The sequence below is a fragment of the Xenopus laevis genome, chromosome 1S (genome assembly GCF_017654675.1).
Source record: "Xenopus laevis strain J_2021 chromosome 1S, Xenopus_laevis_v10.1, whole genome shotgun sequence".
In the NCBI taxonomy this organism is placed as follows: Eukaryota; Metazoa; Chordata; class Amphibia; order Anura; family Pipidae; genus Xenopus; species Xenopus laevis.
The window spans coordinates 18035534-18179712 of record NC_054372.1 but is presented as its reverse complement, the minus strand read 5'-3'; the positions used below and the strand labels follow the sequence as shown (position 1 = coordinate 18179712).

Genomic DNA, 144179 nt, shown 5'->3' with positions numbered 1-144179 from the left:
AGTTGCCAGAAAAAATATGCCATATAAATGCTGAAAATAGTCATTTTTTGCCATATACGTTGAGTCAACGTATGGCAAAAAATGACTATTTTCAGCATTTATATGGCATATTTTTTCTGGCCTCTGTGCTTCAGTGGCTGCGGCCAAAAAAACTGGGCAAACAATGCCTACAAGGTCAACGTCGTTGACCTTGTAGGCATTGTTTGCCCAGTTTTTTTGGCCGCAGCCACTGAAGCACAGAGGCCAGAAAAAATATGCCATATAAATGCTGAAAATAGTCATTTTTTTGGTCGCAGCCACTGAAGCACAGTTGCCAGAAAAATTATGCCATATAAATGCTGAAAATATAAATTTTTTTGGTTGCAGCCACTGAAGCACAGAGGCCAGAAAAATTATGCCATATAAATGCAGAAAATATGCATTTTTTTGGTTGCAGCCACTGAAGCACAGAGGCCAGAAAAATTATGCCATATAAATGCAGAAAATATGCATTTTTTTGGATGCAGCCACTGAAGCACAGTTGCCAGAAAAAATATGCCATATAAATGCTGAAAATAGTCATTTTTTGCCATACGTTGACCTTGTAGACATTGTTTGCCCAGTTTTTTTGGTTGCAGCCACTGAAGCACAGAGGCCAGAAAAAATTAAACCAGTAGGGTTTGCACCCTAGTTTGTAACGGTGGCGGAGGGAGGAGGAGGACGCTAAAGGACAGCTGTGTGTGGAGTCATGAGGCTTGAAGAGAAGGACAGCTGCATAGAAGTCAGAACAAGTCTTCCGGCGTGCAGTAACCCTCCGAGATCCACCCCTCATTCATTTTAATAAAGGTCAGGTAATCGACACTTTTGTGACCTAGGCGAGTTCTCTTCTCAGTTACAATCCCTCCTGCTGCACTGAAGGTCCTTTCTGAGAGCACACTTGAGGCTGGGCAAGACAAGAGGTTCATGGCAAATTGTGACAGCTCTGGCCACAGATCAAGCCTGCGCACCCAGTAGTCCAGGGGTTCATCGCTCCTCAGAGTGTCGATATCTGCAGTTAATGCCAGGTAGTCCGCTACCTGCCGGTCGAGGCGTTCTTTGAGGGTGGATCCAGAAGGGTTGTGGCGCTGCCTTGGACAGAAAAACATTTGCATGTCTGACGTTACAGACTGGCCAAAGGGCTTTGTCCTTGCAGGTGTGCTCGTGGCAGGATTACTGGCACCTCTGCCCCTGGAATGTTGATGAGTTCCTGAAGTGACATCACCCTTAAAAGCATTGTACAACATGTTTTGCAGGCTGGTTTGTAAATGCCGCATCTTTTCGGACTTGTGGTATGTTGGTAACATTTCTGACACTTTATGCTTGTACCGAGGGTCTAGTAGCGTTGCGACCCAGTACAGGTCCTTCTCCTTAAGCCTCTTGATACGGGGGTCCTTCAACAGGCATGACAGCATGAAAGACCCCATTCTCACAAGGTTGGATGCAGAGCTATCCATCTCCGCTTCCTCATTATCAAGGACTGCATCATCCACGGTCTCCTCCCCCCAGCCACGTACAAGACCAGGGGTCCCCAAAAGGTCACCACTAGCCCCCTGGGAAGCCTGCTCCTGTTGGTCCTCCTCCTCCTCCTCCACAAAGCCACCTTCCTCCTCTGACTCCACTTCTGGCACCTCTCCCTGCGTTGCAGCAGGTGCCTGGGTTCGTTCTGGTGATTCCGACCAGAAATCGTGCGCTTCCAGCTCCTCGTCACGCTGGTCTACAGCCTCATCTGTCACTCGTCGCACGGCACGCTCCAGGAAGAAAGCGAAGGGTATTAGGTCGCTGATGGTGCCTTCGGTGCGACTGACCATATTTGTCACCTCTTCAAAAGGTCGCATGAGCCTGCAGGCATCGCGCATAAGCACCCAGTAACGGGGGAAAAAAATCCCCAGCTGTGCAGATCCAGTCCTACCACCCAGTTCAAAAAGGTACTCGTTGACGGCCCTTTGTTGTTGCAGCAGACGTTCCAACATAAGGAGCGTTGAATTCCAGCGAGTCTGGCTGTCAGAAATCAAACGCCTGACTGGCATGTTGTAGCGCTGCTGAATGTCAGCAAGGCGTGCCATGGCTGTGTAGGAACGTCTGAAATGGGCCGACACCTTTCTGGACTGGGTGAGAACGTCCTGGAATCCTGGGTACTTGGAGACAAAACGTTGGACTATTAAATTTAACACATGTGCCATGCAGGGCACATGTGTTAAATTGCCTAGTCTCAACGCTGCCAACAGATTGCTTCCATTGTCACACACCACTTTTCCGATCTGCAGTTGGTGTGGGGTCAGCCACCGATCGGCCTGTGACTGCAGAGATGACAGGAGTACAGATCCGGTATGGTTTTTGCTTTCCAGGCACGTCATCCCCAAGACAGCGTGACAACGGCGTACCTGGCACGTCGAATAGCCTAGGGGGAGCTGGGGGTGCACAGGTGTGGAGGAGGAGAAGGAGGACCCAGCAGCAGAGTAAGAAGAAGAAGAAGACGAGGTAGAGAGCGATGGAGGAGTAGAGGTGGTGGCAGAACCGCGTGCAATCCGTGGCGGTGACACCAACTCCACTGTTGTTGTTGAGCTACCCATTCCCTGCTTCCCAGCCATTACCAAGTTCACCCAGTGGGCAGTGTAGGTGACATACCTGCCCTGACCATGCTTGGAGGACCATGCGTCAGTAGTCATATGGACCTTTGGCCCAACACTAAGTGACAGAGATGCGGTAACTTGGCTCTGCACATGTTGGTACAGGTGTGGTATTCCCTTTTTAGAAAAAAAATTGCGGCTGGGTACCTTCCACTGCGGTGTCCCAATTGCTACAAATTTGCGGAAGGCCTCAGAGTCCACCAGCTGGTATGGTAAAAGCTGGCTAAGAGTGCAGACAAGCCAGCTGTCAGACGCCGGGCAAGGGGGTGACAGTCAGACATTGGCTTCTTACGCTCAAACATGGCCTTCACAGAAACTTGGCTGGTGGCAGATGACTGGGAATGGGAACAGGTGGTCAAGGTGGAAGGCGGAGTGGAGGGTGGTTCAGACGGGTCAAGGAGAGCAGAGGTAGAGCAGTAAGATGCTGGACCAGAAGGAGTGTGGCTTTTAGTTTGCCTGTTGCCTTTGAGGTGTTGCTCCCAAAGTGCTTTGTGCTTGCCGCTCATGTGCCTTCGCATAGAAGTTGTACCTATGTGGCTGTTGGGCTTACCAAGGCTCAGTTTCTGACTGCACTCATTGCAAATTACAATGCTTTTGTCAGAGGCACACACATTAAAAAAATCCCACACTGCTGACTTTTTGGAAGTGTGCGATCTGGCGGTAACAGTAGAAGTTGGCGGAGTTGGCGGTATTGGCGGCAATGGCGGGTGCGTTGGCCGGCTGAACACAGGTGCCGATACATGTTGTTGCCCTGCTGATCCCTGCGGGCTGTCCTCCCTGCTTCTTCTAAGTCTTATTCTCCTACTGCCTCTCTGACTCTCCGTCTCTCCATCTGAACTACCCTCCTCTTGCTCTCTTCTACTAGGCACCCACAAAACATCAATCTCCTCATCATCATTCTCCTCAGATGCATCAATTTCTTCTGACACATCACAGAAGGAAGCAGCAGCGGGGACCTCCTCCTCATCACTCATTATGTCCATCTCTATCGTGTTCTCTGCCAGAATTAAATCTGGTGTAAGGTCCTCATCTCCTTCATCTTCTTCTGGCAATAATGGTTGCGCATTACTCAGTTCAAGAAACTCATTGGAAAATAACTCCTCTGACCCCAGTGAAGAAGGGGCACCGGTGGTGGAGGAAGTGTTACGTGGGGTGGCCATAGCAGTGGAGGATGAGGAGGATGTTGTGGTAAAGTTAGAAACGGTAGAGGATGGGGTGTGCTGTGTAAGCCAGTCAACTACCTCTTCAGCATTTTGGGAGTTCAGGGTCATTGGCTTTTTAAAACTGGGCAATTTGCTAGGGCCACAGGATTGCATAGCAGCACGGCCCCTAGCACGGCCTCTGCGTGGCGGCCTGCCTTTGCCTGGCATTATTTTTAAAAAAACAACAACAACAACAAAAACTCAGTTGGTTTTTCTGGAAACGATAATACACACAGCTAGATGGCGGGTTGAAGAAAACACTGTGCAAATAATGCCTACAAAGTCAACGTATACACTACTACAGCGGTGGATACGGATTACGTAAAATATATGAATGCTGCTTGAAAAAAAGTAACTCAAGTGGTTTTTCTAGAGACGATAATATTATCAATATTTAGACAAAATGTGAACAAGGTCACACAGCTCGATGGCGGGTTGAAGAAAACAGTGTGCAAATAATGCCTACAAGGCCAACGTATACACTACTACAGCGGTGGATACGGATTACGTAAAATATATGAATGCTGCTTGAAAAAAGTGACTCCGGTGTTTTTTCTGGAGACGGTAATATTATGGATATTTAGACAGAATGGGAACAAGGTCACACAGCTCGATGGCGGGTTGAAGAAAACAGTGTGCAAATAATGCCTACAAGGTCAACCTATACACTACTACAGCGGTGGATACGGATTACGTAAAATATATGAATGCTGCTTGAAAAAAAGTAACTCAAGTGGTTTTTCTAGAGACGATAATATTATCAATATTTAGACAAAATGTGAACAAGGTCACATAGCTCGATGGCGGGTTGAAGAAAACAGTGTGCAAATAATGCCTACAAGGCCAACGTATACACTACTACAGCGGTGGATATGGATTACGTAAAATATATGAATGCTGCTTGAAAAAAGTGACTCCGGTGTTTTTTCTGGAGACGGTAATATTATGGATATTTAGACAGAATGGGAACAAGGTCACACAGCTCGATGGCGGGTTGAAGAAAACAGTGTGCAAATAATGCCTACAAGGTCAACGTATACACTACTACAGCGGTGGATACGGATTACGTAAAATATATGAATGCTGCTTGAAAAAAAGTAACTCAAGTGGTTTTTCTAGAGACGATAATATTATCAATATTTAGACAAAATGTGAACAAGCTCACACAGCTCGATGGCGGGTTGAAGAAAACACTGTGCAAATAATGCCTACAAGGCCAACGTATACACTACTACAGCGGTGGATACGGATTACGTAAAATATATGAATGCTGCTTGAAAAAAGTGACTCCGGTGTTTTTTCTGGAGACGGTAATATTATGGATATTTAGACAGAATGTGAACAAGGTCACACAGCTCGATGGCGGGTTGAAGAAAACAGTGTGCAAATAATGCCTACAAGGCCAACGTATTCACTACTACAGCGGTGGATACGGATTACGTAAAATATATGAATGCTGCTTGAAAAAAGTGACTCCGGTGTTTTTTCTGGAGACGGTAATATTATGGATATTTAGACAGAATGTGAACAAGGTCACACAGCTCGATGGCGGGTTGAAGAAAACAGTGTGCAAATAATGCCTACAAGGCCAACGTATACACTACTACAGCGGTGGATACGGATTACGTAAAATATATGAATGCTGCTTGAAAAAAGTGACTCCGGTGTTTTTTCTGGAGACGGTAATATTATGGATATTTAGACAGAATGTGAACAAGGTCACACAGCTCGATGGCGGGTTGAAGAAAACAGTGTGCAAATAATGCCTACAAGGCCAACGTATACACTACTACAGCGGTGGATACGGATTACGTAAAATATATGAATGCTGCTTGAAAAAAGTGACTCCGGTGTTTTTTCTGGAGACGGTAATATTATGGATATTTAGACAGAATGTGAACAAGGTCACACAGCTCGATGGCGGGTTGAAGAAAACAGTGTGCAAATAATGCCTACAAGGCCAACGTATACACTACTACAGCGGTGGATACGGATTACGTAAAATATATGAATGCTGCTTGAAAAAAGTGACTCCGGTGTTTTTTCTGGAGACGGTAATATTATGGATATTTAGACAGAATGTGAACAAGGTCACACAGCTCGATGGCGGGTTGAAGAAAACAGTGTGCAAATAATGCCTACAAGGCCAACGTATACACTACTACAGCGGTGGATACGGATTACGTAAAATATATGAATGCTGCTTGAAAAAAGTGACTCCGGTGTTTTTTCTGGAGACGGTAATATTATGGATATTTAGACAGAATGTGAACAAGGTCACACAGCTCGATGGCGGGTTGAAGAAAACAGTGTGCAAATAATGCCTACAAGGCCAACGTATACACTACTACAGCGGTGGATACGGATTACGTAAAATATATGAATGCTGCTTGAAAAAAGTGACTCCGGTGTTTTTTCTGGAGACGGTAATATTATGGATATTTAGACAGAATGTGAACAAGGTCACACAGCTCGATGGCGGGTTGAAGAAAACAGTGTGCAAATAATGCCTACAAGGCCAACGTATTCACTAATACAGCGGTGGATACGGATTACGTAAAATATATGAATGCTGCTTGAAAAAAGTGACTCCGGTGTTTTTTCTGGAGACGGTAATATTATGGATATTTAGACAGAATGGGAACAAGGTCACACAGCTCGATGGCGGGTTGAAGAAAACAGTGTGCAAATAATGCCTACAAGGCCAACGTATACACTACTACAGCGGTGGATACGGATTACGTAAAATATATGAATGCTGCTTGAAAAAAGTGACTCCGGTGTTTTTTCTGGAGACGGTAATATTATGGATATTTAGACAGAATGTGAACAAGGTCACACAGCTCGATGGCGGGTTGAAGAAAACAGTGTGCAAATAATGCCTACAAGGCCAACGTATACACTACTACAGCGGTGGATACGGATTACGTAAAATATATGAATGCTGCTTGAAAAAAGTGACTCCGGTGTTTTTTCTGGAGACGGTAATATTATGGATATTTAGACAGAATGGGAACAAGGTCACACAGCTCGATGGCGGGTTGAAGAAAACAGTGTGCAAATAATGCCTACAAGGCCAACGTATTCACTACTACAGCGGTGGATACGGATTACGTAAAATATATGAATGCTGCTTGAAAAAAGTGACTCCGGTGTTTTTTCTGGAGACGGTAATATTATGGATATTTAGACAGAATGGGAACAAGGTCACACAGCTCGATGGCGGGTTGAAGAAAACAGTGTGCAAATAATGCCTACAAGGCCAACGTATACACTACTACAGCGGTGGATACGGATTACGTAAAATATATGAATGCTGCTTGAAAAAAGTGACTCCGGTGTTTTTTCTGGAGACGGTAATATTATGGATATTTAGACAGAATGGGAACAAGGTCACACAGCTCGATGGCGGGTTGAAGAAAACAGTGTGCAAATAATGCCTACAAGGCCAACGTATACACTACTACAGCGGTGGATACGGATTACGTAAAATATATTATGGCTGCTTGAAAAAAGTGACTCCGGTGTTTTTTCTGGAGACGGTAATATTATGGATATTTAGACAGAATGTGAACAAGGTCACACAGCTCGATGGCGGGTTGAAGAAAACAGTGTGCAAATAATGCCTACAGGGCAAAATAATGCCTAAAAGGTCAACTTATACACTACTACAGCGGTAGTAAAATAAAAAAAAGTAAAATAAAAAAAAATGAATATTAAAAAAAAAAAATTAAAGTTGGTGCTGCTGAACTACTAGGAGCAGCAGATTAGCACACCAGTCCCACTCCCCAACACTGCTAGACTAATAGCACTGGGCTCTTATAGTAGTAGTAGTAGTAGTAGTAGTAGTAGTAGTAGTAAAACAACAAAAAAATAAATAAAAGCAGTCCTTACAAGGACTACTGTTATTGCAGCAGTCAGCAGATGAGATCAGAAGCAGGACAGCTGCCCACTGCAGCTACATACAGAGCACTGCAGTAGAAGGTAGATTACTAGCCAGCAAAGCTACCTAAGCTTAAATGTCCCTCAAACCCCTGCAGACTTCTGTCCCTCCAATAACAGAGCAGTATCAAAACGATTACTAGCCAGCAAACTTTCAACTGTCCCTGAAATCACTAACAGGCAGCAGCTCTCTCCCTACACTATCTCTTCAGCACACACAGGCAGAGTGAAAAAACGCTGCAGGGCTTCGGTTTTTATAGGGAAGGGGAGTGGTCCAGGGGAGAGCTTCCTGATTGGCTGCCATGTACCTGCTGGTCTGGGGTGAGAGGGCAAAAAAAAGCGCCAACAATGGCGAACCCAAAATGGCGAACGTCGCGCGACGTTCGCGAACTTCCGGCGAGCGCGAACACCCGATGTTCGCGCGAACAAGTTCGCCGGCGAACAGTTCGCGACATCTCTAGTCCTCCTGCTGTGACTACTGATTTTCCTAATTCGCCCTCTGGTTAAACCCCCCTTGTGTGCCTTGCTCTAAATATTTGCCTGATAGATAATCCTCCTTGTAACCTTGCCGTGTTTTACCTGTCAGTGCTGCAATAAAGCTGCTTCTGTTTCCAAGTGCCTTCCTTGTCTGTGTCTTACTCTGTGTCCAAAGTTCCAACTAGTGGCCTCTAGGCAGTGTGCGATTGCCCCTAATTCCTGAAAAAAAAGTGTTTGTCCCAAAACTCACTCTTCACACTGAACCTCCAACATAACATAAAACCGTTACAAATAATGAATATTGTCATAGAGTATAACATTCCAATATACTCAACGGGCAAATATTGCAAATATGGCACACGAGGAAGCACATTTATCAAGGGTCGAATTTCTAATTCATGTGAGTTTTTTTAAACTCCCATGAATTCGAAATTCGACTAGTTGAAATGTATTAATAAAATCTAATCTGTTAAACTCGAACTAATTTAAATGACCCAAATCGAATTCGAGTCGAATTATAAAAACTCGATTTGAATTAAAAAAACTTGATTCAAGTTTTTTTTTCGAAAAAACTTGAATGTTATGAAGGCTGCAAACATCACCAAATTGATCCCCGGAACCTCTCCCACTGCCTTATACAGTCATTTGGAAGGTTTTAGGTGGCGAATAGTCACATTTGTGTTCTTAAAGGGCCGGAGTATGATAAATCTTGAAATTCTAATTAAAACTCGAAGTTTGGATAATTCACAATTTCGAATTTGAGAGTTTTGAGCAAATTTTTTTTCGAAAATTCTAATTCTCCCTTCCACCCTTAATAAATCTGCCCCAGAGACAAATGTCTAAAAAACATGGATAGAGTATTTTCAGTTGGAGGCTAAAAACACAAAGATTTTCAGGTATTTCACCAAATTATTTTTTTATTATTGGCTCACACTACAAGAATCACCTGAAAAGCCCAGGGCTTGCACTTTCTAATGATTTTTGAAGGGGACCAGTGGACACTGAACAGTGAACTTATCCAGGAGGAGAAGCAGAAAACAATGGTGCAGGATATTTATAGCCAGGATATATTGTTGCGTCAACTGCACCAATGAGGGAAACAAATGTAAAGTGCAGCAAAGTGACGTATGCATGTATTTTATACACTGAATCCTGCCCTTATAATGGTTGGCAGCCAAATGTTTTCTCTCTGCTCCTTCTGCTGTGAGAGTTTATCCATTTGCAAGAGGGACTGTCTGGTGTGATATAAACAAGTCTAATGCAGTTACCGGTCAGGAGTCATTTGTGAAGCACTTTTGTGTTGGTTTATAACAGAATAGTGTCATAGAGAGAGAGAGACAGAGTTAACAAATACATAGAGAGAGTTAGAGGAAAAAAGACATATGGGGAAGAAAACACTAAGGGGCAGATTTAACAAGGGTCGAATTGAAAATTCAAATTCGAATTTCGAGTTTATTTTAGTGTAATTCCACTAGGGAATAGTCCAAATTTGAAATCAAAATGAAATACGAATTTGGAAATTTATCATGTACTGTCCCTTTAAAAATTCAAATTCGACTATTCCCCATCTAAAACCTGCCGAATTGGTGTTTTAGCCTATGGGGGACCGCCTACAATAAATTTGTCGTTTGGTCTTCTTTTTTTAAAACTCAAATTGAATCGATTGAATTCAATTTGAATTGAGTTTGTGGGTCGATCCTATTCCCCCGAATTTAAAAAAGTAGAATTTTTCAATGTATATTGATTGGTCGTTTTTTTTCGAATTTCGAGTTTATGGGAGTTTGTGCGAGTTTTTGAAACTCACATAAACTCTAAATTCGACCCTTGATAAATCTGCCCCTTAGGGGGAAATTTAATGAAATTTGCAAAGAGAATGTAATATTTTTCTTGATTGCATTGCGAATCTGAATTACCCATTGCAAATCTTAATTAATTACTTGCAAATCTTAATTACGCATTGTGAAACTTTAACACCTGCTTGAAGGTGGCGTAAACTTTTGGAGCAAACTTAACAACTTTTACTTTAAGAAGTTTTATTACATACACTGCGCATTATCGCAAACTATAAAATTTGCAATCGTTATATCCTACTGGAGTGTGAGGGGCAAAATGTTCTCAACAGCAAAATTGTTTACTTTAAATATCCTGTAAATGATATTCTTATAAACAGTGCTTAGTGATGTCATCAGATAAATGCTTAGGTTCAAAGTACCCTTGTAAATTATGAGGATATTAGGGGGGCTATTATTAAAAATTAAATTTTTCTGGTCGAGTTTTTAAAGGGGAAAAACTCACATTTTTAGAGGAAAAAAACCTTACATTTTTTTTAATTATTATGTTTTATAGATGGTCCTTTTAACAAATGTAACATGTATTTTACCTTCATAATTCTCAATAGTTTCAGGCTTTTTGCACTGGTTTTCGTTCAATAATCCGATAAATTCGAGTTTTTAAACTAGTTTTTAAAAAAAAAAAAAAAAAAAAAGCTCTCCAAGGGGTAAATTTACTAAAGGGTGAAGTGGCTAACAATAGCGACTTTTTTGCCAGCATTGGCACCTGCAGGGACATCTCCAATTTACTAACAGGAGCAGGTGCCAATTTGCTAGCTAAACAGATTTTCGCTAGCGGTCATTCGCACTCTATCGCCAGGCGCCTTTTCGCTCTGGCGAAAGGACGCTACTCTGTAAATTCACTAAAATATGTACAGTATTTTACTGAACATTAGCTCTTGCGCCAGAGTTGCCTTCGCCACCTTAGACCAGACGAAGGGGAAAATTTACTAACCTTTCGAAAATTCGCCAGCGACGGCTTCGCTCACATCACAACACTTAGCCAGGTGTAGATTCGCCAGGACAACGCTAATTCATTAAAATCCGAAGTTGTGTCCAGGGCGCCGAATGCTGGCATCGTTGCGCTAGCGTTACTGCGGCAAGCAAAGCAATGTTACGCCAGTGTTGCCTAATTTGCATACGGCGGGAAGTTAACATTCAATGGACATATATGTTGCAGCAAATACATTACGCTACACCAGCCCGGGAAACCTTTATAAAATAAAATAAAGTTGTTATATTGCCCTACACATGAGGCCAGTGTATAGTTTATGTGCCATATGTTAGGAAATGTAGGGGGGAAGGCGGGTACCACGAAAAAAATTTACGATCTTTTGCAGCCTATCACCCTGAAAAAAGGAAAAGACTCCAGCATTTTTTGGGATTTAGAAAAATAAACTATTTTTTGAGGAAGTCCTATCTACTCTATTGCACTTCGCCTAGTCTGAGGTGGCGAAGGCAAGTCTGGCGCAAGAGGTAACGTTCAGTAAAATGCACATCTTAGTGAATTTGTGTAGTTACGTCCATTAGCCAGAGCGCAAATTTGCCTGGCGTTAGGGAGCGAAGTACCGCTAGAGTCTATCTCCTTCGCTAGCGAAGTTATGTCAGCGAGCGTTAGTAAATCGGCGAAGTACCGAAATGACGTCACGCTGGCGAATTTTCGCCAGCGTTAATCACTTTGCCCTTAAGTAAATCTGCCCCGAGGTGCTATAAAGCAGCTAAATCTTCCTCAATCTTCTGTCACTTACATTATCTTTTCCTTTTTTCAGCGTGATTGCCTGCAACTCTTTTTGGGTAATCGGTTTTCTCCAGACGTTTTATAACATATGGAACTTTCATTTTACAGTGGGCTCATGTGTAGGGCATTATATTAACTTTATTGTCATTATTAAAGGGATTCTGTCATCAGAAAACATGTTTTTTTCTAAATGAATCAGTTAATAGTGCTGCTCCAGCAGAATTCTGCACTGAAATCCATTTCTCAAAAGAGCAAACAGATTTTTTTATATTCAATTTTGAAATCTGACATGGGGCTAGACATATTGTCAATTTCCCAGCTGCCCCTGGTCATGTGACTTGTGCCTGCACTTTAGGAGAGAAATGCTTTCTGGCAGGCTGCTGTTTTTTCTTCTCAATGTAATTGAAGGCATCTCAGTGGGACATGGGTTTTTACTATTGAGTGCTGTTCTTAGATCTACCAGGCAGCTGTTATCTTGTGTTAGGGAGCTGCTATCTGGTTACCTTCCCATTGTTCTTTTGTTTGGCTGCTGGGGGGGGGAAAAGGGAGGGGGGTGATATCACTCCAACTTGCAGTACAGCAGTAAAGAGTGATTGAAGTTTATCAAAGCACAAGTCACATGACTTGGGGCAGCTGGGAAATTGACAATATGTCTAGCCCCATGTCAGATTTCAAAATTGAATATAAAAAAATCTGTTTGCTCTTTTGAGAAATGGATTTCAGTACAGAATTCTGCTGGAGCAGCACTATTAACTGATTCATTTTGAATTTTTTTTTTCCCATGACAGTATCCCTTTAAGGTTTCCTGGACATCTGTAATATAAACCGGTAACTTAAACCATTTGCAGCAACATTTATATTAAAGACATCCATACAACTTTAAATAACCCACCCTATGCAAATTGACCTAAGCGCAAGATCACTAGCGAATTTTCGCTAGGCAGAAATGAATACTAGCGCATCTTCACTTTGAAATGCTCACACTGCAGAAATAACAAAAGCGAAAAGTCGCCAGCGTTCGGTGCCCAGGACGAAACTCTGAATATTAGTTGATTAGCGTAGTCTGAGCTCATTTGCGCCTGGAAAAGTGTTGTGATTGGTGCGAAACGGACGCTGGCGAAAATTCACCGGTTAGTGAATCTGCCCCTGTTTCAAATGAATACATGATTAAACCCCCACCATATATATAAGGAAATGCATTTTATTTTTTATTTGCAGAGCAATTATTTTTAGCTTGGTGTGTGAGGCCAGAGGGTCGTTGATCTAATCACTGAAGTGAATATCTCATTCATAAGGGGTGCCACTTAGTATATTATTTTGGGAAAAAGCAGGGGAGGAGGGAGTTTGTTCACCTATTAAATCACAAGTGGGGAATCGCCGGGGCGACTGGCAAAGTACAAGCAGTGTAAAGTCTTATTAAACAATTTCAGGATTAAAATTTATGACGTCTGAGAATTAGCATACTAAAAGCAAGGTCCCATTTATTGTTCAATGGATATTTACCATACGCCTCACTGACAAATCATACTGGTCTCTTTATGAGATAAAGACAAACTGGCCCAGCGAGGCAAATTGTATTTCAGAAGACTGACCAGTTCTTTAATGAATAAGGCAGGAACTCTACCAGTTGGAAGGTGGTATCATATTTAACAAAATATTTCAATGTGAATTGCGGATTTTTAAAAGCATTTGTGTCATATGAATATATATATATATATATATATATATATTATCTGTTATTTTGTAATTTAAGAAATGTGTCCCCATATGTAATAAAAAACACATTTCCCAGGAGCAATAACCTATAGTAACCAATAAGACGTATGGTTTTTAACAGGTGACTTGCTGACTGCTTGCTATAGGTTACTGCTCCTGGGCAAACGTATTGCCTTTTATTTTATAACTCCCTTGAAGGCTTATTTATTAAAAGTCGGATTTTAGAGGTTTTAGAAGTTTTTGAAACAATGACTAAACTCACTAACTCTAAAACCACCACTGTCATTGAATTTATTAAAAGATCCAAATATAAAAAGTATGAATGAAAAAAAGCACTGAACGATGCCATAAAAAATACGAAAACCTCTAAAAATTTAAGATTTACGGACCATTCCTAGCAAAAAAAAAAATCAGAAAACCTCCAAAAACAGTCCAATAAGATCAGCACAGCTCCCAAATACTTCTATAGCACCTTGACAACTTTTACTTGGCGAAGTTTGGCATTAAAGGTTTTCGTGGTTTTTTCACTTTATTTCAAAATGTAAACATTTTTTTTCGAAAAATAGGAAAAACTGAATTTTTCTAGATTCGTGGAGTATTCATTAACATTAACATTAACATTTATTATAAAAACTTCTGCCGAGTTGTTTCCCTTGCCATACTAAGGGGCAGATTTATTAAGGGTCGAACTGAAAATTCGAATTTGTATTCTCAAATTTTTTTATGGTCAAAACTCTCTACTTCAAATTGTGAATTATCCAAACTTGTTAACGACGAGTTTTATTTCGAATTTTGAGATTTATTATATTCTTTCCCTTTAAAAGTTTGAATTAGACTATTCACCACCTAAAACCTGCTGAGTTCATGTATAAGTCAATGGGAGAGGTCCAGGGACTAATTTGGACATGTTAGTATCCTGCCTGACATTCAAGTTTAGCCAAATTCGATTCGAATTAGAGTTTTTGGGTCGGGAAAATTCAAACTTGTCACAGGGGGTCACCATCTTGGAAAGTGTCTGTGACACTCACATGCTCAGTGGGCTCTGATTGGCTGTTGAGAAGCTAAGCTTAGGGCTCGTCACTAATTATCCAGCAGAAAATGAGCTTCCCCTGTAATATAAGCTGATGCTACAGGTTTGCTGATTATTAAATTCTGATGCTAATTACACTGGTTTCTGTGCTGCCATGTAGTAATTATGTGTATTAATTACTAATCCGCCTGACATTTATATTCTACAGTGCCTTGCAAAAGTATTTAACCCCCTTAGCATTTTTTATGTTTTGTTGCCTCACAACCTGGAATTAAAATGGATTGTTTGAGAGTTTGCACCATTTCATTTACAGAACATGCCTACAACTTTGAAGATGCATATTTTTTTTTTATTCTGAAGCAAACAGCAAATAGGACAAAATAACAGAAGTCTTCAGCGTGCATAACTGTTCACCCCCTAAAGTCAGTACTTTGCAGAACCACCTTTTGCGGCAATTACAGCTGCAAGTGGCTTTGGATAAGTCTCTATGAGTTTGCCACATCTTGCTAATGGGATTTCTGCCCATTCCTCAAGGCAAAACTGCTCCAGCTCCTTCATGTTGGATGGTTTCCACTTGTGAACAGCAATCTTCAAGTCTGACCACAGATTCTCAATTGGATTGATTTCTGGACTTTGACTAGGCCATTCCAACACATTTAAATGTTTCCCCTTAAACCACTCGAGTGTTGCAGTTTAGCCGTATGCTTTGGCTCATTGTCCTGCTGGAAGGTGAACCTCCGTCCCAGTCTCAAATCGCAGGCAGACTGACACAGGTTCTGCTCAAGAATATCCCTGTATTTAGCACCATCTTTCCCTAGATTGGGACCAGTTTCCTAGTCCCTGCTGCTGAAAAACATCCCCACCATGATGCTGCCACCACCATGTTTCACTGTAGCGATGGTGTTCTTAGGGTGAGGGAATATGTTGGGTTTGTGTCAGACATAGCATTTTCTGTGGTGGCCAAAAAGTTCTCATATGACCAGAGAACTTTCCTCCATACATTTGGGGAGGCGCCCACATGCCTTTGGCAAACTCAAAATATGCCTTCTTATTTTTAACTTTAAGTAATGGCTTTTTTCTGTTCACTCTTCCATAAAGCCCAACTCTATGGAGTGTACGACTAATTGTGGTCCTATGGCTATTGACTGATACTCCAGTCTCTGCTGTGGAACTCTGCAACTCCTTCAGGGTTACGTTTGGTCTTTGTGCTGCCTTTCTGATTAATGTCCTCCTTGCCCGGTCTGTGAGTTTTGGTGGGCGGCCCTCTCTTGGCAGGTTTGTTGTGGTACCATTGTTGTGATACCTTGTCAGAAAAGGTGTGTTTATACTGACAGATCATGTGAAACTTAAGAACCTAAGAACAGAAGTGGACTTCAATTCACTAATTATTTGACTTTTGAAGATAATTGGTTGAACCAGGATTTTTTAGGGGCTTCATGGCAAAGGGGGTGAATACATATGCACATGCAAATTTTCAGTTTTTTTTATTTATTTATTTTTTTAATTTTTTATATATAAATTTTTCTCATTTCATTTCACCAACTTAGACTTTTTGTGCAGATCCATCACATAAAATAAGATTAAGAAACATTTAAATTACAGATCGGAATGTAACCAAATAGGTAAAAATGCCAAGGGGGGCGAATACTTGTGCAAGGCACTGTATGTTTACTGTATATTGGGAGTGGGTCCCTAAGCTCAGTAAGTGGCAGGAATACAGAGCATGTGCAGTGAATCAGCAGAAAAGAAGATGGGGAGCTACTGGGGCATCTTTGGAGACACAGATTTCTAGCCTACTTCTTTAGTTAAAGGAGAAGTAAAGCCCTTATTAAAAAAACCCTACCCCCGCTACCCCACATAGACCCCCCTCCCTCCTCCCCCCAGCCCAGCTGTTAATGCCCCTAAATTTTTACTTACCCCTTGTGCAGATTCATGGCATCGGAGTTCATAGCAGCCATCTTCTTCTCTTTGGTCTTCAATGGGAAGTAAGTTCCGTATCGGCGCATGCGCAGTTGGAGCAGTCTTTGAGTTTCTGTCAACTGCGCCGAAAGTCACTAAAATTGCAGAAGCACCAGAAGAAGACCTGATGAAGACCGAAGAAGATGCCGCTTGTGAACTCTGATGCTGTGAATCTGCATCAAGAGGTAAGTAAAAAGTTGGGGGCATTTGCCCGAGGTAGCAGCTAGGCTGGGGGGGGGGGGGGGAGAGGGTCTATGTAGGGTGGGGGGGTAGGGTTTTTTTTAATAAGGGGTTTACTTGTCCTTTAAACTTAAGTTCTCCTTTGACATTTTTGTTTAACATAGAAACAGAAATGTTAGAAAACCAAACTTATTTTGTTGTATTATCTTTATCTTGCCTATCCCACTGAAGGCCAACATTATAGAACTGTGGTCTGTATAATGTAATATAGTCATTTTAATCAGATTTTTTTGCAGCAATTTAAAACAATATCAGGATGACAGGAACAGTTTTTAGCTCTTTAAGAATTGAAATAAATAACCTGCAGGGGTATTTCTCAGCTTTAAATCATGTTTAACCCCCATTCTTCTTTATTCAACAGATAAGGAACTATCTGGGATTACTGTGTTTTCACAAAGGATTACTCGGATCACTGAGAAAATGATGGATATTCTGATCTGTTTTGTCCACATTACTTGTAACATTGTTCCTGTGTTCTGTAATTTGTATCCCCGTGAGAGATACAATGGACTGGCCAGTGGTAGGAATTAGCTAACAATTTGGGATCAATGAATTAAATAAAGGAAGAGGCAGTAGGAAAATATTAAAAAGATCTACACATTAAATGCAACTAAAACTGATATTGTAAATTGTATTTACAGTGTCATATAATATGCTCTAGGGTACACTCATGGGCCCATTCACCAAGCTCGGGTGAATGAATAGAGGGAAAAAAGCTAGAATTTCGAGTAGTTTTTTGTGCTCTTCGACTATCGAATTGGCGTAAATTCGCCTGAGTAGAATGATTCGAGCACAAAAACGCTGCGACTATTCGCCCATTCGATAGTCGAAGTACTGGATCGAGCACAAAAACACTGCGACTATTCGCCCATTCGATAGTCGAAGTACTGTCTCTTTTAAAAATACTTCGACTGCCTACTTCGCCACCTAAAACCTACCGATTGCTTTAAAAGCCTATGGGAAAGTCCCATAGGCTTGTTTTCCACGTTTTTGATCGAATTAAAAGGCATTCGATCGAATGAAAATCTTTTGAGCGAATATTCGATCGTGCGCCTATTCGCCTGGCGAATATTCGCCAATTCGACTATTCGCCAGCGCGTAAATGCGCCCAAATTGCCTATTCGATTCTATTCCCCAGTCGAATTTCGGGGGATTTAACCCCTCGAAATTCGACCCTTGATACATCTGCCCCTCGATGTGCAGCACAGATACTAGAGGGTGAAGAGTGAAGTTAGAGATCGCCACAGTCTGCTAGAGTGAAATACCGCCTCTCTCCATTCATTTCTATGGAATGTTTTCACTTTCACCCTTTGATAAATACGCCTTTTAAAAATCCCATAGAAATGAATGGAGAGTGGTGGTATTTCACTCTATTGGACTGTGGTGATCTCTAACTTCACTCTTTGATAAATATATCCCTAGGAGTCCAGTGTAGCATGAACTGAACTAAAGGCTGGGGTGAATGATCTGGGATCAACAATTCTGAGTGGCACAGAAATAAACATCTAACTGACATTTACCATCAGGCTAAATACATCTAATAGTCCCAGCACTTAATGTTCTCCTCCCCTCACTATGGCCCCTTGGGTTATTTCTCAGATCTCCTAGCCCTGTTTATTAACCCTGTTTATCATTAGGAAAATACAGCAATTTGCCAGCCAGCAGCCAGTTTAGCCCTTATTGAATCCATTGTCTGTGTATGTGCAGCATGGCTTTGGGCATCAGGGATAATTCCCCTCTACAAGTTAATGGAGACAGCTTGACATCCATAATGATCCTCAGTCATTAGGTTGATCTGAGCTAGCACACACAGACATGTTGCAGTTGTTGGGACAGATCACATTTCGCCTTTAATGATAGAAAATTACCATTCCTAATTCTCCGGGTTTTGACACCTAAATCCACACACCATGTGTTGATGAAAAATAAATTTGTTATTCTGAGACTTAATGACACATCACCTATCCACTTGGATTAATCGGATCGGAACTGCATTCTTTCTTCTGATCAGCTCAACCTTTTGCTGGGTGAACTTCCCCTTTCTGTTCTAGCTTACCCATCAGTGCCAAATGTGGAACCAATCTAGCCTTTCAAGTGCCATCTCCCCCAATCAAACCTATAACCAAGATAGCATGGGTGCCATGTAATATGTACAATGCACAAGATCACCTTTGGTCCATATGGGAGCCTCTGTGCTAGAATCAGGCAGCCAGTATAGCTGAACAGTAATCTGCTTGGGCCAAAGGTGCTTGAAAAATTCTTTTGCTTCCTGTTATAAGGTAAAAAAACAGTAAAAACCTTTAAAGGAACAGTTCAATGTAACAATAGCAACTGAGTAAATAGAAATGGCTGTGCAAAATAAAAAATCTTTCTAATACAGGTATAGGATCCCTTATCCAGAAACCCGATATCCAGAAAGTTCCGAATTACGGAATGGCTTTCTCCCATAGACTCCATTTTATCCAAATAATCCAAATTTTTAAAAATGATTTCATTTTTCTCTGTAATAATAAAACAGTATCTTGTACTTGATCCCAACTAAGATATAATTAATCCTTATTGCAAGCAAAACCAGCCTATTGGGTTTATTTAATGTTTAAATTAATTTCTAAATTACGGAAAGATCTGTTATCCAGAAAACCCCAGGTCCCGAGCATTCTGGATAACAGGTCCCATACCTGTATAGTTAGTTAGCCAAAAATGTAATCTATAAAGGCTGAAGTGACTGGATGTTTTATTGAACAGAACCAAACTTCCTGCTTTCTAGCTCTCTAACTCTGAGTTAAGGTGGCCATACACGGGCCGATTAAAGCTGCCGACAGACCATGTCGGCAGTTTATTGGCCCATGTATGGGGCCCACCCAACGGGCTTCACCGATCGAGATCTAGCCAAAAGTCGGCCAGATATCGATCGGATGGGATGAAAAATACTGTCAGATCGCAGCCGCATCTATTCGTTGATGCAGTCCTGCGATCCGACCGCCCATTACTATTGGTTAGGATCCGATCGTTGGGCCCTAGGGCCCACGATCAGATCAGCCCGATATTGCCCACCTCAAGGTGGGCATATCAGGGAGAGATCCGCTTGTTTGGCGAGCGGATCTCTCCGTGTATGGCCACCTTTAGTCAGCAACTTTAACGGGGGCCACATGGGACATAACTGTTCAGTGAGTTTGCAATTGATCCTCACCATTCAGCTCAGATTCAAAAGCAACAGTTATGACCCATGTGACCCCCCTCAAGTCACTGATTGGTTACTGCCTGGTAACCAATCAGTGGAAACCAAGGGGCCAGCGAGGGCTTCGCTCACAGCGCAACACTTCGCCAGGAGTAGATTTGTCAGGACAAAGCTAATTCACTAAAATCCTAAGTTGTTTCCAGGGTGCCAAACGCTGGCGAAGTTGCGCTACCATTAATGTGCCAAGCAAAGTGAAGTTGCGCTAGCACTGCATAATTTGCATATGGCAGGAAGTTAAAGTGGAGTGGACGTATATGTTGCAGCAAATACATTACATTACACAAGCCCGGGAAACCTTAATAAAAGAAAATAGAGTTGTTATATTGCCCTACACATGAGCCCAGTGTATAGTTTATGTGCCGTATGTTAAGAAATTCAGGGGCAAAGTGGGTTACCCCAAACAAATTTTACGGTCTTTTGCAGCTTATCACCCTGAAAAAAGGAAAAGACACCAGCATTTTTTGGGAAAATTTATTTTGAGGAAGTCCTATCTACTCTATTGCACTTAGTTTGATCTGAGGTGGTAAAGGAAAGTCCGGCGCAAGAGGTAACGTTCAGTAAAATTTGCATCTTAGTGAATTTACGTAGTTATGTCCATTCACCACAGAGCAAATTCAACAGGCGTTAGGGAGTGAAGTACCACTAGAGTCTGTCTCCTTCGCTAGCGAAGTTACGACAGTGACCGTTAGTCACTTCGCCCTTTAGTAAATTTGCCTCCAACAGAGCTGCAAAGCGGGAAGTAGTATTTGGGCTATTATGTTAGACATCCAGTCACTCCAGCCTTTATACATTACATTTTCATATTGGAAACATTTTTTATTTTGTCTATCCGTTTATCCAGTTTTTATTTTTATTCTGAACAATTCCTTTAACAACATGAACTTCAATGAAACATATCAATATCAATGTATCCAGATGTACTGTATATGTGTCTCAAGTATATCAAAAACAATGTGCTCCCTGCGCTTTAGGCGGCGCCCAGGGGAGTCACGTAGGTCATCGGACGCCAGCACGCCATTTCGGCGCAGCATAATTTCGCCAGCATAATAACGCCAGCGACAATATGTGCAGCGTCAGTGTGCAACATCAGCGCATGACGTCACAACGCATGTTTTGGTGCGAAAAGTCGCATAAAAGGACATCAGAGGCCTGAATCTTTGCCCGATTATAGGTTCTTCTACTTAGAGTTCCTGGGTGTGTTTTTTGTGTGTATTTCTGATCCTTGACCCAAGCCTGAATCCTGACCATGAAATCTTGCCGCCTGAACCGACTTTTGCCTGAACTGACGATTATTCTGCCTAATCCTTCTGTATCGCTTCCTCCTTGGTTCACACTGCAAACTGCGCCTTCGGGCCTTGACACAAGATAGCTTTTCTATACTGAGTCAGGCACCCTCACTCGTGAACTGAATTCATCCGTATATTGTGAGACAGATTAATGCCCATCAGGAGAACCCAGGGTTTTGTGTTCAGGTGTTATTCCTACTGGGTCAGAAATTTCCTGGGTTTGTGGTCATGTCTTATTCTTGCTAGGTCAGAACAACCCTGGGCTGGGATTTCTTTCTGCTGCATGCTCATGCATCATTGCCCTAGAACAGTAACATCACAAAATGAAAGAGCTTTAGGGTAAGTCCACACAGGGCGTTTTGGGGAGATTTGTTTGCCTGGCGACTAATCGCCTCGTTTTTGTGGCGACCAATCTCCCCAAATGCCTTCCCTGACTCTGCCCCGGTTAAAATGAAAAAACGCCAGTGCTAATCACATGCAGCAGTTCGTTTTCCGAAGTTGCCTTCAGGCATGACCGCAAAAACGAGGCAATTAGTCGCCAGGCGACCAAATCTCCCCAAACGCCCTATGTGGCCTGACCCTTAAAGGGATACTGTCATGGGAAAAATTTTTTTTTCAAAATGAATCAGTTAATAGTGCTGCTCCAGCAGAATTCTGTACTGAAATCCATTTCTCAAAAGAGCAAACAGATTTTTTTATATTCAATTTTGAAATCTGACATGGGGCTAGACATTTTGTCAATTACCCAGCTGCCCCATGTCATGTGACTTGTGCCTGCACTTCAGGAGAGAAATGCTTTCTGGCAGGCTGCTGTTTTTCCTTCTCAATGTAACTGAATGTGTCTCAGTGGGACATGGGTTTTAACTATTGAGTGTTGTTCTTAGATCTACCAGGCAGCTGTTATCTTGTTTTAGGCTAAGGCCACACTAGGCAATAGCGCCGCGATTTGACTCGCGGCGACTTTTCGCCGCGACTTTTAAGCCACAATCGCTGGTGAAACTTTTGCGCTGGCGTCTATGGGGAATCGCCAGCGTAAAAACACACGCAGCGATCTTTTTTCTATTGTCGCTCGAAATCGCCTAGCGAGGCAATTTCGAGCGACAGTAGAGAAAAGATCGCCGCGTGTGTTTTTACGCTGGCGATTTTTCGCGATTCCCCATAGACGCCAGCGCAAAAGTTTCCCCAGCGATTGCGGCTTAAAAGTCGCTGCGAAAAGTCGCCGCGAGTCAAATCGCGGCGCTATCGCCTAGTGTGGCCTTAGCCTTAGGGAGCAGTTATCTGGTTACCTTCCCATTGTTCTTTTGTTTGGCTGCTGGGGGGGAAAAGGGAGGGGGGGTGATATCATTCCAACTTGCAGTACAGCAGTAAAGAGTGATTGAAGTTTATCAGAGCACAAGTCGCATGACTTGGGGCAGCTGGGAAATTGACAAAATGTCTAGCCCCATGTCAGATTTCAAAATTGAATATAAAAAAATATAAAATCTGTTTGCTCTTTTGAGAAATGGATTTCAGTACAGAATTCTGCTGGAGCAGCACTATTAACTGATTCATTTTGAAAAAAAATTTTTTCCCATGACAGTATCCCTTTAAAGTAATAAAAATATACTTGCCTTGCACTGGTAAAACTGGTGTGTTTGCTTCAGAAACTCTACTATTGTTTATATAATAAGTTGCTGTGTAGCAATGGCGGCAGCCATTCAAAGGAGAAAAGGCTCAGGTTACAAAGCAGATAAGCTCTGTAGGACATAATGGTGTTATCTGTTATCCACTAGCTAGTTTATTTATTCCACTCTTTCAGATTCATTAGTCCTGTTTAGTCAATAACTCACTTCATATATAAAAATATATTCTCCTTTTTTATTTATGATGCATTTATGAGGCATATCATTAAGAAGCAAATTATACTCTCCATTATATTTCATAAATTCACTGCATGCTTATTAGAGGACTTACAGGCAAGTTTAGAAACCATGACTAAACTCACAAACTCTAACACCTCAATCAAAATTGAACTTATTACTAGATCTGAATATAAAAAGTGAGAATGAAAAAGGGGCTGAACAATGGATTTAAAAATCCAAATATTCCTAAAACCTCAAGTTTTTGAACAATTACTAGTGAAAAAAAAATACGGAAATCCCTAAAAGTCAGATTAGATTGTTAAATGTTTTCAAGGTTTTTTCACGCAATAAATTTAAAATTAATTAAAATAGGAAAACATTTTGGAGATTCTTGGAAAAAAAGGCAATTTGATTGTTACTAAAGGGACCCCTTAGAGTGACAAAAATGCATTGAGTGCATTTATCTACTACTTTGTAATTACACTGTGGAAGCATTTAAGCAAGTAGTTCACCCAAGACTTCAAGGGAGAAGTGTTAAATAATAACAAAGCCAAAGTCAAACACATTCATATTGAATAGTGTGTGTGAACTCAGTGCTGTTCAGCACCTGTTCTGAGCACCAACACTCATGCAGATCATTTTTCCCATATATATAATGCATACAAACAATTCAGTCAATTATTTTCCCAAACATGAGCAAACTGTTGCAGCACAGAAAATAATTACAATAATTAATAAACAAGCCCTTTTAAGATTTTTTTTCTGAATATTGTCTTAAAATAGATCCTTTTGAACTGAATTGTTGAATTTGGGGGTTCAAAATCTTTTATGCATTATTTAGGTACACATTTTACTCAGGTGCACAAACTTCCCATATTTATATTGAAAATAAAGAGACATTAAGGGGGTTATTTATTAAAGTCCTAATGCCAAAAACTCAAATAATTTTAGTATTTTTTTAACTATAAAATCTGAATTTTTAGTGGAAAAAAAACCTGGACTTTTTTAAACCCTGAAGGTGTTAAAAGTCCAAATAAAAAAGTACTCCAACTCAGACCTGATGAGTTCATGTAGAAGTTAATGGGAGAAATTCCGAAGATATCCTGATCTGCGCTGGGTTTTGTGCTATAATCTGAAGATTCTGTGTTTTTCAGGCAAGGGTCCGAAAAAATTGGAAGAAAATCCAAAAAATTCATGTTTCTATATTTTCAATTTTTTTTCCTGCACGAGAAATTTTCGGAAAAATGTATTGATAAATAAGGGGAAAAACCCGTGTGGAGTCGTTTTCAGAAATTTTTTGATAAACAACACCCTGAAAATCTGTGATATTAATAGTAGATAATGTTCCAATCAGAACAGTTATTAGAACACTTTACATTCATGGTACAGTATCATTCTCAGCCATCCTTTCATTATCTAATCACAGGGGACATAGGTGTATATTTTTCAGGACTAAATCTAAAACAAATTACATTACTAATAATACATTGGTAGCTGTGATTAAATGTGTTTCCTACTTGTGTAGTTAGCCTCCACAGTATCAAGAGATATAGGAGTGTGTGTGCTGTGTAGACATTTAGAGAAAACAAATTAAAAAATCTGCTCAATTCTTATTTATACTTCATTTTCGGTATAACATAACATTTTCTCTTCATTGATAAATTATGTGTTTTTAACAAGTATGAAATAAGCTTTGTTGCAGCTTAGGTAAAGACTTGTAGGGGTTTAAGTTTGCCTTTTGTGGCAATTAAATGATAAGGTATTTAGAATGGATTTTATTTGGCACTTAGTTCATAGTTTAATGTACGTCTGTTATTCCTAGATCTGAATGCACACGTAACTGTTTTGTTTTAGTACTTAAGTCATAGTAAAAAAAAAGGATTTATTCCTAGATCTGAATTCACATGTAACTGTTTTATTTTAGTACTTAAGTCATAGAAAAAAAAAAGGATTCAAATGCCATTCCCAGATTTATACACTAATCTGACAGCTACATCACGTAATACATCACTGACACACGTAGAAAAACAAAGTAGGGATAATGCAAACAGCGCACATTCTGCTACAAGAATGTAAAACAGCCAAAGACGGTTCCAACAAGATACACCTAATAACCATTTCAAAATAAAGAAACCCCTCTGAAGGTGGGGCATTAAGCAAGAATATTTACAAAAATTACAGAAGCAATCGCCAAAGGTTTTTGTAAAAAAAAAAAAAAATACAGTTTACAAATAACAGTCAGGGGGTTATTTATTAATATTCGGAAGCCAAAAAATTGAAAACAATTTAGTTTTTTTTTTACTATTTCATATATATATATATTTTATTGAAAAAAAGGCTGATTTTTCAGGATTTATTATACCCCAAGGATGGAAAAAGTACAAATCCAAAAATCCAGTATCTCAGACCTGCCGAGGTTGTATATAAGTGAATGGGAGAAGTCCCTAAGAAATCCTTATCTGCACTAGGTTTCGAGCAATAATCCGGAGATTTAGTGTTTTTCAGGCAAAAATCTGAGTTTTTGGATGGAAAATTGAAAAAATTCGTACAATTTGAGTTCTTTTCCTGCACAGGAAATTTTCTAAAAAATGTATTCATAAATAAGGGGAAAAAGCCCGTGCTGATTTGGTCAGAGTAGTTTTCAGACAATATCCGATATTTTCAGATTTTGATAAACAAACCCCTCAGACTATAGTTCTACAAAAATGCTTTAAACAATTAAAGAATCATAACACTTTGTATTTAACAAACAATTACAACCTCTATAAATAAGAACCAAAATATGTAAAATATCGTTTTACAATTGCCTTAAAAACAAAAACGAATGTAAGCAATTTATATGGTGTTCCTAAATTATTCTTAAAGAAAATATCAACTTGTAAAACGTATAAAAATGCAAGAAACAAATTAAATAATAAATATGTAATTTGACAAAAAGATATCAGAGAGAAAAAGAGAAAGCAAATAAATATTCAATCCTTTATTGAATTCTTTGAATTGCCTGATTAGAAAGAAATGTTCATATTTTTAAAAGCAAGCACTAATTTCTGTGAGATATCTAATTTTGATTGCTGGTGTTTTTTAACGAAAAAAAAAAAAAGTATCTAGAGTTCCTAGAATTCTAAATGACATCCTTCGTCATTGGTGAAATCAAATATATTCTCTACATTTTGTAGATATTTTTAACATTTTAGTTTTTTTTATATATTTAAATAAAACATAAAAGCAAAACTGGCGTTCATTTTACCACATCAAAACAAGCTTTTTCATTGCAACGTTAACATTAAAACAACACTTAAAAATTAAGTGTGTGTGGATAGTACTATGTGTTTTATATATTATATTGATATAGATTTCAAATTAAATCAGGCTTTAGTTTGTGAACCTTCCTAGAAATGATACAAAACTAAAAAAATGTAGTGTTCTCTAGAAATGGCATGTTAAATGATTTTTAACATGTCAGGACATACCTTTTAACAAGTGTTTATCTCCATGTATTCAGCAGGCAATAAATACTGAACCTTGAAAGGCGATGCTCATGAAAGCAGCACTACCGTGTTGTTCTATCAATTTATAATTTGATGTGGTGCATTGTGTGATTAAAACATAGTTTTAGTAAATTTTATATAAATATATTTTGAGTACATATATTTCTATAATTGGGTAAAATTCTAGCTTACTCCTGTAATCTAGAGCAGCTCTTATGTTTTTCTATGTCCTTTATTATTAATGCAGTTTATGCTTTAAATTTCTAGTGCTGGGGCGTTTGTTTTTGTTTCTGACTCAAATGACAATAAATCTATTATGGTATGTTGTTTCTTTTCTCTTTTTTTTTTCTTGTTAATATTAAATGGGCAGTTTTTTGCAACCCTACTTTTTTTACATTTCATATTCATGATTTTGTTCTCTTTTACGGCAAATGCATGTGCCTATAACAGCATGTTCTTACACTCAGCAGTCGGCATCAGGGGGCGGAGGGAGGGGGATAAGAAGTGTCATGTAGCTTTTCCCTATCCAGCAATCTCTACACAGACGACTTCAGGGAAGGATAGGGTGAGAGAAGAGGGCTATGAGCTGTGACAAGACAGATCATTCCACTGTCTAAATCTAAAGGAACCATCTACTACTATCCCTTAAACTAAGTTCTGAATTTTTATTATTTTGCATAACACCCAGCAATACAAAGATTATAAATAAGGTTTATATTTTTTGCACAATACCCATTTATTTCATAGTAACTCCAAGCAATGTAAAATGCTTGGAAGAAAAAAAAGGAAAGGTGGTGGCCATGTCACTAAGCAGTTGGGCAAAAGACATAGAGACACTTCACTGCTGATTTATTTAAGATGCCATTAATTCCCCTATATACTCGTTTATTTGATGTAAAAGTCAGTAAAAGCTCTGGCATTTAAGCACAGAAAAAATAAATATATATATATATATACACAGGTACAGGACCTGTTATTCAGAATGCTCAGGACCTGAGGCTTTCTGGATGATGGATCTTTCCGCAATTTGGATCTTCATACCTTAAGGCTACTAGAAAATCATGTAAACATTAAATAATAGGCTGGTTTTGCTTCCAATAAGGATTCATTATATCTTAGTTGGGATCAAGTACAAGATACAGTTTTATTATCATAGAGAAAAAGGAAATCGTTTTTAAAAATCTGGATTATTTGGGTTAAATGTGAGATGGTCATTCAGTAATTCAGAGCTTTCTGGATAATAGGTTTCCGGGTTAACAGATCCCACACCAGTGTGTGTGTGTGTGTGTGTATATATCATCAGATGAGTATCCACACTCTAAGGCCAGGATATGTAGTCAGGGTGCACGGTTAAAATGTATGTATATCCACGAATATCAGAAAACCTGCACACTCATGTAAAAAACATCACCTCTTTATTTTTATCATATCAAAGTCCAAGGTTTTGGTCCTCATTAGAAAAAGGTCCTAATGAGGACCGACTGTGATACGATAAAAATAAATAGGTGAGCCGGTTTTCTGATATTCATGGATATTTATATATATATATATATATTGTATATATATATATATATATTGTATATATATATATATATATATATATATATATATATATATATATATATATATATACTCATTATGCATTGACAATGCTGGATCCTTTTGAGGACTAGATTGTTGGGGTAGAATACATATATAATAATTATTATTAATAATAATAATAATAATAGATACACACATATTATCTTATAATATAAGAAAATATAGCTATATACTCATTATGCATTGACAATGATGGATCCTTTAGAGGCTTAGATTGTTGGGATAGAATACACAGCAATCCAATAATAATAATAATAATAATAATAATAATAATAATAATAATAATAATAATAATAATAATAATAATAATAATAATAATAATAATAATAATAAAAATGTTATGTTTTGGGTAGCCAAGGATGAGTAGAGTATAACAGTGCTTTATTAGCAGAGTCATGCAGCCATTACACAACAGTAACTTTCACTTTCACTTTTAAGCTACCAGGAAGTATGCACAGTATAAGTATGAGCACATTAGACATCTACAGGCCATTTGTATAAAAACCACAAAAACAGCTATGGGACCTGTTATCCGGAATGCTCTGGACTTTTTCTGGGGTTTTCTGGATAAGGGATCTTTCCATAATTTTGATCTTCATACCCTTAAGTCTACTAGAAAATCATGCAAACATTAAATAAACCTAACAGGCTGGATTTGCTTCCAATAAGGATTAATTATTAATTAGTTGGGATCAAGTACAATGTGCTGTTTTATTATTACAGAGAAAAAGGAAATCATTTTTAAAAAATTGGATTATTTGGATAAAATTGAGTCTATGGGAGACGGCCTTTCCATAATTAGGAGCTTTTTTGATAACTTGTTTCAGGATAACGGATCCCATACCTGTAATACATACTATCTATAAAGTGCCAACATATTACACAGCACAGTGTACAATAAATAAGTGCAGACAATAAGCATAAAGGAGCTGATAAAAAGAAGTAAAGAGGGCACTGGCCAAAAGAGCATAAAACTATAGTTCAACTACAGTCAGAATGAAATATATACGCATAGTATACATTGGGGTTATTTAATAACAGTTTAATCCATTGGCCCACAGAATTAGCTATTTGCTATTTGATTTTGCTGTTATTGGTTACTAGACCTGGTACAAACTATATGACTTTAATTACATGACCCTAATAACTGAGTTTTTGGCAAGGAGAGATACATTTACATATAACCCAGTGGTGTGATGTCTAGGTAATATAGGTCTAATCATTAAAGAGACACTGACACCAGAAAATAAACTTTCTTAATATCTATCATAACATTGTCTTTAAATGCTATTTATAATTTTGCCATAAAAGTATCTGCCTGATGCTTTTACATTACCTTTCTTATCCCCATGTTCCTCTATGAGGGGGCTGCCATATTTGTCAGTTAGTATTACAAACTCTAACTGACAGGATGAGAAGGGACAGTCAGGTTGGCAAAACAGTCAGGTTTAGGAACTTCAAGTAACAATTACTTACAAAAGCAGAACTATTAGCAAAAAACGATCAACATGACCTATAGGTAACTTTTAGGGGCAGATTTATCAAAGGTCAAAGTGAAAATTCGAATGAAAAAAATTCTGATTTTGTACTTCGACTAGGGAATAGTCCAAAAAAATTTATAATGTAGGGGCATATTTATCAAGGGTCAAATTTCGAATTGGAAAAAACGTCGAAATTCGAATTCAAAAAGACCAACCAAAATTAAGTCCAAGGTTTTTTTTTGGTCGAATAGGTCAGTTTCCGTTCAAATAGGTCCGTATTCGGCCGAATTCGAATCATAAGAATCAAAGGAATAGCGCATTTGATCGAATTCGATTCAACGTTTCTCAAAAAAAAAAGTTTGATTTTTCAAAGTCCACCAATTGACTCCAGATGGGTTCTAGGAGGTCCCCCATAGGCTAAAACAGCAATTCGGCAGGTTTAAGATGGCGAATGTTCGAAGTTGAATTTTTAAAGAGACAGTACATTCGAATCTAATTTGGACTATTCCCTAGTTGAATACCTTGACCTTTGATAAATCTGCCCCATACTGTTTTTGGGAAAACCTTTGAATCGTATGATTCGAATGAGCTATTACTTCGATTCATTCGATTCTAATTCGATTGAAAATGGACCTATTTGGCCAAAAAAAAAAAAAACCTTGATAAATCTGTCCCTAAATGTAGATTTATATTTTGAAATAAAAATTTTAGTGTCAGTATCACTTTAACAGTGAAACATGTTGTTCAGTATGGAGTTAGAAAAGTGGGGACCTTGGTCAATACAGGCAAAGTAAAGCAGTTTGGGTCTGCGACCTACCTGTTGTTGTTAAACTACCAGTGGCAGAAATCAGTCAGCTGTTTGCTTTTAAGCAGATGGCTAATAAACAGGGTCAGACTTATACTGAGAAAAATCCCAGTGGGCTCTGCTCTACCAGGCCTGATTGAGATCGGGGGCTGGGGGAGCAATATGTTGCCAGCCAGATGTTTGCTGGGTGTTGGCAATATGTGGAAGTATCAAATAGGGCAGCTGGGGGTTTGTGACAGAGTGGGGGTCCCTTGAGGTGGCAGGTGACAATGGGTTCTGAATATCTCAGTTCAATACTGCCAGCAAATGCTGCCTACTGATGAGTTGTTATGGATTACTAGGCCTGGTGCAAACTGTATGACTTTATCCCAGTAACTTGGCAAGAAGTAAAACATTCCTGTATTACCCAGTGATATCTAGGTAATATAACCCTAGTCATTATGGGACAGAGAGCAAACCAATCTGGCAGTGACTGTGTTAAAATACTGACTAATTGTTCACTGCATAGTCAATGTCAAAAACATCAGTGAAAAGTATTAGAAAAGAGGGGGTCTTGATAAATAAAGGAAGAAGAGCGACTTAATTTGAGGAAAAAAAGTAAATCAGGTCCAGTCTGTTGCACTGCAAATGCCAAACAGGAAACCAATCTGGCAGTGACTGGGTTAAAATTCCATTGCAAATTCAACATCCAAACCGTATGCTACTCAACTTTATCATACCAGATGTGGAGGCTGTCTTTGGCTATATTACATCAATATGATTGCTACTATTTATATAACAATAAAACACATAAAGGAGACACCTACAAAAACACAGAATGTAAAGAAAACATGTGATCATGGAAACGTAGCATTTTAAAGATTAGGGCCCTATTTACCGAGAAGTTTCATGACTATATTTTTATACAGGTCATGGAACTCCGAGGTAACTTCTAATATCCTCCTATTTTGCAACTGGGCGTACTTTATTTATTATAATACACACGTTTTAGTAAGTCAAGTGACAGAAATTACATCAGAACTCACCGTTTATAACAGATGACATCAGAACTCACCGTTTATAAGGATATAATTTACAAGATATTCATTGCTCTTGTGTATTATATAATGCACAAAAGCCATGAATATCTTGTAAATGATATCCTTATAAACGGTGAGTTCTGATGTCATTTGTTATAAACGCTGAGTTCTGATGTCATTTCTGTCACATGACTTACTAAAACTTGTGTATTATAATAAACCAGTAAACCCCCGATTCTCTAAAGAATCGTTAATGAAAGAATGGTAACAACAGTGAGGCAGCAAAATGCGATGGGTGCTGATTCACTCTGCATCCCCAGGCAGCAACTGGTGACGCTAATTTGTGGGGATGTAGAGTGAATCTGTGCCTATTGCTTGTTATTACCTATCTGCTATTAGAATTCTTAAATTTTGAGTTTATTGGTAGTAAAGTGTTACTGAAAAATTTCTTTATAAACAACATTTTTTGTGAAAATGTTCTCCTGTCCTTGAATGAGTTCTCCCTGGTGAGCTGTACTTAAAATATTTACTTTAACATCAGATGAACGCTGCACTCTTGAAAATGCAACATAAAGTTGACCATGACCAAACACAGGCTCAGATAGGTAAATGCCGACTTTATCCAATGTTTGTCCTTGTGATTTGTTGATTGTCATGGCAAATGCAGCCTTAATGGGGAATTGTCGTCGTTTAAGTTTAAAAGGTAATTGGAAGATGTTTGGGTTACGGCCGATGTGCGGCGAGTTTAGCCCGAGTGTGGGCGGGTCCGGCGGGGCCTGAGCATCTCATGTAAGTCCGGCAGTGACATTGGGAAGATGTTCGGGTTACGGCGGGTGTGCGGCCGGGCGGCTTGGGCGGAAGTGCTGGCCGGTAACGTCTAGGAGCAGGGCAGTGACGTATATTGCCGACACAGGGGCAGTCAGTAAATCAGTCAGTAAGTCCGGCAGTGACATTGGGAAGATGTTCGGGTAACGGCGGGTGTGCGGCCGGGCGGCGAGTTTAGCCCGAGTGTGGGCGGGTCTGGCGGGGCCTGAGCATCTCATAGATCCTAACCGAAGTTGCGTGCGCATCTGCCTCCCCGCCACTCGGGACATAGATAGGCCTTCGATTAGTATATAGGATACTCCAGAGATGATGCTGCTGCTGCTGAGAAATGTATCAACTAATGCAGCAAATTGTAACAGTTCAGAGTCTACACCTGAATTAATGAGCTGCCAGACTCAAAGGGCTTCAATTTTGAAAAGAGGGTAAAAAATACAAAATGGAAAGCAACTGGAAAAGTCTTTATTTCTGAAACAATCTGAAACCAACTGAACTGAAAGGAAGAACAGCTTGGAAGGTGAACAGCCCCTTTAAAAGTTTTACAATATCATTTTATTTTGCTGCAATTTGACGACATGTGCAGTTTCTCCTCAGAAGGGGTCAGTGGGATCCTGTCAGTGCTGGAATGCCGGGGGAATGCTGGGAGAATGCAGGAGAAGGGGAATCTGATAGGTCAGGGTTATTCCCAGTTAATATAAGCTCTTATGACTTGATTACCATTTACACGGGTTTCTTATTTCAGCCTCTGGCATAACCGAGTGTTTAGGAGGTATCTTTCTGTCAGGCATAGATAGAACCAAGTACCAACACGTTTGCTGCTATTTCTCTGCGACTCGATCCAAATGACCTTATTCATACAGCCCAGGCTGCAAAGAAACCTTCCTGAGGTACAAATTAACACCGGGTACAACTTTCGACGTTGCTGCAAATCATACCAATAATAAGGTATCTGCGCAGGCCTTATCAAGTTGCGTGCGCATCTGCCTCCCCGCCACTCGGGACATAGATAGGCCTTAGATTAGTATATCGATTAGTATATAGGATTACTTTAAAACATTTTCATTTTTTGATGTTACTGGTCCTTTAACTTGAGCAAGCCTCTGTGTGTTACTTAATATCAGTCCTTACAAAATGCCCCCCTCCCCTACACACACACACACACACTCGCTACCTTTTGCTTCTCTCCCGTGTCTCACGCGCCCTTCACCTACACCGACTGTCTCTCACCTGTGACGCAAGCCTGCCCCTGCTTCTTCAGTTCAGACACATCGCCCTGGTTCGGCTTAAGGAGTAAGCAAGAGCGGACCACAGGCCTCCGCTGCTCACCGACCCCGGCTCTCCATCGCTGCGCACTTGACAACGGAAATTACGTATCAAGCGCTGTAAAAAATGCGACCCAATCGAAACAGGACTAACAAAGCTTCGGTTCCGCCCTGTTGCAACTTAAATCACCTCCTATTGGCTTGACTTAGCAAACCCTCGGGGTCTGTGTAACCACGCCCCTACAGCGAGGAGAATGATGAGATCATGGCGCTGCTGAATGGCTTATGCTTGTGAATGAAAGCGGCTCTGATTGTGCGCATCTGCCTCCCCGCCACTCGGAAGTTGCGTGCGCATCTGCCTCCCCGCCACTCGGGACATAGATAGGCCTTTGATTAGTATATAGGATAAAGTACCCCCAGTTGCAAAATATGAGGATATTAGAAGTTACCTTGGAGTTCCATGACCTGTATTAAAATATAGTCATGAAACTTCTCAGTAACTAAAATATCCTTATATTTCACTATATATATATATATATATACCTCCAGAGAAAGATCCGCACACACACATTTATCAATTGTATGTCCAGAGCATGATAGAGCCCTGCGACCCAGGAATCTCTCATGCTCCGGACATACAATGGATAATAAGGGAATATCCTGAATTAATAGTGAAGTGCGTTAAAAGCCCGGGTTTCCTAAATAGCTTCCCAGTGATAACTAATAAAGGATAAATAATCATATAATTAAATGCAGTGATGAATTAAGTGAGTTATTAATATATATTAAGGAATTAATATGATGTTGTACCAAATAAGGGTAGAAGGATCTATAATGTTAGAAATGAAATTAACAGATAAAGAAGTGGTAGAATCTTGACAGTCCATTGTGAAAAAAAACTGAATCCTGCAAAATTTTTTTGGATTTGTAGACGAAACCTGCAACTTTTTCAGATTTGACGCCCGAAACCTGTGACTTTTTTCAGATTTGACCACAAAAACCACAAAATCTTCGTATTATTGAACAAAACCCAGCACAGATCAGGATATCAATGGGACATCTGCCATTGACTTTTACATGAACTCGCCAGGTCTGAGTTGAAGTACTTTTTTATTCGGACTTTTAACAACATCGGGGTTTAATCAGGCCCGGATTTGTGGAAAGGCCACCAAGGACCGGGTCTAGGACAGCAGGATTTTAGGGGGTGGCATGCTGCCCAACAACACCCACATTGGTTCAGAAACACTGAGGATCCGCAGGAGATACAATATCTTTTTAAATTTCACGTGTGTCAAACCCCATTGCTCCGGTCCAGATTAAAATTTGCACGAATAAAGGGGAGGGGACAGGGGCGACAGTCAATATAAAAAAGAGACAAAAGTGCGTGTTTCATAAAAGAAGCAAAGAAGACAAATACTGATGCAATTTATTAAGGTACCTGTGTCCAAATAATCTTCTGTACTCCAATATGGCTGAGTCCATCCTGACTCTTCTATATCAACATTGCACAACTGTGTGTATTGTTACTAGGCCTGGAGCTAATGCCATTGCTGGGTAACCCTACAGCTAAGGTCACCCTCTCTCTGATACAGGATCTGTTATTTGGAAAGCTCCGAATTATAGAGCGGGTTATTAATTTTACAACAACAAATTACAACACAACAAATTACAATAATTTTTTATATTATTATATTATTACTTTTTCCTCTGTAATTATAAAACTGTAGCTTTCTGTATCACGATTAGGTTTCTCAAATATGCCTAACAATGTTTAGAAAATATTCTACAAAAATATGTTTACATAAATTTATCGCCGCCAAGCTCTGCTGTTACAAATGAACTAGTTGCTTTTACTAGCATCTTAGCTTTATTTACCTTATGTCTATTTTCATCAGTTAATATTGTTGTTCTGCAGCTTTCTAAGTAAAATGTCGTATTACATATGAGTGGTTAGAAGCCGGGGGCAAATCGAGAAGGGCTCTTTTATTAAGCAGGTGTTTGCAATACCAGTAAGCCGGTTAATACTTCCCTTCTACGTCAAATTTACAGAGGATTACAGAAAATCGATTTGGTGTTTTCAAAGGCTATGGGGGCAAACATCTGTAAGGCATTATGCACAGAAATCTGCCTAGATCGTTAGCCAAACAGGGGACATTAGAGATCTAGGTGCAAACACAGTGGGACCATTACTGGGATATATTGGCTAAAGTCAAATATTGGAAAAACATACTGGAAAAGGATAGAATTAAAAAAATCTGTGGCATTGGAAGCTTGCGACCTTAGTTTTATGGAAATGTAAATTAAGTCCAATCTGTAACCCTCCAGCTTTTGTTGAACTACAATTGCCAGTATCTCATCCTTGGTCTATGGTTGGTACTTGCAATCTATTAACAGCTGATGGGTCACACATTAGACATTACTACTACTACTAATAATAATGTATTAATAAATATACCATTACTGTTACAAAGTTTTGTTTTGCTACCAACACATATATGAGATTGCAAATAATCTCCCCGAACTGCCTCCTCTGCCTTCCCGCTGGCTAAAATGTAAATTGCCCAGGGGATGGCACTCGGAACAATTCATTTTCCGAAGTCAACCGAAGTTGCATCACGAGGAAACTTCGGGCGACTTTGGAAAATGAATTGCTCCGAGTGCCATCCCGCAGGCGATTTACATTTTAGCCGTCGGGAAGGCAGGGGAGGCAGTTTGGGGAGATTATTCGCCCCGAAGAAGAGGAGATTTGTCGCCGGGCGACTAATCTCCCTGAATCTGCCTGTGTGCCCTGACCCTAAAAAGAATCAAGGGGAAATCTCCATTGTTTGTATAGGCAGGGCAATTAGAATTTCGTCTAACTAGAAATGAACGCTAGCTCATACTGTAGCACTATGGGCAGTAAAAGAAATGCAAGTGTATATAATTATACACGTTTTTTTTTTCTTTGGAACCCCATAAAGAACGCTCTCCTGTAATTGTCAGCTGATTATTGGCAGGCCCTAATGATGTGCTGGGTAAATAACAGGGAGAAATTCAGCGTATTGAATGAAGGATTTATTTACATTTGTAAATAGGTGAAAACATACATTAGTACAAGATGTGAACACGTATTCAGTCCCCACGCTGGGATATAAAAGCCTGGGGAGTGCAGTAAAAAGCATAAGAACAAACTGCATTAAAAAACTTAACTAGGGCAAAACAGTAGTGCCTTTCTTATTTACATTTCATTAAAACCCCATTAAACCATATGCTCCTATTAAAAACACATTAGTTTAAATAATGTCAGGATTATTTACTGTGCCCCAGATGAGCAATAATGGAAAGTCTACAAGTAGAGCTCATTATCCACCTGCGCCAGGTGTTTATGACACCTCCACCAATACTGGGAATGTTGTTTCTAGAATGAGTTCACGGACAAACACAACTGGAAAGGAACATAAACCTATTGTCTTAAAATGGGATCAGTGAAAGCAGTGCCTGTGTGTGCTTGACCTGACCAGGCAAATCCCACGGTGAGCTGTCAGCAGGAATCATCTCCGAATTCTTGGCGATGATAAACGACCCCTGGATCAGCCACAAAATGCATTATTGCTTGGAGAGTTTACAGAGAGGGAGAGAAAGGCCATAAGGAAGAGAGGGAGGAAGTAACAGCGAACAAGCAAAGATTATCTATCTACATTGTAAAATTAAAGATAAAGGAGAATTAAAGCCTACAATAAGTTCAGAATATAAAATATGGTATTTTTAGCCATATTCCTTTTTAGGGTTTAGTTCTCCTTTAAGAGTCTGGTAACACCAGAAAAGGAAAATGCTCTATACTTATTTACTTGAAGGGGGTAACTTATCAAAGGTCAAGGTCGGAGATTTGTGCCTATGTCAGCTAATAAAGTCGATATATAAATTATTTCTCAATGTTGTGAGAAATGGATATTTTCATATTGACAACTGAATACTCAGGGGCAGATTTATCAAGGGTCGAATAGTAAATCAGAATTTTTTTATTCATATATATACAGGTATGGGACTTGTTATCCAGAATGCTCGGGACCTGGGGCTTTATGGATAACAGATCTTTCCATAATTTGGATCTTCGTGTCTTAAATCTATTAGAAAATTCTGTAAACATTAAATAAACCCACTAGGCTGGTTCTGCTTCCAATAAGGATTAATTATATCCTAGTTGGGATAAAGAACAAGCTACTGTTTTATTATTACAGAGAAAAAGGAAACCGTTTTTAAAAATTTGGATTATTTGGATAAAATGGAGTCTATGGGAGACAGCCTTTCTGTAATTCGGAGCTTTCTGGATAATGGGCTTCCGGATAAAGGATCCCATACCAGTACAGCCAGTTTAAGTTGATAATTAGCAGGTCTTGTGTACTACAATAAAACACTCATAGAAAACATGGGATAGGAGGTTTTCTCATATTATCAGGAATATAATCTTATTTGCAATACACTGACCTTCACTTCCCTCAATCTAAAATGTACTTTTGGATCACTGCTTAAACATCCCATTTGCAGAGCTGGAATGTCAAAATAATGCCAATTCTGCAAGGCTGGTGTGGGCAGCAAACTGCTAACCTGACAGTTACACTGATAGAAGCTGTAGAACGGTCAGTATTTCTGTAAAGGCATACATTTTAATGGACTATAGGAATTAGGACATACTAAAATGAAAATAAATAAATTTCTTAGTAAGCTCATGCCCTATTATTACAAATGGTCACAGGAGGATGACAAAACGCTAGTTTAACTGTACAATTTTGTGATAAGGTGGGATGTAGTTGTATAATCACATTTACTTTACAGTGCTACGCAATATGTTGGCGCTATATAAATACATGTTAATAATAATAATATTAATGTGAACAGTTTCGTTTGCTGACCCACCTCTAAGTTATTTTGGTTTGACTAACACCCTGCTTTTTACAATATTAATGGATAGTAATGGAGGTAATGAAATAATTGGTGCAAAATTAATCCAGTAATCTCATTAACAGAAATCAGGACAGTGCTGTGGATTCAGTGCCAGATTTTTCTTTGTGGACACCCACATGTTCTACTGGTAATTTTTTTTCAAGATTCTAAAATTCCCTTTCAATTTCCGAGTATGCCCTCTACTATGCCTGTGCTTAAATATGCTGACTTCTTCAGCTTTATGAATACTCTTTCCATGGGTCTCACTTCTAGCATTAAAACAGTAGCTTCAAGATTAAATAGGTCCATTTGAACATGATTTTTGTAGCAAACTAATGGGTGCTCCGCCCAAAAATGCATAAGGTAAGGAGCATGCTTCGATGAAAAGTAACTTTGAAGGAGAACTAAACCCTAAAAATTAATATGGCTAAAAATTCCACATTGTATATACTGCACTTATTGCACCAGCCTAGAGTTTTAACTTGTCAATAGCAGCAATGATCCAGGACTTATACGTGTCACGGGGGTCGCCATCTTGGAAAGTGTCTGTGACACTCACATGCTCAGTGGGCTCTGAGCAGCTGTTGAGAAGCTAAGCTAAGGGGTCGTCACTAATTATCCAGCAGAAAATGAGGTTGGTCTGTAATATAAGATGATGCTACAGGGCTTATTATTAAATTCTGATATGAGTTGCCCTGGTTTCTGTGTCACCATGTAGTAATTATCTGTATTAATTACTTATCAGCCTAATATTGTAACATTTCTATTCTATGTGTACTGTATATTGTGAGTGGTCCCTAAGCTCAGTAAGTGACAGCAGCACAGAGCATGTGCAGTGAATCAGCAGAAAAGAAGATGGGGAGCTACTGGGGCATCTTTGGAGACACAGATCTTTACTGCTAAAGGGTTGTGGTTGCCTTGGGCTGGTACAGAAGCACAAAACATAATGTACAACATTTCTAGCCTACTTCTTTAGTTACGCTTTAGTTTTCCTTTAATGAAGTGTCAATACTTGCACAGCTTTGTGTCCATCTCAGCTCAGACACATTTGCATTCATCAATGAGCCTCCAAGCCGGGGTTTCTTCCAGCACAGTTGCCTTATGTGACAACATAACCCAGAATCAGAGCACTCGACTCATAAGACTGGGGAGGCCTAGTCAAATTTAGCTATGAAAGTGGAATAGATACGATTGTAAAACATATACATTAAATGTATATATGTATATAAACAGTTTTTGGTGTTACTGACCTTTAAATCCTTTTCATCTGTATTTAGTGAGGTTCCATAATTTTTGTAGCAGGAATGCATGTGAATATTTTCTGTTAAAAATCCATCGCACTTATACACACATACATTGTGTTCAGGTTTTGGAGCCTAAAGAAACACAATGTCAAAGATTGTCGTCTGCTGTACATCATTTTTAGACAAATTATGTGACGGGCTTTAGTTGTCCCAGGGATGATAGATTCCCTTCCACACAGAACAGAATAGGAAATAAAGGTATATAAAGGCAAATAAGGCAAAATGTGATCCAACACAGGTAAATAATATTGAATCTGTACTTCTTGGTGTTCTAAATGTACACGGGTCTACTTAAACATGTATACAATGGCACATACATTTGTTAAACAAATTTTAAATACCATTTTTTTCCCTTAGGGGGGAATTTTATGCTGACTGCCGCAGTTGTAAAAACAGTAACTACATTATACGCGTTGGTATTAAAAGTAAATAGGATTATAAAACAAAATCATGGTAGCTTCCCTTTAAAAGAGAGACAGAACAAGGAAATTATTTTCCTCTTCCAGGCATGACATGCTTTCAGAATTTTATATGCCTATAGGCTATTGAGGTATTGAGGCTGCACTTTTCACTTAAAACTTATGTAGTGCTTCGGGCAGACCTTTTCAGCATCTACATGAGGCCCCAGGGCATTCTCTGTTCAGCCTCTTTTCCCACTTCATAAAACAAAATTGAAAGTAGAATTAGCTACACAAAACTATCGCCACTAGGAATATATTTTGTGCAAAATTGGTAGTTCACAAGGGATGTCAACAACCCTCACAGTAAGACCTCTAAATTACATTCCAGGTAATCCTGCGGTGTGAACATTTCGCATGGAGTCGCAACAAATCTGATTAATTCAGATTTCATATTAATAATCACTGAGCAATTTTTTGTTTGTTTTTTACATCCCAAGACACATTGCATTTACCTCAAAACTTATTCATATAATTGCACTATTTCATGTATAAAAAAATTTGTGCACAAAAAGCTATTTGCTACTTTGCTACTTGCCTTACCCCTAGCACCAATGCATAAGTTTGGTTTACTTTTATTAAACTGCTTGTAGCTGAGTGCAAGGTACAAAGCACAGGTCGAGACACACACCACTGACTGTAGTGAACTGCACGTTACCGTCATTATTTACACTGTGTGCATTGGCATACCGGAAATTATGCTATTTGTCTACAGTATACAAGCACTACAGCGGACATGGCTTTGGTAAAAAAAAAGGCTATTTAAAGTAAAGAGGTTTAACAACCCTGAGCTCCCTTCAGAGGTCTATATCAGCGCCCCCTCCAAAACTGCTCCACAACGGACTCCTAGGGGCAAATTCACCAAGGGTCGAATATCGAGGGTTAATTAACTCTCGATATTCGACTGGGAATTAAAATCCTTCGACTTCGAATATCGAAGTCGAAGGATTTTGCGCAAAATACTCCGATCGAAGGAATAATCGCTCGATCGAACGATTAAATCTTTCGAATCGAACGATTCGAAGGATTTTAATCCAACAATCGAAGGATTATCCTTCGACCAAAAAAACGTAGGCAAGTCTATGGGGACCTTCCCCATACGCTAACATTGAGTTCGGTAGCTTTTCGGTTGCGAACTAGGGGGTCGAAGTTTTTTCTTAAAGAGACAGTACTTTCGACTATCGAATGGTCGAATAGTCGAACGATTTTTAGTTCAAATCCTTCGATTCGAAGTCGTAGTCGAAGGTCAAAGTAGCCCATTCGATGGTCAAAGTAGCCCAAAAAAACACTTCGAAATTCTGAGTTTTTTTACTTCGAATCCTTCACTCGAGCTTGGTGAATTGGCCCCGTAGTGTTCACCTGTTTGGCGTACCTGTGAATGGAAAGCAAAGAAGAGCAGCAGGATTGCTGGCTGCCAACTTGTACCAATGCATATCATATATCAGGAGCAATGGCACTGAAGTGAGAACTGGAACAGCTTCAACTGCTCATGCGTCTGAGGTTTACAGTAATTCTCCTTTCAATGAAAACATAAAAAGGAAAAACAAATTATTTTTATTGCTAAAAATGCACTACTATACTGTATATACTAAATTTACTGTACCAGCCCAGATGTTCAACAGCTCTGTAACGGTAATGCTCCATGCCTTCAAAGATATCCACAGCAGATCACCTTTTTTATTCCATTAGGACATATTTTATCTGCCAATGACCCTGCACATGCTCAGTGTACTCAGTGCTGCTGTTGAGATGGTCAGAAATTATTAAACCATTAGAAGAAAGAGAAGTTATATCTGTCACGGCAGCTAATGCCTCATGGCTGATTATAAATTAATGTTGATGTAGAACGTAGGGATGTAGCGAACGTCGGAAAAAAAGTTCGCGAACATATTCGCGAACTTGCGCAAAAATGCGAGCGGTTCGCGAACGGTTCGCGAACCCCATAGACTTCAATGGGAAGGCGAACTTTAACATCTAGAAAAGACATTTCTGGCCAGAAAAATGATTTTAAAGTTGTTTAAAGGGTGCAACGACCTGGACAGTGGCATGCCAGAGGGGGATCAAGGGCAAAAATGTATCTGAAAAATCTGCCTGTGTGTGCTTGGAAGAGATAGTGTAGGGGGAGAGCTGTTAGTGATTTCAGGGACAGATGATAGTAAGCTTGCTGGCTAGTAATCTGCTTGATACTGCTCTGTATTGGAGGGACAGAAGTCTGCAGGGATTTGAGGGACATTTTAGCTTAGGTAGCTTTGCTGGCTAGTAATCTACTGTTCTCTTTAAACAACTGCCATACGTTGACCTTGTAGGCATTGTTTGCCCAGTTTTTTTGGACGCAGCCACTGAAGCACAGTTGCCAGAAAAAATATGCCATATAAATGCTGAAAATAGTCATTTTTCGCCATACGTTGACCTTGTAGACATTGTTTGCCCAGTTTTTTTGGACGCAGCCACTGAAGCACAGTTGCCAGAAAAAATATGCCATATAAATGCTGAAAATAGTAATTTTTCGCCATACGTTGACCTTGTAGACATTGTTTGCCCAGTTTTTTTGGTTGCAGCCACTGAAGCACAGTTGCCAGAAAAAATATGCCACATAAATGCTGAAAATAGTCATTTTTTGCCATATACGTTGAGTCAACGTATGGCAAAAAATGACTATTTTCAGCATTTATATGGCATATTTTTTCTGGCCTCTGTGCTTCAGTGGCTGTGGCCAAAAAAACTGGGCAAACAATGCCTACAAGGCCAACGTATACACTACTACAGCGGTGGATACGGATTACGTAAAATATATGAATGCTGCTTGAAAAAAGTGACTCCGGTGTTTTTTCTGGAGACGGTAATATTATGGATATTTAGACAGAATGGGAACAAGGTCACACAGCTCGATGGCGGGTTGAAGAAAACAGTGTGCAAATAATGCCTACAAGGCCAACGTATACACTACTACAGCGGTGGATACGGATTACGTAAAATATATTATGGCTGCTTGAAAAAAGTGACTCCGGTGTTTTTTCTGGAGACGGTAATATTATGGATATTTAGACAGAATGTGAACAAGGTCACACAGCTCGATGGCGGGTTGAAGAAAACAGTGTGCAAATAATGCCTACAAGGCCAACGTATACACTACTACAGCGGTGGATACGGATTACGTAAAATATATTATGGCTGCTTGAAAAAAGTGACTCCGGTGTTTTTTCTGGAGACGGTAATATTATGGATATTTAGACAGAATGTGAACAAGGTCACACAGCTCGATGGCGGGTTGAAGAAAACAGTGTGCAAATAATGCCTACAGGGCAAATAATGCCTAAAAGGTCAACTTATACACTACTACAGCGGTAGTAAAATAAAAAAAAGTAAAATAAAAAAAAAATGAATATTAAAAAAAAAAATTAAAGTTGGTGCTGCTGAACTACTAGGAGCAGCAGATTAGCACACCAGTCCCACTCCCCAACACTGCTAGACTAATAGCACTGGGCTCTTATAGTAGTAGTAGTAGTAGTAGTAGTAAAACAACAAAAAAATAAATAAAAGCAGTCCTTACAAGGACTACTGTTATTGCAGCAGTCAGCAGATGAGATCAGAAGCAGGACAGCTGCCCACTGCAGCTACATACAGAGCACTGCAGTAGAAGGTAGATTACTAGCCAGCAAAGCTACCTAAGCTTAAATGTCCCTCAAACCCCTGCAGACTTCTGTCCCTCCAATAACAGAGCAGTATCAAAACGATTACTAGCCAGCAAACTTTCAACTGTCCCTGAAATCACTAACAGGCAGCAGCTCTCTCCCTACACTATCTCTTCAGCACACACAGGCAGAGTGAAAAAACGCTGCAGGGCTTCGGTTTTTATAGGGAAGGGGAGTGGTCCAGGGGAGAGCTTCCTGATTGGCTGCCATGTACCTGCTGGTCTGGGGTGAGAGGGCAAAAAAAAGCGCCAACAATGGCGAACCCAAAATGGCGAACGTCGCGCGACGTTCGCGAACTTCCGGCGAGCGCGAACACCCGATGTTCGCGCGAACAAGTTCGCCGGCGAACAGTTCGCGACATCTCTAGTAGAACGCAATGCTTTCTATGCGGTCATGTTATGTAAATCTGAATTCATTACTAATCTCCTTGTGGTATTAATGTTATATTGTATAAATACTGTACATTGTAAGCTGGTCCTTAAGCTAAGGTAACTAACAGCAGCCCAGAGCATGTTCTAGCGATCATATGAAAAGAAGAAGAGGCACAAGGAGCTGCTGAGGGCATATTTGGAGGCACAGATTTTCACTACTAAAGGACTGTGGTTTCATTGGTCTGGTACAGAAGCCCAAAACATACTGTACTGTATCCAGACCAATTCTTTGTTGAGGTTTAGTTCTTCTGTAAATGAACTGTATGTACTGTTGTTGATACAAAAATGTACTGTTGTCAGTGAACCCCTAATACCCCCAATATGGAAATGTACATAACTATCAGTATCAAAAGGTAGCAACCCTGATTACACAACAGTTAGTAGTAGTGCACAAAATGCACAATGTGCCTTTACCCTAAAGGGCTGTATAAAAGATGGGGCCACACATATGAATGGTTGTACTGTGTGCATTAATAGGTATGTTTACAAATAATGGCAAAGTTAATGGCACATGGCAAATTCATGCAATATTTAATTGCAAGTGTGTTATGCCATATGGAAGCATTTCTTACTAATGTATATTTATAACAAGCACAGCTAAGTTGGCACTCTTACAATATTTAGACTGTTTTATGAACTTACTGTGGGTAATATTGGTTCTGCATGGTTCTTTTACATGATATACAGTTCAACCAGTTTTGAGTGACCAAAAATGAATATGGCTTAAAATGCCATATTTTATATACTGAACTTATTGCACCAGCCTAAAGTTTCAGCTTCTCAATAGCAGCAATGATCCAGGACTTCAAGATGGTGACAGGGGGTCACCATCTTGGAAAGTGTCTGTGACACTCACATGCTCAGTGGGCTCTGAGCAGCTGTTGAGAAGCTAAGCTTAGGGCTCGTCACTAATTATCCAGCAGAAAATGAGGTTGGTCTGTAATATAAGCTGATGCTACAGGTTTGCTGATTATTCAATTCTGATGCTAATTGCACTGGTTTCTGTGCTGCCATGTAGTAATTATCTGTATTAATTACTAATCAGCCTTATATTGTGACATTTCTATTCTATGTGTACTGTATATTGTGATAAATTGGAATCAAATGTAATAGTAGAAGGAGGGGTCCAGAATGGGGTGTGGGTTATGAGTTTACACCAGGGCGCCTGTTTGCAGGCCTCCCCAAAAATCATGGCGTCAAGCAGGAACTTGTATTGGGCTGGCATGGCTGTGCTACTGTGAGGGCCAGGGTTGTAATCTTTGCCACATGGGCGGTAAATATGAAGCTTGATGCCAATGTTATTAATAGGAAAGAATAAAACAACGTATTTTTTCCCCAAAAAGAATGGTATCAACCTTTGCCTCACTTGGGGGCAAATTCACTAAAGGGAGAGAATTTCTGCCTCGGAAGGCTTCACAACACTTTGTCAGACATTAATTCGCAGAGCATACGCTAATTCATCAAAATGCGAAGTTATGTCTTAGCAGCCGAACACTGGCGAAGTTTCTCTAGCGTTAATTTGTCATCGCGAGCATTTGCATAGTGAACTTTCGCTAGCGTTCATTTCTGCCTAGTGAAACTTCATTAGTACACTTGCGCTTAGGTCAATTTGAATAGGGCGGGTACATCTAGGTCTTTTTTACAGATATTGGTGCAAATGCTTGAAGTGGCCACTTAGTATTACAAATGTCCAATAAAGACAAAAGAGATCCTCTAATGCCCTAGACATGATCCCACCCTAAAACAAATGTGGCATGCCCCTAAAAGGGTTAAAAAAATGTTAAAACAAAAATATTTAATAGTTACAACTTTTAAACACAATCCCACTTTAAAATATGAAAAAATGTCTGGCATACAGGATGTCACTGACACAAGATTGAGGAGGATGTAGCTTCATCTTATCAGGAAACTCTGGTGAAAGGGGCAACGTAATGGAAAATTCACACTTTAGTAAATTTTCCAAAGCCAAAGCGAAAATTTGCCTGGCGAAAGGGTGCGAAATTTCATTAGCGATGCTCTCTTTCGGGAGCAAATTGTCCTCCACGCTTGTTAGTGAATTGGCGATGTCCATGCGGATTGAATTTTGTGCTATGACGGCCACTTTGCCCTTTAGTGAATTTGCCCCCTAGTGTGTTTCTGGGGAGAGCGGTGACATTTCAGTAGCAACAATAAACGAGAAAAGCGCAACACTTGGCCCTCCATACTCAAGGCGTAAAAGCTGCACCTTTATAGCGTGGGAGGCCCTTTGTAAATGAGCTCCAAAGCCTACCAGGAAGCAAAAGCCCCTGAGGTACCAACAGACCAAAGTATCTTGAGATTAGGTTTGCCGGGTTGGCGGGTTTCCAGCCAAATTGGGCTACTAATTTAAAGCCCAGGCAGGTTTTGAGAGTACAAACAAACCAAGGTACGGATTTGGGCTACTTTTTTGGCCTTTGGCTGGTTTGTACTTTGGAAACCAGCCAAAGTTTTTCGTTACCCTAATGTGCAATGCCTGTATCTCCTAATGCATGTTGGGTAATGTAGTTTTTAACAATTTGCCTACTGCCAAATATAATGTAAGTTTAGTGTAAGACTACAATACCCAGCATGCAATGGGACTGAGTTGCGTAGAAGTCAGGAGTTACCAGATTTTGGGCTCTGTACCCCAGTCTCCCGTCCCTTTTAAGAATTCTTGTGTTATCTGGTAGCTTTTCACAATTTCTGACAATTTTGGGGGAACAATCTGCAGGCCACCAAAATGTCTAGAGGTTGAGCTGTTTTATCAATATTTATTGAAATTTTATATGAATTAGGGCCTAATGGGACCTCCTGGGCCCCCCTCTGTAGTTAAGCCCCTTGTGATGAGTGAATCTGTCCCATTTTACTTCATGGAAAATGTGCAAATCAGTAAAAATGGCGTATTTTCACATAAATGAATTTATTTTGCTTTAGACTTTTTTTCCACTGCACATATTGTGCTATTTTAGGCTACTTTTGAAGTGACTTTTGGCTAGTTTGGTGCTGGTTCTGTAGCTGGTTTTGTACTCGGACAGGGTCTGTCTGGAAAAGGCGGGACTTACACCCTTGAGGTAATCTGAGGGGCTGAAGGCGAGGTGAGGCCGAAAAAAGTGTTTCCAGCCTAACTTTCTGCTTGGCCTCTAGTGTTCCCCCTAGTTACGGCGAAGCGTCACTAGCATGGGACAAACCATTCCATTCATGGGTAGTGCAGTCATATTTATGTACTAAATACACAGGTCATTCTAGCGTTAGCTATAGTCTTATGGGAGTACGCCTTTACTTATTTATATGAATCTCCTTGGTATCAGAACCAGCTTCGCTGTAGCATTCAAAAACTTTGAACATTCCCAGCGACCCCCTCAGTGCCAAAAGTGGTTAGTTCCGGGGCTGCAGCCAGTGACAGGCTCTGTAGGGGGAAGATGGCGTCTGGTTGCTTAGCGCTGCGCTTGTAAATCCGGTTTGCTAAATCCCGGAGCCTCGTTACCCCCAACACCGTTCCCGAGGCTGCTGTAGAAATGTCTGACTCCAAAGAGGAAAGCCAAGACCGGCAGATTAAAATAGTCATTCTGGGAGATGGAGCCTGTGGGAAGGTTAGTGGTACAATCCACTTTCACTCATGTGGGGCCCCTATGTTACCGAATGATTCAAAATAAAAGACCGGAAGTGAAAACACACTTGTCAGTTCTTAGTGGAGAAGCATGTGACAGTGGCCCCGTGCATCACAGCCAGGGTCTCTTTATTTACATTTATTAAAGAGGATTTATTATATTTATTAGTTGTTAGCTAATAACAGTAAAAATCTATGAAAATCTTCATAGTCATATCTAATAACAGTAAATACATCAGAGTTCATTGGAAGCCAGTGAACCCTGCAACTACCACCAGTCTGGCTTGGCCTTTAATGCCAGGGTGTCCTTTCAAAATTTCTACCATCTGACAAGTGAAACCAGGGTTGCCAGGTCTAATATTCAAAAACAACCAAAGTCAGCTTCAAAACCAGCCTAAAACTAGCCAAGGGGCACTTCAAAACTAGCCCGGAAATAGAACATTATGGGGCCGATTCACTAAGCTCGAGTGAAGGATTCGAATGAAAAACATTAGAATTTCGAAGTATTTTTTGGGTACTTCGACCATCGAATTGGTTAAATTCGTTCGAATTCGAACGAAATCGAACTAATCGAAGTAAAAATCGTCCCCCTTCTTCGGCAGGTAAAACCTACCGAAGTCAATGTTAGCCTATGGGGAAGGTCCCCAGAGGTTTGCTAACCTTTTTTTGATCGAAGGATTTTCCTTCGATCGTTGGATTAAAATCGTTCGAATCGTTCGATTCGAAGGATTTAATCGTTCGATCGAACGAAAAATCCTTCGATCGATCAATCGCAGGATTAGCGCTAAATCCTTCGACTTCGATATTCGAAGTCGAAGGATTTCAATTCGAGGGTCGAATTTCGAAGTATTTTTAACTTCGAAATTCGACCCTTAATGAATCTGCCCCTAAGTGCAGTGAAAAAAACATACAATACAATTTCAATAAATATTGGTAAAACAGATCAACCGCTAGACATTTCGGTGACCACTAGATTTTTGCCCCAAAATTGTCTAAAATTGAGGAAAGTCACCAGAAAATAAAGGAGGGACAGGAGACTGAGGTACAGAGCCCAAAATCTGGTAACTCCCGACTTCTACATAAGTCAGTCCCATTGCATTATGGGTATTGTAGTCTTACATTAAACTTGGCAGTCGGCAAATCGTTAAACAAAAACTACATTTCCCAACATGCATTGGGAGATGCAGACTTGGCACATTAGGGCGAGAAAAAACATTGGCTGGTTTCCAAAGTACAAACCAGCCAAAGGCCCAAAAACTAGCCCAAATCTGTATCTTGGCTAGTTTGTACTTTCAAAACCGCCCCATGGCTTTAAATTAGTAGCCCGATTTGGGAATTAGGCCACCAACCTGGCAACCCTGAGTGAAACAGACCCTAATGCTGTCATTTACAGCACATTTATTGTAGCAATGGAAGTAGGGTTGCCACCTTTTTTAAAAAAATGTACCGGCCAGTGATGGGGGGCAGTAACGCCGTGATGTAAAAAGGGGCGGGCCACGGGTAAATGGGCGGGTTGTGACGTAAAAAGGGACGGATCCGCATGCAGCGTGATATGAAAGGGGGCGAGGCAGAAGACGAAGGAGGGGTAAGTTTCTGGAGGAGGGCCAAGGGCTTTTGTTATAGGTATTACAAATTACCGGCAGCTACATTGCCGGTAAATTTGTAATACCGGCCCTGGCCCTGGGTTGCCACCTTTTCTGGAAAAAATACAGGCCTTCAGGTATCCTTCATCAGGTGTTGTTGCACCTGATGAAAGATACCTTGGAGTTCCATGACCTGTATAAAAACACTCGGCCTTGTGTTTTTATATGGTCATGAAACTCCTCGGTAACTTATAATATCCTTATAATTTACAAAAGGGGGTACATTATTCACTATATATTTATTAGGGGGCCGATTCATCAAGCTCGAGTGAAGGATTCGAAGTGTTCTTTGGGCTACTTCGACCATCGAATGGGCTACTTCGACCTTCGACAACGACTTTGAATCGAAGGATTCGAACTAAAAATCGTTCAAATATTCGACCATTCGATAGTCGAAGTACTGCCTCTTTAAAAAAAACTTCGACCCCCTACTTCGGCAGCTAAAAGCTACCGAAGTCAATGTTAGCCTATGGGGAAGGTCCCCATAGGCTTGCCTACGTTTTTTTGATCGAAGGATATTCCTACGATCGTTGGATTTAAATCCTTCGAATCGTTCGATTCGAAGGATTTAATCGTTCGATCGAAGGAATAATCCTTCGATCGTAGCATTTGCGCTAAATCCTTCGACTTCGATATTCGAAGTCGAAGGATTTTAGTTCCTAGTCGAATATCGAGGGTTAATTAACCCTCGATATTCGACCCTTGATGAATCGGCCCCTATGTGTATACCTTCACGTAAATATAAACGTATTTCTCAAGGAGGTAATGAGTAGAAGTAATAGTGCAACCTGTGACTGCTGACAGTTGGGACATGTGGCAATCCACTCCTTTTCACCAGTGGCAGAAAGATACAGACTGCTTCACTTATCATGGAGAAGTTCCTGTTGTCCTGCAGAAGCAAATTCAGATATGTGGGTGGAAATGGATGCACCTTGATGATACTGGAAAATTGCAACCACCATATACGATAGATATCATTACTCTAAGGCAATTTTTCAGTTAAAGTGGACCTGTCACCCAGACACAAAAATCTGTATAATAAAAGTCCTTTTCAAATTAAACATGGAATCAAATTTTTATTTTTTATTAAAGCATTCATAGCTGTTGTAAACTTCATTTAAAAATCTCAGCTGTCAATCAAATATTGTCTGTCCCTCCTCTATGCCTTAGGCATAGAGGCGGGGCAAGCAATTACTTTCACTTTCCATTCAACACTTTCTAGATATTACTGATCTCCCCACATTCCCCCGTTCTCTTCACCGTTTTATTGTGTAACCAGTTCATGGAGATGGACATTCTGGTGCACAAACACATTCTGAGATAATGCAAAGTGTGCCTTAAAGGAGAACCTGTGGGGAAAAAACACCCTGCCCCTCACCCCAGGTAGACCTCCCTCCCTCCCCCCCCCAGGCTAACTACCCCCCCCCAGGGAAATGCCCCATACTCCATACTTACCCTTCGGCGCAGATTCTTGCAGCGAAGTTCCACGCGTCCATCTTCTGCGTCCTTGGTAAGCTGACTGGGAGATCGGCAATTTCCATGTAATTCTGCGCATGCGCAGTTGCGCAAACCGGCAAACTGCTCCAACTGCGCATGCACAGAAATACCGATCTCGCAGTCAGCTTACAGAGGACGCGGAAGATGGACGCTGGAACTTTGCTGGAAGAATCCAAGCCTAGGGGTAAATATGGAGTATGGGGCATTTCCCAGGGGGGGGGGGCGGGGTTGTTAGCCTGGGAGGAGGAGGGAGGTAGTAAAGAAAAGATGCGAACCGCATCAGCGCTCACCCAGCGATGTTGTCCGTGCAGGCGCTGCCTCATGCAGGACACATGACAAATTATTAGGATTTACCATGGGAATATATATAATAAAGAGTTGTGAGAAAATACTTCATCAGTTCAGGTGATTTTAAATAGGCAGGTTGCAACAGTAATTGTTTTTTAGCAACACTTTTACATATCTTAATATTATTCTTAATTTAGATACATAGTATGTATGCCAAATAACATACACATTTTCACAGATTGTTATTGTTACGATAACGATAAAAGACTCTGAGATTCACACAACACTTTATTGTTTGAATGTATAATTTTATTCAATTTATTATTTGGATGATTCCTTTTTTTACACACACTGAGTTTTAAATGGATTATAATTGACCTATTGAAAGAGTGTCCTAGTTTAAATATAATGGATTATAATTCATCTAATAGACAGCTGCACAGCGGATTATGTTGTATTAATACAGTATATATATGTAATTATACCAATATTGGGGTAAATTTATCAAAGAGTGAAGTTCCGCCACTAGAGTGAAATTCCGCAGCTCACAATTCATTTCTATGGGATTTTGAAAGGCATATTTATCAATGGGTGAAAGTTCACCCTATGATAAATACGCCTTTAAAAATCCCATAGAAATGAATGGAAAGTGGCGGAATTTCACTATTAACTTCACTCTTTGATAAATATACCCCTCAATGAGTTGTAGTTTCACAATAGTATGTGTATATTGTTTAATATAGTGGGATGGACACACAGGGAAATATTCAAATTTGTAATGAATAACTAATGAGTGTAACACACGTTATTTAAATCTTTGCACCACGTGATTTCAACTGACTCTGACGAAGTGCCGAGTGCGGCAAGAAACGCGTAAGTCCCAGACACTCACCACTTTTTACATTGTACCACTAAAATGCGCACATTAAAGTTTTGAAAAGAAATATGTAGTCCATGTCCCTAAGTGGATTTGCAGTACAGCGCCGAGAGAGCGGGATTTCTTATTCCTGAAGGAGGGAGGGAGGTCTACCTGGGGTGGGGGGTAGGGTTTTTTTTCCCCACAGGTTGATTTCTCCTTTAATAACAGTGTCCACAAAATGGCTCCTGCCTGCTTGCTATAATTATGAATTCCCAGAGTGAAGGAAACAAGATCCAAATCATTTATATAGTGTAATTAAAGTTCATTTTGTTTGACTAATGTGATAAAATAGGATTTTGAATAATTGATTTGGGTGACAGGTCGCCTTTAAGTTCAAAATTCAGAGGGGCAAAAAATGCACTGAAGTTTGTTGAATGGGGCAAGTTAAATCAAGAAAGCTGGTTCAGACCTCTAAACAAATGGAGCTGCAAGACATATTCATTTTCACATTATAAACAGCAGGGAAAAGCTTTTAGGAAATTCAGTATTATAATGGATGTTTATATCCTTTGTGGTGTTGTGTACCCACTCAGTATTGGTGGCACATGCAGTCTCAGATTTAAGTTTAGTTGCCCAAACTCGTCTCCCTTATATACCTTTGGGCAGATTTATCAAGGGTCGAATTTCGAAGATAAAAATGCTTCGAAATTCCACCATCGAATTGAAATACTTCGACTTCGAATATCGAAGTCGAAGTTTTTTTCATCGAATTCGGGTATCTTGCGGTCAAAGTAAAATCGATCGTTCCAGCGATTAAAAACCTTTGAATCTAGCGATTCGAAGGATTTCAGCGATCGATCGAATGATTTTACTTCGACTTCCAAAAACTTGTTCTAGAAGGTCCCCATAGGCTAACATAGCACTTTGGCAGGTTTAATTTGGCAAAGTATTGAAATAAAAGTTTTCTTAAAGAGACAGTACTTCGATTATCGAATGGTCGAATATTCGAACGATTTTACTTTGAATCAAAGTCGTAGTATCCTATTCGATGGTCGAAGTATCCAAAAAATGACTTTGAATTTGTATGAGAATTGCCTGAAAGTGCCCATAGCCCCGGCCCCACTACTAAAAAACAAAAAACAGCTGGAAAAACTCCCCAAATCACCCCATGTTTTACTGTTTTTAAATAAGTGTATCTCTATAATGAAAAATGGCCCTTTATTTATCTTGCTTTGCTATCAATCAGGCTTTGTAGAGTTTTTCAGTTTTAGTCTAATTGGTCAATAATATATCCAGAAGTTGTAAGTATGTGAATTCTCAATTTGTCATTGATTGTGTAATGAAGGGAAAGATCTGCCCTGTACTTACTGGTAATGAGGGTCATAGATTCTTGCTGTTTTACAATCCCCTCATGCAGAATAGCTAAAGTTAACAGCATTTTAATCCATTGATTCTGATATATTATATGAGCAAATACATCAATTTGTAATCTGACTTGTGGTGTAATTGAAACAACAGACAAGGCAGCTTTAAGTTTGCAAAAACATAAATCTGCCTATTTAAACTCATGCCTTGGGAATAATTTCAGTGAACCTTTACATAGTTAAAAAAAAGTGTGTGCTAACTGTCAGCTCACAAACTCCGGTGCTGCAGCAAAATGCATGTTATTGCACACCCTGTACACATATTGTTTCAAGAGACAGAACCAGAAGAGCAGACAGAAAAAAATTACTAATGTTTTAATATTAATTAACACCACAACTTTCCTTAGCCCTCCAGTTCTGTTGTAATTCCCTTGCAAGATAGAGAGAAGGGTCTTGAAGTTATTTGGGTACCCGCAGGTTGCAGGTAGGACTTATGGATGCAGGTATAGGTGCAGATTGGCGGGGTTGCGGGTTTAAACTATAACAAGTTTGTACATTTTTAAAAATAAAATAAAAATTCTGCCCCACCCACTTATGAGTGAGGGAGTGGTCTGACATCACTGATCAACTAAAGTGTGCCTAATCAAAGTTTTGGCTTATGGGTTTTAACTGCAACAAGCACAGTTCATTTCTTTCATAGCCTATACAGATAAATACAGGTATGGGATCTGTTATCCAGAAACCCATTATCCAGAAAGCTCCAAATTACAAAAAGCCTGTCTCACGTAGACTCCATTTTATCCAAATAATCTACATTTTTCTTTTTCCCTTTTCTCTGTAATAATAAAACAGTACCTTGTACTTGATCCCAACTAAGATATAATTGATCCTTATTGGAAGCAAAACCAGCCTATTGGGTTTATTTAATGTTTACATGATTTTCAAGTAGACTCACGGTATGAAGATTCAAATTACGGAAAGAGCTGTTATCCAGAAAAACCCATGTCCTGAGCATTCTGGATAAGAGGTCCCATACCTGTACCATAATATGCCCAATATGGCAGAAATATTTCGTACAAGTTTGCTTGCTTGCCCTTTTATTGGCCTCAGCAGTAGGGATGTCGCGGACTGTTCGCCGGCGAACTTGTTCACGCGAACATCGGCTGTTCGCGTCCGCCGCAAGTTCGCGAACGTCGCGCGACGTTCGCCAATAGGCGTTCGCGTCAAAATCGTTCGACCATTCGACCATTCGACCATTCGATCGCTAAAATCGAAGGATTTTCATTCGAATCGAACGATCGAAGCCATTGGATTGAACGAAATCATTCGATCGAATGGCTTCGATCGTTCGATTCGAACGAAAATCGTTCGATCGAACGATTAAAATCCTTCGATCGTTCGAATCGAACGATTTTCGGATGTTCGAAGTTCGCGAACTGTTCGCATTTTTTGCCGGTGTTCGCGAACGGCGTTCGCGAACACATTATCGGCGGTTCGCTACATCCCTACTCAGCAGGTATGTTGTGCCATGCTGGAGATTTTGTTATAGTCTATCTTCCTCTATTAGCATTGTGTTTAGATGACCAGGCCTCAGGAATATAAACAGTCATTTTGATTTGTATGGGCCATCTGATGTCGTTGCATTGTTTCTAAGCAGCATATTGCAATGCAACTATGCTAAACTGGACATGGATTAGGTGCAAATGTAACCGTGAGCTTCCGTTATACAAGATGCTAGTAGGGAGACTTGATGCAGGTTTAGATTAGTTATATGTTTTATTATTGCTTCTGTACCTTTTCTTTATTTTAGCTGATGTTTTATTGTGACTGTCTCTTACTAGTGATGAGCGAATTTATTCGCCAGCCATAAATTTCCTGCAAAATTCAGAATTTCGGCGTGTGCAAATTTTCTGCGAAAACTCCTGTGAAAATTCGTCAAAATGCAGAAAAATTTCCTGAGAAAAAACGCCCTTATAAAAAAACGATCAATGACTTTAATGCATTAGGACAAAAAAGTCTCTGTAAGAAAAAACGCCCATTGACTTTAATGCATTAGGACAAAAAAAGTCTATGTGAGAAAAAACCCCATTGACTTTAATGCATTTGGATAAAAAAGTCTCCATAAGAAAAAACGCCCATTGACTTTAATGCATTATGACAAAAAAGTCTCCATAAGAAAAAACGCCCATTGACTTTAATGCATTAGGACAAAAAAAGTCTATGTGAGAAAAAACACCCATTGACTTTAATGCATTAGGACAAAAAAGTCTCCATAAGAAAAAACCCCATTGACTTTAATGCATTTGGATAAAAAAGTCTCCATAAGAAAAAACGCCCATTGACTTTAATGCATTTGGATAAAAAAGTCTCCATAAGAAAAAACGCCCATTGACTTTAATGCATTTGGATAAAAAAGTCTCCATAAGAAAAAACGCCCATTGACTTTAATACATTAGGACAAAAAAGTCTCCGTATGAAAAAACGCCCATTGACTTTAATGCATTAGGACAAAAAAGTCTCCGTAAGAAAATTTTGCGAAACGGGACAGATTCGCTCATCACTATTTCTTACATTGTGACATTCTTACATTACATCTAGAGATCCCGTTCCCGCTACTGCTGATATACAGTCTCCTGGCAGCACTATGACAAAGCCTTAGTTAATCTTATCAGAGTGTAAGATTATCTTCATCCCTATTTGTTACCAAGATTTTCACCAGTACCAATAGCTATGATATTAGACTGGGAGACTAACCTGCATATAGCTGCTTACTGCTGTCATGAGCAATTCATATCTTATTTGACTGGAATAATCATACACAAAAGCCATGAATATCTTGTAAATTATATGCTTATAAACTGTGAGTTCTGATGTCATTCTGTCACATGACTCACTGAAATGTGTGTATTATAATGAATAAAGTACCCCCAGTTGCAAAATATGAGGATATCAGAAGTTATGACCTGTATAAAAAATAAAGCACTGGAACTCCTCGATGAATTATAATATCCTTATATTTTACAATAAAGGGTACTTTATTCACTATATATACAATGTACGTACACTTTGATGGCCAAATTGCTCTGATGCTGAACAACCAAATTGCATAGGGTATGTTGAGGCAGAAACTACGGTCAAGCAATAGTGTCTACGCTAGTGGAAGGAGTTATCGGGCAGTAAAATGTTCTGTACTGTACAGGCATAGTATTCATAATGCTTGGGACCAGGGGTTTTTTTAGGATAAAGAACAATATTTTGCTTAAAATGGACCCTATGGGATCTTCCTGTAATTTAGGGCTTTCTGGGAAGCAGGTTTCTGGATAAGGAATCTCATACCTATCTGTTATCTAGAATGCTTGGGAACTGGGGGTGTCTGGATAAGGGGTCTTTTTATAATTTGGATCTTCATGTCTTAAGTCTACTAGAAAATCATCTGTGAATTGTGAGGAAATTGTACGAGACTTATTGGCATATTAAAGAAAAAATAATCAATGGAGCCTAAGCAGATTGACCAATGAAAGGATTTATATACGAGAAGTAATTTGCCAAGTAAAGTGTATGCTAATATAGTGTTACCTACACCCTGTACATAAAAAAAACCTCATCAAAGTTTTGAGACAGAAAACTTAAAACATGCTGCTCCATGGAAATGTTTTTAAAGGGGTTGTTCAGCTTTGAGTTAAATGGGTTGTTCACCTTTGAGATAACTTTTAGCATGGTGTAGATAGTGATATACTAAGACTATTTGCAATTTGTTTTAATTTTTTAATACTTATGAACAGCAGGGGGAGCCCCTGGTTAATTCCCAGCCATACAGAACTCAAGCAGCTTTTTTTGTTTCCATGTAGAGCAGTCGGCGACTGTGTAGAGATTTGTATTGGATTTTATTTTTGTCTTTACATCCCCTTTATTGTTTCCAACTCCAGCTGCAGGGATAAAGATCATGGAGCCAGATTTAAACAGATAAACTGGGATTCTATTTGGAGGATTATTTCGCTGCAGCCCCTGCAGAGTTGGTGAAAGTTTGTATTAAACTATAAAATCCACATTAGATTACATGACAACACAGGACCCAGTGCAGTCTGTATATTCTGATTATTAATCAGTCTTGCTGTATCAGCTTCTGGCAGATATTCTTTGACTTGTGCTGTTTTGATAATTTATAATGATCCCTAAGCAGCCCACTCCACACTGAGCATGTGCACAGTCTTGGTCTTGCAAAGATGTTTAACAAAGTTACAAGATGGTGACCCCTTGTAGCCAACTTTGAAAGCATAAATTAATTGTTTGATTAGGCTTGTGGTTCAGTAAGTTCATGTTTATATTTAGTATACAAAATACAGCATTTCTAGTCTTATTCTATTTTAGACTTTACTTCCCCTTTAAAGTCGGATATCTTGCTCATTCTCTTTTAGACATCTCTGGCCATGCGGTTTGCTCAGGAGTCGTTTGGGAAACAGTACAAGCAAACAGTAGGACTAGACTTCTTTCTGAAGAGGATAACGTTGCCAGGTAAGATTCCCAGTTCACAGCAATTTTATATCCAAACTACAGTTTATGAAGAATTAGACACATATACAGTAGCCATAAAAGTATTTGGTTTTTATTCTACATTAAAAGAAAACTTAACCCCCAAAATGAAAACTTAAGCAACAGATCGTTTTTATCATAGTAAGTGGCAAATTAACGAATTTTACCAAACTGGAATATATATTTTAGTGAATATTGTCCTTTTACTTCTCTTGCCTTGAACCACCATTTCGTGATGGTCTCTGTGCTGCCTCAGAGAAATACTACAACTCTAAGGAGCAGATTTATCAAGGGTTGAAGTGAAAATTCTAATTAAAAAAATTAGAATTTCTAGATTTTTTTGTGTACTTCGACTATCGAATTGGCCAAAATTCGATTTGAATTTGAAAAGAATTTGACTATTTGAATATTAAAATTTATATTCGCCATCTAAAACCTGCCGAAATGCTGTTTTATCCTATGGAGGAATTGCTAGAACCTATTTGCAGTCAAGTTTTTTGGGGCAAATAAAATTGTTTTGAATTCGATCGAATGCGCTTAAACTTAGTTTTGAGCGATTAGAATACAGCCTATTCACCTGAAGTTAAAAACTTAAATTTTTTTTAAAATAAATTTCGATTGGTCTTTTTTTAATCGAATTTCAAAGTTATGGGAGTTTAAAAAAACTCCCGTTACTTCGAAATTCGACATTTATAAATCTGCCTCTTTGGCTCATGTGACCTAACAAGTATGGTTTGTGTTAGTGTTTTAGCCCTCCCTCCACCCAAGCCTGACGTGTGACCCGCTACTCAACCCGCAAGTATCTTATCCACAACCCGATCCACGACCTACTGACCATCAAGAAACAGGAAGTGCTTTCATTGTAAACCGGAAGTGACATCATTAGAAGTTGGCGTGATCAAAAAGAGGAGCAAAACAGGAAGTACTGTAGTTGTAAACTGGAAGTGACATCATTGGAAGTAGGCGTGATCAGAAAAAAAGGAGTAAAACTCGCTATTGAGAAGACCCGTGACCTGAACCACAACCCGCAAACCCGGAGAACCGCGTCTATAGTCGAAACTTCTATGTGCAACCCGCAGGGTAACGCAGGTTTTTGTGGATAACCTGCGGGTACCCGACCCGCTGCAGGACTCTATCGGAAGCCGACATTTGTAAGGTCGGAAAGGGGGGTGCGAGGTCGGCTTGAACGCGCCGGTCCGCTCATCACTAGTTTGTTTGTGTGCACCGTGAATAATACAATCCCAGGGGGATTTTGTTCTTTAAAATGGCAATTTTCTATTTAGGATTACCCAATGGCACATACTATTAAAATAGTATATTATTATGAAAATGGTTTATTTACATGAAGCAGCTATTTTATGCAACATCTTTTTATAGAGACCTGCATTGTTCGGGGGAATAGTCTTCCTTTAAGGGTCAGGCCACACAAACAGATTCGGGGAGATTAGTCGCCCCAGCGACAAATCACCTCTTCTTCGGGGCTACAATCTCCCTCCGCCAGCTAAAATGAAAATCGCCTGCGGCAATTCACGCACGGCTCTTCATATTCCGAAGTTTCCTCGTGAAGTTTCCCCAGTGCATCCGGTTTGGTATTCGGCCGAATCTTTCACCAAGGATTCGGGGATTCAATGCATCCCTAATAAAACATAAAATAAACCCAATAGGCTGGCTTTTCTTCCAATAAGGATCAATTACATCTTAGATTGGATCAAATATAAGGTACTGTTTTATTATCACAGAGAAATAAGGAAATCATTTTTAAAAATGTGGATTATTTGAAGAAAATAGAGTCTATGGGAAATGGCCTTTCCGTAATTCGGAACTTTCTGGATAACTGGTTTCTGGATAACAGATCTCATATCTGTACTCTAGAACATCCCTTTCTTGTATCATTCAGGAGGTGAAAGAAAATAGTGTGGGGGAAACCAGGGGCTTTGGAGTCTTGTACTTATCACCAGATCAGATCATGCATAAATACAGGACTCCCTTATGCCAGTAAGCGCCAATTTAAATCCGCATGAATAACGTTTACACTTTCTATGGTTACCAGTGCAAATCCTTAGTGTAAGGGCTCTAAGTTTAGGGCTCCAGCACATGATAAAAATGATAAAATAAATAAGCCTTTATTCATTTTAGATGCATGCTCCACCTAGTGGCATGTTGCAGAAGCTATTGGTAAAGAGCAGATTTCCCCTTATTCATCAATACATTTATCCAAAAATTTTATGTTAAAATTGAATCGTAAGAATTTTTCGGATTTTCCACCCGAAAACTCAGATTTTTGCCCGAAATCCACAAAATCTTCGAATTTTTATTGCACAAAACCCAGCGTCGATCAGGATATCTTCAGGACTTCTTCCATTAACTTATATGCAACCTCGGCAGGTCTGAGATGCCGGATTTTCAGATTCTGACTTTTTTCATCCTTGAGGTATAATAAATCCCAAAAAATTTGTATTTTGTTTTCCACAAAAAAAATCGGATTTTATAGTAAAAAACACATTTTTAGTTTTTTTGGCATTCGGGTTTAATAAATAACCCCCTAAGAGTTGTTACATATATATATAAATTAAAAACTAATTGTAAACAGTATAAAGAAAAGAAATGTACAGTTCAATAGTGATGTGTATCTGCAATAGTGAATGGTAGTAACTACAATACTTCCCTGCAGGACTAGAGTCCTGCAGTGGGTCGGGAACCGCGGGTTACCTGCAAAAACCTATGGTACCCTGCAGGTAGAAGTTTCTGGAGCGGGTATAGACGCTGGTCGGTAGGTCTGCAGGTCGCGGGTCTTCTCAATAGTGAGTTTCACTACTTTTTTTCTGAGCACGCCTACTTTTAATGATGTCACTTCCGGTTTACAATTACAGCACTTCCTGTTTTTCTCATTTTTTTCTGATCACACCTACTTCTAATGATGTCACATTTTGGTTTACAATGACAACACTTCATGTTTCTTGATGGTCAGTGGGTCGCGGATCGGGTTGCGGATAAGGTACTTGCGGGTCGGGTAGCGGGTCCAAGAGGGTAAGTATGCGCGTTGCGGGTCACGGATCGGGTTCGGGTTTAACGAATTGGTTTCCGTGCAGGACCCTAACATAGACCAATAAAGAACAACACCTATTTGTCAATAATCAGACCTCGCTGGTGTAGTTTATGATGATGCTGAGGCATATGCAACCTGCAAACCTCCAGGTATTGTTTAACTGCAACTCGCAGCTGAAACTGTTAGTGGCTGCAGGGTGCTGTAGTTCAACAAATTCTGTCAGGTCATGTGCAGGCCACCTTGATGTATGAATACAAGTACCAAAGAGTAAAAATATACCCTCATATTTTATTGTCAATTTAAAGGAAAACCGTACTTATGAATAGGGTTTGGTCTTCCTTTAATAACATTTACAGGCACTTTGGTTTCTTCAAATTAATTGCGTCCTGGGCAATGATTCTGGCGCTTATGAAATGGTTTCTTTACAAATAATACCCATATGACCTTAAATGAAGAAATATATTTATAAAAAAAAAAAAAAAGCATAATATACTTACTGGAAAAGACTAATCTCATACATTCTTGAAAGCTACAGCATAGCTATGTAGCTGCTGTGTTCTAATATGTGAATGCTGTTTTATGCAAGGCAGCATGAAATTGCTGGCATTTAATAGACCACTAAAATGTAGTGTCCCAAGGTACTCATAAAAATACAGTTTGACCATTCAACATGTTTCAGTTCATGGTGCAAAGGAACCATTTACTGACTTGCTGCAGCACACTGCATGGAAAAAAAAAAAGAAATGTTGATGGGTAACCATTTCACTTCCTGGCAGACTGTATCAGGCACCCTCCAATACAAGCCACTTGTCTGCATGTGCTGTTTGTTTCTACAAAGTATGTAAAGTTTACATTGCTAAATACGTACAGATTTAAACATTCTAATTTTCAAAAAATGTTATGGTCAAAACTGTAAAATTCGACTAGGGAGCTATTCAAATTTGATTCGAGTTTTTTTAAAAAATTCAAAATCGATATTAAAGATGTATCATACTCTGGCATTTTAAGAACTCAGATTTGACTATTCGCCATGAAAACCTGCCGAATTGCTGTGTCATTTGGAGACTTCCAGGGATCAATTTGGAGTTGTTTGCAGCCTTCCTGACATTAGAGGGGTTTTTTTCGGAGAAAAAACTCAAATTGATTTTTTAAAAATCATTTTGAATCGAAGTTTTCAGGGCAATTTAATTCATCCGAGTTAAAAAAAAATTTATTTTATTAATAAATTTCTATTGGTCGCATTTTGATTTTATGGGAGTTTAGGGTAGAGTCTGTGCGGAACCAATTTCTAAGACCCAGACCCGAACCGCAACCCGAACATTTACACACTTTGATCTGCTACCTGACCTGGACCCGCAACTGCCTTATCCGCAACCCGCCGACCATCAAACAGGAAGTGACGGTGCTTCAAAATGGAAGTGATGTCATCACAAGTGGACGGGGACAGAAACAAGTAAAACTTTTAAAAGGAGTAAAATATAGACAATATTACATAAGATAAGAAATTTAGATGAGACCCGCGGGTATACCTGCACCTGAAAATCCTCCCCTCGTTACCCGTGGCTACCCGACCAGCTGCAGTTTAGGGCAGTTTTTAAAAACTCACATGAATTCGAAATTCGACCTTTAATAAATGTGCCTCCCTGTATTTAACACTTAGTAGAAAAGCCATTGTTGGTAATGACAGCTTCAGGACGCCTCCTGTATGGACAAACTAGGCTCATTCATTGCTCAGGTGTGATTTTAGGACCATTCTTCCACACAAGCTGTCTTCTCTTCTATGAACTATGATCTTTCCGTAGATTTTCAATTGGAATATCACACCAGGATGTTCCCTCCCCCAAACGTCACTGTTGCTATGGTGTTTTTGGGGTGATGAGCAGTGCCATTTCTCCACCAAACATGGTGTGTGCAATGACAACCAAAGATTTTTTGTCTCATCTGACCAGACTATATTCTCCCAGAATTCCATTGGCATGTCCAAATGTTGTGCAGCAAACTTTACACAAGCTTCAACTTGCTTTTTCTTCAGCAATGGAGTCTTGCGCAGTGAGCGTGCACAGAGGCCGTGGGGTATAGGGTGAAGTTAGAGATCTTAACAGTCCGCAGAGTGAAATACCATCTCTCTCTCTCTTTATTTATTTCTATGATGTATATATCAAAGGGTGAAAGTGAAAGTTCACCATTTGATGCCTTTAAAAATCCCATAGAAATGAATGGAGAGAGGCGGTATTTCACTCTGCGGACTGTAGAGATCTCTAACTTCACTCTTTGATCAATATACCCCCATGTCGGTTGAGGGCATTACTAAGGGGCAGATTTATTAAGGGTTGAATAGTTAATCCAAATTTGAATTTGAATTTTTTTTTTTGGGTCCAAACACTTACATTTGAATTGTGAATTATCCAAACTCGATTCAAATTTTAATTTTGAGATTTATCAGACCTGTATCCTTTGAATAATTCTAATTCACCACCTTCAACCTTCCGAGTTCATGTATAAGTCAATGTGAGATGTCCAGTGACAAATTTGTCCAGTAACAAAAGATGTTAATATCCTTCCTGACATTCAAGTTTTTGAAAATTCAAAAATTCAATTCGGATTCGATTCGAGTTTTCAAGTCGGTAAAATTCATTCGAATTTTAGATATTCAATTTTTTTCTTACGGAACCTCCCAGTCGAATTTCAAGTATATTTGAATTTATTAGAGTTTAAAAACACTCACATGAATTCAAAAATCGACCTTTAATGTGCCTCTTGTTGTTGTCTTTGAAACAACTGTATTTCTGTAGCTCTCCGTGCATGATCCTTGGCTCTTGGACAACTCTTTTGATTATTATTTTGACTCCTCTGTCAGAAATGTTCCAGATTATGGCCCCAGCAGTGCTGACTGAAACTTAGAAATAGCTTAGAAATACATCTGTAACCAATGCCATCAGTGGGGGTCATTTATCAACACTGGGCAAATTTGCCTATGGCCAGTAACCCAGGGCAACCAATCAAAATGCTGCATTCATCGTCTACTTGCAGCTGGCTTTAAAAAGCTAATCACTGATTGGTTGCTATAGGTAACTGCCCATGGTTAAATTTGCCCAGTGTTGATAAATGAGCCCCAGTACTGTACTTTTTGCAAAGGTCTTGAGAGAGCTCATTGCCCATCCTGAGATGCTTCTTGTGTGATTCTTGGTAATGAGAAATCTTTTTATAGGCCATCGATTAGGACAAAAGCAGCTGAAATTATTTTTCACTGATAGCTGCTGCTGTACATAACGTGACATGTACACAAGGATGGTCAAAAGTTTTTTTTGGGTCGAATAGGTCCGTTTTTTTAAAGTCCACCAATTGACTCCAAATAGGTTCTAAGAGGTCCCTCATAGGCTAAAACAGCAATTCGGCAGGTTTTAGATGGCGAATGGTCGAAGTCACATTTTTAAAGAGACAGTACATGATAAATTTCAAATTTTTTGCAAATTCAAATCGAATTTGAACTACCCAAGAAATAGCTCAAAATTCACATTTTTTTTTTGTATTCAGAAATTCACCTCGACCATTGATAAATCTGCCCTTAAATAAACCCAATAGGCTGGTTTTGCTCCCAATAAGGATTAATTATATCTTAGTTTGGATCAAGTACAAGGTACTGTTTTATTATTACGGAGAAAAAAAAAATCATTTTTAAAAAGTTGGATTATTTGGATTAAATGAATTCTATGGGAGACGGCCTTTCCATAAATTGGAGCTTTCTGTATAATGGGTTTCCGCATAACAAATTGGTTTCCAGATGGATCAGGTACAGGTATGGGACCTGTTATCCAGAATGCTGGAGACCTGGGGTTTTCCAGATAAGGCATCTTTCTGTAATTTGGATCTTCATACTTTAAGTCTACTAGAAAATCATGCAAACATTAAATAAACCCAATAAGCAGGTTCTGCTTCCAGTAAGGATTAATTATATCTTAGTTGGGATCAAGTACAATGTATTGTTTTATAATACACAAAAGCCTTGAATATCTTGTAAATTATATCCTTATAAATGGTAAGTATTTATGTAATCCGTTATAAACGGTGAGTAGTGATGTCATTTCTGTCACATGACTCACTGAAACTTGTGTATTATAATAAATAAAGTACCCCAGTTGCAAAATAATAGGATATTAGAAGTTACCTCGGAGTTCCATGACCTGTATAAACCTTCGGCCTCGTATTTTTATATGGTCATGAAACTCCTCGGTAACATATAATATCCTTATATTTTACAAGAGGGGGTACTTTATTCACTATATTATTACTAGGGATGCACCGAATCCAGGATTTGGCCTTTTTCAGCAATGTTCGGATTTGGCTGAATCCTTCTGCCCGGCCAAACCGAATCCAACTCCTAATTTGCATATGCAAATTAGGGGCAGGAGGAAAATTGTGTGGCTTTTAGTCACAAAACAAGGAATTAAAAATGTTTTCCCCTTCCCACCCCTAATTTGCATATTCGGCTGAATCTTTCGCGAAGGATTCGGGGGTTCGGCCAAATTCAAAATAGTGGATTTGGTGCATCCCTAATTATTACAGAGAAAAAGGTAATTATTTTAAAAAAAATTGTATTATTTAGATAAAGTGGAGTCTATGGGAGACAGCCTTTCTGTAATTCGAAGCTTTCTGGATAATGGGCTTCCGAATAACGGATCCCATACCTGTAGTCTCCATTGGTTTTTAAAGTACAATAAATGTGTGTGTTCCAAGCAGAAGCAGCCAACCATAACAATTCCATGTTTTTTTTTTTGTAACAAATCCTTGGTGTACCATCAGCGCAGGAGGGTCCTGCAGCGCTCAGCATCGATGGAAGATTCAAGGCATTAATTGTATATGGATCTGTTTAACCAAAATCACATAAATATTTTCTAATACCATTTGACTGCAAGTACTCTGGAATGCTTGTAACCCGGCTCTCTGTGTAGTCTGGGTGCATTCACTGTGCACATTTTATAGCTCAGTACGGTGGAGCATTGAATGAGGAACTGCAGAAAGAGAGTTGTTTGCTTCACAGACAAAATACCTCCAGGAAGTTTGTGGGTATAAAGCAGCAAAAAGGTTTCTACTGTGCACCAGATATTTTAAGCCTTTAGTGCTAGAAGTGGGCAGGGGCATGTTTTCACTTACATTTGGCCATACAGCACTTAAATTGCAGGTTAACCAAAGAACCTAGTATCATTTTACAAGTTTACCGACCCAATTTCAGGGTGGCTTTTTACCAGTAATCAAAAGCTCCTCGTGCACTTCAGGAACCTTTAATTATTCATTTGCTGATTTTTCCATTTCAAAATACACTACAGGGTGTAATTAAAATAATTTCTATGTTGCGCTCAGTGAAAATGATTTTGTTCAGTTAGGGTTATTTGTGCAATAATTATTTTCTTTTCTCTTAAAGTACAGGTATGGGATCCGTTATCCGGAAACCCGTTATCCAGAAAGCTCCAAATTACAGAAAGGCCGTCACTATTGTATCCAAATAATCCAAATTTTAAAAACTTTATTTTAAAACAATGAATCCCTATTGGAAGCAAAACCAGCCTATGATTTTTAATAAACTGAATCAAGATCCAAGTTGGAGTCCAAGTCCAAGTTAGAGTCCTGAGCGGAACCAATTTGTTAAACCCAAACTCGCAACCCGCATACTTACTTGCCTGGACCCGCTACCCGACACGCAAGTATCTTATCCGCAACCCGAACCGCGACCCGCTGACCATCAAGAAACAGGAAGTGCTGTCATTGTAAAATGGAAGTGACGGAAGTTAGAAGTTGGCGTGATCAGAAAAAAAGGAGTAAAACAGGAAGTGCTGTTGTTGTAAAACCGGAAGTGACATCATTGGAAGGAGGCGTGATCAGAAAAAAAGTAAAGTAAAGGTCGCTATTAAGAAGGCCTTCGACCCAAACCGCAACCTGGAGAACCGCCGACCCACGTTTATACCTGCTCCCTAAACTTCTGCAGGTTTTTGCAGGTACCCGACCTGCTGCAGGACTCTAAATCCAAGTTATGGAATGATCCCTTATGCAGAAAACCCCAGGTCCCGAGCATTCTGGATAACAGGTCCCATACCTGTACATCAAGAAATACATGTACACATGCAAACTTTCTTTTGTATGGTTTTATTTATAATTGTATTTATGTATACTGGAAATCTAACTTTTTTTGATCCATGTGTATGACCATGGAAGGACTTCTTGTGGTCTTATCATTTTTCCCTAGGGACTTCTTTATTTGGTATATGAGCGTGATCTACGCATTTTATTAGAGAACAATATAGATAGAAAATGAAGTATCCAAAATAATTGTAATTTTGCCCCATGTAAACATTTATGTAAGGTTAATGTGAATTATCCGTGACCAGTACAGGATAATAACAGCAGGTATAGGATCCATTATCTGGAAACCTGTTAATCCAGAAAGCTCTGAATTACGTAAGGACCATCTCCCATAAACTCCATTTTATCCACATAAGCCACTTTTTTAAAAATGATTTCCTTTTTCTCTGTAATAATAATAATAAAACAGTAGCTTGTACTTGATCCCAACTAAGATATAATTAATCCTTATTGGAAGCAAAACCAGCCTATTGGGTTTATTTAATGTTTACATGATTTTCTAGCAGATTAATTCACCTTCAAACTATCTTTTAGTATGTTATAGAATGGCTAATTCTAAGAACATTTTCAATCTTCATTATTTATTTCTTATAGTTTTTTAATTATTTGCCTTCTTCTTCTGACTGTTTCCAGCTTTTAAATCGGGTTCACTGACCCCATCTAAAAATGAATGCTCTGTAAAGCTACAAATGTATTGTTATTGCTACTTTTTATTACTCCTCTTTCTATTCAGGCCTCTCCTATTCATATTCCAGCCTCTTATTCAAATCAGTGCTTGGTTGCTAGGGTAATTTGGATCTCAGCAACCAGATTGCTGAAATGGCCAGCAGGAAGGCTGCTAAATAAAAAGCTAAATAACTCAAAAACCGCAAAAAATAAAAAATGAAAACCGATTGCAAATTGTTTTAGAATTTCACTCTCTACATTATAAGTTAATTTAAAGGTGAACAACCCCTTTAAGGGATGAAGATCCAAATTATAGAATGATCCATTATCCGGAAAACCCCAGGTCCTAAGCATTCTGGATAACAGGTCCCATTCCTGTAGTACTTTTATCTTATGTAAAAATTCCTTTTTTACCTATTATTCAATAATGGGCATTTCTTCAAAGAAATCTGCCTTTTAAGTGTAACTAAACAACCTTGTAAGACCCAGGCTAAGAATATATGATGCAATATGTTTTTCCTGACTGAGGGATTGGCTCTTTGGCATACTTTGTATTACTGTTATTGTTTCCTCCTGCCTTATTGCTTGTGATACTGGGGTTTTTTGTATTCCTGATACATCAGGAACTCAGGTTCATTGTAGAACTGAGCAAAAATGTTACTTATTTCTTGCTGAATAAGATATATCTTCTTTTCCTCAACCAATATACATCGGTGAAGTGGGATTGTGTTCTTAACAAGCTTTTGAGTGAAACATTACCCCTGTTTTCCTTTATAATACTGATTTGTTTTTATACTATGTAGAGCATTAGCAATTAGTTCTCTGGTTGTTGCTGTGCATGTAATGGTCATGGAGGTTAACATGGCTATTTCTTTTTGTACAGGTATAGGACCCGTTATCTGGAAACCTGTTATACAGAAAGCTCTGAATTACGGAAAGGCTGTCTCCCGTAGACTCCGTTTTATCTAAATAATCCAAATTTTTCGAAATGATTTCATTTTTCTCTGTAATAATACAACAGTACCTTGTTCTTGATCCCAACTAAGATATAATTAATCCTTATAGGAAGCAGAACCAGTTGGGTTTATTTAATATTTATATGATTTTCTAGTAGACTTAAAGAGGTGGTTCGCCTTTGAGGTAACGTTTAATGTCATAGAATGTCCAATTCTTAGCAATTTTGCAATTGATCTTCATTATTAAATGTTTTACTTTTTAAGTTATTTGCCTTTTTCTTCTGACCCCTTCCAGCTTTCAAATGGGGGTCACTGACCATCTAAAAACAAATGCTCTGTAAGGCTACAAATTTATTGTTATTTCTACTTTTCGTTACCTGTCTTTCTATTCATACCCTCTCCTAATTATATTCCTGTCTCTTATTCAAATCAGTGTATGGTTGCTAGGGTCATTTGTACCCAAGCAACCAGATTGCTGAAATTGCCAACTGGAGAGCTGCTGAATTAAAAGCAAAATGTCCCTAATTTTTTACTTACCCCTCCGTGCAGATCTGGCCTCGGAAGTTCACGGGCGCCATCTTCTTTTTTCGGTCTTCTTCGAAATCTGAGCAGAATTTTGGCGCATGCGCAGTTGGAGTGAATTTCCGGTTCCGAACAACTGTGCATGTGCTGAAAGTCACGAAAATTTCCAAAACAAATTTCGTGACTTTCAGCACATTGTTCGTGACCAGAAATTCACTCCAACTGCGCATGCGCCGAAATTCTGCTCAGATTTCAAAAGTCACGAAAATTTACAAAAATTCTGCTCAGATTCCGAAAGTCGAAAATTTTCGTGACTTTCGGCGCATGCACAGTCGTTTGTGCATACAGCAATTGTACAGTATTCCAGTTACAAAAAACACATTGTGCAAAAAGGGTAATAAGATCGCTCTGTTTGAATAAAGGCTCATTATATAATTAGTGCTGTCCAAATTGCACTATGGTTGTTGATCCAGTAGCTGGTTGTGAAGACAGATAATAGTGTTTTTATAAAATGATGTGGGATGTTAGCAGTTTTAAGCTCTGCTTCAGTAATGAGAAAATTAATGGGGTAGAATGAATTGTTTTACAATTGTAGGATGGACAAAACGAATCCGACAAGTCGAATAGTGTCGCATGAGTCAAAATATAATGGGATTGATTTTCCTGGATAGAAAGTCCACTTTCTACATTTGCCTCTTTATAATTTTCTTTATATATAAACTTTTTTTTAAACTCGGATGAATGTAATCTACCCGAAAACTTTAATCAGATTCAAATGTTATTCGATTCGAATTTTAAAAACTTAATTGAGCTGCAAACAGTTTAAAATTGATCCATGGACGTCTCCCATTGACTTAAACAGCAATTCTGTAGGTTTTAGGTGGCGATGAGTTGAACTTGAGTTATTCAAGGGCCAGAGTATGATAAATCTTGAAAATCAAATGAAAGTCGGATTTGACAGTTTTAACCATAAAAAAAACTTGAGAATTCAGATTTTCAATTTGACCCTTTATAAATCTGCCCCTACGTTTGTGTATGCTCTCAGTCTTTTGCTTTGATTCAAGTATGCTCTGCAGGCAAATCTTCTTACATCTGGTATGGTTCTCTTTTTGAGTTTTTGTTTAAGATGTTGATCATTATCCTACAAATGAGTTTTATGCCATGACAAGCTTTTTCATGTTTGATGCTAAATGAAAGATTCTGTCACCCAAGGCACTTAGTTTTACCTTCGTTTCCTTCAGTGCAACTTTTAGGGGGTTATTTATCAAAGTCCGAATTTATCTCAATATTTTCTGCTACAAACGCCGATCAAATCCGCTTGAGTTTTCTATGCTTATTTATTATTAAACTTTCTTGAAAATTTGCTTTGCAGGGAAAAATCAGATTTTCACGTTTTTTTCCGAATTTTCATCTGAAAACTCTGAAAAATTCGGGGTATTGCACGAAACCCAACGCACATCAAAAAATCATTGGTACTTCTCCCATTGACTTGATATGCAACCTCAACAGGTCTGAGATGCCGGATTTTCAAATTTGGACTTTTCCATCCTCAGGGTTTAATAAATTCCTAAAAATTCGTGATCACACATTTTTCGTGATTTTTGCATTCAGAGTTTAATAAATAACTCCCTTAATTTTGGCTTGTATGTTCCTCTGCACTCTTTCAGGCTCTTTTCTTATTTAGGACTAAGGTTTCACTGTTTGCTATTGCCCTTATGTAACCTTCGGGGGTTATTTATTAAAGGTTCAATTTTGAATTTATGTAAAAAAATTTACCCTCTAATAAATCTGATTGTACTCACAACTCGAATGGGAGGTTATTTATGAAAAACTGGAACGTGTAATATTCAATCAAATAGTCCCAACCAAAAATTATAATGGAATTCTAATCAAATTCGAATGTCATGAAGGCAATTAACACATTCAAATGGTTCAACAGACCTCTGCCATTGACTTGTGTATGAACTCGGCAGGTTTTATGTGGCAAATATTTGAATTAGAACTGTTTGTTTCCAGGGTTGAGGTGTTTTACATCTCACATTCAAATTTACATTTGAGTTGGTGCTTTTAAATTAGAATTTCTTAAAGGAAAACTTTACCCCCAAAATGAATATTTAACTAAAAGATAGTTTATATCAAATTAAGTGGCATATTAAAGAATCTTACCAAACTGCAGTATATATATCAGTAAATATTGCCCTTTTTCATCTCTTGCCTTGACCAACCATTTTGTGATGGTCTGTGTGCTGCCTCAGAGATCACCTGACCAGAAATACTGCAGCTCTAACTGTAACAGGAAGAAGCGTGGAAGCAAAAGACGGAACTCTGTCTGTTAATTGGCTCATGTCACCTAACATGTATGGTTTGTTTGGTTTTGTGTGCACAGTGAATCGTACAATCCCAGGGGGCGGCCCATATTTTTTAAAATGGCAGTTTTCTATTTATGATTACCCAATGGCGCATACTACTAGAAAAGTATATTATTATGAAAATGGTTTATTTACATGAAGCAGAGTTTTACATATGAGCTGTTTTATGCATCATATTTTTATAGAGACCTACTTTGTTCGAGGGTATAGTTTTCCTTTAATTAGAAATTAAATTAGAAATACTTGATACAAAAATAATTAGAAAATTCGAATTTACCATTTGAACCTTAATAAATCTGTGTCCTGGTGTTTTCGTGGCTAGGTTTGGAGTGAGGCGCTCGTCTTCTCAGCCACTTTGTTTGGTAGGCAGTGCTCTGCTCCACCTGTTGACTTTACCAGAGATTTTGTGCTGTGATTAAGAACTGTATGTAAATTAATAAACATTTTTACATTTCTGCATGAAAAGTGAAACGGTAGATTTTCAGTTTCCATAGAGTTGCTAACCCCAGCATCTCCCCGCAGCCTTAGCCTTAGGTTTCAAAAGGAAGAATAGATTAGAACAGTTTGTCACTGATTAGGACCCTTACCTCAATTCATAAATAATTGATAATTCATTTGCTATAAATATTTTATTATACATGATCTTGCTATAATAGCAGGGGGCCTTTTTTCCAAAAGAGTATCACCACACCAGAGGCCACACCTTCAGACTAGAGGAAAAGGTTGTGGAATGCACTGCCGGGTGATGTTGTGATGCTGATTCAGTTAAAGGACAAGGAAAGTTAAACTAAAGAAGTAGCTAGAAATGTTGTACATTATGTTTTGGGCTTCTGTACCAGCCCAAGGCAACCACAGCCCTTTAGCAGTAAAGATCTGTGTCTCCAAAGATGCCCCAGTAGCTTTTCTTTTCTGCTGATTCACTGCACATGCTCTGTGCTGCTGTCACTTACTGAGCTTAGGGACCCACTCACAATATAAAGTACACATAGAATAGAAATGTCACAATATAAGGCTGATTAGTAATTAATACAGATAATTACTACATGGCAGCACAGAAACCAGTGCAATTAGCATCAGAATTTAATAATCAACCCTGTAGCATCAGCTTATATTACAGGGGAAGCTCATTTTCTGCTTGATAATTTGTGACGACCCCTAAGCTTAGCTTCTCAACAGCTGCTCAGAGCCCACTGAGCATGTGAGTGTCACAGACATTTTCCAAGATGGTGACCCCCTGTGACAAGTTTGAAGTCCTGGATCATTGCTGCTATTGACAAGCTGAAACTTTAGGCTGGTGCAATAAGTTCAGTTTATAAAACATGGCATTTTTAGTCCTATTCATTTTTAGGGTTTAGTTCTCCTTTAATGCCTTTAAGAGTGGCTTGGATGATTTCTTAGACAAGCAATCCAAGTATGTGTGTATGTATGGATGCTGGATCTTATTTGGAGGGGTTAAACTTAATGGACTTTGTTCTTTCTTCAACCTGATTTAACTGTTTAACTCTGTATAAAAAGTGCTGAGTCAATGACGCAATCTTATTTAACATTCCAAGAGCAAGCTCTTTGGGCCAGCTGTATTTTCCTGTTGTTCTGACTGTGACTACATACTTATACATACTATGCCATTTTGAAACTATTACTCTTAATGCCTTCTGGTCTTGTTAAGTGCTGTGTGTATTTATTGGGCTACACAAATAAACTTGACGTACATTCATGCAAAGGGCATCTGCTTAACTGGTTTTGAGAAGATGTGTTGTGTTTATCTTATTTGTGTTCATTGTGAAGTGTTAGTGCATATTCTATGTGGAATGTATATTGCATGGCAGAATTTGAAGACCCTTTCCTAAATGCATATAAACAAACCAAAACCTAAACCAGATATGTTTTCCCAATGCTAAAAACCTTGCTGTAATTATGTTCATGGCAGACCACCTTCAATGGAAATGTTCAATATCTTCCAAAACACTTAGGGGGCTATTTATTAAAACTCAAATTTTCTCATTATATTAATAAAATTCAACCTAACTCCCATCCACCATCTGGCTTCATTTACTAACAATTTGGACCGAAAATTGTCAGGGCAGCAAAAGTCTAAAAAAAATAGAGAGACAGGTTTATATTTAAATAGATAATACAGTGGAAATCTAAACAGGATGGAGTTTGCTAATTTAAAGGAGAAGGATAGGCTAAAACTAAGTAAGCCTTATCAGAAAGGTCTATAAAAATAAACCAGTAAACCCTCAATATAATGCTGCTCTGAGTCCTCTGTCAAAAGAAACACAGCATTTCTTTCCTTCTATTGTGTACTCATGGGCTTCTGTATCAGACTTCCTGTTTTCAGCTTAAACCTCCAGGGCTAGGGCTTGAGCATGCTCAGTTTGCTCCTCTCCCCTCCTATCCGCAGGAAACTTCACCGGCACAGAATTTTTCCAGTGAGCACTTCTTCTGGGTTGTTATTTTTTCTCGCGGCTGTGCATGTCCAGTAGTGCGAAAAGCCAAATTTTAAGGAAAAAAAGTTGCCTATTTACTGCGCATACTTCTGCCCCTGGAAATTTTTCGCTCCGTGGTGCTCGCTGGAAGAATCCCGGCCCAGTGCAGTTTTCTCCTGATAGGTTCACCGGCCCAGGGTACTTTTGGCACCCCCAAGTATAAATACCTTTCCTTCTCCTTTTAAAAGAAAAAAATTGCTTGCAATGTATTTGACTTCTATTTTATGTTTTATCACCTCTCTCTCTTTAATAGGGAATTTAAATGTTACTCTTCAAGTCTGGGACATTGGAGGACAGACCATAGGTGGCAAAATGCTGGATAAATATATTTATGGAACCCAGGTACTGTAGCGAAATAAAATATATTTCTACTTTGTTTTTCTGAAGAATATTCAGAATATATTCTGATTATGTGTTAGTAAATGGTTTTATTTAGTTACATTGGACAATGTTCATCAGACAAGTAACTCATACCAAGAAGTCTACCATTTTTAGAAGTTTGATCATAAAAACAAAATAAGTATAATATTAAATACAAATGACTGCTTGCTAGTGGTAACCAAAATCCTTTTAATTTATTTTTAGGCTGTGTGTGCACAAATTACCTTTTGTGGACACTTTTAAAAACTGTATATCCAATAAATGAAATTAAATTCTGTGTATGCCATAAATCTTATGCATACACTTATAATCAAGAGGATTAATGGAAATATTTTTGATAACTGGATGGTAGCAACTATTTCCAGTATTACAGGTGTGGGGTCTGTAATCAAGAACCCTGAAACCATGAAGGATTTATCAGAAAATGGATCATAACATTATGTGGAGCTTTCTGATCCTCTACCTGTACTGTTACTTATGTCTTGCTGAGATCAAGGGTTAACTTGAATTTAAAATGATGTAATCCCAGTTTGTAATATGTACTGAATTTTTATTTTTACAAGGTAGCGTCTCCTAAAGGGATTTTTCACCTTCCAAACATTTATTTCAGTTGAGTTGTTTTCAGATTGTTCACCATAAACAAATACTTTTTTCAATTACTTTGCATTTTTTGTTTTTTACCGTTTTCCCAAAATTTAAGTTTAAAGTTTTATCTTCCTTTCTCTAGTGTCTCAGTCTGGCAGCTCAGTGATCCAGGAGCATTTGCACTGTTACAATTTGCTACATTTAAAGTAGTTGATAAATTTCATCAGTATCTGTGGAATAATAGCAACTATTGTATCGATTCTAACAGCTTTCTTTAGAGGGGAACTCCAGCTTCCAAACCAAAATTTGATGAAGAGGCCCACATAACACAGAAACCCCAACATACCCATCACAGTTATCTTTTTCTTCAAAAAGTAAATCCAGCTATTTAGCAGTTCCACTTCCTCTCTTTCTGCATCATTTGAAATCCTGGCAGGGAAGGAGAGACGAAAACACTGATGTTACAAATTGTAACAACTTCTCCACAGCTTACAGACAGCATGCAGGAACTACATAACCCACAATGCATTGCACTGTAATGTTCTATTCCTTATTGAAATCACGTGTGCAGGGAATTGTGGGGTTTGGAGGATGCAGGCTGAGGACAGATGGCTCTTGATACAAAGTAATAGTAGTCAGACAGCTCAGCAAAGTAGTCAGACAGATCAGCAGGAGTTGCGAAGTTGCTTTAAATTATGTTTACTTTTCAAAAAGCTTAAGTTATGTTTTTGTGGAGTTCCTCTTAATGAAACTCAGGGATTCTGCTCAGCAGAGGCAAATATAACAAATGTATCAACTAAATTTATCACTTTAGAACAGTTAAAGAGTCTGCAAACCCGCTCCCCCCCTCCCAGAACTGCTTTAGAACAGGGGTCCCCAACCTTTTTTGGCCCGGGGGAGGGGGTCTGGTGGGGTTGGGAGGGGTCGGTGTCCAATTCGGGAGCGCCGGTGTCCAATTTGGCCAGCATTCAATTTGGCCGCACTGTGTTAATTGTCCCCTAGGCTCGGCGGCCCGGTTGAAGACTGTCAGCTGCCTGGTACTGGGCCGGGGCCCATCGGTTGGGGACCCCTGCTTTAGAAGGTGAAATTAATTAATTAAACTTTACACTTCGTTATTAGAAAAACAGTCACAAATAGAAAATAGAATAAATCTTTATTTCTGGTGAACAATCTGAAACCATCTGAACTGGAAAAAGTGTTTAAAGGTGAACAACCCCTTTAATTGGACCATTGGTCTAAGTTAGAGGAGTTACCTATCACAGTCATCCTTGCCTAGTTTTCCTGTATTACAGTACTACAAGCCATGAGAAAACATAGGTAGGTCTCTATTATATTTTTGGGCCTGTTTGTTTAGAGACACATCCAATGAGGTCATAACCTGCTTCCTAAGTCACAGCCTTTTAGTTTTATAAGGGTAATTATAAAATAATAAAAAGGCTATGGGAGAATAGGGTTGTGACCAGCCAGATTTGATAATAATATAGCCCCCAACCTGCAAGTTGTGCTGGTAACACATTCATGCAAGCTAGGAAAATGGAAATAATTATGTGTGCATTTTTCATTATACAAATAATTAACAGATGAAGGTAGGGACCTTTAGTGGTCTGATTTTGTAGACCCATGCTTAGCCCAATCCCAATTGCCCCTGACCCACACCCACTTATTGCATTGTTTTCCCTATCCTTGTACACTTGACCCGCCCCTTGCATACGCATCCGATAAGACAGTCTTCGGGTGGAAATGTATATTTTAATGTTCCTACCTCCCAAATGGCTGCTTACTATTGCAAAACTGCAACGAAAAGGTTTCTGACTGCCCGTGGACCCACCCGCTCGGTGGGGACATGAGGGATATTTTAAACAATCACTTTGTAGGTATTCTGTGGGGGAGGAGCTGGCCAAGAGTTTAAAGGGGAACTATCGTGAAAATGAAATTTAATATAAGCTTCCTCATAGTAAAGTAAAAAAACTTTATACATACAATCAATTAAAAATTCTTCATGTTTCTGAAATAATCAAGTTTATATTCACTATTCCTCTCTCAGCATCTGTTTCTCTTCATTCTCTCTTCTTATGCAGCAGTTGGGTGTCAGATGAACGATCCACTATATCTTATAGGAGGCTCCTTTCCTAGCAGATGTATTAGAGCTCACTAAAATAACTGATTCCAGTACAAACAAAACCTAACAAAATAACTGCCTTTTGCACAAATTCTGCATGTAGAGAGACATGATGTCTGGGGATTTTAATAGAGTCACCTCTAATACATCTTCTAGGCAATAGGAGCCCCTCTATAAGATATATTGGATCATTCATCTGACACCCAACTCCTGAATGAAGAGAGAACGAAGAGAAACAGATACTGAGAAATGACTAGTGAAGATAATCTTGATTATTTCAGAAACGGTACAGAATTTTTAATTGATTGTATTTAGAAAGTTTCTTATTTCAGTATGATGAAGCTAATATTAAGGGGCCCATTCACTAAGCTCGAGTGAAGGAATAGAGGAAAATAGAGGAAAAATAGTTCGATTTTCGAATGTTTTTTTTGGCTACTTCGACCTTCGACTACGACCTTCGACTTCGAATCGAACGATTCGAACTAAAAATCGTTAGACTATTCAATAATCGAAGTACTGTCTCTTTAAAAATTTCTTCGACCCCCTAGTTCGCCACCTAAAACCTACCGAGGCCAGTGTTAGCCTATGGGGAAGGTCCCCATAGGCTTGCTGACACTTTTCTGACCGAAGGATAATCCTTCGATCGATGGATTAAAATCCTTCGAATCGTTCGATTCGAAGGATTTAATCGCTCGATCGAACGAATTGCGCAAAATCCTTCGACTTCGATATTCAAAGTCGAAGGATTTTAATTCGGCAATCGAATATCGAGGGTTAATTAACCCTCTATATTCGACCCTAGGTAAATACGCCCCTAGATTTTCATTTTCACGATAGTTCCCTTTTAAGTGATCAGCCACTGATGTGGGTTCTTATGCTAGAGACCCACTTCCTTATGACGCTGGACAAGTCACTTAATCTCCTGGTGTCCCGGCTACTTAGTGCACCTATAATATCGGCTTTGCTTGCTGTAAAAGCGGTTTGAGTCCCATGGGACTAAAATAATTCCCTTTCCCTTTTACCTGACTCGCTGCAGAACTTTATGTGAAGGTATGGTGGCCCTTTAACCTCACAAACAGTAAACAGCAATTGTGATGATCTAGATCGGGGATGTTCAAATAAAGGGCCTTCAGTCAGATTTGGTATTTCAAAGGATTAATAGTTTGTAGGATATTCTTGATGTAACACCATTTAGTCAGCGAACATTGAATGTATCAATAATCATCCCACAACGCGCAAAAAAATAGAAGCATTTATGCCCTTTAAAGCAGTCCAGGAAAGAGATTTCTCTCAATGTAGATCACTGTAACCTGTAGCATTTTTTTTATGTATAAGTCTAATTAATTTAGTATGCCTGAGCTGCTTAATCGTGTGAAACTATTTGCATTAGTGGTGCTGTACATATAAAGAAACACATACATACTGCATCATTTAACCTTGCTATTAAGAGGAAGGAAGGGAACACACGCTGCTGGGATTATATTATTTTTTATTAGAGTTTATTATATTTTGATTACACTACTCCCTTTGTGTATTTTTTCATACACCCAGCCTTATTTTGAAAGCTTAAAACAACCCCCCCCCTAATAATTTTTTCATTGCAGTTGCGTACACAGCCAAATCTTAAAGGAATTTTAAAATCTAGGGAGACTATAATAGGCACCATTATACTTTTCTATGAAATGCCTAATAAATCAGCTGCAATAGGTATAACCACCCACCCTTGCCATTTTGAAACAGGAATTTTGGAACTACACTTTCAGTGGAAAGATAATCAGCAAACTTACATTTTTGCCCCAACGACATGCTTCAGTTATTAAAAGAAAAATATTTTCTTAATTTGAAATGAAAACGAACAAATGTCAGGCACAATGATACATTGCCGAATGCTTACTCTTGATTGCAAATCCAATATATGTGAGACTGGAGAATTAAGAAGCAATGAAGTTTAATATTAATATAATTTGGATTTATGTAGAGCTGAAGTAAATCTGCCTTGAACTGGCTTGCTAGTTCAGCTCTGCAAAATGCCTTGTTTGTAGATCCCCAGCTGCTTTAGAGAGACGACTTCTCATTTCCAGGCATTGTGGCTTGGGTCAGATGTGAAAATCACAGTAATTAGTAGAGGATTTTTGGGAAATCAACACCACAGGTACAGTTTTCAGAGCAAGTCCCCTGGAGAGAGAGAAGGAGGGAAAAAAAGTGATATAAGTAAAAGAGGAAATTAACAGTGATCCTACACCCTCCAATTTAATCATAAACTACAAGGATACTGAAGTAAGAGGGGGAAAAAAACCTGAGAACATGTTGGTGCAAACAATATAAAGAGGAAAAAAATGTAAACGTGGATTTTGTACATGAAAAGGACTTAGGAATGTATAAAATAGAGGTTTTAGGGTTTGCTGGAAAATCATTTTCCTGGCTGTAAATTATCAACAACTTGCCAGTTACTGGGCTAATGTCATAAACATGTTACACAAAAAGGTTCTACTGGTAAAACTTTTAATCTTTATTTAATGGTATTTCGAACCACCAAAAGTAATATGCTTAGTTATTGGTTATATTCTTAGACGTTTAGAGGCTCAATTTTGATTGAGGGGTTATTTAATAAAGAAATCGAATATCTAAAACTGCCATGAATTTTACTGACTCGAAAACTTGAACTGAATTCAATTCGAATTTGATTAAACTCGATTAGAGTTTTTTCTCCAAAAAAAATCAGAAGTAAGAAAAGCTAGAATCATGTCCAAATTGATGCCTGGACCTCTCCCATTGACTTATACATGAACTCGGCAGGTTTTAGGGGGCAAATAGCCAAATTTGAATTTTTAAAGGGCCAGCTTTTGGTAAACCTCGAAATTTGAATTAAAATTTGAATTGAGTTTAGATAAGTCACAACTCAAATTTGAGAGTTTTGACCAAAAAAAAAATTAGAAAATTAGATTTTGAATTTTGAATTCAATCCTTAAAGGAGAACCAAACCCTTAATTATAAAAACCCCTACCTTACATAGACCCCCCCCCCCCCTGCTCCCCCCTTCGGTAAATGCCCCTAACTCTTTACTTACCTTTATTTGCAGATTCAGCGCAGCGAGCTCACGGGCACCATCTTCTGGCTCTTCAGGTCTTCTTCCAGTGCTTCGGCAATTTCCGTCAATTTTGGCACATGCACAGTAGTCAAAACCCCAAAGTGCAGATATGGCACTTACTTCCCGAAGAAGACCAAAGAGAAGAAGATGGCTCTCCGCTTCGCTGAATCTGAAGAGAGGTAAGAAAATAGTTAGGGGCATTTACCGAAGGTAACAGCTAGGCTGGGGGGGGGGGGGAGCAGGGAGGAACAGTAACACCAAAAAAATGAAACTGTTTTAAAAGAATGCCAATATAATGTAGTATTGTCCTGCACTGGTAAAACTGGTGTGTTTGCTTCAGAAACACTACTATAGTTTATATAAATAAGCTGCTGTGTAGCCATGGGGGCAGCCATTCAAGCACAGGATACACAGTAGATAACAGATAAGTACTACTATAGTTTATATAAACAAGCTGTTGTGTAGCCATGGGGGCAGCCATTCAAAGCTGAAAAGGAGAGAAGGTACAGGATACACAGCAGATAACGGATAAGCTCTGTAATATACAATGGGATTCTGCAGAACTTACCTGTTTTATACTGTGTATCCTGTGCTTGAATGGCTGCCCCCATGGCTACACAGCAGCTTGTTTATATAAACTATAGTAGTACTTATCTGTTATCTACTGTGTATCCTGTGCTTGAATGGCTGCCCCCATGGCTACACAGCAGCTTGTTTATATAAACTAAGCGAGTTTTTTCAAATTTTATTTTATGGTTAAAGCTGCCAAATTCGACTAAGGAGTTATCTAGATTCAATTTGAGTTTTTTTAAAAAATTCTAATTTGATTTTCAAGATTTATCATACACTGGCCCTAAGAATTTAAGTTTGACTATTCGCCCCCTAAAACCTACCGAATTGCTGTTTAAGTCAATGGTATAGGTCCAGGGATCAATTTGGAGATATTTGCAGCCTTTCTGACATTTGAGTTTTTTCCAGTGAAAAAACTCAAATCAAGTTTGATCGAATTAGATTCGAATTAGATTCGAATTTTCGGGTCATTTAAATTCGTCCGAGTTGGAAAAATTTGATTTTATTAATAAATTTCGGTTAGTCGAATTTGTGGGAGTTTAGGGGAGTTTTAAAAACTCACATGAATTTGAAATCTGACCCTTGATAATTGTGCCTCTTATTGATAACCTCTGGGTAATCCTTTGTTTCAATGAAATAATCACTCATGGTACCTAAACTACTGACATCCATCAAACTAGTCTTTTTTAACATGCCTGGTTCTCTGTTTTTACACAGGACTGACAATGAATTCATGTTTTCTCAGGGAGTTCTTTTGGTGTATGATATCACAAATTATCAGAGCTTTGAAAATTTAGAAGACTGGCTTTCAATGGTGAAGAAAGTAAACGAAGAATCCGAAAGACAACCTTTTGTTGCCCTTGTTGGTAATAAAAGTAAGTGCTGGCTATAACATTGGTGATCTATTTGTTATATGTATAATGTGCAAAATTAAATTCAATACTGGAGCTTTTAGAATTCTGAGTTTAGAGCAGTGTAATCAGGGTTTTTTTTAGGTTCAGTTTTTATTTTAGGAGTTATTTGTCCATCATCTTTCACACTTTGATACCCTAAAGAGCACAATGGGGGAAATATATACATCTCCATTTCTCTCCCCAGAACCTCATTTCTTAAGTGAGATTTTTTAAGGGAATGTTCACCTTAAAATCATGTTGTAGACAAACATATTTTAAAGTCAGTTGTTATTTTTGTCTTTAGATTTATTTTTGTTGTTTTTAAAGGATTTAACTACTACAATTCAAGCTTGTTGCTAGGGCCTCTTACCATTGCCACAAGACAGAGCATAGCATGTAAGTTTGGAAGATTAATACAGGTATAGGATCCCTTATCCGGAAACCCGATATCCAGAAAGCTCTGAATTACGGAAAGGCCATCTCCCATAGACTCCATTTTATCCAAATAATCCAAAATTTTAAAAATGATTTCCTTTTTCTCTGTAATAATAATAAAACAGTAGCTTGTACTTGATCCCAGCTAAGATATAATTAATCCTTATTGGAAGTAAAACCAGTCTATTGGGTTTATATAATGTTTAAATGAATTTTTAGTAGACTTAAGACACGAAGACCCAAATTACTGAAAGATCCCTTATCCGGAAAACCCCAGGTACCGAGCATTCTGGATAACAGGTCCCATACCTGTAGCAGAAATCTTGCACAGAGTGTAATAAAGAGAAAGGGAATGTTTAGTATTTTTATAAACAAGGTGGGTTTATAAAAAAAAATGTTTTAAACAGATGAGAAATTGTTTTCTACAGATGGACATGATCCCTCATATTTAGAGGAAACCATGATATTCCTCCTCTGATTTTAAGTTCTGCTTCACCTTGTTAAAGAGATGGATTTTGGATCTTGAAATCCCTTTGATTTGTTATAGAATAGCTAATTCTAATTCTAAATTCTAAATTGCCATTTTGCCTTAATTTTTTTTAGTATAGATTTTGAATTATTTGCCCTCTTCTGACTCTTCCCAGCTTTGAAATTAGGGTCACTGACCCCATCTAAAAACCAAATGCTCTGTAAAGGCTATAAATGTATTGTAGTTGTTACTTTTTATTACTCATCTTTCTACTCAGGCCTCTCCTATTCATATTCTCGTCTCTTATTCAAATCAATGCATGGTTGCTAGGGGAATTTAAACCATAGTAACCAGATTGCTGAAATTGCCAACTGGAGAGCTGCTGAATAAAAAGCTAAAACATTTAAAAACCACAAATAAAAACTTTAAACCAAATTGTCTCAGAATATCACTCTCTACATCAGGGGCCCCCAACCTTTTTTACCCGTGAGCAAAAACTTCCTGGGGTGCTAAATAAGGGCTGTAATTGGCTATTTGGTGGCCCCTATGTGGACTTTCAGCCTACAGGAGACTCTGTTCGGCAGTACATCTGGTTTTTATGCAACTAAAACTTGCATCCAAGCCTGGAATTGATAAATAAGCACCTGCTTTGAGGCCACTGGGAGCAACATCCAAGGGGTTGGAGAGCAACATATTGTACATGAGTCAGTGGTTGGGGATCACTGCTCTACATAATACTAAAAGTTCATTCAAACGTGAACAGCCCCTTTAAATGCATGAAAATGATGCTGCATGAGCCATTTGGCTACAGATCCAAACTTCTTTAGGACAGCTATTAACTATGTATCCCAATTTACCTGCAGGCTGGGCTTTCAGAAGTATCTTGTAGAGCCAACCACCCTTTAGACTGGGGCCCATATCTAAACCGCTTACTCCCATCCAATAGGGAGCCAGGGAACTGCTACTCTAGGATTCTTGCATAAAAATATGGTAATTTTCTTAAGTACAGTGTTGGGAGCAAAGTGCAAAAATAGGAGCAATTCCTAGTGTTCTTTTTCTACTTTGTGTCCTGCTCTTCCTTGTATTATAGGAAATTGCAAAAAAAAAAAAAAAAAATGAAAAACCTTGCTACTTTTGACACTTTTGGGTTTTCTGTAAAATTGGCCCCACTGATTTCAACATGGGCTAGTTCAGAGGGCAAAACTGTTCTCTGTTAAAGGAGAACTAAAGCTTAACTAAAGAAGTAGCTAGAAATGTACATTAGGGGGCCGATTCACAAAGGGTCGAATATCGAGGGTTAATTAACCCTCGATATTTGACTGGGAATTAAAATCCTTCGAATATCGAAGTTGAAGGATTTTAGCGCAAATAGTGCGTTTGAAGGATTATTCCTTCGATCGATCGATAAAATCCTTCGAATCGAACGATTCGAAAGATTTTAATCCAACGATCGAAGGAATATCCTTCGATCAAAAAAAAGTTAGCCAAGCCTATGGGGACCTTCCCCATAGGCTAACATTGAGTTCGGTAGCTTTTAGGTTGGCGAACTAGGGGTCGAAATTTTTTCTTAAAGAGACAGTACTTCGACTATCGAATGGTCGAATGGTCGAACGATTTTTATTTCGAATAGTTCTAATCGAAGTCGTAGTCGAAGGTCGTAGTAACTCATTCGATGGTCGAAGTAGCCCAAAAAACACTTTGAAATTCGAATTTTTTTTACTTCGAATCCTTCACTCGAAGTTAGTGAATCGGCCCCTATGTTTTTTGCTTCTGTACCAGCCCCAAAACAACCACAGCCCTTTAGCAGTAAAGATCTGTGTCTCCAAAGATGCCCCAGTAGCTCCCCATCTTCTTTTCTGCTGATTCACTGCACATGCTCTGTGCTGCTGTCACTTACTGAGCTAAGTTACCCACTCATAATATACAGTACACATAGGTGATTATTTATCAAAGTCCTAATTTATCTCAATATTTTTTGCTACAAACTCTGATCAAATCTGCTCGGGTTTTTTTGCGATTATTTATTATTACATTTTCCCAAAAATTTGCTTTGCTGGAAAAACTCAGATTTTCAAGAATTTTCCGGATTTTTCATCCAATTTTTTCAGATTTTTCACCCGAAAACTCTGATTTTTGCCTGAAAACTTCGGGGTATTGCATGAAACCCAGCGCACATCAAAAAATCATTGGAACTTCTCCCATTGGGGCAAATTCACTACGGCTTCTCTCACAGTGCCAGGCGTAGATTCACCAGGACAACGCTAATTCACTAAAATTGGAAGTTGCGTCCAGGGCGCTGAACGCTCGTGAGTTGCGCTAGCGTTACTGCGCCAAGCGAAGCGGAGTTGCGCTAGCGTTGCCTAATTTGCATATGGTTGGAAGTTAAAGTTCAATTGACGTATATGTTGCAGCAAATACATTACACTACACAAGCCCGGGAAACCTTAATAAAATAAAATAGAGTTGTTATAGTGCCCTACACATGAGCCCAGTGTATAGTTTATGTGCCATATGTTAGGAAATGTAGGGGGGAAGCCGGTTACCCCAACAAATTTACACTCTTTTGAAGCCTATCACCCTGAAAAAAGGAAAAGACGCCAGCGTTTTGTGGGACTTTCAATTTTGAAAATTTCAATAGTTGAAAATTTTCAACTATTTTTTTAGAAACTCCTATCTACTCTATTGCACTTCGACTGGTCTGAGGTGGCTAAGGCAAGTCTGGCGCAAGAGGTAACGTTCAGTAAAATGCACATCGTAGTGAATTCGCGTAGTTACGTCCATTCGCCAGAGTGCAAATTCGCCAGGCGTTAGGGAGTGAAGTACCGCTAGAGTTTATCTCCTTTCATTAGTAAAGTTACACCAGCGACCTTTAGTAAATTGGTGAAGTACTGAAATGACGTCATACTGGCGAATTTTAACAAGCGTTAGTCACTTCGCCCTTTAGTAAATTTGCCCCATTGACTTTTATGCAACCTCGACAGGTCTGAGATGGCGGATTTTCTGATTTTGACTTATCCATCCATGGGGTTTAATAAATTCCGAAAAATGTAAAAGTCCGATTTTATAAAAAAAAAATTACGAATTTTTTGTTATTTTTGCATTCGAAGTTTAGTAAATAACCCCCATAGAATATAAATGACACAATATAATGCTGATTAGACATTAATAACAGATACAGCATGGCAGCACAGAAACCAGTGCAATTAGCATCATAATTTAATAATCAGCCCTGTAGCATCAGCTTATATTACAGGGGAAGCTCATTTTCTGCTGGATAATTAGTGACGAGCCCTAAGCTTAGCTTCTCAACAGCCAATCAGAGCCCACTGAGCATGTGAGTGTCACAGACACTTTCCAAGATGGTGACCCCCTGTGACAAGTTTGAAGTCCTGGATCATTGCTGCTATTGACAAGCTGAAACTTTAGGCTGCTGCAATAAGTTCACTAGATAAAATATGGCATGTTTAGCCATATTCATTTTTAGGGTTTAGTTCTCCTTTAAACATCTTATAAGAGTTTACTGTAAAATAAACCCAGTGGTTTAACCAAGAATTGCTTTTAACGTGTCACATGTTTGAAAAATGTATTTTGCTTAATCTTATTTTTTTTGGAAATCTGGAATAACCTTGCTTGCTCTGCCTGCTCGCTGTCTCTGATGAATCTTCAAGTGTCAAACCTGCATTCTTACTAGAGATATTATAAACAGGTATTAACCCAGGATGTATGAGAGCTGCACTCCTCTTGATTTATAGTCCCTTTGATTGTCCCAGGGGCACTGGTTATCTAGTGTTTCTAGTAAGGGTAGGAATTATCAGACAACATGGATGGATGAACGATTTCAACGTATTGATATTAACCAGATCTTTCCCCTGCTCCCTTATAGAGACTAATAACTCAGATCTTTAAACAGTCTACTTGACAGACAGGGGCAAGTAGGAGAGTGCATCAACCCTAATTAAGAATGTTGACTGTCTGTACACTCCAGCTATGATAAATTGCCCCAACATCTCTCTGTAAAAAAACAAAAAACTGATGGTTTGTTACACAATGAAGTTTAAAGGTTACATGTTAATGCAGTTTTTAAAGTCTCCTTCTTTGCTTTCAGTTTTGATGTATTATTCTGACAACACTCCTGCAAGAACCATCTTTTTAAATCACAGTTCAATATTTTTCCTTTGTGCGTTACTTATATTTAACATATTCTTATAAATGCCATTAGTAAATCTTGCCTTAAAAATATATTGAAAAAAATACAAATAATAATTTATCTTAAGAGATATATAATACAGGTATGGGATCCGTTATCCGGAAACCCCTTATCCAGAAAGCTTCGAATTACGGAAAGCCCGTCTCCCATAGACTCCATTATAATCAAATAATCCAAAAATGTTTAAATCATTTCTGTTTCTCTGTAATAATAAAACATTACCTTGTACTTGATCCCAACTAAGATATAATTAATCCTTATTGGAAGCAAAACCAGTCTATTGGGTTAATTGAATGTTTACATGATTTTCTAGTAGTCTTAAGGTATGAAGATCCAATTTACAGAAAGATCTGTTATCCAGAAATCCCCATGTGCCTAGCATTCTGGATAACAGATCCCACCTCTTATATATATATATATAAAATCATTGAATAGACCCGCACTCCATTTTGTACAAAATCCAAATTCCTTTTATTGTGTACAAAAATCCGATGTTTCGCCCCCATTGGGGCCTTTTTGAAGGATACATGAAAAAGGCCCCAATGGGGGCCGAAACTGCAGATTTTTGTACACAATAAAAGGAATTTGAATTTTGCATATATATACTGTGCCCCTTTGGCTATAACTCTACCCCTAACATGGACACAGTAGCAGTTAGCCCTCCTGCACACTGCCCTGAAATCACTGCCCTCCTGTGGTGTTTCTTTCAGTCTAGTGAGTAGTCCAAACCCACCTCAGCTTTACCTCCATGATCTAACACTGTGACATACTTGACAGCGGGGGTCAACGAGGAGCACAATCTGTCACAGTAAGGGGCAGCATAGTTCTCTTAAAGGAGAAGGAGTTCATTCCATAAACCGTGTTCTATGAAAAATATACGTTTTAAAAAGCAGTGAAAATGTGCAAATTGGTTTGAAGCTTTTTGGGAAAAAGTCATTCCAAATATGTTTGCTCACATGAAATTATACCTGTAATTTCATATATTTTTTTTTTTTTTTTAATAATCTCAGAGGGGTTGGTATCATTGTAATCCATCGTATGAATGTAGCCATTACTATATTCTAATTATCACTGCACACTGTCAACATGGGGGAGGCACATTTATCAATATTCGAATTTCAAATTCATATGAGTTTTTTTTTTGACTCACATCACTCGGAATTCGAATTAGATAGTCGGATTCTTAAAGGACTAGAGTTTGATAAAGCTCGAAAATCGAATTAGATTTTTTTTTAAAAAAAAACTCTAATCGAGTTTGGATAATTTCCTAGTCAAATTTGACAGTTTTGACCATAAATTTTTTTTTTTAAAAAAAAAATCGAATTAGAATTTTCATTTTGACCCTTGATAAAACTGTACCTTAGGGGCTGATTCACTAAGGGTCGAATATCAAGGGTTAATTAACCCTCGATATTCGACTGGGAATTGAAATCCTTCGACTTCGAATATCGAAGTCGAAGGATTTAGCGCAGATAGTACGATCAAACGATCGAAGGAATAATCCTTCGATCGAACGATAAAATTCGAAGGATTTAAATCCAACGATCGAAGGAATATCCTTCCCCATAGGCTAACATTGACTTCGGTAGCTTTTAGATGGCAAACTAGGGGGTCGAAGTTTTTTTTAAAGAGACAGTACTTCGACTATCGAATGGTCGAATAGTTGAATGATTTTTACTTTGAATCCTTCGAAGGTCGAAGTAGCACATTCGATGGTCGAAGTAGCCCAAAAAAAACTTTGAAATTCAAAGTTTTTTAACTTCGAATCCTTCACTCAAAGTAAGTGAATCGGCCCCTTAGTGTATGGATTTGCATAAACAAAACTTATTTCATTTTTTAATAATCTTTATAAGCTTATTTCCGTTGGAAACCCAATTTTACTGCAACTGCAGCCGTGCATATAGGTTTAAGTTTATATATCTGGCAAAGAAGACAAATGTCTGATGAATAAAGATGCTGCAGCCACCGTAGCCTGAATGTGCTTCTGTTTTTAGTTTAGGTGCAAATGTTGCTTCTGGCCGTATCCTTCATACTCTGTTCTTCTTACAACAAATGGAAACCCCTAATTGTACCCCAGGGAATAGTTAATCTAGAGTGGACATATGGCGGACAAAAGTTGAGTCTAGTAAATGAAATAAAATTATAAACAGAAAATGTGTGAATGTCTGAAGCGTCTCAGGATATCATGCCTCATAGATTTAACTCACTTGTGGCTAAATTGTCAATCCCTCTTTATTAGCTGCATTCACGTTTAACATGTTTTAACACAAATCCAGCATTAAGCCTGACTTACATTTAATTAAAGTGATCAGTATCTGTTTCCTGATGGTGTTTAGTTTGGAGATGGCAGTTTAATAAAGTAAAAAAAATACTGTACAAAAGTTCTGGCGTTCGTTCTCCAGCAGATAACGTAGGCACGGCTAATCCCTGAGAGGCTGGCAATCTTGTTTATATATAAGAGTATGAAGCGGTCTGTTTATAGCAGGGTATAAAAAATTAACTATGGGCAACATTTTGGCTTCCTGGCTGCAGCTATTACATGTGGTTGCGCTACTCCTGCAAAAGGTTAAGTATTAATGGAAAATGTTCACAGCCTTTTTACTCAGAAAAAAAAACATGTTACTTGTAAGTTTTCTTTTGATTTTACTTTTTACAGTTACATTGAAAGTCTTCATTCATTTAGCCATCCATAAAGCAAATATTGTTGCACATGCAGTGGATAATACGTCTTTTTAAGGCTACTTGTGTGGCATGTCACAGATCATTAACTGCAAGCAACCACCTGACTTGAGGAAAGTCTGGAAGCATCATTACAGTGAAGTAGTCTTTTATTTCTTTATCACTGCAACACATTGATCGGGAAGAATGTCACCCCCCCCCCCACCACAATTTCCTATGTATTATCACACAAAGCAACCGATGAGAAGGAAAGACAAGCAGAGAAGTGTGAACAAGCTTTTTAAATGGATATTGGCTCCCCTCTGACAAAGCTGCAGCTGACAACTTTCCTACACGTGGGCTACATGCAAATGTAAAAAGAGTTGGGGAGTAACACAAGCATGAAAAGTTAATTGGGGTGCCAAATAAGGGCTGTAATTGGTTATTTGGTGGCCCCTATGTGGACTGGCAGCCTACAAGAGGCTCTACTTGATACTATACTTAGTTTGTATTAGGGATGCACCGAATCCACTTTTTTGGATTCGGCCGAACCCCGAATCCTTCGTGAAAGATTCGGCCGAATACCGAACCGAATCCAAACCCTAATTTGCATATGCAAAATAGGGGCCGGAAGGGGAAAACATTTTTTACTTCCTTGTTCTCTCACAAAAAGTCACGCAATTTCCCTCCCCGCTCCAAATTTGCATATGCAAATTAGGATTCGGATTCGGTTCGGCCGGGTAGAAGGATTCGGCCGAATCCTGCTGAAAAAGGCCGAATCCTGGCCGAATCCCAAACCGAATCCTGGATTCGGTGCATCCCTAGTTTGTATGCAATTAAAACTTCCCTTCAAGACTGGAATTCAAAAATAATTACCTGCTTTGAGGCCACTGGGAGCAACATCCAAGAGGTTGGAGAGCAACATGTTCCTCACTAGCTACCGGTTGGGGATCACTGTAAGGCTTAAATAATGATAATTATGGTATAATAAAACTTGAATAAGGGTCTCCAATAGGTCTAGTTGTTACTCACCAAGTGTGGCCCAGGTTCACCGCCCTGAGCCCTCAGCACGGGGAGCGGACAGGCCGAAAAATACTTTGGAACAGGCACTCAAAGGTAATCTTCAACCAGGTAGTTGAAGTACAGTAAAAATTATTTATTGTGTCCACAGCCTTACGCGTTTTGTGTTACAAACACTTGGGGGCAGATTCACTAAGCTCGAGTGAAGGATTCGAATGAAAAATACTTCGAATTTCTAAGTATTTTTTTGGTACTTCGACCATCGAATTGGTTAAATTCGTTCGAATTCGAACGAAATCGAACGAATCGAACGAAAAATCGTTCGACTATTCGACCATTCGATAGTCGAAGTACTTGCCCTTTAAAAAAAACTTCGACCCCCTACTTCGGCAGGTAAAACCTACCGAAGTCAATGTTAGCCTATGGGGAAGGTCCCCATAGGCTTGCTAACCTTTTTTTGATCGAAGGATTTTCGTTCAATCGTTGGATTCAAATCCTTCGAATCGTTCGATTCGAAGGATTTAATCGTTCGATCGAACGAAAAATCCTTCGATCGATCGAACGAAGGATTAGCGCTAAATCCTTCGACTTCGATATTCGAAGTCGAAGGATTTCAATTCGAGGGTCGAATTTCGAAGTATTTTTAACTTCGAAATTCGACCCTTAGTGAATCTGCCCCTTGGTCATCCTTTTAACTCTACTTCAACCACCTGGTGGAAGATCGCCTTTATTTGAGTGTCTGTTTCAAAGTATTTTTCAGTGATAATAATGCGGCTGCAATGCCTTCTTTCTAAATATGTGTACAAGTGATGCACAAAAATGTTTTATAATACAATACAGGCATGGAGTTTATTACCCACAAATCTATTATCCAGAAACAGCCAAATTACAGGAAGGCTATCCCCTTAACAGTCAATTTTAATCAAATATAATTTTTTTTTTAATTATCTTCTTTTTCTCTGTATTAAGACAGAGCTTTGTACATGATACAAGCGGCATAAATCTTTGTTGGGGCAAAAAAAAAATCAATTTGTGATTTTTTTTTTTGGTTGATATGGTGATACAAATCATGGAAATATGTATCCGGAAAACACCTGCTTTTTATACCTACACATGGTAAGTATGGGGATTCAACCTGAATAAATGAAGAGTAAATTACTTTGTTTCAACTTTTTTTTGGTCAACCCAAAAAAGCATTCCACCGTTTTATTGGAAATTTGACCACTGTGAATGCGTTTTTTGGAGCAGTCACAACTGCTTCCTTTTATATAATAAATATGCACGTGGAAAACAGCCTGTCTTGCCCTATGGCATTTTTTTCTTTAAATGGAAAAATTAAAAAGAGAACAGCTACCATTTTTTTTTAATAAGTTTTTTTTAAATATCTTTGTATTTTATACAACGAGGGAACTCCTTACCTGAAGATAGAGAGGAGTAAGGAAGAGAAAGGGAGATAAGAGTGGAGAGCATATGCCACATAAAGTATTCCATTCAGTCAGGTTGTTTCGCCATAATCCATGTAACCCAGATCACCTCAATTTTTTCATGGCAGCCTTGAGCACGATAAACTTGTTTGTTTTGGCAGGGAGTCAATTATTTTCTTCCAGAAATTCAGCATGTTGATGATTTCCATTGTAATAATAATAATAGCATAGTAAAATAGCTGCAGATAGCAGATTAGCATAACAGTATAGACTAGCGTCATAGGGGCAAATTCACTAAAGCGAGAAGTGGCTAGCGGTAGCGCAAATTTGCCAGCGTGACGTCATTTCGTTACTTCGCCGATTTACTAACGGACGCTGGCGTAAATTCGCTAGCGAAGTGGACCTACTCTAGTGCTACTTCGCACCCTTACGCCAGGCGAAGTTGAGCTATGGCGAATGGGACGTAACTACGCTAATTCACTAACTTGCACATTTTACTGAAGGTTACCTCTTGCGCCAGGCTTGCCTTCGTCACCTGAGACCAGGCGAAGTGCAATAGAGTAGATAGGGCTTGCTTGAAAAAAAGCTGAAATTTTTTTCTAAGTCCCAAAAAATGCTGGCGTCTTTTCCTTTTTGAAGGGTGATAGGCTGAAAAAGATCGTAAATTTTTTTAGTGGTACCCTCTTTCCCCCATACATTTCCTAACATATGGCACCTAAAGTATACAGTGGGCACATGTATAGGGCAAAATAACAACTCTATTTTATTTTATGAAGCTTTCCCAGCTTGTGTAGTGCTGCTACATATTTGTACTTTAACTTGGCACCGTATGCAAATTAGGCATCGCTAGCGTAACTTCATATCTCTACTCTTTTTTTTTTTTTTTTTTTATAAATTTATTTTTTATTTTCAACAGTTAATTACATACATTCCAGTACAGCAGCATGAAAAATAGAATCTTAAAAGGAGCATCCCATCATACAATTGAACCCCAATCAATTAAAATTCCCTTAAAGTGATATTATTAATAAGTGTCTCTGTATACAGCCAGTATTGTTACAATTCACCATACCTATACATGATACCTGTGCATTATCAATTTAAAATACCAGTGTTGTTTTAAATTACTGTTGTGAATTTAACATATATTATTAATAACTTATATCCTTCCATTTATTAGTTCTTCTTCCCCTTTAAAACCAGTGGCGATGCTAATAGTACTAAATAAGAAGGAAAAATAATTAGTTAATGCCAGTGAACAATAGTGGCAGTGCCAGTGCTAAAATACCCACCAATTACTTGTAGTACTGCAGCGCATTACCCTTGTAGCTTAACCCATATTAGCTAGCGTAACTTCAGTTTGCTTGACGAATTAACGCTAGCGCAACTTCGCTACCATTCGCCTCCCTGAGCGCAACTTCGCATTTTAGTGAATTTGCGTAGCGCTGGCGAAACTACGCCTGACGAAGTGTGGCAGAGTGTGGCGAAGCTGTCGCCGGCAGAACTTCGGATCTTAGTGAATTTGCCCCATAGGCTGGTAGGTGCAGGCTAATAGACAATATATTGGGAAAGGGCAACACTTGTTCAGCATATCATAAAGCCTCCCACCAGAACCATTCCCAGAATACAAGAAAACCAATAGCTTTAGCACTCTTCAGACATGTGTCCGAAACCCCATTGTATATACTGGTCAGCCTGCGAGTAAGTTCTACTCTATTAATAAATTTGGTTTTGATGTATCTATCTTTCACAGAATTAAAACATTAATGGGCTTATTTAACAAAAATCAAATTTGAACAGGTTGAAAAAGTACAAATTTGTGAGTTATAACTTCAAAAAACTCAAATTTTGCTAGGACAAATCACATTGACTTCTACATGAAATTGTAAGCTTTTATTATGCCGAAGTTTTGCTAATCGAGTTTTTTTTAAAAAAAATTTTTGTGTGCTTAATAAATGCTTAACATTAGAAGTTTTGAATATGCAAATCGAATTTGTGAGTTTTTGTGCAAAAAAAATTTAATTTGTGGCAAAAAATAAATAAAAAAGCTGTGTCGCAAGTAGGGTTTATTAGACCACTCCCTCAAACAAATATTTTTCCTGCTGCTAACGATATCAGATATTAGAGTTGGAAAGAGTAGAACTGGTTAAAAGAAAGGGACAGTTTTGAGTATAGACCATTTACGTTAGGGGCTTTGGAAAACTGTAATAATATTACAAACTTTAAAATAAAAATATTAAAAAGAAGATTTATTAAATAGCCACAGCAGTTTAATTAATTTTTATAACGGCAAAGTTGCCCTTTAAGCTGTACTCAGAAACAAGGTACATTGTCCCCTTACACTCATCTTTGCCCCCTTTATAACAAAATGATTCATTAATTTATGAAATATATAAAGTAGAAACCCCATTTTACGTTTTTCAAGGGACCAGAATAAAAACATTAAAAATCTGGGAAAATGTAAAATCAGGGAATTATATTATGCATAATATACAGTATAGGTGGGACCACAAAAAAACAATGAAAGTGAGGAAAAACTTAAAATCAGGGGATGTAAAGTTAAGGTTTCACTGTAGTTAATACAGTAACCGCATTGGAACACTATGGTTTATTGGGCATCTTGGCCTTTTCAACCTTAAGAATTCGCAAATAAACGCAACCATTCTGAACATTATTTGAGCTTTCTATAACGTAATTGTATCCCTTGATAAGCAAGACATTATTGCACGTTTCAGTTTATGTAGCACAGACATCTCAATTTATTCTTCATACTCATGTCTTTCAATTTCCTAAAAGCGGGCTCTTGGAGATCTCTATCATAGAATATCCTTATAAGAGCAAACACAGGTAAAGAAAAGGCTTGCACATAAACTACCTCGGAGTGTAAAGGTCAGGTGTTATAGCATTACTTACTGCCCAAGCCAAGAATAATTTGAGCTGCTACTTTTAATACCATAACTGTGTTATGCTTAAGTGATTGCTTTATAAGTGGAGAGTAACACACTTGGTCCTAAAACTCTTGGCCAAATACTGAAGCTCTTATCAGTAGGATTAATCTAAAAATGCACAAAGAATAATACGATCCTTTTGCCAGTTCTTTCTGAATAGCCTTTAGTTTATGTATGTGTACACAGAAAGCACATTTAAGAGCAATGGGGGCTTAAGAAAGTTGAGGACCTGTTTACGCTTCTGTATTTTTATTGAATTTTGTCTTTTTATTAAACTACTGACATACTTTGCATTTTGCCCAGGCCGGTTTCCCTGGCATACAATTATATCTGATTATAAGTTGTCAATCATTGGCACAAAACGTGTAAGGCTATTTATGTATCTACTTTATGGCCTAAATAAAGTTCTTTTGCAAGCCTGTTTGTATGATCTGTGGGTGCCTGCCGTTTTTTTCTCTTTTGGTTGGATACCTCCACCTCGAGCTGTAGGTCTGAGTAATGAGCACCCAGGCCCCACATATTACTGGTGAGATACTAAACTTTCTAGGTTTTTACATTGGGATTTTCCCTAAATAAAATCTAATCTCAATTCGGACGAATTGAATCGACCTGAACACTCAAATCTAATTTGATTTGAATTCGAAAAACTCTAATCAAATGTGTTTAGAATTAAAAAACTCGAATCTAATTTGATTTGGATTAGAAAAACTTGACTCAAATTTTAAAAAACTTGATTCGAAAACTCAAATGTCAGGAAGGCTGAAAACCTGGACCTCTCCCATTGACTTTTACAGTAATTCAGCGGGTTTTAGGTGGCGAATAGCCGAATTCGAGTTCTTAAAAAGCCAGCGTAAATCTCGAAATTGGAATTTTAATTAAAACTCGAATCGAGTTTGGATAATTCACAATTCAATTTTGCCCCTGAATGTCCTTGTGTCTGTTTATGAATGTGTATAGAAAACGGATCTGCACACACACTGGTTAATGCAGTCGGGGAGTACCCCTTTTATTCAGCCACCAAACATTCAACGTTTCAACCCACCCTTGTGTCTGTTTATGACATCAAATAGAATCCTCCAAAAACATATCTTTGTGGTGGGTCTTAGATATATATCAGTATTTTGGATCTCCATACCTTCAGTTCACTAAAAAAAATAATTTAAACATTAAGGGGCAGATTTATCAAGGGTCGAATTTCGAAGATAAAAATACTTCGAAATTCGACCATCAAATTAAAATACTTTGAATATTGAATTCGAAGTTTTTTCAGTGAATTTAGGTATCCTGCGGTTGAAGTTAAATTGTTTGATCGAACCATTAAATCCTTCGATTCGAACGATTCCGAGGATTTCTGCTATCAATAGAACGATTTTACGTAGAAAACTGCTCTAGAAGGTCCACATAGGCTAACATAGCACTTCGGCAGGTTAAATTTGGTGAAGTATTGAATTCGAAGTTTTTGTAAAGAGACAGTACTTCGATTATCAAATATTCGAACTATTTTACTTTTTAATTTTTTTACTTCGAAAATTCCCTCGAATTCACTTCGACCCTTGATAAATCTGCCCCAAAATAAACCCAATAGACTTTTACCTCCAATAAGGATTGATTATATCTTAAGGTGGCCATACAAGGGCCGATAAAAGCTGCCAACAGACCGTGTCGGCAGCTTATTGGCCCGTGTATGGGGCCCCCGACGGGCTTCACCGATCGAGATCTGGCCGAAAGTCGGCCAGATCTCGATCGGATGGGACGAAAAATCCCGTCGGATCGTGGCCACATCTGTTCGTCGATACGGTCCCGCGATCCGACCCCCGTTTCCCATGCGTTAGGATCCGATCGTTGGGCCCTAGGGCCCACAATCGGATCAGCCCGATATTGCCCACCTCAAGGTGGGCATATCGGGGAGAGATCCGCTCGTTTGGCGACATCGACAAACGAGCGGATCTCTCAGTGTATGGCCACCGTTAGTTGGGATCAAGTAAAAGCTACTGTTTTATTACAGAGAAAAAGGAAATTTGTAACAATTGAATTATTTTATTAAAATGAAGTCTATGGGAGATGGCCATCCCGTAATTCTGAGGTTTCTACATAACAGATCCCATACGTGTACTTTAAAAATCACTAAAAGAAAGTAAAAACATATTGTAAATGTGCATAGTAACTGAGTAAGTTTACAGGAGTTCATTTTTTTTGGGTTTAAATGAATACCTGGAGCAGTGTTTGCTCTAGTTATAGCAATCAGTAGCAACCAATCAGCATTTACCTGGTCTGAAGCAAACAGAAGATTGCTATGGGATACTAGTCCTGGAGCAAATTTTGTTCCATTAATAATGTTATCCTCCTAGCAGTTTCTAAACCAATAAGTTTTAATGTAGCATATGAACTGTATATAGGAAACTAAGTGATAAGGGCAGTCTTGTTTTTAAATAGAAGTCTGATTAGCTGATCAAAAGAAACCAACAAGGTCTTCAAATACAACAAGTGTCTCAGGTTCTTCTTATGAGTTAAATAAGTATTTTATTAAAAAAAACAGAATACTGGAATTAACAGAATCTGATTACAATATCTTTGCAATGAGGCGTCAGATTCAAGAGTACATGGCAGTCAGAATATAAACACATGCTCATGATCAAATTAATGTATTTCATCTGTCTTCAACTAATAACAGTATGTCATGCTATCTATCTGAGAAGGGGCATAAACAGTTTATTTTGTGTTTGGACTAACTTCCTGGAGGTAGTTAATGTGACACACGGTTTGTCTAAAATGAGTAAAACCAGATCAACACTCAAGATGTTTTCCCAATATCCCCAAATTCTGCTCAGAAAACTATTGTGGGAATATATAAGTAGTTAGTTTGTCCGTGGTTAGTTAGTCCGTGGTTAGTTGGACTGGGATTTGAAAGAGATGCTTGTGCAGGATGATGGAAGCCAGGCAGGGAATGAAGGCTGGTGAGTGAGAGAACAGGTGAGGTGAAGTCAAAGGAGAGATCAGCAATACAAGGAATATTGTTGTCAAAGTGTATTATTTAAAGCAATTTGTGCAAATGACATAAAGGTTACCTAGATAAAGGTCCCAGTGGGAACCAAAATGTAGCATAGGTTGGGTACCTGCAGAATACCCACAAACCAGTCAGCCAGAAAAGACCTGGGGGCAAATTTACTAACCTCTGAAAATTCGCCAGTGACCGCTTCGCTCACATCGCAACCCTTCACCAGGTGTAGATTCGCCAAGACAACGCTAATTCATTAAAATCCAAAGTTGCGTCCAAGTGCACCGAACGCTGGCGAAGTAGCACGAGCGTTACTGCGCCAAGTGAAGCAAAGTTGCGCAAGCGTTGCCTAATTTGCCTACGGCGGGAAATTAAAGTTGAATGGACGTACAGTATATGTTGCAGCCAATACGTCACACTACACAAACCCGGGACAACCTTAATAAAATAAAATAGAGTTGTTATATTGCCCTACACATGAGCCCACTGTATAGTTTATGTGCCATATGATAGGAAATGTAGGGGGGAAGCCGGGTACCCCAGAAAAAATGAAGAATATTTTGCAGCCTATTACCCTGAAAAATGAAAAGTCTCCAGCTTTTTTTTTTTCAACTATTTTTGAGGAAGTCCTATCTACTCTATTGCACTTCGCCTGGTATGAGGTGGTGAAGGCAAGTCTGGCGCAAGAGTTCAGTAAAATCCGCATCTTATCGCATTTGCGTAGTTACGTCCATTTGCCAGAGCGCAACTTCACCAGGCGTAAGGGAGCGAAGTACCGCTAGAGTCTATCTCTTTCGCTAGCGTTAGTCACTTTGCCCTTTAGTAAATCTGCCCCCTGATGTACTGACCATGAGGGTGGTCTGCAGGTAGCCAGCAGCCGGTTGGTAGCCGGTTAGGCTGTGGCCAGCTATACAACAGTAAAAAAATATAAAATAAGAGCTCACTGGCAATCTTACCTGTTGGTGACATCACTTCCTGGCCATGTGCCCTCCTTGCCCCAAAGGCTAGTTGTTTCTAGTGCAAGTCATTATCACATTTAATCACACTGGTACCAAAGTCTTTTTGGGTAAGTATGAACCAGCTTGGCACACTATGGTGCAGATTTATCAAGGGTCGAATAGTAAATTCAAATTTTCAAATGTCAAGCCACACTTTTTGAGTTTTAATCCATCTATTCAAATGTAAATTCGAATGTGAGATTTATCATACCTCGACAATGGAAACAGTCCTAATTCAAATATTCTCCACCTAAAACCTGCCGAGTTCATTTACTTTACATTAAGTCAATGGCAGAGGTCCTTGAGCCTTGAGATGTTAATAGCCTTCCTGACATTGAGTTTTTTTGGGAGAAAAACTAGATTCATACGAATCGAATACAATTTGGATGTTCGGGTCGGAACCATTCGATTGATTATTAGCCATTCAAATTTTTTCTTAAACTCCCAGTTGAATTGTGAGTATATTCAAATTTAAAAAAATTCACATGAATTCGAAATTCCACCTTAGATAAATGGGCCTCCATAAATCAGCCAATATTTGTTTCCAACCACCATATATTACCCTCAGTTTAGGCTCTGAACTTCCACCCTGCGCAAGTAGCTAAAATTTATAGTGAAAGCAGCACAGGTAGTACTAACGCTACAGCGTTTATTGGATTAACAGAAAATATGCAATATGCATCATAACAAAATTAGACAGGTGAATAAATTTGGGCACCCCAACAGAGATATTACTTCAATACTTAGTTGAGCTCCTTTTGCAAATGTAACAGCCTCTAGACGCCTCCTATAGCCTTTGATGAGTGTCTGGATTCTGGATGGCTGTATTTTTGACCATTCGTCCGTACAAAATCTCTCCAGTTCAGTTACATTTGATGGCTGCCGAGCATGGACAGTCTGCTTCAAATCATCCCATAGATTTTCCATGATATTCAAGTCGGGGGACTGTAACGGCCATTCCAGAATATTGTACTTCTCCCTCTGCATAAATGTCTTTGTAGATTGCAGTTAGAACATAGGACTGTCCCATTTCCATATATAAGTATGGGACCTGTTATCCAGAATGCTCAGGACCATGGGGTTTTCCGGATAACGGATATTTCTGTAATTTGGATCTCCATACCTTAAGGGGCCCATTTACTTAGTTCGAGTGAAGGAATAAAGGAAAAAAAAGTTTGAATTTCGAATGGTCGAATATGGCTACTTCGACGATCGAATGGGCTCCTTCGACTACGACCTTCGACTTCGAATCAAACGTTTCGAACTAAAAATCGTTCGACTATTCGACCATTCGATAGTCAAAGTATTGTCTCTTTAAAAAATTCTTCGACCCCCTAGTTCGCCACCTAAAACCTACCGAGCCAATGTTAGCCTATGGGGAAGGTCCCCATAGGCTTCCTAACAATTTCCTGATCGAAGGAATATCCTTCGATTCAAAGGATTTAATCGTTTGATCGAACGATTATTCCTTCGATCGTTCAATCGTAGGAATAGCGGTAAATCCTTCGACTTTGATATTCGAAGTCGAAGGATTTTACTTTGACGGTCGAATATCGAGGGTTAATTAACCCTCGATGTTCAACCCTAGGTAAATGTGCCCCTAAGTCTACTAGAAAATATAAACATTAAATAAACTCAATAGGCTGGTTCTGCTTCTAATAAGGATTAATTATATCTTAGTTTGGATGAAGTACAAGCTACTGTTTTATTATTAAAGAGAAAAGGGGAATAATTTTTTAAAATTTGGGTTATTTGGATAAAATGGAGCCTATGGGAGACGGTCCTTCCATAATTCAGAGGTTTCTGGATAACAAATCCCATACCTGTATGTCTGTATAATAACATTTCAATAGGGAGATTTCAATAGGGAAATTTCAAGCAACTCTCTGGGAAAAATGTGTCCTAACCCCTTTTAAAAATAAACCATGCTTCATAAGGGCAGATCTTTATCCAGGAACATGAAAAAATAATATTAAAAAAAAAGTCCTTGACCTCCTAATATGCTTAATTTTGTGGTGGTATCAATGTTTCCATATAATGTTTATACATAAATAGGAATAATAAAGAAATTGCTGTTTTCTTGGTCAATTGTGCAATGACTGTAGCTTATATTTAGAAGTGAAAATATTCCCCAAATTTTAAGCACATGTAAATCAAATGAATAAATTATTAGAGCGTTTTACTTGTCGTTTCTGTGTGGGCTAATCACGATAGGTCATTATTGGCACATTATGTAATTTCACAGCTTGTATGAACAGCTGCAAGCACTTGCAAGGAGAGAATTTCTTTTTCTTAATTAGAATAATTCCACATACAGTAGAACTTCTGCTTTTCATAATTCTCTTTTTCACTTATATACTGTATATATAGTGCGTGCACCTTAGATATTTCACAAGGATGTCTCGCTGCTGTAAGGGAAGGTCTCAGACCCCCTTCTGCGTAATGTTAGACTTTAATTTGAATGCGAGAGATTCATCTTTGACTTCTAAACAAGTTCCTGTATTTTGGAACCTCCCGTCCTTCCTGGAAGTGATAAAAAAAAAATGCATAAACATCTATGTTTCATGTTCTGGTGATGTATTTACCTTAACTGCCTTGTTTTGCTGTAGCCACGGTTTAAATATTTCCCTGGCAGTGATTAATCAAGCAGTGTTGAATTAACAAGCAGTGGCAATATTTAGATCATTTGGGTTAATTTAGCTGTCAGTCATTCAATTGGCCTCCTATACCTCAGGGCCTCTATAAGCAATCTGCTTATGTTTTCCAATCAAAAGGTTAAGGAGACAAAAATGTAATGTTCCATATTAAGGCAGCGTAAACCAACAGTAATTACATGTCACTCATAATGACTGGGAAATTGCCCCTGTATCAATGAGCATTCATTAAATATACGCAACAACACTGTAAGGAGCGCTGGATCCGAAAAAACTGTAACAGATTTTCTTAAAGGTACACATTTGATTTCCTTGACCCATAGAGGGTTATTTATCAAAATCCGAAAATATCTGAAAGTATTTGCTGAAAACTACTCTGACGAAATCCGCACATTTTTTCCCCCCTTATTTATTAATACATTTTCCCGAAAATTTTGTGTGCATGAAAAAACTAGAAAATCGGATCGTACAATTTCTTTGGATTTTCTGTCCGAAAACCACGAAATCTTTGGATTATTGCACGAAATCCAGTGCAGATCAGGATATCTTTGGGACTTCTCCCATTGGCTTATTAGGGTTGCTCAGAATCCAGGATTCGGTTCGGGATTCTGCCTTTTTCAGCAGGATTCTGGCAAATCCTTCTGCCTGGCTGAACCGAATCTGAATCCTACATGATAACGGAATCTGAACTTTCTGCCCAAAACCCGATCACTTTGCAGGACACGACATGATGCAGAATTCCTACTGCCTTCCATTTATTACTTGCGGGAGAACTAAACCCTAAACATGAATATGGTTAAAAATATACACATATACATATAGAGGCATGGGACCTGTTATCCAGAATGTTCGGGATCTGGGGTTTTCCAGATAACAGATCTTTCCATAATTTTGATCTATATACCTTAAGTCTTCTAGAAAATCATGTAAATCAAAAGGCTGGTTTTGATTCCAAAAAGGATTAATTATATCTTAGTTGGGATCAAGTACAAGTTACTGTTTTATTATTACAGAGAAAAAGGAGTCAATGGGAGACAGCCATTCCGTAATTTGGAACTTTCTGGATATCAGGTTTCCGGATAAGAGATCCTATACCTGTACAGAGAAAAAGGAAATTATCTTTAGAAATTTGATGAAAATGGAGTCTATGGGAGACAGCCTATCTGTAATTCAGAGCTTTCTGGATAACAGGTTTCCGGATAACGGATCCCACACCTGTATAATATATATTAACACTTATAAAATGTTTTTACCACAACCATAAAGTAATTGTTTTTGTTCATAATTTGTTCTGCACATTTGAAATCATTCAACTTTTAACAATTAGTTGTTTTAACTAACGAGCCCTGGTTTGGCCAATTTTTATTTACACGTAAGTGCCCTTGCAAAATATTTAAAGCTGAAGATGGCAGTTGTGTAGGGACATCAGGTATTTCTATGGAGATAAGAAAGTATACATTTTAATGTAAATATTATCATTCATACCATTTAGGATTTTGTGCTTTGTAAGTAAAGTCGATCCATCTTGACATTTCTTCCAATTCGGGGGGTCGTGAAATTTCACCATTTTTCAGGATAATAAATAGGCACAGATGGTTTTCTTCTTTCCCCTGCATGTATTAGAAATGAGGCACCATGACCCACCATTAGCTGTAGGGCTTTAATGGTACTTTCTTCACTGTCCCGCAGTCTCGTTTCTGCTTGAGAACTTCTGAACTTGTGTCTGTACAATGTCACGTGAAATGGATGTTACAAATCCTGGAGAATCGCATTATACACACAAAGCTCTGACAGACTTAAGTCTGTAAATCTGATAAAGGGATGTAATCATTATTTGTTTCAGACAATCAATTGTGTGTGATGGAAACCAGAAAAAAAAGTAATAAAACGAAGTAACCAGTTATTTCTGTATTCTCTCTACCTTAGAGAGTCTTTAAGAGTTTGTTTATGGCACCAATTCTTACACAGGGAAGATCTATTTTGTTCATATATGTCACAAGTTAATCCGGCGTATTTTAAATGGAAAATGAAGTGTGTGAACAAATGTAATAATTCACAGTTGACATTTATTAAAGGTCTACCATTCAGGTTTTATAATGTATTATGTACAGATTCAAACCACAATTAAGTGGTTTTTTTTTTCCTTTTTAAACTAATAATAGTATTAGTGGTATTTCCTTTTTACTTATAAACCTTTAAGATTATTAGAACTAAATATTTTAGGTAAAAAAAAACTGTTATTTGCATAGTGAAAGAAGATTTAATTCTAAGAAATATTATACAATATTTAGCAATGTTACAATTTAAAGAATTAATAGTTAACGTAAACGTAGGGGCCCATTTACTTAGTTTGAGTAAAGGAATAGAGGAAAAATAGTTTGAATTTCGAATGGTCGAATATGGTTACTTCGACTATCCAATGGGCTACTTCGACCTTCGACTACTACCTTCGACTTCGAATCGAACGATTCGAACAAAAAATCGTTCGATAGTCAAAGTACTGTCTCTTTAAAAAATTCTTCGACCCCCTAGTTCGCCACCTAAAACCTACCGAGGCCAATGTTAGCCTATGGGGAAGGTCCCCATAGGCTTCCTAACAATTTTCTGATCGAAGGAATATCCTTTGATCAATGGATTAAAATCCTTCGATTCGAAGGATTTAATCGTTCGATCGAATGATTATTCCTTCGATTGTAGGAATAGCGGTAAATCCTTCGACTTCAAAGTCAAAGGATTTTACTTCGAGGGTCGAATATCGAGGGTTAATTAACCCCCGATATTCGACCCTAGGTAAATGTGCCCCGTAATTTCAACCGTAAGATGTATTTGTTTTTTTGCTTTCTGTTCTCTGGTTCTGTCTCTTGAAACTCAGAAATCACTTCTTTTTCAGATCTGTTAATCAGCTGACTTTTACTGCATTGTTTTAAGGAATCAGAATGACAAGTGCAGAGAACATTATTCAGTTATTTATTAAAGTCTGATTTTTTTTCTGGTCTGAGTTTTAAAGGGCAAAAACAATTTTGTTCGTAGAAAGAAAAAACCCAAATTTATTAAACTCTGATGGAGTTAAAAGTCCAAAAAAAAAGTTCTCCAACTTAGACGTGCCGAGTTCATGTAGAAGTCAATGGCAGATGTCCCGTTGATATCCTGATCTGCGCTGGTCGTTCAATAATCTGAAGATTTCATGATTTCTTGGTTTTTGCATGTCAAATCCAAAAAAGTCGAAGGTTTTGGCCGTCAAATTAGAAAAAGTCAACAAATCCCAAAAAATTCATACGATTCGGATTTTTTTTAATGTTTTTTAACGCACAGTAAATTTTCTGAAAAATGTATTGATAAATGGGGCGAAAGTTGGATTTGGTCTGCGTAGTTTTCAGAAAATAGTGAGAACTTTTCCCATTTTGATAAATAACCTAATGGTCAGACAAATACTGCATTCAGTAGCAGTTATAATTACAGGTAACTTAAAAGATATTACAGGGTTTTAAATAATGTATTTTATTCCATTAAGCTACAACATTGTGTTGGGTACTAATGTTTGGGATCAGGCCTGGCTCCCAATTTGCATTCCAATACATTGCATAGCATTTAGGGCTGGGACACACTGGGCGATTTGGGGAGATTTAGTCGCCTGGCGACTAATCGCCGCGACTTTTCTCCCCGAATGCCTCCCCTCGCTCTGTGCCTGGCTAAAATGAAAAATCGTCTGCGCTAATCACACGCGGCGATTCGTTTTCCGAAGTTGCCCGAAGTTGCCTCACGAGGAAACTTCGGGCGACTTTGGAAAACGAATCGCCGCGTGTGATTAGCGCAGGCGATTTTTCATTTTAGTCAGGCGCAGAGCGAGGGGAGGCATTCGGGGAAGATTGGTCGTGGAAAGATGCGGCGATTAGTCGCCAGGCGACTAAATCTCCCCAAATCGCCCAGTATGTCCCAGCCCTTAAGTTGGGTTGAGGTTAGGGTCTCTGTCTGACAGTCAAGTTCTTCAACTCCCGTCTCCGCAAACCCATTCTGTACAGACTTTGCTATGTTTAGAGCACTATTGAGCTGAAACAGAAAAGAGCAGCCCCCCCAAAACTGTTGCCACAAAGTCAGAAGCATGGAATCAAGAATGTTATTATATGTTTTAGCTTTAAAGTTTGCTTTCACTGGAACCAGGGAGTCTAGCCCCAACCATAAAAAATTGTCCAAGACCTCCTCCACTAAACATCTGCATTATTCATTCAGGCAGGTTATGCTCTACTGACATCTATCAAACCCAGATATTTACATCCAACAGCTGGATAGTGAAATGCCATTTTTCATTCCAGAGGACAGTTTTCCACTTTTTTTTAGAGTGCAATGGTAGTGACCTTTACACCACTCCAGCTGATGCTTGGCATTGTACATGGTGATGTTAGGTTTTTTTGCATTTGATCAACCATAAAAACCTATGCTCCCTACGAATAGTCCTTGTGCTAATGTTACTGACAGAGATGGTTTGAAGCTCCGGAATTAAGGGATTGAACTATCAAAAATAGAATTAGAATTAGAGTTTAGAAAAATGAAAAATAAACAGTATTTTTTGAAACCATGAATAGCTGAGATCTAAGAAAAAACCATGAAAAACTTCACCAAAATTGCTCAGCAAGTAAAATCTGGCATGGTTCAATAGAAGTCAATGAGAATAGTCTCTAACAATTTTATTTATTTATTCACCTCGTGAATGTTATTCTTGAAAAAAAACAAGCATAGGAATATCCTGTTGCGTTTTTCTATTAAATAAGTTAGCATTCAAGAAAAAAAAGTTTGATGAGTTTTGTCACATTTTTATTCTACTGTTTACGTTTTTTTCCCAACATCATCAAAAATTGGTAAATAGTCTCCACAAGGCAAAGTTGCGAAGTTGCGCTAGCGTTGGCTAATTTGCATACGGCGGGAAGCCCAGTGTATAGTTTATGTGCCATATGTAAGGAAATGCAGGGGGGAAGCCGGGGTAGCCTAAAAAAAATTTACAATCTTTTGCAGCCTATCACCCTATCATCTACTCTATTGCGCCTGGTCTGAGGTGGCGAAGGCAAGTCTGGCGCAAGAGGTAACGTTCATTAAAATCTGCATCTTAGTGAATTTGCGTAGTTATGTCCATTCGCCAGATCGAAAATTCGCCTGGCGTTAGAGTGCGAAGTAGCGCTAGAGTCTATCTCATTTGCTAGAGAATTTATGCCAGCGTTAGTCACTTCACCCTTTAGTAAATTTGCCCCATGGTCGGTTGTGATCACCGTTTTGCACAAATTTGCATAAACTCACTGAAAGTTCCAGAATTGTGATAACCACACAGTATGCAAAGAGCATTTTTCATCCTATTCCTTTGGTGCAGCAACACTGTGAGCGGTACCCACTGCCTACTTTGGAGATGATGGTAGCTCCAGGGTTTCCCTGCATCAATAAAATTAATGAAATTCAGAACAGGAGGCACAAGAAAGGAAGTGCCACTAAACAGACGTGCAAGGAGGACATGTTGATTTACCCATGAGCAACATTCTAATATTAAAAGTTGGAGAGCAATACAAGCATGCAAGAAGTTCCTGGGGGTGCCAAATAAGTGCTGTGATTAGATATTTGGTTGCCCCTATGAGTATTGTCAGCCTTGAGGAGGCTCTGTTTGGCAGTAGGAACAAGTATATTGCATTTGTGGGCAGCAACGTAATGACCAGGAAGCGTTGCCCGGCCTCCACTGCGTTGAGGAACTTCCTGTGAGTTTAGCATTTGGAAATCTGCCTGATTGGTTGTAATTTCTAACACATGCAAATTTGGCAAATTGAGGCAACAGAAGCAAAATTCACCTGATGGTAATTGGAGCACTATTTATATGGACCCTGACGAAGTCACCTTGAGTGACGGAACGCCTTGGTATGGGGACTTGAATCTTTGGAAAGCACATTGATGGAAATCGAATCTTCCCATTGTGTTTTTATACGCTATTGATGCCTGCAAATATCGTAAGTGCATTTTATCTACAATTAATAAATTGTTCATGAAGATTTCACACGACGGGAGTGCGCCCTTCTTATTATCTATTCTGTTTGGCAGTACATCTGGTTTTTATGCAACCAAAACAGCCAGGAATTGAAAAATAAGCACCTGCTTGGTGGCTCACTAGCCACTGGTTGGGGACCCCTCATATTAGTATACATATTACCCAGCTAAGCATTTTTATTCATTGGCATTGAATGTCTTTTCTTGGTGAGCGACTGTTCTGCAGTTGTGTCCATGCTGTCATACTAAGGACTATAGCTTTCAGTCCATATTTCTTGGTGTATTGATGCTTTGCGGTGCCCGGGTATATTACAGTAAATCAGATAATTCAAGCATTTTAAATTCCTTGTTGGAAAATAAAAAATCCCCAGAGTATACCAATTAAAGACCTCCAATATCATTTTTAAATAAAGCTTTTTATAGAGTACGTGGGCATTTTTAGTTGATAATCAAATGACACCATTATGCAGACTTACTAGATTTGCAAATTTACAGGTTTTTACAAGCCAGTAGGGTCCCTTCCTCAGGAAATCAGTTTAAGTTTTTTTTTCCCTATATTTGCTCAAAGAGCCTGGTTGTCCTTAAATGCTTGTGAATATATTTGCCCTATAATTTGACAGCATTGAGTCAACACCATTATGGGGGACTGTAAGCAATAAAAACAGAAACTGTTCAATGTAGCTTCCAGTCACCTCAGGATCAGATTTGGAGAAACTGGAATGTACACAATAAAACCTGTACACGGCTTGAGCACCATGCACTTTGCAATGAAACATGGCATTGTGTGTTAGGTTTGGCTCTACTTCCAGTGGGTATATAATGGGAGAAACTAAATAATATACCTCACACTTGAATTATGCATTTTCTCTTTCAGAGCAACATTTTTGGAACTCGGGCTTATAGGATTAACATTTGCCCTTAAAAATAAAGTATTTTGACTGCTGCAAGTGTTTCCAAAAAGCTTACACAGCGTTTCCTTATTTTTCTAACTGACTTATACCTTGAAGTTAAATACATTTACAAAATGAATATATTTTTAATAGTATTGAGTACTATGGCCAGCAGCATTATATTTCCCATGTTAGTTACAAATTAGCAACATAATATGTGCATGAAGGTGTTGATAATCATAATACTAGTTGTATAAACTACGTACAGCATATATATATACACTATGGGGGTTATTTATAATTTGAGTAATTTGGATTTTTTTTAAACTTCGAATTGAGGAGGAACAAAAATTTTTTTTTCTCCCATTGGAGTCTATGGGGCATAATTTTGTAAGTGAAACTTGGCAAAAATATGGCTCAACACTACTATTAACATCTTCAAATAGTTCAAGGGACCTCTGTCATTAACCTCTACTTGAATTTGACAGGTTTTCGGTGGAGAATAGACAAATTAGAACTGTTTTCAGTTTTAAAACTTAAACATATCTAAAGAAATAAGTCAAATCAACGACGTTTCACCAGTCATTCAATTGGCTTTCTCAATTCAGAATAATTTGTAAATCTTCCTTAGAGAATATATATCCTCTGTAAAACTGAAAAACCAAGTCTGAATAGAGGCAGGGGGGTGTGCGACATCTATTGTATGTGCCACATACAATGCTGTTTTGGCACCTCTCCCGGGAAGTCTTAATAACACATCAAAGCTCCGATCTTGCTAATACAATCAACACCTAATTTAATGACATATGACATTGTGGATTAGGATTAACAGATTTTGCTAATTGGAACAACATTCCAGAGGATATATATTCTTGACGGAAGATTTACAAGTTATTCCGAATTGAGAAAGCCAGTTGGATGACTGGTGAAACGTCTTCAACGAAAAAAAATAAATAAAAAGTCCAGTTGATTTGACGTATTTCTATAGATATATCATGACCTGGATGAATGAGAATTTTCACAAACAAAACTTAAACATAGGAAGCAATATAGAAAAATATTTTTTTGATTCAGCCAATACTGAAATGCATAAATGGTGCTTATAAAATCAGGCACTTTCTTCTGGTCCCATGAGTGTGGGCTTTGCATGTATCTTTAAGGGTACCTGGTGGCCAGGGGTGTGGCCAGAACTCTCTCCTTGGTCCTCTCACATTAAGACCTGTTGGCACCTGAGTAGCGGAGGGCTCCACCTGAAGCAAAAGGTTGTTGTTATAGGCAGAAGAGTGAGCTGCAACTAGTTCTGGGTTTGAGACTCCATGTCTGTACCTAACTGACTGACCCCTGACTGCAGCTTTTTGGGAAACATAAGTGCGCTGCTATTAGTATGTATATGCAGGAGTGGGAAAAATCTGAAGTTAAGGAGTAAAAAATAAATAAATTGGACAAATATCAGTGTAATTATGTTTATCTACTGTAATATTATTATGCTTTATGTAGATCTGAAATGTTGCACTTTACAGCACTTTACTGCACTTTATTGCTCACATCTGTCCTTGCACCAGTGATGCTTACATTCTGATACATTCACAATTCTACTAGGGACAGTTTCGTCAGGAGTAGTTTAACCTGCCTGTATATTTTGCAATTAAGAAGGAAACTCACACAGACGTGGAAAAAAAATAGACTAGATCTAGACTCCTTTCAATAGTACTCCAGTTATAAAGATAATAGTACTAACTACAGAGCCGTCATGTTGCCCATTTATTACCCATAACTGTCTCGTATGGAAAGTAACATAACATACTTAAGTTCCAGATCTGTACACATAATTACATCGATCATCAGACAACATTCTTATATACCCCAGTGTTTCCAGAAATTTTGTTAGTTTTGACAAAGTTGATGGCCTTTAACTTATTTATGGTTTGGATATAATCCTTGCTATTTATAGGCATACATATATTGATCACTAATTACAAAGGTCTAAAGCAGAGCCAGCGATATAAATCAACCTTTTCACTTTAGTTTTGTGACTCTGGCCATCCCTGCTTCTCACTTTACCTCAGTAGCTGACACACAGCTAACACTATTTGCAATATCCGCGTTAATAGACCATAATATTTCGCTTACTGAGATATTTTTTTATTAAAAGCTAATAACTTTAATTTAGGATAATTGACAAGTAAGCCTGGATATTTTTATAAGACCTAATATATTTAATTGAGCATAATTGAGTAATTCAGCCCATGCTTAGTCAATTAACAAGCAAGAGTTTACTCTTTCTAAATGTAAAAATGCAAATACTTGTCAGTTCACTTGGCAAGAAGAGTGTCTCTCTACTACAATTAACAGAATGGTAATTTTTTTTTCCTGTGGTTCTTGTCTGGCCATACCAGTTACTGTCAATAGAACTAGTTCACTTACTTGCCAAGTACTTTTTAAAAAATAATTTAATCCTTATTTCACCTCGAACCCCTAAAACAGGACCTTGTAGGTGTAGAAAGGCTTACTTTTTTACACACCATTAGTGCAATCTCTTAAAAACCTTGCACTCTGACTAGAGCGAGGACAACAAGATGCCACACAGCAGATCTTCAGGTCTGTACCCTTAAAAGGATCCTGTCATCGGAAAACATGTTTCAATATGCATCAGTTAATAGTGCTACTCCAGCAGAATTCTGCACTGAAATCCATTTCTCAAAAGAGCAAACAGATTTTTTTATATTCAATTTTGAAATCTGACATGGGGCTAGACATTTTGTCAATTTCCCAGCTGCCCCCATTCATGTGACTTGTGCCTGCACTTTAGGAGAGAAATGCTTTCTGGCAGGCTGCTGTTTTTCATTCTCAATGTAACTGAATGTGTCTCAGTGGGACATGGGTTTTTACTATTGTGTGTTGTTCTTAGATCGACCAGACAGCTGTTATCTTGTGTTAGGGAGCTGCTATCTGGTTACTTTCCCATTGTTCTTTTGTTTGGCTGCTGGGGGGAAAAAGTGAGGGGGTGATATCACTCCAACTTGCAGAACAGCAGTAAAGAGTGATTAAAATTTATCAGAGCACAAATCACATCAAAGTTATGTCTTGGCAGATGAACGCCAGCGTACATTCGTCAGCACGAGCATTTCATATCGAACTTTCGATAGCGTTCATTTTTGCCTAGCGAAACTCTAACACACTTATGCTTAGGCGGGTACTTATAGGTCATATATATATGTCTTTATTAGAGATGATGGCAAATGCTTGAAGTGGCCACTTATTATTTAAAATAGATCCTCTATTGTCCTAGACATGAGCCCACCCTAAAACAAATGTGGCATGACATTCAAATGGTTAAAAAAAAATATATTAAAAAAATATATATTTAACAGTTACGACTTTTAAACACAATCCCACCTTAATATATGAAAAATCACCAGTGTTTAGTCTTTATGACTTTTCGGCATACAGGATATGATGTCACTGACATAAGATTGAGGAGGATGTATCTTCATCTTATCAGTTCTCCACATATAACATGGCAAAGTAGACTCTGGTGAAAGGGATAACATAATGGAAAATTCGCAATTTAGTGAATTTGCGGAGTAACGATTGTTCGTCTGGCAAAGGAGTGAGACACTTCTTAAGGGCTGAGCTATTTCACTAGTGAATTATCTTCTACACCTGTTAGTAAATTGGCGATGTCCCTGCGGATTGTATTTCTGGCAAATTTTGGCTAGTAATGGCCACTTCGTCCTTTAGTGAATTTGCCGAATATAGGGAAGTATAATAAAATTTGCAAAGAGCACACATTTGCAAACAAGTAAGAATATCAATTTGCATGTTGCAATGTAATATTCTTCATTATTCTTTTATTGCATTGCAAAGCTTTTAGGATGAGCTTGAAGGTGGAGTAAACTATTGGAGTAAACGTAAGAAATTTTATTACATTCACTGTGCACTATTGCAAACTATAAAATTTGCAATCGCAGTCCTACTGTCCCGGGAGGGGCAAAGGATTTGCAAAATGTTCGTAAAGGCAAAATTTGCAAACAGTTTTTCCGATTACATTCACCCACATTATACTTATCTACATTATTTGCTTCCCTTCAGATCTTCAGAAATGTGTGACTCCCAGGTCCTCCATAATAAAAAATGATTCAAATAATTAACGTTTGTTAAAGGGATGGAAGAGTCAAGTTCTTTCTTTCCACATGGAATATTTTGCATTATATGTAACCATGTTTCGCTTTGCTTCAAAAAAGCATACAGGTATGGGACCTGTTATCCAGAATGTGGCATGCATTTCCAGAAATGAATGTGTTTACTTTATTAATGAAAATGGCACAGCCATTTATAGTAAATAAAGTTAATATTAACTTGAATTATTTTCTAAAATATAAAAAGTTAGTGAGCCAGTGTGATGACAGTATGCCCTTAAGATGGTAAAATTCCAGCCTTTGCTTTTTAAAGGGCATGTAAAGGCAAAAAAATAAAATCCCATTTTTGCATTCTTTAATGAAAAAGAAACCTATCTCCAATATACTTTAATTAAAAAATGTGTACTGTTTTTATAAGAAGCCTGACTGTATGCAGTGAAATTCATTTACTGCTGTCGATAGGAATTGTCAGACGGTCCCTAACTGCTGAGCAGGGAAACAATCATACTTATGAACAGCAGGGGGGAGCCCCGCCTTACTTCCCAGCCATGCAGAACTCAAGCAGCTTTGTTTATGACGATCCATAAGCAGCCCAGACCACACTGAGCATGTGCACAGTCTTAGTCTTGCAAAGATGTATAACAAAGTTACAAGATGGTGACCCCCTGTAGCCAACTTTGAAAGCATAAATTATTTGTTTGATTAGGCTTGTGGTGCAGTAAGTTCATGTTTATATTTAGTATACAAAATACAGCATTTCTAGCCTTATTCTATTTTAGACTTTACATGCCCTTTAAGCGCATTCTTGAGCCGGTTGTACATCAGCGCAGAACGGCAGGAGATGACAAGTCATAAACTGATGTCTTGTGACATATAAACTTGGACTTCATCAACAGGCCAAAGCCACCAATTCCATCAGTAAATCTTTAGCAACCAAACATTATTAATCACGAGACTAATGCATACAGCAACTATTAAACTTAATTGTCCATGACAACAAATAAGAAACATGGAGGATTGGCAATACAAAGTTAGTGTGGATGCATGTTTTTCTTTTTCACTTTAAAAGGCAATTTTGGTAAGCTGATGAATTAAAGCTTTTTAATGACTATGATAACACCAACCCTCAGTGTTTACCTCATTTTTAATTATATGTTTCTCTTTCCAGCTATTCCACTTCTTTTTCCTTCCCTTGGATACATAGGTCTGGCCCACAGTTGCACATAGCATTGCCACCAGGCATTTTGTATAAAAGTCTTTCATCTACCAATTTTCAGACAAACGTAGTCACATTTATAAAGCTTTACCTTTGCTCTGTACATACAAAACATAGAATAGTATCAAGTATAGTACAGAGAAAATGACCAAGTCAGTTCAATCATAGAAAAGATAAAAGCAATAATATTTCTACTGGCCGGAAAGCAAGACTGTCTTTGGATGGCTACAGGTTGCTTTTCTTTAATTTTTGTTTAATTTCTTACATACATGGGATCCGTTATCTGGAAACCCATAATCGACAAAGCTCCGAATAACAGGAAGGACATCACCTATATACTCCATTTTAAACAAATAATTTAAATTATTGAAATTGATTTCCTTTTTTTCTGCAATAAGAATGCAAAACTTTGTTCTTGATCCCAAGATATAATGAATCTTTAATGGAGGTAAAACAATCATGTTGTGTTTATTCACGGGATTATTTATTAAAGTCTGATTTTTTCTGGTCAGACTTTTAAAGGGGAAAAAACAGTTTTTGAGGTTTATTAAACCCCCGATGGTGTTAAAAGTACAAATAAAAAGTACTCCAACTTAGAACTGGCGAGTTCATGTAGAAGTCAATGGCAGATGTCCCATTGACATTTTGAAGACATCCCGATCTGCTCTAAATTTGGTTCAATAATCCGAAGCTTTCGCGGTTTCAGGCAACAAATCTGACAGTTTTTGGTGACTAATCTGAAAAAATATTGTACGATGCTGATTTTTTTCATGATTTTATCGAGTCTTTTCCTGCACAAGTAATTTTTGAGAAAATTTATTGGTAAATAGGGGTGAAAGTCTGTGCAGAGTTGGTCGGAGTGGTTTTCAGAAAATAGTGAGAACATTTTGGATTTCGAATAATAACCCCCTGAATGTTTAAAAGATTTTTTTAGTGGACCTATGGTATGGCGATTCAATTTACAGAATTATCCTTATGTTGAAAAATTCAGGTCCTGCCCTTTCTGGATAACAGGTCCTATACCTGTACACAATTATTGATATGCTGCTATATGAGTTTACATTAAGATGGATCTATACCAATTTTTTACACAATTTACTGAACCATTATTCTGTATGATGCTTTTTTTTACCCATGAGCCATATTTAAAAGAGCAACATAACCATGCAAAAAATTCCTGGGGGTTCCACATATGGGTAGTTATTAGTAGCCCCTAGTGGGCTTCACTAGGGGCCTAAACGAGGCGCTGTTTGGCAGTACACATAATTTATGCAACTAAAGCTGGCCATAGACTCACAGATCCTATCTAGTGATGGGCGAATTTTTTTTTCGACGCCGGCGCCCGTTTTTTCGACGCCGGCGTCCGTTTTTTCGAAAAAAAAAAGAATTTTTGACGCCGGCGAATTTTTTATGCGAATTTTCGCGGGCGTTTCGCGAATTTATTCGCCTGCCGCGAATCGCACAAATTCGCCGCAAATTCGCATCTGGCGAATAAATTCGCCCATCACTAATCCTATCGTACGAATTGAGGTTTCGTACGATTTTCGGGTCGTGTGTGGAGAATGCCGACATCTTTCGTCCGGCGGAGATCGGTCGTTTGGTTGATCGGACAGGTTTGATTTTGACCCGACCGATCCCGCCAGAGCCAATTGCGCATCATAATCGGATAGTTCAGATTACCCCCGATATAGCCATGCTCGTCAATGCCTTATCGGGGAAAGATCCACTCGTTTGGCGATGTCGCCAATCGCCAAACGAGCTGATCTTTGCGTCTATGGCCACCTTAAAGCTTGCCCTCGAGCCAGGAGTTCAAAAAGAAGCATCTGCTTTGAGGTCACTCGAGCAACATCCAAGGGGTCAGAAAACAACATGTTGCTTCTGGGCCACTGGTTGGGGATCACTGCTCTACATAAATCCTTAGTCCAGCTCAAAGTTGTTTATTTGTTGTAAAGAATAGGATTAGAAAATTCCTTTAAAGGTAATATTACATGGAACTTCTTATGACCTTTCAAAGGATTTGTTACTTTCTCCAGCTTGTGTGAATTTACTTTTTTATTAAGTGCATACCCTGTACCTGAAGTGTTTATAATCGAAATGAGAGAGGGGCGCTCTTCCATGGTGTAAAATCAATGGCAAAACTTTTTATTGAATAAAAATATTGCATTTACAACTTTTTGTACTACAGTCAGCTTATTATATTTCACAGTCCAAATTGGTAGCCTAACGCGTTTTTTTCCCCAACATAGACTTCCTCATGGCCTTAAATATTTACAGTTAGGCCCATAAATATTTGGACAGAGACAACTTTTTTCTAATTTTGGGTTTGTACATTACCATAATACATTTTAAATGAAACACCTCAGATGCAGTTGCAAAATATTGCATAAAAATGTGAGGAACTAAAGCCTTTTTTTTTTTTTTAAACACAATCACTACATTTAAAATTCATTGTGGTAATGTACAGAACCAAAATTAGAAAAAAAAGTTGTCTGTCCAAATATTTATGGACCTAACTGTATGCCAGTTGATGCTACTTCTTAAGCACAGCTGGGTCACCAATGCAACCTCATGCACCTATTGTCCAAAAATTGCTTTCCCCAGTGAGTGTGCAGGCTAATAAAGCTCTCTCCTGGTGTGGGTTCCTTAGCACAAGTGGGGACTAAAGAAAAAAGTATGTTTTCCCCAATCGGAGTAAACTATTTTTTGATGATAGGTGCCCACTAATTCCCTTTGAATGTTTCCATGTATAAATTTATTATGTTTTCTGTCCTTTGAATAATGAGGAAGAAAAAACAGTAAGTTACATCTAAGCACCCCACCAGCCAACAAACTCCCAAGATGGTCTTTAGCTCCCAAGTTGGCTAAGTCATTGTTGGTCCATGCATGGCTGTCTTAAGGTATTTTAAGGACTGTGAAGTTGAAATGCAGTGTTTACATATCAACAATGTTTACAGTTCAGGAAAAACCTGATTTATTTGAAAGTAACTAGAGGATGTCTGCTTTTAATCATTTAAACTCTTTTTTTGTTCTCTCGCTTTGTAGGTTTTCCTGTGTTTTCAGAGAGTTGCTGCTGAAATCCTTGGAATCAAATTAAACAAAGCCGAAATTGAACAATCTCAGGTAATCATCCCATCTGGCGTTTCTACTAAAAAGTTTGTCTCCCACCCAAAAAATATATTAATATTAGGATGTGGCAGTATATATTTTTTTTATTTGCATTATTCCATTCTATTGCAAAATGTAATTATTCACTTACATAGCGATAGCACTAATAGTAATCATTCTTACCTATGCCTCATAGGCATCTTCTGGTACATTTCAACTAAGGAATTCTTGTTTAATGCAGCATGTTACAATTAAAGGTTGTGATGAGTGCATAATATTCAGCAAATTTAGCCAGAGTGTCAATCAAAAGAGCCACCAAGCAGTCCAACAGCTATTCATGAGATCTGTATAATTAATTAGAATCATTGGTGAGTGTTGGCCCTGTAACCAATGTATTGCTCTGAAATTGTATGCTTCATGGTTATCTGTAATATTCACCTTATTAAGGGCCAAAACAATACTGTCATCTTCTTGGTTGTGTTTATGGTTTTTTTATAGTTATAAAGTTAAATTGGGTTGAAAAAATACATCAAGTCCATCAAGTTGTGATGTTGTGATGCTGATTCAGTTAATGACTATAAGAGGGACTTGGATGATTTCTTGGACAGACATAATATCAAAGGCTATTGTGATACTAAACTCTATAGTTAATATAGGTATGGGTATATAGAATTTAATTAAAAGTAGGGAGGGGTGTGTGTATGTTTGCTGGGTTTTCATTTGGAGGGGTTGAACTTGATGGACTTTGTCTTTTTTCAACACTATGTAACTATGTAAGTTCAACCCCTCCAAATGAAAACCCAGCATCCATACACAGAATGATTTTTTGATGGGTTTCATGCAATAACCCAAAGTTTTAGGGTGAAAATTCGGAATAAATCTTGAAAATCATATGGAAAAATCAGAATCAGAAAAAATCTGATTTTTTTCCTGCAAAGCAAATTTTCAGGAAAATGTTATAATAAATAAGCGTAAAAAACCAGTGCGGATTTGATCACAGAAAATATTGGGATAAATTCGGACTTTGATAAATAACACCCTTTGCCACCTGTTAGGAAGAAAAATATTAAAATGTTTATATTAACTTCTTTGTTTTCTTTTTTTTCTTGTGTATGGGGCATATTTACTTAGGGTTGAATATCGAGGGTTAATTAACCCTCGATATTCGACCGTCAAAGTTAAATCCTTCGACTTCGATATTTAGATTTACCGCTATTTGTTTGATCGAACGATTAAATCCTTCGAATCGAACGATTCGAAGGATTTTAATCCATCAATCGAACGATTTTCCTTCAATCAGAAATTGGCTAGAAAGCCTATGGGGACGTTCCCCCTTCCCCATAGGCTAACATTGATGCTCGGTAGGTTTTAGGTGGCGAAGTAGGTGGTCAAAGTTTTTTTTAAAGAAACAGTACTTCGACTATCGAATGGTCGAATAGTCGAATGATTTTTACTTCGAATCGTCGATTCAAAGTCGTGGTCGAAGTAGCCAATTTCGATTGTCGAAGTAGCCAAAAAAAATACTTCGAAATTCAAAGTATTTTTTATTCTATTCCTTCACTCGAGCTTAGTAAATGTGCCCCCTATGTGTTTATTTAGATTTCACCCTTTCTTTATCCATTTCATTTTGTTTTTTCTTTATTTTCATGCTTGGCTGCTATATTTATGACATCTGCCTCCCAGCGTATTGTAAAGGCAGAAATAGTCAACTTTCCTGAAGAGCATAATACAGTCAACTCCACAAACAGTCAGAGTAAAGTTTGCCTATTGCAGTAGATAAGGTATTTAAACAAGTATTATACATAGTAACATGTATAATACAACTGGGAAACTATTCATAATACAGTAGTAAGAGCTCAGTTTAGTGTTTATTAGCATTTATTGCCTATAATGTTATTATGCAGATTATTGGGAATTAGAATTTATTAATAGAGATGCACCAAATCCAATGGTTTAGGATTCAGCCAAATCCAAAAGAACTGGCCGAATACTGAACTGAATAGTAATTTGCATATGCAAATTAAGAAAACAAGGGGAGAAAGAAAACTGATCACGCTGATTTTTTTTTTTTTTACTTCCTTGTTGTGTGACGAAAAGTCACATGATTTTTAGGTTTCAGATTTGGATTGGCCGGGCACTTGGACAAACAAACTTTATACATAGTAGTACAAAATTTTGAAAAATTGTTTTATCTATCTAAACTTTTATCTATTCATAGTATCAAGTCCATTTTATGGTGTGTCCATGTGATCCATCCATTAGTGTCATAAATATAACGCTACTGATACAGGAGTTACACCTAAATAAGCTGGTTATATATATATATATATATATATATATATATATATATATATATATATATATATATATATATATATATATATATATATATAGTAATGACCGTTGTATGCTACATGTCTAGCGTAACCTTTGAGTAGGCTTTTTCTAGCAGTACTTATGATTCACCAGGGATAGACCAAGAATAGGCAATTTCCCTGCTATGGACAAAAAAGACTTTTAAATAACCCTAATGGATGGATAAAATGAACACCATAAAATAGCTTGATTTAAACTACTATGAATAGATAAAAGTTTTTTGTAAATATTTTTCGAAGTTTAGTACTACTATGTATAAATTGTGTTTGTCACTTTAAGAGCTAAATAGGGGAGGTTCCTGGCTATTGGAGATTTATTTATTTATTCCCATAACACCCTGCACTCTGTTTCGGGTTTTACCCGAAACATGTACGTGGTTATTGACTAAACTCCGAATGCAAAAATCAGAGAAAATTTGTGATTTTTTTTTTTAATAAAATTGGAATTTTAAAAAATCACGATTTTTTCGGAATTTATTAAACCCTAAGGATGGAAACGTCGGAATCTGAAAATTCGGCATCTCAGACCTGTCGAGGTTGCATATAAGTCAATGGGAGAAGTCCCAATGATTTTTTGACGTGCGCTGGGTTTCGTGCAATACCCTGAAGTTTTCAGAGTTTTCGGGTGAAAATTCCAAAAAAATTGTGAAATTCGTGAAAATCGGATGAAAAAATCATGAAAATCTGATTTTTTTCCTGCAAAGCAAATTTTCAGGAAAATTTAATAATAAATAAGTGTAAAAAACCCTGAGCGGAGTTTGTAGCCGAAAATATTGAGATAAATTCGGACTTTGATAAATAACCCCCGTAGTGTTTTACACTGCTAATATAAATGAAAATTTACAGTTTGAAAATCACTGCCTGAAAGCTGTTTATTCCAATTTCTACAAATATTTGTGATTACTTTTGGGGTTACACCGACTCCTGGAATTACTACAGCTGTATGAACATTTTTATTTGCTACGTTTGAGCCAGCATTTTGTTTCTCTTTGTTAATCACATGCCCTATTTCATGCAGTTCTTGTTGAAAAGGCTTTTCCCTTTAATGACTTGCATAATGTCCCTTTTAAAAAAAAGACAAAAAAAAGTAAACCTTTAAAACATGTGAATGTAAGATTGATGAGGGGGCTATTCTAAGCACTTTTGTAATGTACATTCATTATTTATTTTGTTTTAATTCCAAGATATTAAGGGATACATGTACTGTTAATAGGAATGAATTCTGTTACAACAGCGCCACCTGCTGGTCAGTTTCCCACCAGTCTGACCACCAAGTAGTCAAGGAAGTTGTCAGGAGAAAGAAAGAGGCTGCTCTGATGTTCTTCTGCTTAGGAAAGATTTGAGAAAGGTTTCTAATTTTATTCCTAAGCACAGGGCCGGCCTTAGGCCAATTGGACCAATTGGGCCCAATTGGGCCCCGCACCTCTGGGGGGCCCCGCACCACAGGGCAGCACAGATAATATTTCCCTCAGCACATGATGCTGCCTGGCCTGCCCCCAACTTTGAGAGTCCAGCCCATCCCCAAATCCATAGGTCTAGCCTGCCCCCAACTCTCATAGGCCCAGCTTTCCTCCAACCTTGATAGGCCCTGCCTGCCCCCAATCCAACCAAGCCTGCTCCCAAGCTGAATCGGCCCAGCCCCAAACTAATTGGCCCAGTCCACTCTCCTATTTCCTCCCTCTCTCTCTTACCCTGTGTGCCCCTATTATGTTACCTTGTCTGCCCCTTTCCTTTCTATTTTGTGCCTGTATGCCCTTATTTTCCTAAATACTTGGTGTGTCAGTAGCCAGCAACACTTTGTCTAGGGGCCCCGCCAACATGGTCCCAATTGGGCCCCACATGTGATAGGACCAGCCCTGCCTAAGCAGAAGAACATCAGAGCAGCCTCTTTCTTTCTCCTGACAACTTCTTCCTTGACTACTTGGTGGTCAGACTGGTGGGAAACTGACCAGCAGGTGGCGCTGTTGTAACAGAATTCATTCCTATTAACAGTACGTGACACATTTACTTAGGGTCGAATATCGAGGGTTAATTAACCCTCGATATTCGACTGTCGAAGTTAAATCCTTCGACTTTGAATATCGAAGTCGAAGGATTTACCGCAAACGATTAAATCCTTGAATCAAACGATTCGAAGGATTTTAATCCATCGATCGAATGATTTTCCTTCGATCAGAACATTGTAAGGAAGCCTATCGTGACCTTCCCCATAGGCTAACATTGCACCTCGGTAGGTTTTACTTGGCGAAGTAGGGGGTCGAAGTTTTTTTTAAAGAGACAGTACTTCGACTATCGAATGGTCGAATAGTCGAACGATTTTTAGTTCGAATCGTTCGATTAGAAGTCGTAGTCGATAGTCGAAGTAGCCAATTCGATAGTCGAAGTAGTATTTTTTCTTCTATTCCTTCACTCGAGGCAAGTAAATGTGCCCCTACATGTATCCCTTAATATCTTAGTATTAAAACAAAATAAATAATGAATATAGTGCTTAAAATAGCCCCCTCATCAGTTTTACATTCACTTATTTTAAAGGTTTACTTATCCTTTAAGCAGAAAAGTGGCTGAATATAAAATACAATTGTACTGCTGAACCATTAAACTGCCGTAACTAACCGATATTTCTTTATTACTATCACAGCGAGTGGTGAAAGCGGACATTGTGAACTACAGTCAAGAGCCAGTTACAAGAACGGTCAACCCTCCTCGAAGCTCAATGTGTACAATACAATGAAATATGTTTCGACCTGGAACCACAAATAATTTTTTTTTACTTTTGCACATGCTCACGGTTTACCGGGAACTTTGGTTTAACAGTGACAATCTGGATTGGTGCAATTAGAGGTTTAAGAACTTATTGCAACACTTTATTTTATAAAGCAGCCTTGGGCTGGCCAGGATCCATCCTTTGGACCACACACTAGGAAATATGAATAAAAGTTGCAGAGTGGATAGTTAAGAAAACAAATACTGATTGTGTAGAGTATGCCCCTAAAATATTTTGAAACAAATATTACAGAAAAGGCAAATTGGTCTGGTACAACAGGATAATCTTTTTAATGTATTTCTCTTTGGGTCTCTGCATGAAGTTAAAAACTGTGAATGTATTTTTCGTTGATGATGACTTACAATTATGTAGAACTTTATCCAAAAAATGTTCTTTGTCTGTGCAAACCACTTACAATATTCAGTAACTTTATGCACACTGTTTATTGTACAGGTATGGGACCTGTTATCCAGAATGCTCGGGACCCGGGGTTTTCCGGATTTCTGTAATTTGAATCTTCATACTTTAAATCTATTAGAAAATCATTTAGATATCAGATAAACCCAATAGGCTGGTTTTGCTTCCAGTAAAGATTCATTATATCTCAGGTTGGATCAAGTCACTGTTTTATTATTACAGAGAAAAAATATTCCATTCCGTAATATATACCATTCCGTAATTCGAAGCTTTCTGGATAATGGGTTTCTGAATAACGGATCCCATACTTGTACAATTGGATTTTCCACAGCATAGAAATTTATTGAGTAATGTTATTCAAAGCCAGATATCAGATTCGTTAAGGGGTTGGTCACCTTTAAATTTACTTTTATAGGGACAGATTTACTAAGCTCAAGTGAATAGTTCAAATAAAAAAATATTCAAATTTCGAAGGATTTTTTTGGGTACTTCGACCATCGAATTGGTCAAATTCAATCGAATTCGATCGAATCGAAGGATTCGAAGTAAAAATCGTTCGACTGGTCCAATGTTAGCCTATGGAGATCTTCCCCAGCACTTTTCTAAGTTTTTTTTGATCTAATAAAAATCCTTTGATCGATCAATTAAAATCGTTTGATTCGAACGATTTAATCGTTCGTTCGATCAATCGATTTTTATACGATCAATTGAAGCTTTTGCTCTAAATCCTTCGAATTTGATATTCGAATTCGAAGGATTTTTACTTCTAGGGTCGAATTCGAGGCTTTTTTAACCCTCGAAATTCGACCCTTGATAAATCTGCCCCATAGTATGAGAGTGATATTCTGAGATAAATTCCAATTCGATTTCATTTATTATTAGTGTTTTTTGAGTTATTTAGCTTTTTATTCAGCAGCTCTCCAGTTTGTAGTTTCAGCAGTCTGGTTGCTGGGGTCCTAATTCCCTTAGCAACCATGCACTGATTTGAATTTTGAACATGGAATATGAATAGGAGAGGCCTGCATAGAAAGACGAGCAATAAAAGATGGCAATAACAATTATATTTTTAACCTTACAGAGCATTTGTTCTTTAGATGGTGTCAGTGATCCCCATTTGAAAGCTGGAACAAGTAATTCAAAAGCTTTCAGAAATAAATAATGAAGACCAATTAAAAAGTTGCTTAGAATTGGCACCTCTGTAAGATGCCAATAGTTAAGTTAAAGGTGCTCACTTCTGCCTGTACTGACGTTCACTCTTGTTAATTTAAAAAGCAAAACTGGTTACAAGACAGACAGTCTAGGCAGCTTATTTTTATGGGGAATTGTTTTTGTCTCAAAATGCAACAAAATGTACTGGATAGTTAGGTAAGGTTTTTTTTGCAGGCACCTATGGCATTCTAATGCAAGGGTTAATCATAAAAGGGTATTTCTGTAATTTAGAGCACTATGATTAAAGATGGTTTTTTAAAAAAAAATTATATATTTAAAAAAAAAAAAAAAAGAAAAATACGACTGTGTTGTCACCAACATGGATTTATGCAGTTTAGTTACCATCAAGTAAAATTTATTATCTTATTATTATTACAGGTATGGGACCTGTTATCCAGAATGCTCAGGACCTGGAATTGTCTGGATAACGCATCCTTCTGTAATTTGAATCTTAATACCTAAAGTCTACTACAAAAATCATGTATACATTAAATAAGCCCAATAGGCTGGCTTTGCTTCCAATAAGGATTAATTATATCTTAGTTGGGATCAAGTACAAGCTACTGTTTTATTATTACAGAGAAAAAGGAAATCAATTTTAAAAATCTGTATTATTTGATTATACATGTATGGGATCCGTTATCTGGAAACTCGTTATCCAGAAAGCTCAGAATTACGGAATGTCAGTTTGCCATAGACTCCATTTTAGCCAAATAATCCAAATTTTTAAGAATAATTCCCTTTTTTCTGTGTAATAATAAAACAGTACCTTCTACTTGATCCCAACTAAAATATAATTAATTCTTATCGGTAGCAAAACCAGCCTATTGGGTTTATTTGATACCTAAATGATTTTCTAATAGATTTATAGTATGAAAACCCGAATAACAGAAAGATCTGTTATCCGGAAAACCCCAGCTCCCGAGCATTCTGTATAAAAGGTTCCATACCTGTCATGGGAGATGATGTTTCTGTAATTTGGCACTTTCTGGATAACGGGTTTCCGGATAATGGATTCCATACTTGTACAGAGAAAAATGAAATAGGGTAAAAAATATATATATATTTTCTTAAAAAGGTCTCTATCTGCATAATAGTTTTCTGGATAATAGATCCCAAACCTATTAGTAATCTGAATACTTTGAAAATAAAACACAGTGGACGTGCATTTTATAATCACAAAATATACGTGAAATAAAACATATATACATATAAGATATTGATTATATCAAAGACCATAGTTTAGCCCCTATTTATGTCCTCTAACATTATTCAGAATTCATTTAATTTAGAAATTACTTCTATTTATTGTCTAAGAGGTGCAGGCACTGCTCTGCACATGTCGGTTTTATTCGGCCACAAGAAGCTTCATCAGACTCCAGCTCATACATTATACGTTACACTCATCGGTCTGTGCATCTAAAAAAACTGAAAAACCTTGTTGAAAGGTTGACGATGAGCCTTATCCTAAAGGGCATGTTGCTCCTGATAAAAGAGTTGTGTCTTCTCACCAGAGAGTAATGACAGACAAGGGCACTTGCTGAAACCTGCACCTTCCAATCAATGTTGGGAAATTCTTCCGAACTCTACAGCATAGAATAGGTTTCAGAATGCTTGGAACTTACACAGTAGTTTCTAAGAATCAATTTAATTACAAATTCAGCATATTTCTCATCTCTTAAAAGGGGTTGTTCACCTTCCAAACACTTTTTTCAATTCAGTTGTTTTTAGATTGTTCCCCAGAAATAACTTAATTTCAATTACTTTCCATTATTTATTTTTTACTGTTTTTCCAAAATCTAAGGGGCACATTTACTATTGGTCGAATATCGAGGGTTAATCATTAACTAAGTACTTCTTGTTGTTGTAAAACCAGCCCTGCTGCCCTATCTTGCAGCGCCTGTAGAAATCAGCAGTCAAATGTGGGATGGGGCCTATTAAGTTCATGTATTAAGTTCATGTTCTTCTTGGCCAAAGTTTACATCAACACCTCGGCATATTTCCACAGTGACATACCATGTTTTCTTGTCATAATGATGTCATAATTATACCATGCTAGCATAATAGAATGTTACTGGTGTAAATTGCATAATTGCGCCAGCACATTTTTTCCGTACATGCAATGGGTAAGTGATACTGCTGTATCTTTAAAAAAGTTCTGGGCTCAGGCCATTCATCTTCTAACAAACGGTAGCAATGTTAAAGGGGTTGTTCACCTTTGAGTTCACTTTTAGTTTGATGTAGAGAGGGATATTCTGAGCCAATTTGCAATTGGTTTTCATTTCTTTTTATTATCTGTGGTTTTTGAGTTATTTAGCTTTTTATACAGCAGCTCTCTGGTTTGCAATTTCAGAAATCTGGTTGCTAGAGTTGAAATTCCCCCAGCAACCATGCACTGATATGAATAAGAGACTGGAATATGAATAGGAGAGGCCTGAATAGAAAGATGATTAATGAAAAGTAGCAATAATACATTTAAGGGCAGATTTATCAAAGGTCGTGGTAAATTTTCGAATGAAAAAAATTTGAATTTGGAGCTATTGTTTGTGTACTTCAACTAGAAAATAGTCCAAAATCGATTCGAATTTGCAAAAACTTTGAATATCAAAATTTATCATGTTCTGTCTTTTTAAAAATTCGGCTTTGACCATTCGCCACCTAAAACCTGCCGAATTGCTGTTTTAGCCTATGGGGGACCTCCTAGAACCTATTTGAAGTCAATTGGTGGACTTTGAAAAATCAAAGTTTTTGTTTTGGGGAAAAATTTTGAATCGTATTTGATCGAATGCGATATTCCATCGATTCGTAGGATCCAAATTCGGCCGAATATGCACCTATTTGATCGAAAACTGACCTATTCGACCAAAAAAACCTTCAACTTCATTTCGGGTTGGTCTTTTTGAATTCGAATTTTGACGTTTTTGTCAATTTGGAATTCGACCCTTGATAAATACGCCCCTTACTGTGTAGCCTTACAGAGCATTTGTTTTTTAGATGGAGTCAGCGCCCCCCATTTGAAAGCTGGAAAGAGTCAGAAGAAGAAGAAGACAAATAATTCAAAAACTATAAAAAAATAAAATAAAATAATGAAGACCAATTGAAAAGTTTCTTAGAGCTGGCCATTCTATAACATACTAAAAGTTAACTTAAAGGTCAACTACCCCTACATATAGTATGCATCTGATGAGAATGGCTCAAATATGATTTAGCATTCCTGAAAATGATAGCAGTTGGGGCAATTAAGCAATACAACCCCTCTCTGTTTTATTTAAAACACATTTGTAAAGCCTGCCTTCCCTGATCTTTATTTTTCCAGCCCTTGTTTGTTTGGAGTGGACTAGACACGCAGCCTATATTCTCGAAGCTGTCCTGCCTGCCTTTCAGATAATGTTAACTTTTGGGAACTTACAACCTGACAGGTATTCTTTTTAAATGAGCCCTATATTTCACACTGTTATTAGAGGACGTTCTTTCATATTTGTCTCTCTCTACCCCTCCCCTTCTTCTGATGTTAAAGATTTCCATTCCTTACCAGCTTATGTGGACTTCCTTAAGAAGTTTAAAGATTTTTTTTTCTGCACAAATCCGTGAAGAAATCAATCATTGCTGTCCATTACAAAATTCTTACAATGGACATTCAAACATTCTTGCCTCTTCTCTCCGTGCAGCTGTTCTACCCCCTCCTATGCTTTCTGGAAAGGCAAACTAGCCTTTTAGCAAAATTCAAAGACTTATAGACAGAGTGGTACTTATCTAAGTTATATTTATGTTTTATAAAATGTTATTCCAGAAACCCATTCCTTGATACTAGATCCAGTGAACACTAGAGTGCAGGGCCGCCATCAGGGGGGGACAAGTGGCCCGGTCATGAAGGGGGGCCCGGCAGTGCTACAATTTTGAAAAAGCCTGGCCCCCCTTGAGAGCGGCGAAGCTTTGCGGCCATTTTTGAAGTCCAAAAGTCAAAGACAGCCAAAGTCTCGAAGCGGCGAAAAGACCTGAAGCCACACAAACAGCCGAAGCCAAACTCCCGAAGCGGCGAAAAGACACAAAGCCACAAAAGCAGGCGAAGCGGCGAAAGGAGGCGAAGTTGAAGTCCTGAAGTATAGAACACCAATTTGTGTTTTTTTATTTATTTTTTTAATCCCCTGCCCACCAATGTATTATTCTTATATTCTATAGGCAAACAAGGTTGACTATAGTTGACTATATTCTATAGGCCCCTGCCACCAATGTTTTTTTAAACAAAATATTTTTTGAGGCCCCAATTTTTTTTAACTTGCAAGGGGGGGGCCTGGCACCAATGTTTTTTTTTAAATTTGGGGCCCCATTTTTTTTTAATTTGTAAGGGGGGCCCTGGCACCAATGTTTTTTAAAAAAAAATATTTTTTGCGGCCCCAATTTTTTTTAACTTGTAAGGGGGGCCCTGGCACCAATGTTTTTTTTAAAAAAAAACTTTTATGGGGGGCCCTGGAGCCAATGTTTTTTTTTAACTCATAAGGGGGCCCCTGACCATCAAAAACTTTTTATAACTTGTGTGTGTGGGGGAATTACTTTTTTAGCGCTGTTTGTGTGGTCTTTTAACTGTGATGTTGAGTTAAAGTGATACTGACACTAGGGGGCATATTTATCTAGGGTCGAATTTCAAATTGAATAAACTTCGAAATTCGAATTCAAAAAGACCAACCGAAATGAAGTCGAAGTTTTTTTTAGGTCAAATAGGTTCATTTTAGATCTAATTCAAATCCTACGAATTGAAGGAATAGCGCATTCAATCGAATTTGATTCAAAGTTTTTCCCAAAAAAAACCCAAAAAGTCCACCAATTGACTCCAAATGGGTTCTAGGAGGTCCCCTCCCCAGCAATTTGGCAGGTTTTAGATGGTGAATGGTCGAATTTTTAAAGAGACAGTACATGATAAATTTCGATTTTTGATTTTTTTTTCAAATTCAAATCAAAAAACTACTTTTAAAATATGAAATAAGGTGAGGAATTAGTTATTTACTGTTCTTCGGCACACCACTTACTTTTCCCAGGGTAGATCCAATCCCAGGCCGATTCCAAGCCAACTAGAACAACTTTAGAAAGGGAAATGAAGCACACCATTATTTTCGGCTCTTGCCTTTAAAGTGATACTGACACTAAATAACTACTTTTTAAAATATGTATGTACATTAAAAGTTACCTATAGGTCATGTTGACCGTTTTCTGCTGAGAGGTTTGTTTTTGTAATTAAATGTTAGTTGAAGTTCCTAACTTTGACTTCAATACTTCGCCAAATTAAACCTGCCGAAGTGCTATGTTAGCCTATGGGGACCTTCTTGAGCAGTTTTCTAGTTTTTTGAAGTCAAAGAAAACTCGTTTGATCGATCACTGAAATCCTTCGTTCGATCGAACAATTTTACTTCGACTTCAAAAACAGTCAAATTGGGTAAAAAAAACTTCGACTGTGATATTCGAAGTCGAAGTATTCCAATTCGATGGTCGAATTTCGAAGTAATTTTGCCTTCGAAATTCGACCCTTGATAAATATGCAGTCTTTTTTTCCCCTTGCTTTATTTTTCAAACATTTCTACACCTGATAACATGTTTGTCAACTCAGCTGAGAACCCTTATTTCCTTTGGAAAAATTAAGATGTGCAATTTCGCAAAATAAGCAAATAAACTGGTGGTCATTAAAATGCTTTTTGGATAATGGGATTTCAATGACAGTGATGGAAATTGTTGATTAGTATGATCAGTATAAAGGCTGTAATTACTGTTACTTTACTTCTTTACTAAAGGTGGCCATAGACGGAACAATTACAATCTTTCTTGGAAAAGATGTTTCCAAGAAAGATCGTATGTTTCAATACACACGTGTAATGCTGAATCGTCAGATATACAGATAAATATACAATAGAATTCTATATCTGGCGATTCAGCACTAACAATGGCCGATGTCTGGGTGCCTTCAAAGGCACCCGATCAAAATATTCCATCCAGCCCGATCGACGAGCCAACCAATATCTATCTGCTCATTTCCTACCGTAAACGCACCAAATATCGTAAGAAAATTCATTTAGTAAGATATCTGTGCGTCTATGGCCATCTTAATACTTACACAGTTACAGATACAATGGAGGTCATAGAGGGACACTTTTTATTTATTTTTTTTAATTCATTATATTTCCGCTTATTTGTATCTTTGGCTGCCATTCAGATCCCACTGTGACTCCTTGGAACAGTGACCCCAGAGGTTTCACCATATAATCATGGGATTGCTACCAAATATAAGTCTCAGGCGTCAATAATTTTGTGTATGTGAATTTCTGAAGGGAATATCAACGTTCAGCCATCTTAATTGTAAAACAAAGAACCGAGAAAACCTGTTTGTGTCAACTTCAAGCTAATTTAGCAGTAAACCTATTTATTTTAAAGTAATTTGAAAAGTGCTCCAGAAGGCCCCAGTAATCTTGCAAAAAATTCTGTTAATGTATTGACACTGGCAAAGTCTCTTTTTCTGTTTTGTGATAATTCCCTCATTGCCCTCAGCTTTATCATATTAAACATGTTTAGGATGGACACAACATTGTTGTTGCAATATTCTCTTATCTGCAAGCACACAGACAATAGGAAATATTTGTCCATTTTTTAGCACTATACAGGTATAGGATCCGTTATCCAGAAACCCTTTATCCAGAAAGCTCAGAATTAAGGAAAGTCTGTCTCCCATAGACTCGATTTTATCCAAATAGTCCAAATTTTTAATAATGATTTCCCTTTTCTCTGTAATAATAAAACAGTACCTTGTAGGTTTTACCCGATCCCAACCCACACTCCCTCTGCCCGCGACTTCCGGGTTCCTTTTATACACCGCCCTGCCGATGATGTCACAAAAGGTGGCGGGCGCGCGTCTATAAAAGAGGAAGCCGTCAGTGTAAGGTGGCGGGTGGGGAGAGCAGGAAGAAGAGACTGCCACCTGCAGCCAGAGGTGTGAGGTCGGCCCGAACCTGCCCGACCCGCGGGTATCGGCCGGCCCACACATCACTAGTACCTTGTACTTGATCCCAACTAAGATATAATTAATCCTTATTGGAAACAAAACCAGCCTATTGGGTTTATTTAATGTTTACATGATTTTCTAGTAGACTTAAGGTATGAAGTTCCAAATTACGGAAAGATCTGTTATCCAGAAAACCCTGGGTCCGGAACATTCTGGATAACAGGTCCCATACCTGTATCATATTTTTCACTGTGTTGCACTGGATCAAACAGGGCTCACCAGGCCCCCAAGCAGCGCCTTTTAAAACACAACAGAAGTCTAATCTAAACAAATATGTTGAAACGAAAAGGGCATATCAGAGTTGTGTTTCAAACCCCACAAAATACAGGCTTACTGTAAATTTTAATAATGCCATTTGAGAGTATATAAAAGAGGACAGGATCCAAAAAGTGGTTTTGATCTGGTTACTGCCAATACAAAAAGATGGAAGGGACAGGTGGAATAAAGAGAATATTGAAAATGAAAATAAAAAAGGCACATTGTCAAGGCAAAGGTGTAGATTAGAGGATGAAAAAAGAGTGAAAAGGGTTCTTAGCCCTGTATTAGTTAGGTATTTTTACCTTTATCCATTCTTTTCAATAATGAGCATTGCGTGTGTTACCTACATAGAACGTATTGAATTATCTGCAGAAAAGTATTATATATTTGGTTTTACAATCGCTGTAGTACTCAGGGTTGTTGGAGCTCTGGCTTTCCAACTGTTCTTGGCTGGCAGTTGCAATAATAAAGCCAGAATGTTGTTATGTTTTGATATCCTGGTACAGGTATGGGTCCTGTTATCCAGAATGCTCGGGACCTGGTGTTTTGCCGGATAAAGGATCTTTCCGTAATGTGGATCTTCAAACATTAAATAAACCCAATAGGCTGGTTGTGCTTCCAACAAGAATTAAATATATCTTAGTTTGGAACAAGGTACTGTTTATTAGTACAGAGAAAAGGGAAATATGTTGTAAAAAATTGGATTATTTGGATAAAATAGAATCTATGGGAGATGGTCTTTCCGTAATTCAGAGCTTTCTGGATAACGGGTTTCCGGATAACGGATCCTATATTTGTACTATGGGTATTACCAGTAGCCATTAATTATTTGAGAACCATAATTCCAATAAATAGCCTTTCCCTAGGTGGGAAAAAGCATTCTTTTTGAGGGGATGGGGGAAAGCTGAACTGAACATATTAAACTTAATTTGAATACAGGTATGGGAACTATTATATAGAATGCTCGCGACTTGGGGTTTTCCAGATTTGGGATCTTTCCAAAATTCGGATCTTCATACCTTAAGTCTACAAAAAAAACATTTAAACATTAAATAAACTCAATAGCATTGTTTTGCTTCCCATAAGGATTACTGATATCTTGATTTGGGATCAAGTACAAGCTACTGTTTTGTTATTACAGAGAAAAAGGAAATAATTTTAAAACATTTGAATTATCTGATTAAAATGGCATCTACGGAAGATGAACACCCTGTAATTTGGTGCCTGATAATGGTGTGGATAATAGGTTTCGGGATAATGGATACAATACCGGTTTATAATAATTTTCTCTAACATTTTCTCCATAATAAAGGTAAAAGTGATGGAGCTTGATTTATACAAGCCAGATTTGCTGCTGACCTGCTACTCGTAGAAAGATGAACTTTACCACCATTGTTGTTTTTCAGCCTCACTTACTATGTAAGCATGAAGCAATGTCCCCAAGCAAATTACTCGGGTCAGTGAAAACCAGCTTTCTATTCTTCCTGAGTGTTAGCATCTCATAAACCAACAAAAATAACTACTTCCATAATCACATTTGCATATTTTCTGTGCAATCCGGGGATGCAAACTTGAAGAGGCACTAATGGTTTTGCCCACAATATTCTATTCCTGTCTATACATTTTAACCATACAGTAGAATTCAGTCTGTTATTTAGAAGTCCCTATGGTGTCTGGCAAATAGGATTTTAAAATAAATACTTTTATTTTTGCACCATCTGCTAAATAAAGCAAAGTTGTGTTTATTTTCTCTACCATTCCCAATGTGAGTCTGTTTCTGTAACTGGCTCAAAGGTTGGTCTGAAATTCCCAAAATGCACATGGAGGCATTGCTCACTGGATCACACGTTAGTGGAAAATGTGTTTATACATTAACGTTTATCAACAATGGGCCTTTGAAGTAAGTGTGACATGGCTGATTATATCCAGAGTATCCTAAATGGCTCTATTAATAATAGATATACATATTTAATTATCCTAAGCCTCTACCCAGGACACATATAGTAACCTTGTCATTGTAAATCCCCTTTGTTTAACAGCACTTCATTTATTAAACGTTCCTTTACACTAAAGTGCACTATTGCTTTGCCGTTTGCTGCCATCACAACTGTGGAATCAGGCACCCTCCTCTGCAACTTGCAACTTGGCCGGCAGCAGGTTCGTCTCACTTGACTTATTCTTAAACAACAACCCAGTTCAGTAACCCATGGGAAATGAAAAAGCAAATGGCCTGAGCAGTCTACTGCACATTAACACATTAAAGGGATACTGTCATGGGAAAAAAAAATTTTTCAAAATGAATCAGTTAATAGTGCTGCTCCAGCAGAATTCTGCACTGAAATCCATTTCTCAAAAGAGCAAACAGATTTTTTTATATTCAATTTTGAAATCTGACTAGACATTTTGTCAATTTCCCAGCTGCCCCTGGTCATGTGACTTGGGCCTGCACTTTAGGAGAGAAATGCTTTCTGGCAGGCTGCTGTTTTTCCTTCTCAAAGTAACTGACTGTGTCTCAGTGAGACATGGGTTTTTACTATTGAGTGTTGTTCTTAGATCTACCAGGCAGCTGTTCTCTTGTGTAAGGGAGCTGTTATCTGGTTACCTTCCTATTGTTCTTTTGTTTGGCTGCTGGGGGGGAAAAGGGGGGGGGGGGGTGATATCACTCCAACTTGCAGTACAGCAGTAAAGAGTGATTGACGTTTATCAGAGCACAAGTCACATGACTTGGGGCAGCTGGGAAATTGACAATATGTCTAGCCCCATGTCAGATTTCAAAATTGAATATAAAAAAATCTGTTTGCTCTTTTGAGAAATGAATTTCAGTGCAGAATTCTGCTGGAGCAGCACTATTAACTGATTCATTTTGAAAACATTTTTTTTCCCATGACAGTATCCCTTTAAAGAAGATGTTTGCCCAGTAAAAAAGCTTCACAGTGTGCTGAAGAAGTTGAATGCCTTTTCTGCTGGATAAGCTCAATAAGGGCAGCTACCTCCCAGTTTTTACAGATTTTCTTCTGACATGGCTGCAGGGGATACTTTTTGGCCCTTCCTTGCATTTTTCTAACTCTGGGCAGATTTATTTTGGTTCTTCCCCTGTCATCCATTGTGACTCACAGTACACCCCAAGTATATCTCCTCCTTTGGCTATTGAAATGGCTTCCTTGCCAGTTAACTTCTTTAGGAAAGGGAAATGAAGCCCACTATTATTTTCAGCTCTTGCCTTTAAAGTTTTTTTTTGCAGCAGAAATGTGGCACAAGCTTTCGGGGACAACCCCTTCCTCAGGTGCATTGCACTGAATGCTTTAAATGTAATAATGACAACAGAAATTAAACTCTTTTTTACATCTATCATAATATTGCCTTTGAAAGTTACGTATAACTTTGCCATGAAGTATTTGCACAATGCTTTTACATGATGTCCCATGTTCCTGTATGAAGGGGCTGCCATATTTGTGCAGCAGGAGTCCGTTAGCATTAGAAACTGTAATTGACAGGCTGAGATGGGACAGTCAGGTTGTCAAAACAGTCAGGTTTAGAAACTTCAACTAATAATTGCTTACAAACACAAACCTCTCAGCAAAAAACGATCAACATGACCTATAGGTAACTTTTAATGTACATACATGTTTTAAAAAGTAGTTATTTAGTGTCAGCATCACTTTAAAGGCAAGAGACGAAAATAATGGTGTGCTTCATTTCCCTTTCCTAAAGAAGTTGTTCCAGTTGGCTTGGAAGCAGCCTGGAATTGGATTCCCCCTGGGAGAAGTAAGTGTTGTGCCGAAGAGCAGTAAGTAAGTAATTCCTCGCCAGTTACCCTCCATTGGATAGTGAATAGCACATGGATACAACTGGAGGGTGACCAGAGGCGTAATTTAGTTCTCTATGACCTCTATACTTCATTGCACCCATTACTAATTGAATCCCAGGAGTGGTCAACAGGGCCGCCATCAGGGGGGGACAGGGGGGACTGTTGTCCCGGGCCCGGATGTTTTGGGGAGTTAAGGGGGGCCCGGCCGTGCTGCACTTACTTGCATTTACTTGCACAGCCGGTCCCCTGCATCCGAGCTCCGATGACTTCTTCTTGTGTTCTGATTCGCCAGTGAAATGTAAGTCCCGGTAAAGCCACATTCTGATTGGTTGGGAGAAGTTTGAACCGCCCCTCTACTTTATCCAATCACCATGCGCCTTTACCGGGACTTACATTTCACTGGCGAATCAGAGCACAAGAAACTGAAGATACCGGCATCTGAACTCCCTGGCTAAGGTACGTGCAGTTTTTTTTTCTTTTAACTTGTGGGAGCCCTGACCAATTGTTTTTTTAAATGTGTGGGAGCCCTCTGCTAGTTTTTTTTTTTTTTTTTTTTTTTTTTTTAAGATGTGTGGGCGCCCTGGCTAATAGTTTTTTTTTAAAAAATGCGTGGGGGCCCTGGCTAATTGTTTTTTAAATGTGTGGGATCCCTCTGCTAGTTTTTTTTTTTTTTTTTTTTTTTTTAAGATGTGTGGGGGCACTGGCTAATATTTTTTTTTTTTTTTTTAATGTGTGGGGGCCCTTTGCTATTTTTTTAAATGTGTGGGGGCCCTGGCTAAAAGTGTTTTAAAAAAAAATATGTGGGGGCCCTGGCTAATTGTTTTTTTTTTTTTAAATGTGTGGGGGCCCTTTGCTATTTATTTTTTTTAAGATGTGTGGGGGCCCTGGCTAATTGGTTTTTTTTTTTGTAAAAAATGTGTGGGGGCCCTGGCTAATTGTTTTTTTTTTTTTTTAATGTGTGGGGCCCTGGCCACCAATGTTTTTTTTCTTTAACCACCACCTGACCACCAAAACTTGTAGGAGGGGTCTGGGCACCAAAGTTATTTTTTAACTTGTAGGGGGGCACTTCATCTTTTAATGCCTGTGTGGCCTTCATACTGAGGGAGGGGTGGCGAGGGGGGCCCCAGAAAATTTTGTTGTGCGGGGCCCCGTGATTTCTGATGGCAGCCCTGGTGGTCAATATGTGGTCAATATGTCTGTATTAAGAAATGTCGCAGACACAAGAAAATATAAACTTTTATCTTGCTTTGTGTGAATTCGAAAGTGGGTGTGGGTTTTGCTGGAATTGAAGAGGCCTTCACATTTTTTAATGTGTTGCAGTTTCCTTCAAGTTTAATCATGTTATGTTAAAAGTGGTTGACCTTAAAAGTAATGTGGCCAAGATTGGTGGATGTAACTCACCGTGTGGCATTCTTCCACTATTTTTTTTTTAAGAACTGAATATATATTTCAGTGTATGAATTACCCCAAGAAGTAAAGTTTAACTCACTTAGAATGCCAAATCCATAATGAAATCTAAACTCTATAAGGAGTCCTTATACCAGGAGCATTATCAGTGAATGCTGACATTTTAATCCTCCTAGTTCCAACCCAGAGTTTGCATACGTCCTGATTTCATTGGGCCTTGTCAACAGAATCAAGGTATGAATTATAGCATACCTCTCGCTTTCTCTCACCCTTTCTCTGAAATCTCTCTCTCCTTCACTCATTTGCTCTCTTTCTCTCCCCCCTGCCCACTGTATCTCTCTCACTCATACTTACTCTGTATTGGGATTAATAAATGGAATATTTATCACGCACTAGGCCAGGGAGTCGGAGGTCTGGATGGGGGCCCCCCTGGGACTGCCAGTAGGGCCCTTCCTTTGCAGCCTCGGTAGGCCCCCAAAGCTCCAGTCCGACCTTGCATTCATGGTTGGAACGAGTTGGGAACCTAAACTCTAAATATAAAAGGGATTAAATGTTTTTGACTGTCCATGGTTGGAACGCGTTGGGAATGATGTGATATTTTTCACATTAAGATCCTTTTCTATTATTTTTTTGACAAGCCCAAAATTAAATCTAAATTCTAATATAAAAGGGTCTAAATATTGCTTTTTGACTGTTCATGGTTGAAAGCATTGGGAATTATGTGATATTTGTCACGATCGGCACCCTAAATCCAGAACCAATGCTAAGCACCCTGTTCTTGGCTCTTGCTTCCGCCTTTAACAGCGGCCTTTCACCTCGGGAGGAGCCCTTGGCTAATCGGAGAGAGGTGCCAAGCGAAGGGTTCTGGACGAGCAAAGGGGCACGATGGTAAAGCAAAGTCTCTGGGCAGAAGGTCGCAGTACGGGGCGTAGACAAAAGGAGTAGTCAATCAGGCTAGGTCAAGGCAGGCAAGGCCGGATTTACATAGTGGGCGCCCCTAGGCCCACTGCCATTCGTCGCCCCTGTCCCCTACCCTTTCATCATCTGGACTGGAGCAATGGGGATTGGCGCATGGGAAATTTAAAAAATGATTGTATCTCCAGCGCATCCCCAGTGTTTTTGAACCAATATGGGTGTGGTTGGGCAGCATGCGGCCCCCCTAAAATCCTGCCACCCTAGGCCCGGGCCTAGGTGGCCTTTCCACAAATCCGGGCCTGAAGGCAGGCAGAGTACAAGCGGAGTCAGACAAGCAAGGGTCAAACCAGGAGATCAATCAGAGGGGATACGGATACAGAAGAGTCGGTTACCAGGCAGGGTCAGGATTCCAGAAATCAGGATAGTCAAAAACAGGCAGGGGTTACAACAGGAATCAGATATCAGAAGCTTTAAACAGCAAAGAGGCACCAGGAACTCATTAGGAGGAAACTTATAATGGGCAATGATTACAACTACCAAGGTCCCTTAAGTACCATTTGAATTTCGCGCTGACGTAAACACGCCAGCGTCAATGCACACAAATTGCGCAAATGCGCGCGCCCTAAAAGACTGGCAGTGTGGATGCAGAGGAGTGGTGTTGCGGGCGTCCCTGCCACACCACTAGACCACCAGGGTGAGAACAGATTGTTACAATATTTCTCACATTAATAAAATCATTTTCTATTATTTTCTGCAGTATGCTGCTTTTATGTTATTTTTTCATCTCAGTCTATAGTCCCTTGCCCAACATTATCTATCCCTGTTAATGAAAGGAATAGATAATCTCAATGTCTTCTCTCTTCACATCCGCACAATGCTTCACAGTTACCCAATGTTTTTCATTACTTTAAACTGAGTTACTAATGAAATAAGGAGAAACCAAGTTGAAGAAGACTTCTAACAGGTGAAATGCATAATTCTTATGAAATACTACGCAAGGAGAGGACAAAATTATCAAGGGATTAAATAACTTCACCGAGTGGAAAGGCACTGTGTATTTATTCAAATACTTTTGTTTATTTTCTGTTACCACCGTATGCTTTTTTAGCTAAAGTCTTTGCCGTCACCATGTGTGGTGTGTGGCTTGGCTGGTTCCTAAATTCAAATATATCCACAATCTAATCTTGTACACAAACAAAAATACTTAAATATCAAAGTAAGCAAAGTCTCAGTCAATACATTTTTCTTTGAAGTTGATGTGTTTTGCAAATATTGAATATAAATATTTGTAGGTTGGCATCACGAAAGCTTTTTTTTTTTTTTTTTTTGGATGTGTCTGAAATGAGTATTTTAAGTTTCCAATAAATGGCATTCCCTGTTTACCACCCTTTTAGAGTTTACTATCCTGGTCCTAAATCTTATAAATTGTTATTTACATATAATCTGCATGCAAAGGAACACATTATACCAAATCTAGCATGTGGTGGGACTTCGTTCTGTGTAAATATACCCATAGAAATCATTGATTTTAATGAAAAACTATAACTGGGTGCTTAGGTTTTCAGGCTCAATTAGTTCTGGCCATAAAGCTTTTACGTTTCTTACCTTCTAAATATGATAATAATGGCTTGTCTATGCCCTATGTGCTCATTTAGTTAGGTATAGAAGTGTGGGTTTATACTACAAAGCAACTTGCCCTCATTTTTTTGCTCAGGCTCAAGACTTTGTACATTCGTTTTGGCGTTGTGAGGATTCATGGCGGACTGTGAATGGCACCATGAACCCATCATGTAAGGGGCGGTACACAGAGTTGGTGATGTAGACAATCCTTACTTTGTACCCTTTAAAAGCATTCCCAGGATCACCTATAAATGCAAGGCACATCGGGAACCCTGTACTAACTCCTGCCTAAGCAGCATAGTAAGTACAAGACTTGTTTATATGTTCTTTGTGTGCTATTCAAGGTGAAACAGTTATGAAAGAGCATAGTGCATTAGTCTTGCATCTGCATGGACTGCAAGTGCTCTATTCATTGCACATCGTTGGGTGTAATTTAATAAGCATTAGAGCATATAGTCCTTCTAAGCTGTACAGTACAGTACCATTACTTGGATCATGTGGTTCATCCAACATCACCCTGTTTATAGAATAGTAGAGTGAAAAGCAAGCGTCAGTTCAGTAATATATAGTTTGGCTAGGTTCAAGATTTCTGGAGGCAGTAGTGGCCACTGAACAGCATTGCTGTTATTGGGGCTCAGTTGCTATAGGCTCCATCTTTATCAGCCCTATAATTTATTTATATAGCACCAGCAAGTTACACAGCTCTTTATACTGTATTTATAACAAACAGGGGTCAATAGTTGAACATAGTAGGGTTACCTGTTCCCGGCAACTTACCGTTTCCCCAGTGTTAAAAGAGAATTTCTGGGGACCCCCCTCAAGCATCACTCCCAAACATGTATGAGGCATAGCCTATATCCTTCTACATATAAATAGTGAATCAAGTACCCCCTCTTGTAAAATATAAGGATATTATAAGTTACCGAGGAGTTTCATGACCATATAAAAACACGAGGCCGAAGGCCAAGTGTTTTTATACAGGTCATGGAACTCCGAGGTAACTTCTAGGGGCCGATTCATCAAGGGTCGAATATCGAGGGTTAATTAACCCTCGATATTCGACTAGGAACTAAAATCCTTCGACTTCGAATATCGAAGTCGAAGGATTTAGCGCAGATAGTACGATCGTACGATCGAAGGATTATTCCTTCGATCGAACGATTAAATCCTTCTAATCGAACGATTCGAAGGATTTAAATCCAACGATCGAAGGAATATCCTTCGATCAAAAAAACTTAGGAAAGCCTATGGGGACCTTCCCCATAGGCTAACATTGACTTCGGTAGCTTTTAGCTGCCGAACTAGGGGGTCGAATTTTTTTTTAAAGAGACAGTACTTAGACTATCGAATGGTTGAATAGTCGAACGATTTTTACTTTGAATCCTTCGATAGTCGTAGTCGAAGGTCGAAGTAGCCCATTCGATGGTCGAAGTAGCCCAAAAAAACTTTGAAATTCGAAGCTTTTTACCTTCGAATCCTTCACTCGAAGTTAATGAATCGGCCCCTCAATATCCTCATATTTTGCAACTGGGGTACTTTATTTATTATAATACACAAGTTTCAGTGAGTCATGTGACAGAAATGACATCAGAACTCACCGTTTATAACTGATGACATCAGAACTCACCGATTATAAGGATATAATTTACAAGATATTCATGGCTTTTGTGCATTATAGACTGTTACACTGTCATATAACAACATTTTTATTTTATGCTAATGCTTTGCCACAGGCTGCAGTCGATTTTGGCTACAAATTTTGGCTAGACCTCTTTCAGCAAAGCCATTCAGTATGAGTAGATGGGATTTCATGACAATAAACAAGGCACTGTCATGGCTGTCATGTCACGCACCTTACATAGAAAGGTTTAGTCTGTATAAAGGTTACATTTTATTATTTGCTGACATGTTAACTTGCATTTTAATACCAGCAAAGGTATCCTTTTCATCACTCCTATTATCACCTTTTTGTCTGACACTGTTGCTTCCTACAGCTGCATTAATATGGCATCTCTCACTCCACTATTGTCTCCATTGTCTGGTTTGTGTGAATTCTCTAGGTTATCATTTTATTCCTAGTACTCATCGATGTTATTGAAGCGTCTCATCTACTACTGTTTTGTCCTTTCTGAAATGTTGACCTGCCCTGTCTCATGGCTGTAATTGTAGATACTCTCTCAGGGGCAAATTTATTAAAATGATAATCCAATTATTTTCCTGATGTTTATAGATGTCAAATTAGAATTTTAAAATTTCAGCCTCCCAAATGTATCACCTAATCTATTTCAAGACAAGATCAGTTACCCTCTATCCAGAGGGTTTCTTTATATTTAATACACTTTAAATTATAGATTCTTTTATAGGAGGAAAATAATAAAGGAGTAAATTATCCTTCACATTTACAAGCACAGCAATGGGATCCATTATTCAGAAACCTGTTATCCAGAAATACAGGAAGGCCATCTTCCATCGATTGCATTTTAAGCAAACATATATATTTTTTAATTTAAAAATAAAAAAATTTCCCCTGTAATAATAAAACAGTATCTTTGTTCTTGATCCCAACTAAGACCAATGGAGATCCAAATGATGTAAAGAGCCCTTATCCAGAATACCCCTGGTCTCAGGCATTCTGGATAACAGGTCCCATTCTTGTACTGTACATGTGAATGAGTGAGAAGGTATATGGTATTTTCTGGATCAGCATTGTTACTCTGTGGATAACATGAAATAGAGAAGAAGCAAAGAAAATTTTATAAAATATGAAGGTGTCTATGCTGGGAGGGGAGTTCGATTAAAATAGTGTATTTGAAGAGTCTGGCCATTGTTAAAAGACCTGGTTTGGAAGTGTCAGGGGTATCTTTTTTAATTCTTTTGATCTAATAATTCTACTTGCTCAGAAATATTGTTGAAAGAACACAGGGTTATAATGTTCCGTTGATGGGGCAGATTTACAAAAGGGTGAAGTGGCGATCACTAAAATTGCCAGAAATCCCATCCGCAGGAACATCGCCAAATTAGGAGATGTCAAGGTGAACGATCATTACTCCTCAAATCCATAAGTGTGAATTTTACATAACGTTACCTATTTTGCCAGAGTTTCCTTTGCCAGCTTAGACCTGGCGAACTGATAAGATGAAGCTACATCCACCTCAATTTTATGTCAGTGACATCATATCCTGTATGCTGAAAAGTCATAAAAATGTAAAAACAGTGTTTTTTCATATTTTAAAGTGGGGATTGACTTTAAAAGTTGTAGCCATTATAAATTTTTGTTTGAACATTTTTTTTTGCCATTTGGTGAGCTCATGTCTAGGGCATTAGAGGATCTCTTTTGTCTTTAGTTTGCTTCCTTGGACATTTGTAATATTAAGGGGCAGATTTATCAAAGGTCGAGGTGAATTTTTGAATGAAAAAAAATCTGATTTCAAGCTATTTTTGTGTACTTCGACTAGGGAATAGTCCAAATTAGAAAATTCAAATATCAAAATTTATCATGTACTGTCTCTTTAAAAATTCGACTTTGACCATTCGCCATCTAAAACCTGCCGAATTGCTGTTTTAGCCTATGGGGGACCCCCAAGAACCCACTTGGAGTTAATTGGTGGACTTTGAAAAACTGGGAAAAACTTCAATTCAAAGTCGATCAGATGCGCTATTACTTCGATTAGAACGATTCGAATTCGGCTGAATACTAGCCTATTCGATCGGAAACTGACCTATTCAGGCAAAAATACACTTTGACTTAATTTCGGTTGGTCTTTTTGAATTCAAATTTCGACGTTTTTCAAATTTGAAATTCAACCCTTGATAAATATGCCCCTAAGTGACCACTTCAAGCATTTGCATGAGCATCACTAATAAAGATATATATGTACCCGCCCTATTGAAACTGACCTAAGCGTAAGTTTACTAACGAAGTTTTACTAGGCAGAAATGAATGGTAGCGAAAGTTCACTAGGAAAAACTTGCACTGACGCAAGCGAAACTTCACCAGTGTTCGGCTGCAGAGATGCAACTTCGCATTTTAGTGCATTAGCGTAGTGGTAGCGAATTTGCGCCTGATATAGTGACACGAAGTGTGGCGGAGCGTTTGTTGGGGAAAATTCTGCTTTTAGTGAATTTGCCCCCATGTATTTCATAAATCCTATCAGAGTAAACCCTTTCTCTCATCTTCCATGAGCAGTTCAGCCATGATTTCTAATTTAGTTTTTTATTGTAATAATATTTAAGAATTTTACAATTTCAGAATTTTAAATAATTGACATCAATGCTGATTAAAAGGCTAAAATGAGGCCCTTTCTATTGTTTAAACGTGAGGTAGAGGAAAACCCTTCAATTCTGCGCCAAACAAAAAATTGCTGGATTAACTGATACAACAAGAAAATCAATGTTTGTTAAATATACTGTACAATCTGTCTGTCACTATTGCTTTGTACTTACAAATCGTTCTGTTCCAGATTCCTGTTATCTAAGAGTGAGAAAGCTCACTTTGCCTTTGTTCACGAGTTCATTGAGAAACATCACATAAGCCACAAAGAAAAGTGTTAATCACACAATACAAAGAGCAGCTTTGCACTGTTTCTGTGGGTTTCTTCGTCTGACTAGATGGAAAAAATGAAAAGAGCAATCCTCTGCTTGATACCCAACAGGCATTTTTAAATGACATTCTAAAAAAAAAAGCACAATTCAGTAAAGCGCAACCAGCGGTGTTATGTTACACACAACTTGTCTTTATTGTATTGTTATTCTTGTTATTCTTGTGTGCTGCATCTTTCTCTATTTGTATTCTCCTCCCCCTGTAGTCCAGGAAGATTCTGCGACCCTTAACCCCCCTTCCCAGTGGCATAACTACCGGGGGTGCAGGGGGTGCAATTGGGCCAGGGCCCGCACCCCTCTAGTTACGTTGCTGCCCCTCCCCTCTTCAATTGTTCCCAGTATACAGTTGGCAGCCATATTAGGTGATCTCTAACTGCCTAACCAACCCTGGTGATAGAAATATTGTCTGACCTACTGGTCTGATCTGTGTATGGGAGACTTTCATCAGTTTTTGAATAAAATTCAGTGAAATCTGCATGCGTGTGTCAGTCCGGTTGAGTCCAGCTGTCTGTGGAGATCTGCTAGTAACAGTGACTAGTGTCCTGTAAAGGTCCTGGCCCA

The 144179-nt window shown here is 38.4% G+C and overlaps 1 protein-coding gene across 1 annotated transcript; it reads left to right on the top strand.

Annotated features, from left to right (window-relative positions):
• The first annotated feature begins 47858 nt into the window (after positions 1–47858).
• LOC108704175 (ras-related protein Rab-28-like) lies at positions 47859–122705 on the top strand. Its single transcript, XM_041577822.1, has 7 exons — positions 47859–48014; positions 58098–58194; positions 74649–74737; positions 81884–82013; positions 82359–82450; positions 117142–117219; positions 122218–122705. The coding sequence occupies exons 1-7, from the start codon at positions 47940–47942 to the stop codon at positions 122308–122310; spliced, it is 654 nt and encodes a 217-aa protein (XP_041433756.1). The 5' UTR covers positions 47859–47939; the 3' UTR covers positions 122311–122705.
• Positions 122706–144179: the final 21474 nt, after the last annotated feature.

Coding starts and splice junctions, on each gene's coding strand:
- LOC108704175 (XM_041577822.1), top strand. CDS start 47,940: ATGTCTGACTCCAAAGAGGAAAGCCAAGACCGGCAGATTAAAATAGTC. Junction 48,015..58,097: donor GAGATGGAGCCTGTGGGAAG/GTTAGTGGTACA, acceptor ATTCTCTTTTAG/ACATCTCTGGCCATGCGGTT. Junction 58,195..74,648: donor GAAGAGGATAACGTTGCCAG/GTAAGATTCCCA, acceptor TCTCTTTAATAG/GGAATTTAAATGTTACTCTT.